This window comes from Syngnathus typhle, linkage group LG8, assembly GCF_033458585.1.
Source record: "Syngnathus typhle isolate RoL2023-S1 ecotype Sweden linkage group LG8, RoL_Styp_1.0, whole genome shotgun sequence".
Classification (NCBI taxonomy): Eukaryota; Metazoa; Chordata; class Actinopteri; order Syngnathiformes; family Syngnathidae; genus Syngnathus; species Syngnathus typhle.
In genome coordinates this window covers 6476716-6600286 of record NC_083745.1, presented here as the reverse complement: position 1 = coordinate 6600286, position 123571 = coordinate 6476716, and the positions used below count along the sequence as shown (strand labels likewise).

The window sequence follows — 123571 nt, the reverse complement described above, 5'->3', positions numbered from 1 at the left end:
CGGAGTGCTGAGAGCCACGGAGGGGACTCGCTTCGTTTTGAGGGTTTACTACACGGAGCATACCCGCGTGAACGGGAGCGGGGAGGCCGATGCGGCTACCGCCGCACCGTGGATCGCCTTCATTGAGGAACCGGAGCGGGATGCGGGACGCTCCAGGGGGAACCTGTGTGAGGTGGAAAGCGCCCGGAGTTCTGACATTGAGCTACTGGGCTCGTTTAGAACCGCCTCCAGCCACAACTCGGTGCTCGTGGAGCTTCTCGCCAAGCACCTGCGCCGAGGCGAGGCGGTCAAGTACTATTCCATGTGCGCATTCGACGGCGTCAAATGGGAGCACTTTGACACGAGAGACTTTTGGCTGGCGGTGGTAGAGAGACCCGCCGAAGCGGACGCGTGGCTGCAAGCCGGCGTGTCCGTGCTGCTCTTGGGGCTCTCCGCACTTTGTAGCGGGCTCAACATCAGCATGCTGGCGCTGGACCCCGTGGAGCTCCGGGTACTGCAGAACAGCGGCACCGAGAAGGAGCAGAAGTACGCACGGAACATCGAATCCGTGCGCAAACACGGCAATTATATCCTGTGCACCGTAGTGCTGGGTAATGTCCTCACCAACACTTGCTTCGTGGTGTGGATGTGTCAGATTTTGGGAATGACTGCGCTTTCCACTGCATCCTGCACTTTGGGAATTTTCTTCATTGGGGAGATTCTGCCTCATTCGGTGGCGTCCCGGCACAGCCTCGCCATCGCGTCCAAGACCCTGTGCGCCACACGGCTCCTCATGCTCCTCTTCCTGCCCATCGCCTACCCGGTCTCCAAGATCCTGGACTCCCTGCTCCACCAGGAGATCTCGAGCTTCTACACGCGGGAGAAGCTCGTGGCCATGCTGCGCGTCACTGACCCGTACCACGACCTGGTCAAGGAGGAGCTCAACATCATCCAAGGAGCTCTGGAGCTGCGGACCAAGACAGTGGAGGATGTTCTCACTCCTCTGTCCGACTGCTATATGCTGTCCTCGGACGCCGTGCTGGACTTCAGTACCATGTCTGACGTGATGCAGAGTGGCTTCACCAGGATCCCGGTGTACGAGAACGAGCGGTCCAACATCGTAGACATCCTGTTTGTCAAGGACCTGGCTTTCGTGGACCCCGACGACTGCACCCCACTCAAGACCGTCACCGAGTTCTACAAGCACCCCATGCACTGCGTGTTCAACGACACCAAGCTGGACGTGATGCTGGAGGAATTCAAACGAGGTAATTGAACACCGAAGTGAATCCTGCTCCTCTTGGATCCATGCCAGGGCGCCAGACTATTGGGAAGGCGGCGCTGCTGGCTTTTAAGGCACCATATGCTCTGCTTCCCATTCTCGACCTCTCACCACCTATGGTGTGAGGAGCCTTTGAAGTGTGTGCGTGTAGTTAAAACCACACTAAGAACCGAGAAGAGAAGTGCCATGTTAAGCTCACAGTAGGCCGTGGCCTTGAAGAGCCTTTCATCCCTATGGAGAAGACCAGATGTGAAACGTGAAACAGTGTCCAACGGAGGGGGTTCAAGCAGAGGTTGCAGACCTGACAAGCGGGACGAAATAGGGTCTCTGTAGGGATTCATCAATGTAAAACATTAGGTACATCCAAGTTGCATCATGGAAAGACTTCTAAAATATAGTTTCTAAAATGCTGTATAGTGCAAATGAATTAGGAGGATACAAGAAAAATAAGAAGGTGGGAGGAAGTACAAAAATTGGAACTGCTGATTCACAGGCGCAAACAGTGTTGATCTCCACCCCCAAAAAATGTCACGGGAAAAATTTTGTAAATAGTGCAAAAATGTTTTAGCGTGACGCAAAACAAAAAAAAAGTACAATTAAAGGTAAAAGTTAGCGAAGCTGTTGAACGGAAAAAAAAAAAGTTATGTTGACAACGTGTGTTTTTATTGACACATAAGTAGCGTGCCAGGGAAAGTTTCAACTGTCTGATTATTATGTGAAGGGAGACATATTGACTTTGGAGGGGAGGATCATAAATGACATGGCACTTACAGGTCAGGAGGTCCATTGCTTCATCCCGCTCAGGATTATGACAGATAGCTTCTGGGTCTGTTGACTCTGGGGTTTTTTTCACTCATCTTCTGCTCCGCGGGAGGTTGCCATTCAAACCGACAGGGCAATCATGAAAAATTCAACTGCAACCTTTTTCCTTTCCTGTCTGGCGGCTTCCTTCATACTTTGATGAATTAAAGGCTCCCAGTGCTCAGGCAGCCCCGCTGTGGGAATGTCACACTGGGATTACTGGGGTCAGTCTCAGTGCGGATGTGAACGGGAAATGTCACGAGTGACAACTGCTTGCGCACGCACTCGATGGGCTATTCATTAGGTGCCTCTTCACAATGCGATGAGATCTAGAGAGGTGTTTCAATAAATGTGCCTTTTAGACTCACTTTTGAATGACAGGTGGAGAGAGCTTTTCCAGTGTCATTATTCAAATAGTACACAATATTGCAGCTTTTATTGATATAATATCCTTTTCAGGACTAAAACGTCTGTCTCTTTTTAAATAACTCTTAGGCCTACTATGCTACTGTATTCTAACGTTGCTTGTAATTTACTTGGAGAGCAAATTTTTTTGGAGTTAGTTGGTATTCATTTTTTTTAAAACAGAGGTAGACTAAACTTGAAAAAGTATAAAGTAAGAGAAATGTGAGTTTTCAGAATGCTCATGATAAATTATCAATATCATGAGAGAAATTTAAGGGTTTGTTGTAAAAACAGCAGAGTTAGATTATTGGTTATCACATCTGCTTCATATTTTTGTGCTTCTGTGGGGTTTTTTTCCCGGGTTCTACGACTCCCTCCTACATTTAAAAAAAAAAAAAAACCATTCAGAAATAACAGAAAATGCATGGATGACTTTTATGAATATTTAGTTTGACGATATGCAGTTGTTTATTATGTCTGTGACATTTTCTACATTTATATGGAAAAGTTAAAGAGGAAGCATTACAGGCTTAATTTAATAACCAAAATATACACAACATATAATTTTTAAAAAATCACATGGAATCCCAAGTGTGATGTAAAGTTTTGAGCTGAACAATAATTTAATTGCCAGATTTTTGACATGCATTGCCATTAGAGTATCACTAATGCAGTGGCCGCTAAGTAAAGGGATGTCACCCAAAATGCAATATCTGTATAAATGTAATGCAGCGAATACATTATGGAGGACAGTGAACGTAATGTGATGTTCTCACAACAACGCATCATGGGAAGAGGAGCACTGCAAACTGGTGGAGCAGAATGATTTGCAAAAAGAGAATGCGCATCAGACTCGGTTTTACTTGGGGCAGACTGCCTTTGTGTGTGCATGTGTGTGTTCTGCAAGGGTATTACGTAACCTACGAGTGATGTAATCCAGTGCCCGGGCACATCAGCAGCTATGAGGGCACATCTGCGTCTGACTCACCTTAGCTAGTTAGACAGGTTGACGTCATCATCTCAGCCAAATTCACGTTGACTTTAAGTAGTGTGTGGTTTATGTTTTATTCCACATGCTATGTTATCAGAATTTTTTAAACAGGTTAAATACTTGTTGTTGTTTTTTGTCTGTTGTTTTGAGATTTGATTGTTCTTGAGAATTGCATGGGTAGACCGTCCAAATGTGGGTCGTGTATAGTTCACAGGGGATTAAAAGGTTTGATCCCTCACTAGTGATCGCTCTAAATCTCGTATGAACTGGCTCAGTAGAGGCTAGATATGTGTCTAGTGTCTCTACTGGCAAATGCTTAGATAACCTATTTGGATAGCATATACAACAGCCCCTCCAAAAATCACATTTTTGTGCAGCATGTTTTGAATATTGTGCACACTTGATACTTATAATGTTTGACTAGGTTGATTTCATGCTGTCATCGTGTTTTTGGGCAGTGTTTAAAAAAAGAGTTGGCAGATGCGGCCGTCGTCGGACCGATTGCATAATAATGCTTTACGTAAGGGCAGCAGCCAAATCTTCCCAAAGTGCCAAAGCATCTCCAGGCTAAACCCTCAAATACCCAATGACGTCTTGTCTGACTCTCAAAAGGCATGAAAGAGTTGAAGGAATATCATGTGGAAGCTCGCATATGTGATACGGTTTCTGCAGCTACATTAATGCTCATTTTCAAGCAGGCTTATTCTTAGTCTGTTGCATGACAACATTGTCTTGTAAGAATAATTAGCAATCGCACACGTATGTAATTGGAACCTCTAAAGTCAAACCAGGAGGTTATATTTTGGAACGTTTAAGGCAAAAATTACACAGCAGTAAGACCCCAGTGGTGTCTCAATACTTTTTTCCAGCGTATCTGTTAGAGTGTTTAATTCTTACACCAGCAATTGTATGGCAGTTAAGAATGTAAAACAGTTACTTTAAAAAATGTTATGACAATTACAGTTTGGTGGGGCTAAGCAATTATAATTTAATCCATCCGTCCATTTTCTATACCACTAATTCAAATATGTACTTTGAAACTGTAGTGGACATAAAACTAACCCCCATATTATTTGGACAGCGATTGACTTTATTTTCTATCACAAAATAATGAGATGTAAATTCAAAATTATTAAAATGTACAAATGTACCCATACAGCATCATCTTTTCAAATTTTGTGATCAACGCAGGCAAATCCCACCTGGCTGTGGTGCAGCGGGTCAACAACGAAGGCGAGGGAGACCCCTTCTATGAGGTGATGGGCATAATCACCCTGGAGGACGTCATCGAAGAGATCATCAAGTCTGAAATTGTGGACGAAACAGATCTTTATAGTATGTTTACATGACAAATAAGCACCAGCATGCTCTTACAGCTGTGTAGAAATTGCAACCTGCAACGTCACACGGCCCTAATAATTTCTTTATATTTAGATATGACTCATTGGTGCCGCAGTGGTGCCTTGACTTACAAACGTAATTATTTTCATGACCGCGTTCAGACACAAAAGAGGAGTTTCACAACGATGTGACTCAGTAAAATGTAATAATCGCTTCTCAGTTTGCTATGTCATTAAATAGGAGAGTGTAACAATATTTCCTGAAGACTACTGTTCACAGATGTTTGCATTTTTGATGAATAATTTATAACATAATCACTCTTCCCCCTTGATCTATCCCCTGTTGTTCACAGCTCAGGATTTATACATAATGAAATAAGTGAAATCACCATAATCCTTTAATTGCCAGGAATAGAAATGGTAATCGCCCATGTGCTTTTTTTCTATATATGTGCCATGATTTAGAGGAAAACAATCAGTTTAATTGCATGTAGTGTGTGGGTGCATATTTAGTAATTATGGTGCATACAGTAAAGAGAAGCTTATGTCTGTATGGCACCAGCTGTCGCTATAGCAGTTACGATTCATCTGAGGGGATGTCATTTATTAAATACCTTCGCATCTGCAGAGGATTAGTCTATTTATCAATCAGATATGCGTACGGATAATCCAATGCAATCCGTGGCTGTAAAGACACCCTTGACTAAAATCAATTTAGTGTGAGTATAAAAAGTAAACGTGTTTAAATACCTGGCTTCACCATATGTGTCTTTCGCAGCTGATAATCGCACCAAAAGGCGAGTATCGCACCACGAGAGGAAACAGCAGGATTTTTCCATCTTCAAAGTAGCAGAAAATGAACTGAATGTGAAGATCTCCCCTCAGTTGTTGCTGGCAACACATCGCTTCTTGGCTACAGGTAGGTCATGTGATCCAATGGGGACCTGTGGTAGGTTAAAAGTCATCAAGGGTGTCATTATGAATTTGGCAAAAACATACCAGATGCTACTATTTGCTTTGAGATAGGATAGAGAAAATGACAACATTGAAAACATTGGCGTTTTTCCCTTCCCCTCCCATTTTGCTGTGTGTGTGTTTGTGTCGCCGACTGTCAGAGGTGGAGCCGTTCAGGCCGTGTCACCTGTCAGAGAAGATCCTGCTCCGTCTCATCAAGCATCCCAGTGTGGTGCAAGAACTCAAGTTCAACCCCAAGAACAAACACGCTGCGCAGCACTACCTCTTCCAGAGGAACAAACCCGTCGACTACTTTGTCCTCATCCTGCAGGTAAAGATGCAGAGTTTAGTAGAACATCATTTAAACCACAAGTCTCAATTTGCTTTGTTGATTTCGTCACCCTTTTTACAACAGTTTTGAACTAGTAACACCACCACCCTTTAATACACATTTTTAAATGTTGCAACTCACATTTTGACATTAGAAAAATCACACAAATAAAACTGAAAAAAAACAAACATTTAAATTATTTTTAAATGAGAAAAAATCTACTTGTATCAATTGATTGGTCATTGTGCATCTGCCCACCTTGGCCACCTGGTGGCAGTAAAAAACAGACAGATGGATAATGAATGGAAGGATATAGTACAAAGCTATCTGAGCTCCTCACAGAGGATAAAAAATGTATAACCGGTTCAAGTTCGAAAAGTCTTACTTGTAAATAGTGGACTGTATGTTTTCTGCTGCTCACACGAAATGAGTTTTTGGGGCGGTACAAAATTCAACTAAATTCAATAAACAAACATAATTTGGCAGGTTTGTAATAATAAAAGGAAAAAAATGTGCTCAATATTGCATATACAACACTGATTATGTATTTTCTGTGTGGGCTACTCAATTGAATTCTGGGTCGATGTGGTGGTGACATGATGGGTGAACAGAAGTGCTGACATTGCAGGGACGGGTGGAGGTAGAGATTGGAAAGGAGGCCCTCCGCTTTGAGAACGGAGCATTTTCCTACTACGGCATGCCAGCCCTCATTTCACCTCTGCCGATCGGTAAGTACATCCACGATAACTAGTCAATATAGTCAATTGGGGGGGTCTCAACAGAAACTAATGGTAGTTAGTGTTGACGACAGCAACAAGGAGTAATAATAATTGAAGGAACTAATTAGACATTAAAATCCCTCCAAGTGTACAGCCGAGCAGTAGCTGTGGGAAGAAAGTAATTAAAAAGATGAGATTGAGAGAGAATTTCCCAGCGGAAGAACACAACCTGACACGGATTATGTGAGCTAAAACTGCCTCGCGAGCAAAAAATGGTTCCCATTTTCGATAATGTGCACTTTTGCTCTTCAAGTGTGTGCCCACATATTTGGCCTTTCACTGGTAGGCTTAAAGCGACTCCAAAATCTCTTAATCCCAAGATTAGGACATTGCTAAAGTCCATACTTTTTCCCATGTCCTGCTCTTTAGATCTTCTACTGTGGAAAAAAAGTCAAGCAGCACAGAAAGGGCTTTAGTAGCCGAATTACAAGTTAAATTACTTAAATTACAAGTATGACCAAATAAATTAAATACAGGAATAATAGTTTCCAAACCTTGAGTAACTCAGTAAATTGCTTTGAAATTTGGCATGTTTTGTAGAGGACAAATAATATATGCCTCTGAATATGGTTGTATTGTGGGTCTCCATGTGTTGCTCCATCTTTTGCAATCAATGTATCAGTGTATATAATTTTTTTCAATGAGTATTTTAAATTATTTGTATGCTACTCTGCATATCCCAACAGTGTATTTTCCCTGCAGGACAGCGATACAACTCTCGCAGCAGTGGTCTGAACCAATCAGACTCGCTGCTGAGCGGCGGCAGTGTTGGTCAGCTTTCATCGGGAGGGCTCTACTTACCGGACTACTCGGTCCGACAGCTCACAGACCTACAAATAATCAAGGTGACCAACACAAACTAATACTAATTAAGGACGTGACAGCTGAATCTTTCCCCAAACCGTGACCTTTCCTTCAGATACTCAGGACACACTACCAGAACGCCCTGACGGCCACACGGATGGACAGCTCCCCGCAGACGCCAGACCCGGTAGATGCAGATGCTAAAGGGAGGCTGCCCGTCGTGGAGGCCCGCTCCCACAGCATCGCTCTCCCCCTCACCAGCGCCCACACCCGCCTAGGATTAGCGCGGCTAGCTCAGCTGCATCCCCACGTGGGCCTTCGCAACACCTCCAGGCTCAATCAGAGAAATCGAATAGTTCGTAAGTTGGGGAGTCTATAGATTTGGATACTGTAACTGTGTATGACATTTTTGTCAATTGAACGTGGGCAGTACGACTCATTGAAATAAAACAAATTACAATTTAATTGTAATTTAAAAGTAACTACTGTCCTTATAGATATACAGAAGGCAGGGAAATCATTAGATGCTGTGCAGTTCTGCACCACTGAAAACTTCTAACATATTGCTAAATAAATTTCTTTGACAATGTCAAACAAAACATAGCTTTATTATCTTACATAAAAACAGATTTGTTGATATAACTTATATTGGATCTAATACACTACTGTTGTGGCTAGCACATGAATATATTTAGAAGGGCATCTCAAATCCCCGTTTAATTATCTTTCACAATACTGCACCGTAAGGAATTTACAGATAAAGCATGTGATGAAGTCAAAGTCTCATTATGCTTCATCTCCCAAAAAGCAACAAACATGGCATGCGCAATCTGCTCTTTTTTATTATTTTTTTTTAGGGCTTAAAGGATTTCCCACAAGCCATCTGTACTCTGCTGTGTGATAGATGTCACTCGTCTTCATGTCAATAAGAAAAACCAACAGATGGCTCAACTGCTTGTCAATAACAGTGACTAACGACACTGCGAGTCATAAGACTTTAAATCACATTGCACCAAATAAAACCTCTCCTGGTTAAACCACCAATCTTGGAATATAATTGTATACCTTAAATGGTCCTGAAAAAGCTGATCAATTGTCTTGGTTCTACTGCTGAATGGCCCTTCTATTCACACAGGCAGCAAATCTGATGGCCAGCGGAGTCCCAATGACAGCGTGTTCCTCCGGATGGATGAGATTCCCTTCATCCAAGAAGATCGACCAGAGAATTATGGAGAAAACGGTCAACCCTGTTAAATAATATTATTGCTGTTTGAATAAATGTGTATATAAAATTGGGCCTCAGTGATTGGCGGGTGTGCACACTTCTGCAACCCCATTATTTCAGTTGTTTGATACCATATTTTCTGTAAAGTAGGTATACAAAAACTTAAACTACTCTAAATCTTCAAATATTCAACCAACTCTACTTTTTGTGTCTTCTTTCAGACGTGCCTATAGACTCTCAGCCATCCACCTCTCCTTATATCAGCTCTCGCTCTCTGTCCAGCTCTGACGAGAACGTCGGGAAGAAGCTGCTGCGTAAATTGAGTGAGTAAAACATCTGCTATGAACTCATCAAGGAATGCGTGTCTCCTCGAACTGGTTGTGTCAGACTTGGCAACTGTGCCTGGCGTAGCTTAGCAACAGATGAGGGGTTACTGCGATGGTTACTTACAGATGCTAAGCTCCCTGTTGGCGCCAGACATGACTTATTTATTTATTATTTCATTTGGATCAAGGGATGTTTGTGTGTTGTATGAGACAATGAGACTCGGGAGGTCTGATTGTATCACACGCACCTAAAATGGTGGCAAGTGAGTGTGGAACCCCAAATGCATGTGACCACATATGTTCCACTGCATTTTGTTTTGGTTCATACCATAGTTACCGTAATTGAAAATGAAAGGAACAATGACTAATGCCGATGGGAATTTTTTGTTTGCCTCTAAATGTCAACATGTGATCCATGTTACCAGGTAACAAGAGGAGGAAAAAGTCTCGGGATGGAGAAAAGAGCTTGGAGGAAGGTCTGGAGCAGCCTCCAGTGACAAGCTAGCGTACCTCTTATTTATTTTTACCTTCCTTATCCAGCTGGCCCTGTCACGTAAACTCCCTGGATGCCTGGGCACCTCCCTCCAGGAGCCAATATCATTGTTCTATACTTACCGATGCGCTCAGGTCTCCACGGGTACTCTGTCCCAAATCTGCCTCCCTTCACACACTCCTTCTGTGCTTGAGACAAAAAGGGAATGGGAGGGCTTGAATTGAAAATTCCCAATAGCAATACATTGGCTTAATCAGCCTTATGTGATGAGAACTAAAGCCTCTGATACGCCTTTCAAAGTGAGCTGGTGCCAGTGCTGGTTGGGTCCATATGTTAGTGCCAGAATTTGGGGATTTAATATGGCCACTAGGGACCTTCTCTTGCCCGTGTATTGAAATAGAAGCCTTCCCACCAGTTTGGACAATTCCAATGACTATTTGTGTAGTGATATGCAAAGGCTGAATCGAGACTACTGTTTCATCTTGAATCTGAAATGTTTCTACACTTAGTTGTTTTATTTGTTGTTGCTGGGTATCCCTGGGGAATGAGCGCCCGACATACCAAACGGTTGCTCAGCTACCAAGTGGAAAAATGATTTCTAGTTCAACAAATGGCGTCTTTCATATCAGTGGTCCTACATACACAGCATTTGGACATTGATGTCCTCAAAGATAACCCCTAAGCGCTGGCACCATCTTGGTATGAAAGTGGTAAACAGTAAGTAATTTATGCCATAAAGTGTCAATGATACATGTTCTTGTGACTATTTAAGAGGATAATGCACTCAAAATTGATGCATTTCAGTCGAAAATAATATAAAATGAATGTAGCAAAATAAGCAAAGAAATAAGTAAATATATAGGCACCAACTTTGAAGATCACCCATCCATTCTGCTGGAGGTGAGAGACAGCCTGGCTTTAGTCGAAAGACGATGCGCATTCTGGGTTGGATAGAATATGAAAGCGTTTTAGTTAAAAAAAAATAATAATAATCTGGATAGTGCACTTTTTATATTTTTCTTGACTTTTTTGTATGATTTCCTACTAAATTGTCATGAGAACATGTTTACCATCAGCAAAGAGGAACAGCCGTTTTGTACTGAGCCAAATGGAATTGTGCCATAATGGCGCCATCTACTGGCGACGCACAAAGAAGAAATACCACTACTATACAGACTAAGAGCACAATTTTTACAGCAGATTGGGAAAAAAAATAAAATAAAATAAGAGCCATATTCTTCTGAACTTGAACGACAGCTAGTTGTAACTCCCGCAGACTTCAGAGGGGCTTGCACAATTTTCAAAAGGAGATACTTTCGTACTTGTTTGTTTTTATATGAGATAACCAAATAGGATGTAAACAATAGCAATATGTATAGTGGGTGGTGTTCCTTTAGCATCAGATACAATTTCAGTTGCTAATTCTAACATTGCATGTCCTTGTGTAGCTTTAGAAACTATCACATGAAGTGATACTAATGTGATGCCATATTAATAATAGTGCAATAAGAGACAAGTCTGTGCTACTTGAAACACGGTGAAACCTCTAAACTCAAAGGCCACTGATGTGGTACAATTCAGAATTTGACACAAATTTGAAGAAAAAAGTGCCTGTAAAGTCATGCAGAACCAAGAAAAGTCAAGTTCATTTACAGAGGCCTGAATCTCAAATAAAAGTCTCTTAATGTGCTCACAGTTGACAATATTAACAACAAAATTGAGCATTTAATTGCTTTTAACTTTGGAGGTTCTACAGCATTACATTTTACATATTGACAATGCCCATGAAAAACAATATTTTCCAAATGAGCATCTAGCGTGTCATCCATCCCAAAATACATTGATTTTTATAAGCATGAGGTGCCTAAATCCAATTGTTGATTCGGGACATTAGTTCATAATGGCATCTGTTTCGATATAAACATCAATATTTGGCACTAATACATCAAAATACATGACGACAGGAAGTAGTGCAATATTTTGTCACTCCACGTCTTTTAACACCACACGAAAGCTGCCTACAACTAAGAATAAGCTACATGTGTGTTTGAGGATATCTTAGGGCAGTTACTTATAAAATGTTATTTGCATGTTTGTTTATTTAAAAAGTAAAGTAAGATTATCCCTTTTTAGAGAGCCTTCCTGTCCATATTATGCATGCTGAGCCAGAGGCAGTGCATGAGTAGCTTTAATAGACTTTACTGCACCCCCCACAAAAAAGAAACTCATTTAAATATTACGCTACTGTTACTTATGTGTATGATCCTCACATTTCCTTTAAAGGGCATCGTTACGTTGCAATGACATGGAAAGTTGTGGGTGCAAACAAAAAGGCCTTTGGATACTTACCCAAGGACATTAAAAGCAATTTGGGATCGTCAACAATGGGAGTAAACAATTCAGCTTACTTTGTTGAGTAGATCTAGAAGAGAGAGACTTGAATGTTGGATCAATATGAGGGAAAAGCAATATGACGCACATGCTGACGTCAAGCCTCTTTTGAGCACACAGTCGGCCTGCAAAGGGGAGAAAGTACAGAGGGTAACGCGCTGCTTAGCACTAGTCAGAGCTGGCCCAACTCGAAATTTCGATATGCCCGACTGACACCTCCTCACATTTTGCCATTTGCATTATATAATGGAATTTAACCAAAGATAATAAAAAATGAAACAAACCTCAAATATATTTAAAAATATATATAATTTATTATGAATTTCTTTTGTGTAATTTGTTTTGATTCAACATCACTACTGATCCGCTGGTGTATTTATTTTCTTGTCACATTTTATTATTTGAATGACTAAGGGCAGTACTGAAATATGAGAAACTGAACTAGTTTGAACTAGACTGAGTCTAGTTTATTTCAACAAAATATATTATAAATAATAAACTGGATCCTCTTTTGTCTCATTTTGATATACCATTAATGCATTTCTCTGTCTTAAGATGCACATTGATTCCAGCACAAATGACAAAACGGACAAATGTGATCTAAATGCATTTATTGTGTTTTTCTCAAGAACATTTATAGCTTGAATTTATGAGCACATTAAGACTAAAGACAATAAAGCTTTCGTGTCTTATGTCTATGTTAAAAGCTCCAATAATACAAGTTTTAAAATAACTGGAGATTTTTAATTGTCCTGTAAAAGACACAAAAATACAGTGAATAAAATTAGTGGTTTTAACAAATCTGTTTGTAAGTAGCGACTCAACTATCACATTCTGTAATACTTCATTATCACAAGGAGGAAATGTCCCCATTTCTAGCTTAACTTAATACCAAATTTGGCATTTCCTTAGCATCTTCATACAATTAACTGACAAGTTTCAGGTCTTAAGAAAGGAGCATTAAGCTATTTTATTTTTTAATGACAAAATTGTATGTTCCCACTTAGAATACAATTGACATCTAAGCAGGTTAAATGTCAGTAATGCACCTTCATTTTAGCCATTGCTGAATTCTTGTAAAGTGTTCCAAGAGCTAAATTTACATTACCAAGAATCAAAGTGTGCAGAATCTCTTACTGGCTATGTCCCAGCAGTAATAGGATAAAACTAAAAACTAAATTAGAAATGACAAAACTTTTAAATGGCCACTCTGAACACTGAATTACCTCTCAAGGGGGCAATTACTGAAAAGTTCAATGTTATAAAAGCAGGGGTGAGGAAAACTTTTTTCCAATTAGTGGTTATTTAATTTTTCAAAAACAGTTCCTCTTATGTTTTTTTATTTTTTATTTTAGAATTGTATTGTAGGTTGGACCAAATGTCCTCTCCTCTGGCTGCAGGTTGGCATTTCGATAATGTACAGTACTTGCGTGTCCTGTGAAACAGTGTCAGCGAATGAGGACCCCTTCTACTGGACCTTACTGACGGCCTCGTGGATGGACTCAGCCACGTAGTTGATGTTCTTACTGGTCAACCCGCACATGGTGATGCGTCCGCTAGACATCATGTAGATGTGTTTCTCCTTCACCATGTATTCCACTTGTGTGGCTGTGAGGAATAACCATGGCGGAAACGCGGCTGCATTACTCCAGATGTGTAACAGCAGGAACACATGTTTGAATTCTTAGCATAGCCGAAGCGATGCACGTGCACGTGTTCGTACTCACGGTTGAGTCCAGTGAAGCTGAACATGCCAATTTGATCTGTAATGTGGTCCCAGGTTCCTGGCGTCCCCAGAGCTTGCAGCTTGGCTTTCAGCTGGGCCCTCATCAACAAAACCCTGTCAGCCATGGTCTTCACATTTTCTTTCCTGGAGTCACACAAATCAAATGTTGCATTTGAGAACATATCCATCGCACTATATTTTGAGCTTGGACCGCTGACCATTCGACAAAGAGCTCGAGCGAGTTGAGAGTGACGGCCACGATGCGAGCCCCATTACTCGGTGGGTTGGACCAAGTGGTCCGCACAATTTTCTCCATTTGGGACAGAACTCTCTTCAGGTTATCAGCATCACGGGCCACCACGGTCAAGTTGCCGACACGCTCGTCTGATGGGAACAAGAGATAATTCCTCTTTGGGATTAAATATGCTTTAGGATTTATCTGCCAATTTGTATAGACTGTATTTACTTGCATGCATGACTTACTATAGAGGCCAAAGTTCTTGGAGAAAGATTGGGCGCAGAATATTTCAAAGCCCATAGAGACGAAAAACCGGACAGCCCATGCGTCTTTATCTAGGCTGCCTGAAGCGAATCCTTGATAAGCTGAGTCAAAGAACGCAAACAACTTTCTTCTCTGGCAAAGAGCAGAAAGAAAAATCTCATTACACATGCACACTACTGTTCTTGTGAGGACAACTAATGCCACAACAATTCTAGTACCATCATAACTTCAGCAATCTGCTTCCACTGCTCGTGTGTAGGATCTATGCCAGTTGGATTGTGGGCACAAGCATGCAAAATAAAGATGGAACGCTCTGGACAGCTCTGAGGAAAGGAAATAGAAAGTGGTTGAGTGCAATGAACATTGGATGACACTAAAATATTTTGTTCGACTTTGGAGGCGTAATTCCAGAGGTCACGTCGTACTGGTTACCTCCAAGTCGGCAAGGAAACCAGAGAGATCAAGTCCTCTCTTCTGCCCATCCCAGTACTTGTAGGGACGGACATCCTCGAAGCCGGCGTTGGTGAACACGCCATTGTGATTCTCTAAAGCAAATGAGGAGATAAGTCGCTTCATTGGGTTTGTGCTTTTGACCTGTCAAGCTAAATTGTTGTATTTTTATTTTTAGAGAGTCAAACAAAAAAAGGTATCTACTGGGTACCCCAGGTTGGCGCAGACACATAGACTGGTGTCTTTGTGTTGTTGTTTCCGTTGTAGAAACGTCTGAGGAACTCTGCTCCCATTTTTAGCGCACCAGTGCCACCAAGACACTGAACCGCCCCCACCTGAATGGGACAGAAAAAATATCTAAACAAAGCCAAGCAGGAAGAGCAAATCCAGTGGTCGAGTGCATGATTAAAGTGTAACACACCCTGTTCTCCAAGATAGCAGGGCTGCTGTCTCCCAGCGCGATTTTGGATGCTGAGGATCTGAATTCCGGCAAACCCAGGATGGATAGGTACTCATGGTTGAGCTTGTCATCATTGGCGATGATCTTTTCCACTTTTTTCACCACCGGTAAAACCCATGGCTTGCCATCGTCTGTTCGGTAGGCTGTATTACAAGTCGACAAAAAAAAAAAAAAAAAAATCAAATTCAGAGCTAAAATCCTGTCTTAAATAACTTGATTGTGCTTCCACTGCTACAAACAACTTATTGCATGGGTTGCATCATACCACGTCCAATTGATTTCATGTGAAAATGACGTTTTGGCCTACATTTGCCATCTGTCATGCTGCGTCTTGTTAAAGGTGAAAGGATTACAACGCCTCATCCTCCTGCACTTAATGGACTCGGGGAGAAGAAGAAGCAGTGCCAGTGACCACGCACGCACGCACACGCCTGCAGCAATTCTCATACGAATATTTTGCAAAGCAAGAGGCCAGGATTACTACTGATAATCTGATTACAAATGAAGAATGTTGCTCGGGACTAAAATGTGTGGTTGTTTCACAAACAAACAGGGAGTATCGTAGTTGAACTGCAGAGTTAGAGGTCATTGTGCAGGTTTGCATCACTGATAAGAGCTGTCATTAGATTATCAACTGTTACTGTTACTGTTCATGACCCACAAATGAACACAAAATGCATTTTATAATGAACAGCAATCTCAGGTGCATTTGGAGGAAGAGAGAGGCGGAATTGCAAAATGAACTGCAAATAACGAGTTCATAAGTTCAATCAATGATGTGCTCCAACTTACCCCCAATACCGAGGTTGACTTTGTGTGGAAATTGGTCATTATTGAAGTCCTGTGTTAGTTTAAATACGGCAACGGGTGCCGCTTGGGAAACCTCGCCAAACACAGACATTGTATTTTTTCACCTTAAAAACAATCTGACAGCTACACAAGAATGGGACAAGTGACAGGAAGGAGGCACTTTGCATTTGGATATAAAGAGAATGGGAGTGTGGCGGCTGCACCAATGGGAATGTCGCTGTAGGGTCCGAACCAATCACAGTCGGTCATACAGGTCAGGTTAAAGTCCAAAGTCGAGAGAAGGGACCAAGCGGTGATGGTTCTGACCAATAGGCGCCTCTGTTGCTCGACTGACAAGAAGCTGAGTCAATCAACTAGTTGCTAGTTGGAATTTAGATGCAGGTAACGTTTTTGGCCACAAGATGACGCTAGAGCTCCTTCTTAAAGTATTTCTAATGCGTGTTTGAATAGGTGATTTATTCAAGGGGAGTCCAAGTTTACTAATACTTTCACTGAGATTTTATTATAATACAGGTACTCGTTTAGAAGCAGTATAAGTTTAATAGTTTAATAACACACTCACACTTGATTTGGCAAAAAAGTCCCAATTTGTGCCACTACAAAAACAATGGCGAGTCTGGCTAGATTGAGTGAAAAGAGGTTCTATCTCTTCTGTGCATTTGTGGTGCAAGTTCGCTGTGGTGCAAACAAAACAAATGAATAATTTTCTAAAATTCATCCTTTGTACTTTTAATGGGCAAACATAAGAAATGATTAATTTCAGCAAACTGAGATTAGGTGACTGTATCAAGATGAGACCTCCTTGAAAAAATACATCATCGGGAGAAGACAAACTGACTTTCCTAAATGCGAAAACATTCTGAAAAACTATATTCAGTGACAAGAATTACAGTTTGCATGGAAAAAAATAACGGTACGTGCTCTTGTATTTGATCTCATGAGATTGAGCAGGTGTACGCAACATTGTTACCGTGAGCATACACGTCAAAAGACGCACAATCAAAGTGTCGTTTGAGTTAAGAGCATATGATGGTAGTGTAAATTAGACGGCGCATGGATCCTCATCTGTTGTGTCCTGAGGGTCTGCGCTGAGCTCTGCTATAAACATGCTGGCTCCACTGTGCTGTCTGCACCACTTGAAGTGGTTCATAAATAAATGGCTGCTCACCCCAGCCAGCAGCTTGTTGGAAAGTGCTTCAGTCCTTCCACACGGGAGGCCAGACACTCTGTCGAGTGAAGATGATGTCCCTGGGTTGTCCACATCAATACATGTTATTATTTTTTTGACAGCATTAACAATAATAATGATAATACTGCACAAATTTCCCATGAGTATGTTGATCAGAAAATATTACTCAAAGTTATTGCTTCTCATCACTCTCAAGGTAAAAGAGAATAATCAGATTGTTAATTCCCGCTAATACTGAAAATGCCCTCCCCATAATAGTCAGTGGGTTATCTGAGTTTTGTGGTAAGTGATGCCCCCTGCTCCGCAACACACACATAACTTCCACTTATTTACGAATATATACAGTACAAGATGATAATAAAAACAATACGAGCACAGAATCAATTTGTCTGTAAACTCGATCAAATTCACCTGAATACTCCTAGCGCCAAAAGTTTGACAGGGTTCCAGCTGGTGCGAGATCTGGTCTACTTTGTGCAATTACTCTACTTTTAAATTGTCAAGTGGGCTCAATGCATGTCAAAAGAAACACCCGCAGGTCGTCGGAATGCCCAGCATGACGCGGAGAGATGAACCAAATTTCCAAACAAGCGCATCCGGGCTTGCGTCGGCACGAAAATCAGGATATACCACTTGCTACGCTCGAGCGCAGTCGCACTGTCGGCGAGTGTCAATCCATCAGTGTCTCTGGTTGCTTGGTAAACAGAGAAGCCACACTCGAGCTCTGTCCACAATCTGCAGCATATTCGGAGTGATCGCACATACTATGCATATGCTTCAGTCATGCAATTATTCTGCCTATCCAGTGAGAGTATGTGTATGTCTTGCTCTTCCCCACAAATAAAAAAAAAGTACTCACTAGGCTTGCTCACCACTTTGTCAATACCACTTTTGCAGAAAATCCATCCTCAAGCCTTTTTAAATGTTAGGTTATAATTCTGGCACACCTATCTTTGGGTATTCTTCTCAAGCTCCATTAGGTTGGGCTTCTTTCATGAGGTCATTATGGGTAATTAAATGTAATTATTCCATTTGAGAGTGAAACTGTAACAAAACAAAATGTGGGGGAAAAGTAAGGTGCAGTAAATATTTTGCAGATGCATTTTCTTTTGGGAGTGATGCTACTGCAGGAACAATAATGTTTTTAACTAGAATTTTGCAATTTCTGGAGAAATTGCGTGTGAAGGCGAAATGTATGAATAACTTCTTCGGGGAATGCTGCCGAACGATGTTGAAACGTGTTGAATTACTTGAGAAATGTAGAATATTTGGAGAATTTGTGGCGAATTTCAAAATAAAAGATGTGAAGTTTTTGGTAAGTGGGAAGTTGTGGAATAGGTCGAAAAATGATGAACAGTTGAAAGTTGGAATGGGTTGAATCGGTTGAAAAATGTAGAAATGAGAAGGGAAAAAGGAATTGGGTGTGAATTTCAAAATAAAAGATGTGAAGGTTTTGGGAAGTTGTGGAATAGGTCGAAAAATGATGAACAGTTGAAAGTTGGAATGGGTTGAATCGGTTGAAAAATGTAGAAATGAGAAGGGAAAAGGGAATTGGGTGTGAATTTCAAAATAAAAGATGTGAAGTTTTTGGTAAGTGGGAAGTTGTGGAATAGGTAGAAAAATGATGAACAGTTGAAAGTTGGAATGGGTTGAATCGGTTGAAAAATGTAGAAATGAGAAGGGAAAAGTGAATTGGGTGTGAATTTCAAAATAAAAGATGTGAAGTTTTTGGTAAGTGGGAAGTTGTGGAATAGGTAGAAAAATGATGAACAGTTGAAAGTTGGAATGGGTTGAATCGGTTGAAAAATGTAGAAATGAGAAGGGAAAAGGAAATTGAGTGTGAATTTCAAAATAAAAGATGTGAAGTTTTTGGTAAGTGGGAAGTTGTGGAATAGGTAGAAAAATGATGAACAGTTGAAAGTTGGAATGGGTTGAATCGGTTGAAAAATGTAGAAATTAGAGTACAAAAACGGAATTTGAGAGAATTTTGGTTGAATTTCAAAATAAAAGATGTGAAGTTTTTGGTAAGTGGGAAGTTGTGGAATAGGTAGAAAAATGATGAACAGTTGAAAGTTGGAATGGGTTGAATCGGTTGAAAAATGTAGAAATGAGAAGGGAAAAGGAAATTGGGTGTGAATTTCAAAATAAAAGATGTGAAGTTTTTGGTAAGTGGGAAGTTGTGGAATAGGTAGAAAAATGATGAACAGTTGAAAGTTGGAATGGGTTGAATCGGTTGAAAAATGTAGAAATGAGAAGGGAAAAGGGAATTGGGTGTGAATTTCAAAATAAAAGATGTGAAGTTTTTGGTAAATGGGAAGTTGTGGAATAGGTCGAAAAATGATGAACAGTTGAAAGTTGGAATGGGTTGAATCGGTTGAAAAATGTAGAAATGAGAAGGGAAAGGGAATTGGGTGTGAATTTCAAAATAAAAGATGTGAAGCTTTTGGTAAGTGGGAAGTTGTGGAATCGGTAGAAAAATAATGAACAGTTGAAAGTTGGAATGGGTTGAATCGGTTGAAAAATGTAGAAATTAGAGTAGAAAAACGAAATTTTAGAGAATTTTGGTTGAATTTCAAAATAAAAGATGTGAAGTTTTTGGTAAGTGGGACGTTGTGGAATAGGTAGGCAAAGGATGAACAGTTGAAAGTTGGAACGAGTTGAATCGGTTGAAAAATGTAGAAGTTAGAGGTGAAAAACGAAATTTTGTGAAAATTTGTCGGAATTTTTAACGTGAAAACTTGAAATTTTCGAATTTGGGAATTTTGGGAATGTCGAGAATCCTTCCGAATGTGATTAGAATGTGTTGAATGATGTGAATTTGAAATTGGAACGACGTAAATGTGAAATGTAGAATGTGCCATTAAGAATGAATGGGGAAAAATTTGTCGGAATTTTGGGAATTTTGCGGAATCGGTAAATTTTCGGAATGAGAAAAATGGAAGCGCTCGTCGCGTGAATATTTGGAATACGTGAAAAGTGGAATGGAGTGAATCGGATGAATTATGTGGAAGATGAAACGTGTCGAAAAAGTGTGGAGAATAAAATAGAAGAATAATAATAATAACTAGAATTGCAATTTCGGAAGAAATTGCGTGTGAAGGCGAAGGCAGATGTTAAGTTACAAACGTTAAGCGTTAAAAATGATGAGCGGGAAGAATACAAAGGGAAAATAGATAATTGTGAAATAAATGGGAAAATGTTACAAATACATGTTACAAAAAGGTACAAATGATAAGCGTTAAAAATGAAACGTTACAAATGTTACAAAAAAGGTACAAATGATAAGCGTTGAAAATGATAAGGGGGAAGAATAAAGAGTAAAATAATTTATGACTCCCAATGTGGGAATCGAACCCACTACAGGAAACTGGCGCAGGTTGACATTTCCATTGTGTTTCCGACTGAGCTAACGAGGATCCTTCCTTCTTGCTGGTTGAATTTGGTTAATGTAATGAATGTGTTTGTTGAATGCGAATGCGTAATCAAAGTGGTGGAAATTGCTTAATGTAATGAATGTTGAATGCGAATGACAAAAGTTACAAATGATAACCGTTGAAAATGATAACCGGGAAGGATAAAGAGTAAAATAAATAATGACGCCCAATGTGGGAATCGAACTGACGCGGGTTTTGATACCACTCGGGAATGATGCTCGTGTACTGGAATCACTTGTGTTTCCCACGAGCTAATTGAGTCCCTTACTATGTCGTGGTTGCAATTGGTTAATGTAATGAATGTGTTTGTTGAATGCGAATACGTAATCAAAGTGGTGGAAATTGCTTAATGTAATGAATGTTGAATGCGAATGTTAGTTACAAATGATAAGCGTTGAAAATGATAAGCGGGAAGAATAAAGAGTAAAATAATTAATGACGCCCAATGTGGGAATCGAACCCACTACAGGAAACTGGCTCGGGTTGACATTGCCATTAAGAATGAATGGGGAAATAAAAGGCACAAATTTGCTAATTACTTAAAAACGGTAAATGTTATGAACGCGAAAAATACTGGCAAGCGTGCCATGAATTTTTGGAACGTGTGAAAGGTTGAACGAGGTGAATCGGTTGAAGCATGTGGGAGTAGTTAGATGTCAAAAAAGTGGGAGGAATAAGTTGTTTAATAATAAAGTACAATATCAATGTGTGAAGGCCTTCGCCTTCACACAACTAGAATTGCAATTTCGGAAGAAATTGCGTGTGAAGGCGAAGGCAGATGTTAATTTACAAACGTTAAGCGTTAAAAATGATGAGCGGGAAGAATGAAAAGGGAAAATAAATTATTGTGAAATAAATGGGAAAATGTTACAAATACATGTTACAAAAAGGTACAAATGATAAACGTTAAAAATGAAATGTTACAAATGTTACAAAAAAGGTACAAATGATAAGGGGGAAGAATAAAGAGTAAAATAATTTATGACGCCCAAAGTGGGAATCGAACCCACTACGGGAAACTGGCGCAGGTTGACATTGCCATTGTGTTTCCAACTGAGCTAATCAGGTTCCTACCTCAGTGACGGTTGAATTTGGTTAATGTAATGAATGTGTTTGTTGAATGCGAATGCGTAATCAAAGTGGTGGAAATTGCTTAATGTAATGAATGTTGAATGCGAATGACAAAAGTTACAAATGATAACCGTTGAAAATGATAACCGGGAAGGATAAAGAGTAAAATAAATAATGACGCCCAATGTGGGAATCGAACTGACGCTGGTTTTGATACCACTCGGGAATGATGCTCGTGTACTGGAATCACTTGTGTTTCCCACGAGCTAATTGAGTCCCTTACTATGGAGTTGTTGAAATTGGTTAATGTAATGTATGTGTTTGTTGAATGCGAATACGTAATCAAAGTGGTGGAAATTGCTTAATGTAATGAATGTTGAATGCGAATGTTAGTTACAAATGATAAGCGTTGAAAATGATAAGCGGGAAGAATAAAGAGTAAAATATTTAATGACGCCCAATGTGGGAATCGAACCCACTACAGGAAACTGGCTCGGGTTGACATTGCCATTAAGAATGAATGGGGAAATAAAAGGCACAAATTTGCTAATTACTTAAAAACGGTAAATGTTATGAAGGGGAAAAAAGGTGGCAAGCTTGCCATGAATTTTTGGAACGTGTGAAAGTTTGAACGAGGTGAATCGGTTGAAGCATGTGGGAGTAGTTAGATGTCAAAAAAGTGGGAGGAATAAGTTGTTTAATAAAAACTAGAATTGCAATTTCGGAAGAAATTGCGTGTGAAGGCGAAGGCAGATGTTAATTTACAAACGTTAAGCGTTAAAAATGATGAGCGGGAAGAATAGAAAGGGAAAATAAATTATTGTGAAATAAATGGGAAAATGTTACAAATACATGTTACAAAAAGGTACAAATGATAAGCGTTAAAAATGAAATGTTACAAATGTTACAAAAAAGGTACAAATGATAAGCGTTGAAAATGATAAGGGGAAGGATAAAGAGTAAAATAAATAATGACGCCCAATGTGGGAATCGAACTGACGCGGGTTTTGATACCACTCGGGAAAGATGCTCGTGTACTGGAATCACTTGTGTTTCCCACGAGCTAATTGTGTCCCTGTCTACATACCGGTTGAATTTGGTTAATGTAATGAATGTGTTTGTTGAATGCGAATACGTAATCAAAGTGGTGGAAATTGCTTAATGTAATGAATGTTGAATGTGAATGTTAGTTACAAATGATAAGCGTTGAAAATGATAAGCGGGAAGAATAAAGAGTAAAATAATTAATGACGCCCAATGTGGGAATCGAACCCACTACAGGAAACTGGCTCGGGTTGACATTTCTATTAAGAATGAATGGGGAAATAAAAGGCACAAATTTGCTAATTACTTAAAAACGGTAAATGTTATGAACGCGAAAAATACTGGCAAGCGTGCCATGAATTTTTGGAACGTGTGAAAGTTTGAACGAGGTGAATCGGTTGAAGCATGTGGGAGTAGTTGGATGTCAAAAAAGTGGGAGGAATAAGTTGTTTAATAATAAAGTACAATATCAATGTGTGAAGGCCTTCGCCTTCACACAACTAGAATTGCAATTTCGGAAGAAATTGCGTGTGAAGGCGAAGGCAGATGGTAATTTAGAAACGTTAAGCGTTAAAAATGATGAGAGGGAAGAATGAAAAGGGAAAGAAATAATTGTGAAATAAATGGGAAAATGTTACAAATACATGTTACAAAAAGGTACAAATGATAAGCGTTAAAAATGAAATGTTACAAATGTTACAAAAAAGGTACAAATGATAAGCGTTGAAAATGATAAGGGAAAGGATAAAGAGTAAAATAAATAATGACGCCCAACGTGGGAATCGAACTGACGCGGGTTTTGATACCACTCGGGAATGATGCTCGTGTACTGGAATCACTTGTGTTTCCCACGAGCTAATTGAGTCCCTTACTATGCCGTGGTTGAAATTGGTTAATGTAATGAATGTGTTTGTTGAATGCGAATACGTAATTAAAGTGGTGGAAATTGCTTAATGTAATGAATGTTGAATGCGAATGTTAGTTACAAATGATAAGCGTTGAAAATGATAAGCGGGAAGAATAAAGAGTAAAATAAATAATGACGCCCAATGTGGGAATCGAACCCACTACAGGAAACTGGCTCGGGTTGACATTGCCATTAAGAATGAATGGGGAAATAAAAGGCACAAATTTGCTAATTACTTAAAAACGGTAAATGTTATGAACGAGAAAAAAAGTGGCAAGCTTGCCATGAATTTTTGGAACGTGTGAAAGTTTGAACGAGGTGAATCGGTTGAAGCATGTGGGAGTAGTTGGATGTCAAAAAAGTGGGAGGAATAAGTTGTTTAATAAAAATAACTAGAATTGCAATTTCGGAAGAAATTGCGTGTGAAGGCGAAGGCAGATGTTAAGTTACAAACGTTAAGCGTTAAAAATGATGAGCGGGAAGAATACAAAGGGAAAATAGATAATTGTGAAATAAATGGGAAAATGTTACAAATACATGTTACAAAAAGGTACAAATGATAAGCGTTAAAAATGAAACGTTACAAATGTTACAAAAAAGGTACAAATGATAAGGGGGAAGAATAAAGAGTAAAATAATTTATGATGCCCAAAGTGGGAATCGAACCCACTACAGGAAACTGGCGCAGGTTGACATTGCCATTGTGTTTCCAACTGAGCTAATCAGGTTCCTACCTCAGTACCTGTTGAATTTGGTTAATGTAATGAATGTGTTTGTTGAATGCGAATGCGTAATCAAAGTGGTGGAAATTGCTTAATGTAATGAATGTTGAATGCGAATGACAAAAGTTACAAATGATAACCGTTGAAAATGATAACCGTGAAGGATAAAGAGTAAAATAAATAATGACGCCCAATGTGGGAATCGAACTGACGCGGGTTTTGATACCACTCGGGAATGATGCTCGTGTACTGGAATCACTTGTGTTTCCCACGAGCTAATTGAGTCCCTTACTATGTCGTGGTTGCAATTGGTTAATGTAATGAATGTGTTTGTTGAATGCGAATACGTAATCAAAGTGGTGGAAATTGCTTAATGTAATGAATGTTGAATGCGAATGTTAGTTACAAATGATAAGCGTTGAAAATGATAAGCGGGAAGAATAAAGAGTAAAATAATTAATGACGCCCAATGTGGGAATCGAACCCACTACAGGAAACTGGCTCGGGTTGACATTGCCATTAAGAATGAATGGGGAAATAAAAGGCACAAATTTGCTAATTACTTAAAAACGGTAAATGTTATGAACGCGAAAAATACTGGCAAGCGTGCCATGAATTTTTGGAACGTGTGAAAGGTTGAACGAGGTGAATCGGTTGAAGCATGTGGGAGTAGTTAGATGTCAAAAAAGTGGGAGGAATAAGTTGTTTAATAATAAAGTACAATATCAATGTGTGAAGGCCTTCGCCTTCACACAATAATAAAGTAGAATAACAATGTGTGAAGGCCTTCGCCTTCACACAACTAGAATTGCAATTTCGGAAGAAATTGCGTGTGAAGGCGAAGGCAGATGTTAAGTTACAAACGTTAAGCGTTAAAAATGATGAGCGGGAAGAATACAAAGGGAAAATAGATAATTGTGAAATAAATGGGAAAATGTTACAAATACATGTTACAAAAAGGTACAAATGATAAGCGTTAAAAATGAAACGTTACAAATGTTACAAAAAAGGTACAAATGATAAGGGGGAAGAATAAAGAGTAAAAAAATTTATGACGCCCAAAGTGGGAATCGAACCCACTACAGGAAACTGGCGCAGGTTGACATTGCCATTGTGTTTCCAACTGAGCTAATCAGGCTCCTTTCTCAGTAACTGTTGAATTTGGTTAATGTAATGAATGTGTTTGTTGAATGCGAATGCGTAATCAAAGTGGTGGAAATTGCTTAATGTAATGAATGTTGAATGCGAATGACAAAAGTTACAAATGATAACCGTTGAAAATGATAACCGGGAAGGATAAAGAGTAAAATAAATAATGACGCCCAATGTGGGAATCGAACTGACGCGGGTTTTGATACCACTCGGGAAAGATGCTCGTGTACTGGAATCACTTGTGTTTCCCACGAGCTAATTGAGTCCCTTTCTTTTAGTGGTTGAATTTGGTTAATGTGATGAATGTGTTTGTTGAATGCGAATACGTAATCAAAGTGGTGGAAATTGCTTAATGTAATGAATGTTGAATGCGAATGTTAGTTACAAATGATAAGCGTTGAAAATGATAAGCGGGAAGAATAAAGAGTAGAATAATTAATGACGCCCAATGTGGGAATCGAACCCACTACAGGAAACTGGCTCGGGTTGACATTGCCATTAAGAATGAATGGGGAAATAAAAGGCACAAATTTTCTAATTACTTAAAAACGGTAAATGTTATGAAGGGGAAAAAAGGTGGCAAGCTTGCCATGAATTTTTGGAACGTGTGAAAGTTTGAACGAGGTGAATCGGTTGAAGCATGTGGGAGTAGTTAGATGTCAAAAAAGTGGGAGGAATAAGTTGTTTAATAATAAGAATAAAAAAAATAACTAGAATTGCAATTTCGGAAGAAATTGCGTGTGAAGGCGAAGGCAGATGTTAAGTTACAAACGTTAAGCGTTAAAAATGATGAGCGGGAAGAATACAAAGGGAAAATAGATAATTGTGAAATAAATGGGAAAATGTTACAAATACATGTTACAAAAAGGTACAAATGATAAGCGTTAAAAATGAAACGTTACAAATGTTACAAAAAAGGTACAAATGATAAGGGGGAAGAATAAAGAGTAAAATAATTTATGACGCCCAAAGTGGGAATCGAACCCACTACAGGAAACTGGCGCAGGTTGACATTGCCATTGTGTTTCCAACTGAGCTAATCAGGTTCCTACCTCAGTAACTGTTGAATTTGGTTAATGTAATGAATGTGTTTGTTGAATGCGAATGCGTAATCAAAGTGGTGGAAATTGCTTAATGTAATGAATGTTGAATGCGAATGACAAAAGTTACAAATGATAACCGTTGAAAATGATAACCGGGAAGGATAAAGAGTAAAATAAATAATGACGCCCAATGTGGGAATCGAACTGACGCGGGTTTTGATACCACTCGGGAATGATGCTCGTGTACTGGAATCACTTGTGTTTCCCACGAGCTAATTGAGTCCCTTACTATGCCACGGTTGAAATTGGTTAATGTAATGAATGTGTTTGTTGAATGCGAATACGTAATCAAAGTGGTGGAAATTGCTTAATGTAATGAATGTTGAATGCGAATGTTAGTTACAAATGATAAGCGTTGAAAATTATAAGCGGGAAGAATAAAGAGTAAAATAATTAATGACGCCCAATGTGGGAATCGAACCCACTACAGGAAACTGGCTCGGGTTGACATTGCCATTAAGAATGAATGGGGAAATAAAAGGCACAAATTTGCTAATTACTTAAAAACGGTAAATGTTATGAACGAGAAAAAAAGTGGCAAGCTTGCCATGAATTTTTGGAACGTGTGAAAGGTTGAACGAGGTGAATCGGTTGAAGCATGTGGGAGTAGTTGGATGTCAAAAAAGTGGGAGGAATAAGTTGTTTAATAAAAATAACTAGAATTGCAATTTCGGAAGAAATTGCGTGTGAAGGCGAAGGCAGATGTTAAGTTACAAACGTTAAGCGTTAAAAATGATGAGCGGGAAGAATACAAAGGGAAAATAGATAATTGTGAAATAAATGGGAAAATGTTACAAATACATGTTACAAAAAGGTACAAATGATAAGCGTTAAAAATGAAACGTTACAAATGTTACAAAAAAGGTACAAATGATAAGGGGGAAGAATAAAGAGTAAAATAATTTATGACGCCCAAAGTGGGAATCGAACCCACTACAGGAAACTGGCGCAGGTTGACATTGCCATTGTGTTTCCAACTGAGCTAATCAGGTTCCTACCTCAGTAACTGTTGAATTTGGTTAATGTAATGAATGTGTTTGTTGAATGCGAATGCGTAATCAAAGTGGTGGAAATTGCTTAATGTAATGAATGTTGAATGCGAATGACAAAAGTTACAAATGATAACCGTTGAAAATGATAACCGGGAAGGATAAAGAGTAAAATAAATAATGACGCCCAATGTGGGAATCGAACTGACGCGGGTTTTGATACCACTCGGGAATGATGCTCGTGTACTGGAATCACTTGTGTTTCCCACGAGCTAATTGAGTCCCTTACTATGCCACGGTTGAAATTGGTTAATGTAATGAATGTGTTTGTTGAATGCGAATACGTAATCAAAGTGGTGGAAATTGCTTAATGTAATGAATGTTGAATGCGAATGTTAGTTACAAATGATAAGCGTTGAAAATTATAAGCGGGAAGAATAAAGAGTAAAATAATTAATGACGCCCAATGTGGGAATCGAACCCACTACAGGAAACTGGCTCGGGTTGACATTGCCATTAAGAATGAATGGGGAAATAAAAGGCACAAATTTGCTAATTACTTAAAAACGGTAAATGTTATGAACGAGAAAAAAAGTGGCAAGCTTGCCATGAATTTTTGGAACGTGTGAAAGGTTGAACGAGGTGAATCGGTTGAAGCATGTGGGAGTAGTTGGATGTCAAAAAAGTGGGAGGAATAAGTTGTTTAATAAAAATAATAATAAAGTAGAATAACAATGTGTGAAGGCCTTCGCCTTCACACAATAACTAGAATTGCAATTTCGGAAGAAATTGCGTGTGAAGGCGAAGGCAGACGTTAATTTACAAACGTTAAGCGTTAAAAATGATGAGCGGGAAGAATAGAAAGGGAAAATAAATTATTGTGAAATGAATGGTAAAATGTTACAAATACATGTTACAAAAAGGTACAGATGATAAGGGTTAAAAATGAAATGTTACAAATGTTACAAAAAAGGTACAAATGATAAGGGGGAAGAATAAATAGTAAAATAATTTATGACGCCCAAAGTGGGAATTGAACCCACTACAGGAAACTGGCGCAGGTTGACATTGCCATTGTGTTTCCAACTGAGCTAATCAGGTTCCTACCTCAGTAACGGTTGAATTTGGTTAATGTAATGAATGTGTTTGTTGAATGCGAATGCGTAATCAAAGTGGTGGAAATTGCTTAATGTAATGAATGTTGAATGCGAATGACAAAAGTTACAAATGATAACCGTTGAAAATGATAACCGGGAAGGCTAAAGAGTAAAATAAATAATGACGCCCAATGTGGGACTCGAACTGACGCGGGTTTTGATACCACTCGGGAAAGATGCTCGTGGACTGGAATCACTTGTGTTTCCCACGAGCTAATTGAGTCCCTTTCTTTTAGTGGTTGAGTTTGGTTAATGTAATGAATGTGTTTGTTGAATGCGAATACGTAATCAAAGTGGTGGAAATTGCTTAATGTAATGAATGTTGAATGCGAATGTTAGTTACAAATGATAAGCGTTGAAAATGATAAGCGGGAAGAATAAAGAGTAAAATAATTAATGACGCCCAATGTGGGAATCGAACCCACTACAGGAAACTGGCTCGGGTTGACATTGCCATTAAGAATGAATGGGGAAATAAAAGGCACAAATTTGCTAATTACTTAAAAACGGTAAATGTTATGAAGGGGGAAAATACTGGCAAGCGTGCCATGAATTTTTGGAACGTGTGAAAGGTTGAACGAGGTGAATCGGTTGAAGCATGTGGGAGTAGTTAGATGTCAAAAAAGTGGGAGGAATAAGTTGTTTAATAATAAAGTACAATATCAATGTGTGAAGGCCTTCGCCTTCACACAATAAAGTAGAATAACAATGTGTGAAGGCCTTCGCCTTCACACAATAATAATAAAGTAGAATAACAATGTGTGAAGGCCTTCGCCTTCACACAATAATAATAGAGAATGGTGTAGAATAACATATGTGTGAAGGCCTTCGCCTTCACACAATAACCAAAATACCAATAAAATAAATCTTCTTTTGAGATATTGCACACTTTGCCCAATAATCTCATCCTCCTCACTCATCTCCCCACTACATTTTGACAGTCTTGATGTTTTCATTCTTTCCGACCAGGTGAGGACGTCTACGTTTGCTTTCGCTGTCAGCCCTGCAATTATGGGATTTGAGCTTCTGGAACAAGGCTTGGGGGCCCAGAGCAGGGCGGGGTGTGTGTGATGTGAATGTACCGGCGAGGGGCCTCGGGGGGCCCAATGATGTGACGTGTGAGTCAGAACAGAAGACGAAGACAGAAGAGGCCCCTGGCGAAACGATGCCCACAATCGGGTGCGTCACATCCAGATCAATGAGAGAAACCCTCCAAATATAGACAGAGAACGTCTCTCCATTTCACTACCAGATAATTGACATGTGGAATTTTGGAATCAGCTACAGAAGGCATGTCGGAAAAACAAGGGGTGGTGCCAGGTGCTTTATCTGTGTTTTGTTTGCATGCAAGTTATCCTTGCTGCTGTGCTACGCTGACACTCACAACACACAAAGGCGCACATTGAGGCACAAGACAGACACATTCCAGCGGCCATATCAATGGAACACAAACACGAGTGTGTGTGCGCCCTCGCATTCCGAAAGGGACGCCACAGCACGGCTCACATGTTGCGATGGCCTCCCTGTGTCTTTCCGGGTCAGGGAGCTGTGGTGAGTGACCACCTTTTTACCTGCCCGCCTTGTTTGTTTTCTGAAGACAGCGTCATCAATTCTCTAACAAGGAACGAGACACAGTCACAACACGGCGGGGGGACGGGGGCCTCCATGTGTAGTCTAATGACTGACTATACGCCGCCTGACACGTGTGTTTTGGTGTGGGCCTTCACAAGTATGTGCATGCACGCGTTTGTAGGCTCCATTTGATATCGCCACGTGCTTTCAACAGAATTCAGCAGGAATTTGGATGCAAAAGTCAAACGTAATATATTCAAAGCAGCTTTTCTCAGCAATTTGAGCTTATGACGTAATTTCATATAGCATCATCATGAATTAATTCACTCACACTCACCCAATTACAAAGAGATCTGTAATTGACAGTCAGCGGGAGAATATAGATAAGATGGAGGGACAAGTCTGTTTTAACTCACGGTACTTTTGCCAAAATAGGACTGAGCACAATATCAGAAGCATCCGTAACAAGAGCTCAGCGGAACGTGGCTAAACCTATGACCGTGATTTTGTGTTGACACTGTGTGGCTTGGGGTCAGTAAATATCAACGCTAGCCATTGTAGCACTAATAAAGCTAATAGCTACAAAACTTACTTGTTCATCATCAATCATGCTCTCTTATATTAACCATGAATTTTAATCTGACGGTAGTAAAAAGTCAAAAATAATAACCCCATCACCCTTGCCATCAAATAAACTTCACAACTGATGTGTCCTTTTGCTTGAAAGACATTTTGAAATGGGAGGTACCTCAAATACAAGGACAGCAGAACATGCCCCGAACTGACCGATGCATTGAGAAACAAAGACGGGAAGTGGAAGACTCCTGTCATTAAATTTTACCCTCGAAAATATTTTGGAGACTTTATTCAAGAAGAATCAAGTGACCTAACGTTTATGTTACGAAAAGTAATAAATGTTACTTATACAGCAAAACAAACATTCATTCCTGGATGGCGAGCGCAACATTTCCCACAAACGTGTTTACATGTTGCAGTCAAGATATTTTATTGCAACGTTGCCTTTTCCCCCTCGAGAGCCATTACACAAATGATCACGATGAACTTAATTCAACCTTTTGATTTCGCCAATGTTATTTCAGCAGTGTCCAAGTATGGTCGTCGCTTTGGGAGAATAAAAAAAGGTCTAAACATCCTCCGTCACGTCTTTATCTACTTGGCCTGCGTGGCGACCGGAGGATAAACATATTTAGGTTGCACGTTTCCTCCGAAACGACATTCCCAACACTGTAGATCCCACACAGCACAGCCCTTAAATCTCCCTGTTAACACTCATATATACAAACACACACCTGCTAGGGCAAGGCCGTCTGGGAGAGAATTACAGCCAGCTAATTTATGGGACCCCGGGGAGGGCAAAGGCCAGGGGATCCAGACTGGTCACTTCCTCCTCTCATGCGCTCCAAGTTTGGCATGAACCCTCCCGCATTGCAAATACTGGGCAGCGGCCGTCTGCCAGGAAAAGAGCAACAAGAACGGAGCATTCGGGTGTCTCCCAAACCCAATAAACACAAGGAGGGGAAAAAAAAAGGCAAACAGGTTAAGGCGAGGGTCCCATGCTCGAGCTGCGGCCTCCCCATTTCCTCCAGAGAGAAGGCGCTGTCATCCGTCACTCGGCCCCAGGCAGGGGTACAATAGCGCGGCCTCGCTCCTGGCTACTGACACCATCACATGCGCTGCTGATAAGACACGGCTTCCGGCGCTGAGAACTCAACCATTAATGACAACACAACGGTTTGGTCCTTTGCCATTACAGTATTACAATATTAATGATGGCCGTGAGATAAAACAAGAGGAAAGCACCTAGGGTCATCCGTTTTGTGAATTCCACCAAATTTGGGGGAGAACAGCGCAAGACGTCAACAAGTCTCAGTGGGTTAAAGGATTAACGCTGAAGACGTAATGTTACTTTTTTCACAGCACACAAAAGGTGTTAAAAAGGTGTTACAAAAAGCTTACATACATTCTACATGATTTTTTTTTTCAGGAAAGGTGTAAATGTAATGCTACGAAATTCTTTTGAGCTACATAAATGTCATAAAATGACATGAAATCTCGCTAGTGTAAGAATGTATCATTTCCAAGCAAATAAATTGTCCACATTACACATCTTGTGAAAAGCCCCCAAACAAACACGGTGAGGTGACGAATGCTTATGTTAGACAGTTTTTACTAAAAGTGCTAAAAGATATTAAACACATACATGAGTGGGTGCCACAGGTGAAATTTAAACAACACTTTGGGGCCTTCAGACTTGCACAAATTGCTGAGTGGACATTTGGGCTGTGATGTAAATGGATTTGGGCAACATATTACGTGAGAGTACACCTGCCATTCTGCAAAGAGACTTCTGCTTCAACAGGTTTGTCGATCCAACACACGGAGACAAGGCTGCAACTAGTCGAAACCTGTTTAGCAACGCCTGGCAAGCCACCAATTCTTAAAGAGCTCAAACAGTGAGTGAATTAAGGGAATGATTGAAATTTGACTTCTGACTTGCGGAATACATACATGCGAGCTGCAGCTTATCTTGTTCATAGAACGGCAGCGGCCCGACAACCTCACCTCTGTGCGGGCCCGACCGGGAGGCTTATCTCCTGACGATTTGGCGATGAAGATGATGTATTGGCAGCGGGTACGGCGAGCAACTCCTTGACACTCTGACGGGGGAGTCTGGGTTTTGTTACAGGCAGGAAACAGACTCTTCCGCTCCGTAAACAAGTGCACTCCCCTAGTCTGCACTTGTGGAAGGGCAAGGGTGGTATTGGCACGCGAGGACCGCCTAAAGATGGCCGCCTGGTCGCACGCCTGCCTGTAATTAATGGCCGCCATTCTACATCGAACGAAGAAAAAAAATATTTTTAGCTTTTACGCCAGCTTGCTAAGCAATGCATTACTTTTATATTTAAAGCAGAAGTCTAAGAAGTAAAATGCACAATTTTACAAAGATGCACTCGATTGAGTTCCCTATGGAGATAGCCTTTAGCTTTGACGCTGAGCTTGCTAAGCAATGCATTTCTTTTTTAATTAAAACACAAGTCTAAGAAGTGAAATGCACAATTTTACAAAGTTGCAATCGAATGAGTTCCCCATATACAAAAACAATGGAGATAGCCCTTCATTGACTTAATTTGAAAACAGAACTCTAACATATTTATACAAGAGGATTGTTCACTTGTTGCTTTAACACTCATATACAGGATTAAATAAATATTTAGGAGACACCATCTTGGTGTGGGTGTGTTTTGACAACCACATTCCACTCAAGTCAGAATAAAATCAGTGGTCCGAAATCCTTCAAAAAAAAAAAAAAAAAATCACGCGAAAGTCTTTACGTCATCTGCAGGTAACTAAAACTGATTCAAATCTGATTTGAAAACCGCATGTTTATTTTCACATTTCATACCATAATTCCTCTCTGTGCTTTAATGGCCCGTTTAAAGGGGAAAAGACGTGCGTAAACCGCAGCAGCGCCTAATCTAAACAGCATCTCGTTGATGGCGAGCGGATGAGATTAAGCCGGCATGCTTTCTTTTTCTTTCCACACGGTTTAGGGCCAATAGGCCCTCGGAGCCTGGCGCCTGCACTTGGGCCACAGTAGACAGGTAAGAACAGAGGTGTCCCCTTTCAACAAACACGCGCCTCCCTTTGACACGTTGTTATTCCGACGTTTATTTAAGTGTTTCGGAGCGGAGTCAAATTAACTTTCAAAAAGTCGGCAATATGAAATCGATAGACCTCCGCATCCTTTTTTGATGTTCAAAATGGAACATAATTATAGAAAAATTAATTTCCGTGCATTGAAAAACAAAAAATATCATATACACTGTTGTAAACCTTCATTATATATATATTTAACTCACAAATGCTTAATATATATACCGTATGTTAAATTGGACTAAAATGCTGACATACAAAAAGTTTTCCACTCACCAAAACGATTGAATTCAATACGCTTATGTTTTTTTCCCCCCTGCTAAGGCAGCGTATTAAATCTTAATTCAATGTCAATAGTTTTGTATAAATTAAATAATTTACATTGGTAAGTTAATTCAGCCATGCTTTTCTGGAGCACCATAAGACCATACTGCATCAATCACTGCTGGAATTATGGCACAATTGAGAAACAGCATTTCTTTCCCTCATTTAAGTGTATATGACAGATTTCAGAAGAAGTGAGAAAGCGAGGGCTGAATGATTCCCCCCGGGGGAATCATTCAGCACTCGCTTTTTCAATTTTTTGAAAATATGTAATATAATTAAAATGAGGGAAAGAAAATGCTGTTTCTCAATTGTTGCCATAATATTCCTGCAGTGATTGGATGCAGTATGGTCTTATGGTGCTGAAAGCATGGCTGAATTAAATACAAATGTAAATTAAAACATGGAATAAAATGAGACATGACGGCATCCATTCTGTTATAATGTCTATTGCAGTACATTTTTAATTTAAGGTATAATGGCTTTTTTATACTTTTAACTATTTGACTTTTTTTACAGTACAGTATTTATATTTGTACTTAATTGCTTGTTTTAAAACATTTATTAAAAGACATTTATTGAGCTTTTTAATGCAATACATTTGAATTGAATCATTATTTAAACGCCTTTTTTTCCCTGTATAGAAGCAGTGCAAGTGTTCCTTATAATGCTTTTTAGGAATAGGATCTCAGTTGTGATGAACATGAAGGCCAATATACAATACTACATTAGTGTATCTGAAATGTCACAGTGGTGGTCTAGGACAGCAAAGTATTTTTTGAGTGGTGCTTGGTGTGAAAACTTTGAGAACCATTGTTATCAATTCATTTTCAATAGGCAGGGGAGTTTTGAAAGTGGTTAAAGTGATCACACATGCAGGAGAGAGAGAGAGAGAGAGAGAGAGAGAGAGAGAGAGAGAGAGAGAGAGAGAGAGAGAGAGAGAGAGAGAGAGAGAGAGAGAGAGAGAGAGAGAGAGAGAGAGAGAGGAGAGGGAGAGGGAGAGAGAGAGGGAGAGGGAGAGAGAGAGGGAGAGAGAGAGAGAGAGAGAGAGAGAGAGAGAGAGAGAGAGAGAGAGAGAGAGAGAGAGAGAGAGAGAGAGAGACTGGATGATTTAAATCAGTCCCTTCAGGGAGGGAGAAGACAGCGTCTTGGCTCATCCAGCTCTTTCTATCTCAACTCCATTGAGCCAACCAAACAGGATCAGCACCCCTACTAACCGCCCGCCCCCCACCCCCACTCTTTCCCACCTCGCCCTGCAGTCATCGATGAGCAGCCGGAGAAGAGGGATGTCTCCACAGATCGTCTTGTTTTGAAAGAAGAAAAAGAGAAAACCTTATACGTGCACGTAGCTTAATTCTATATTTGGACACAAATATTTTTTTCTGGAGGAAACCATGCTCCCCAGTCCTGTTATAACATCCTCCAGCACGCCTTTTTCTGTCAAGGACATCTTGAAGTTGGAGCTGCAACAGCAATCGCAAGAATTCCAGTTCATCTCGTGCTTCTCGGGTCTATCTGGCGCGCTCCCGGTGCAGAGAGAGAGAGAGAGAGAGAGGGAGAGGGAGAGGGAGAGAGAGAGGGAGAGGGAGAGAGAGAGGGAGAGAGAGAGAGAGAGAGAGAGAGAGAGAGAGAGAGAGAGAGAGAGAGAGAGAGAGAGAGAGAGAGAGAGAGACTGGATGATTTAAATCAGTCCCTTCAGGGAGGGAGAAGACAGCGTCTTGGCTCATCCAGCTCTTTCTATCTCAACTCCATTGAGCCAACCAAACAGGATCAGCACCCCTACTAACCGTCCACAGATCGTCTTGTTTTGAAAGAAGAAAAAGAGAAAACCTTATACGTGCACGTAGCTTAATTCTATATTTGGACACAAATATTTTTTTCTGGAGGAAACCATGCTCCCCAGTCCTGTTATAACATCCTCCAGCACGCCTTTTTCTGTCAAGGACATCTTGAAGTTGGAGCTGCAACAGCAATCGCAAGAATTCCAGTTCATCTCGTGCTTCTCGGGTCTATCTGGCGCGCTCCCGGTGCAGACCGGTGCTTTCCGAGCGCACTCGCCGCCCTCCTGCATGCTGGCTCGCAGGGACAGCCCGAGTCCAATCAGCTCGGAGAGCGACGAGAGGATGTCGTACCTCGGCGCGCTTGCAGGAGCCGACAGGCTGCACGCGGAGTCCGGACTGCCAGTGGAGATGTTCAGCAACCCGGCGCAGATCCACCCTGTGGAGCTGGAACTGGAGAACGACCAGGAGGAGGACCGAGACGCAAGTGAGTGCATTATTAAATGCCTATATTTGAGTGTTCATGCATAGCCCAAAGTTTCAAAAATTATGACAATTACTTGCAAGACTCATTAAATCCACATTGCTTATTCAACGTTTCTCCACTGTTAATTTATAGACGTTTGATTAAAACAGTGACAAATGCAAATATCTGCATGCACGGTGCTCAGTTGCATTAAAAAAAAAAGAGCATGACCTTATTGTTGAGGTAAACGCACGAAAGATGCACGAGTTGTAATAAAAAAGACAATTTTGACATCTTTAGTAAGGTTATTAAGTTAACCATATGTTCATTTTGAGTAATGCCTTTGTACATCTGCGGAATTTTGAGTGAAAATTGTCAACATCTATACTAAATATTAATAGACATGTGTCCTGCACTGGTCTTTGAAAGGGAGGTGCTCACCTGACATAAGGATGATAGCTGCAATAAAGTGCTCTCTGAAGTTTCAAATATATATATCTGCCGAGAAACAACTACATCTTGTGAGGATTCAATACCTGTATGAGAAAAAGTATTCACCCCAAATTGAAGTTTTGCGTCAAATATGTGTGTCGCACGAGAAATAATCCCATTTGAAATGTTCAATATTAAAATAGCTAGGTCAAATAAATATGTATATAAATGTCAAAATATTTTGTGACAATTTTTTGTCTCAAATAGAAATGCCAACGTGATAAAAACACAAAAATAAATTCTGTTAAAATAAATGAAGTGATGCAGACATGGAAAAATACACTATTAATATTGTGATAATTTTTTGTCTCAATATGATAAATACACGAAAATAAATTAACTGATGCACCTCTAGTGTGAAATATTTAGGCTATGTCGTGAATTTGTAGGCGACCTCAAATTTGCATGTGTCGTCACGCAGAGGTCGGTTGTGCATCGCGGTGCGAAGAGGCCGAGAAGCCGCCGGGCAAGCAGCAGAGAACCAGGAGGAAGCCCCGGGTGCTCTTCTCTCAGACTCAAGTGTTCGAGCTGGAGCGTCGCTTCAAGCGGCAGCGCTACCTGTCCGCCCCGGAGAGAGAGCACCTGGCGGGTTCGCTCAAACTCACGCCCACGCAGGTGAAGATCTGGTTCCAGAACCGGAGGTACAAATGCAAGAGGCAGCGGCAGGACAAGACACTGGAGATGGCAGGACATCACCACCACCATCACCATCATCACCCACCGGGTCCTCCGCCGCCTCCCCCGCCGCCCAGGAGGGTGGCCGTGCCGGTGCTGGTGCGGGACGGCAGGCCTTGTTTGACTGGATCCCCGACTTATAACACGTCCTACTCAGCGGTGGGAGCACCGAGCGCGTACGGCTACAACGGCTACCCCGCCTACAGCTACAACAACTCGGTGTACACCAACACTTATTCTTGTAGTAGTTTACCTGCTCTGCCGCCCTCCAACAGCGCCGCCAACGCCTTCATGAACATGAATTTGGGACCGCTGGGCGCGCAGACGCAAAGTCAGTCCGCACAAGGAGCGGTGGTCCCTCCGTGCCAGGGGACTCTGCAGGGCATCAGGGCATGGTAATGCACCTTTGGACGCACACTTTGGATGTATAGGGTATACCTTTTGAGAATATTCTGAATGGGGTGCAATCGAAATGTAAAGTTTGACTGAACTAAATGCGGCGGGCTACGTTTTATGACAGTGTTATCAATGAAGTCATCCAATTGAACGCTTTCCGCAGTGAATTGCCACAAGTTATGATCTTGAGGCATCTATTGGATACGTTTTTTTTTTTAATTATTGTGATATAGGCTAAAAATTGTTTTCCCTTCACGTGTGACACATTTTTCCCAGTGAATTAATGGAGCTGTTGTATTTATGGCTGTTTACGCCCATATTCAATAAACTGAAAATTATAAATATGGAATGAAATTACGATACTGGCATTTATTCTTAAATTTTGTTTTGAAGGTGTGTGTATTAAAATGTTAAACCTTTTTTTTTAATTTAGCAAATATTTGTGAACAAATTTTCATTATTGATGTCGGGCATTTCAATTTTTAACTCAATGAAATGAGTAAATGAAAGTTAGTTTCTGACGTTGAACTAACTTTTATTTACTTTTTTTCATTAAACAAAAAAAATCTAATATTTCAATCAAATATTTAGTGTTACATTTAACCCATGCAGAGCATATCGGGGAAATTCAAATGAAGTTGAAGGTTTTTACTTACTTTGCATACTCACTTATACTTGTATACTTACTTTTTCATTTCGTATAATATTTATAGACAATAACAAATCAATACAAATGTTGAATTAGCCGAAACTTATTAAGTAACTTAAATTATTACTATTATTATTATTATTATTCACTTGGCTGCACGGGACAAATCCCTGGCTGCCTAAGTGCATGGCTCCGACTTCGTCGAAATTTAGTTTCATTATTAACTATATCAATGTTACGCAAAATTCATTGGGCCGTCATGAAATATATTGTTCAGAAATCCTATACTGACACCCCCATTTAATTAGAAGGACAATTCGGTAGCATTACAAGTTTAGAGTAATCCCCTCCCACTTTATACTTTAATTGTATTTAGCCATATTTATGTAGGGCATACAGTGCAATCCACGATCCGTCACTGTACATGAAATTCACTTTGAAAACAATGGGAAAATGCCTGTTAAGCATGGAAACATATCTATTTTAGTGCTCGTGTGGTGTCCTAAGACTTTTGCACAGTCAAGCGTGAACTTAAAAAAAATGCCCCGAGCTATTTTTTAAAAAAGTGACACTAATCTTTAAATAGTATTAGTGTCTTTCCTGTGAGAACGTTACAAGGAGTATTTGCTGAGACGAGAACCAGAAACTTGGAGAATGTACTTCCGGTCAGGATTCGCAGATGGACATTAACCAGACAACCTCACAAGATGCACTTAAAAAAAAGAAATAGAAATTTAAAAATGATGATGAAACATGGTTCTGTGTATTGACTCATATACTCCTCCAAGAGTTGATTGGGACGCCCATGCACGCGCTCATGTGATAATTAGAATGCATTAGTGGTTCTCCTCCTTGCTGGCTGTCACTAATGGAGGCGAATGACAACATAAACAGAGCGTTTGTCTCCATGATGGACACTCACTTCCCCCTGGTCGCTGCGTCCGCGGTGCACGGCGGTGCTATAGTGTAAATAGAGCTGGCGACAGGACGGCGGTGCCTGAGGACGCAGGCCGGACGACGGCAAGAGTGCAGCGATCGCTATCTGCATGCCTCCAAAGATAGCAAAGCTCATCTGAGTGAGGTGGCGTCCCACGGACAAAAGGCTCCCATGGTAACCACTCCAAATACACACACGCACAGGAGCAACTCGTTTGGGCTGGGGGACCTTTTACCTATCTGAGGTCATTTTATTAAGTCCTGCCCAGGGCCGTATATAGCTCTGCACAAAAATGTCATATATTTAAAAGAAGGGGGAAATGCAACTTTTGTTTCATGCTGTGCAAAATTGATACAATAGGGTCTTTGGGCCACGGTATACACACACTTATATTTCATAACTACAATTAGGTCAGCATACTGTAGATTGGAATGATATATATTTAAATATTGACTCAACAAGAGAAAAAAACACGTTTGTTTATATTAAATTGGAATATCCACAAGGTGTTGACCATTTATCAATTTTGATTTTTTATATTGCGAATTATAACAAAATAATGTATCCATAATCGTGTAGAATGAACAAAATCATGATCTTGTATTAGATACAAATATTTAAAGGGAAAGTCACCTTAAAAATGTTCTTACAATAGTATGATCTATAAGCGCCCCCACGGGTATAACATTGAATTGTTATTAATATCGTGTTTGAGTAACAATTATCAATTAATTATTAGGGATCAGCCATTTTGCTGTCGACTGAAAATAATATTGCAGTTGCTCAGGGCTCAGGTAACATTCAATCACGGCTCAGTTTACAAATGTCACATGACCAAACTCAGAAAACAGCTTTGATTTGGATTTTGCTGCTGAATTCATATTCCACAAATGTAAACTCAAACAGAATACCTTCTGGCTGAGTGTATCCTTAGCTACCTCACGAGGACGCTGTTTTCTGGTCACCAAAGACAACTCTATATATCTTCATACCTGTAGATGGTGGCTCAGTGTGGAAAGTGTCAAGTCAACGTATTTAACATGCTAGTATGTGACAATTTACATGTTAACTAAATTGATTAATGGGAACCAAAACCATTAAAAATACAAAATGTTTTGACTTGCATATTTTGGGGGAAAATGTCAGCTGGTGTGATCTATTCTTCTGTGTGCAAAGTCTCACCCAGTAAGATTTTTAGGCTTGTTCCAGAAACATTTAGCAGATAACATCAGTACACTAGGGAATGTAAACATTTACAGTGAAACCTCGAGAGCTCTATACTAAACTATATCAGCTCCCCTATGGGGACGCCACATCCATCAAAAGCCAAGCACACCATCCCTATGTGGCCTCTCTTATTTCTTCAACAGTTTACTCCTTTCCACACAATTTGAAGCAATAGAATCAAAACTCTCTCTTCCCTCTGCCATGAAGAAAAATCACAGTTTTTAGAAAAAAAAACAGGTGAACATCCTGAAAGGAGGAGACCAAGGGTAAATCAGGGAGTCAGCACCTCCTTTTTTTTTTTTTTTTTTAACAAACCTAAAAAATTGTGAGGGTTAGTAAGGGTGCAAAGGTGTCATCACAGCAGACAAGAGCTGGAAGGCACAGCGGCTGAGCTAATGTGACAGCTTCCTTTTCAAGATCAAGTTCTAAAGGGCAAGGAGGTCTGTTTCCTCTTCAGTGTCCCTGACTGCACCTGTGTTGCTTTAGAACACACACACACTGCACTTCGCACATGAGCATGGAAGTGCACAGGAGCTGTGTGCTGGATCTTAAGTTCCAGTCTGAAGTGTTCCAATGACGATTTAATGACCTCGCATGCATTTTCAAAGAAAAAAGAAGTATGGGTGTGAGTGGGAGAGAAAGTGGTGGACACCTGTATTCATCCATAACAATGGTGCAATGTTACACACACTCCCAAGATTTCACACACACGAAGGTCAATATTACAGTTTTTTTCTGTTGATGAAAAACTTTGCATGTAACTTTTGTTGACAGTAAAGTCCAGGGAGAACTAACAAAGAGGAAGAGCTTCATATTCTGAAATTGCCTTAGCTTGTGTGAAAATGGGACCACATCCACAGGTGCTGGCTCCAAGGGATTTTGAGCGGAGGCTTGAGTTTCCAAAACAGGCTTCTATCAGTACACAAGGGAGAACGTGTGTGTCCATCTGCCATCCCTCTGTCAGCACCAGGGTCTTTTCATACTGTACACGGGTATGTGTGTGTTTCAAAGAGAGGACTAAATCGCCTTCTATTACATTAAGTACACTTGGATGGGACGCATTGGAAATTTGGATACCTGCTTTAACCTAATTGAAAAATCCTTTGTCAAAATGTTATTTAACTGTTTGTGTTGCGTATATATGGATTATTTACATACCCTCTGCACCAACTACAATGTTGTCTTGAGGTATAAAACAGCCGTCTCGCTCAGGACACCCCACCGAGGCTTTAGGTCAAAGTTGAAAGCAGCACCTGCACTCATGAAGACTGCACCTGTTTCACACTAAAAGGACATCTCAGTTTGACATTCTGTACTGGAATTGTTAAATGTCCCATTGGTATTGAGTTGACGCATACTTGACAAGAACTAATGTATGCAAACAATAAAAATAGAAACGTATGGATTTTGGATGATTTATGAGCACTGTCCCCTGCTCATAATTTATTATTTAATGAAGAGTGCAATTCAGAATCAGTCAAACAGTTTCCATTTACTCAACATGGGTGCGTTAGCAACATTTTGCGAAATAGCTTATTGAGATGAATGTTGAATTTTGGGGGCGCGGCCTGTTTTGTTCTATGCAACCGGTGCCTTCAAAGGACATGACGATAACACAGTAGTAGCAATGAGAGAAACTAAGATAAGATTCAGAAAAGCCATCTGCAGACAAGGCAATAATGGTGAATAGCTGAGCAGCACATGGGGTTGTCCATGTAAGTGCCACAAAACAAATTATGGATCATATTTTTAAGCATTGAAAAACTGAAATTAAAATAAATCTAAACTTTCGATTTGCCCAAAGTCTAGATGTGGACAATAAAAAGGGGCCAAATACAAAAACGCAATCTCAAAATATTTAAATGCAGATTTGGGTGTTATTATATAAATTACTGTGGGCTTCAAGTTTCCACCACACATTTAAACATTAATTAAAGAAAATCAATTATAAGTCTTTGTGAATGAAAAGCTTTTGAACTGCAATCATGAAGTATTGGCTGTGTGTGTGTGTGGGGGGGGGGGGGGTATCCATAACAAACGTTAGGAAAACAACACTACTGCCCTCTTCTGGTGACAATCTGTGGGCGCCAGTTGAAGAACGTTAATACTGTGTGACAATTCTTTCGCTTAGCAACATAAATCAAATTGTGCGTATTCAGCAAACGGCATTTTAAAAACTCTTTCAGGAAATGCCTTTCTGGCTAATGGGACAGTGGAGATGGGTCATGATGCGATTTCATACGCTGTGCGTTATAAGCTGGCTTCCCCCAGCGGTGTTTACATCTCCGCCTCCATCTGCTGCGCTCGCCTCTTGTCGTGCTGGTGCTTGGTGAGTCCATACTTGAAGAACTCGTATACGGACCAGCTGATGGCTGTGGAGGGCATCTGGTAGATGATTCGCGCTTGCACTCCCTTGAAGTAGCCCCGCAGGCCGCCCAGCCTATATACCGTCCGGAAGGCGTGGGCCAGGCCTGTGATATGTCTGTGGGCTCCTTGGGTGGTCGACAGGGAGCTGAGGGCAAGCGACTCTTGGGTGTTGAGGAGGGTCTTGCACACGTCCAGTGGCGTGGTGGCGGCAGCAGCTAGGGCCCCGGCCAGGGCACCGGACAGCATGTGGGACGAGGGGTTGTATTGTCTGTGGGGGTTGAGCAGCTCCTGCAGGTATTCATAAGTCATGAAGTGGAGCGCTTGGAAGGGCACGTTCATAGTCAGCTGGGTGGTGTAGCTGCGGTAGAACGCCCCCGGGCCTTCCTTCTGCCACACGGCGCGTATGCAGTCCAACGCGCCGCGGTAAGGGGAGTTGTACATCTGCATGCGCTGCTTCACAACTTGGGAGGCCCACGACATGACCACAAAAATGTCCAAGCGGTTGTATTAGGTAGTTGGAGACAGAAAATAAGAAAAAGAGAAATGAATGAATATTGTATAAATGAATCTGCAGTAATAGGAGATACCACAATACTTAACTTATGCATGTACATAGTAATAAAGATCTCCAAAACCAAACAAAACAGGGCTTGTACCTTCTGATGGATTCATGGCTGCATCGTGAAGCAGAGTGGCCACACATCCGGCTGCTCCTGCAATTAACATGACTCAGACATTAAAATGATCTCAGGTAAGTGGAAGCATTCACATGACCTACTGACTGCGGGGGTGCAGTAGGAAAATATCAAAAGGAAGACTTTGCTAAATGACGAAAAACATGGCATGGTTTTGCATAACTCAGCGAGTCGTCCAATCTTGTGAGACATCTAGTGGACAACATTGTTCATTACTTTTATGGAAGCCCCCCAAAGAAGGACAACCAAGTTATTTGGTTGGGAGAAAGAGGACTTACCCAGCCTCCTAATACTCTGGAAAGAAGTAAGAGAGAGGGTAGGGAAAACATGGAAAAGGGGACAATGGCATTCAGTATCAGGGTTTCCACACACGGGAATTGAGTAATATCTAACTGGAATTTAGCTGCAGAACTACACTGAATGGAAACGGTCCATCCATCAGATGCCAGAATGTTATAGCATGTACTACTGGGCCTAGATTGTAAACGGCGTGGATATACAACAGTATGGTTTTGTGTCACCATACAGCACAGCCTATTTGTGTAATCTGTAAATTTTATGGTACCATTAGCCAAATGGCTGTTAGCCCCGGGGTGGATCACATCACTCAGAGTCTTTTTGAGTTTCTCATAGCTGGCAAAGTACAGGGCATGGGCAGGCCCCGCTCCTATGGCGGTCACGTTCAGGCCTCTCATTGGCCGCCACGCTCCCTCCGTGGCCACGATACGGCGGAGGGCATCCATCACGTTCCGGTAGCGGGCGGCCGGGTCGGGCTGGAGGCTCTGCATTCTTGTCTGAGGAGTAATCAAAATGGAGGCAAAATCAACAATGACACAGCAATGAAAGAGCCCTGTGAGCAAATAATGGCTGGAATTGGGTGTGCAGAGCGTGTCGGTGTAGACCTATTATTGAATAGAAGGAAGCACGACGCTGTAAGCTCCAAGGTCACGAGGACACGGCTGTATATCCTGCCTGTGTTCGCACTGACACGAGATCACAACTTTCTTTGTGTCCGCAACCGTAAACAGCGATAAATTAATCTGAAGACCGAGTCAATCATGTTGCTCTCGCGTGTCAAGTAAAGAGTTGCACAAACGGTGAGATAATCCTCCAACACCAGCGTTCCGGTTGACAAATTTACAACTGAACTCCATTCTGTGTACACATGCTGGAACGCTTGTGCAATGAATAAACAGGGCCCCATGAGACCCTGTGCTAGCAAGAATGAAGGGCTAACAGAGAACTAGCTAGGCAATGCCGCACACATTAGCCAAGCCCGACGTGTACACAACGTTCTCGGTTTACAGCAGAGCCCAACGACGAGCAAACCTAGTTTGTGTACGAATGTCAGGGGTCAGCAACCACCCTTAACTGTATTATCAATAAGTAATGATACTGCTCGAATGCCACGATTTGTCAAAATAATTCAATCAAGAATAATTTAGCATTGAAGAAAATAGATATGTATCGAGGACTTCCTACTGAGCTCCATTGGCTGTTTACAAAAAAGGACAACAGTAGACAGGAGCCTCGACTCAGTCCATGCAGGCTGTGTGAGAAGACTACAGGTGTTTAAGACATGGATGGGAAGGGTGGGCATGTGAGCTTTTCAGTGTGACACAGACAGCTGGATGTCCGAAGGTGAATCTGTGTCATCTCTTCAACTGACTGACCCTGTGGTCAAAAGGTCTGGACACAATCCTATTTTACAACAAACAGGAGACACGTGCCTCTTGTCATCTGATTTTGTAAGACTCGTATGCTAAAGATTGGGGTCTTCTGGGAAAAAAAATGCCTAGAACTTTGGAACGACATGGAATATATTTTACTTGTGAATGTCTATTTTTATGTTGTTGTTTCTTTGCATTATGTCATGTTTGTTTATTCCTTGGGCCTGGGGTTTGCAAATAAGATTGATTGATTGACTGATTGATTGATTACTGATAGATCAGTAGTTTGAGCTTGGCTGAGATGCCAACTGTTGACTCAAGTTAGCAACTTTTTCAGTTTACCCTCCAAATACACCTGTTAACATTAGTTACGAAACAAGCTAATCGTTTTTTTTTTTTTAAATAATCTTTTTACCAGATTTAGCGACAAACAAGTCGCCGAATGAGAGACTCGGTTCAACACCGGGCTACTATAAATGATACGTTAACCACTTAATGTTAGTTGAATGGTTAAATTAGCATGCTAACGCGTTACCTAGGAGAAGCTAACCGCTGACCTTGTGCTAAGCTCTGACGCGTGTTTGGGTTAGCATGGGAGGCTAATGAGCTATGCTAACAGCAAGGGAATTTAACCAGAATGCATGGCACAGAAATAGGTTGAATCGTGTGGGCAATTATCCGCCACCGAGCTAGGCTACCTTAACACAATCGATGGGGAACATGAGGCAGTGCTCCATAATCCCGGCCACGGCTCCGGCCAACATGTGCGTGCTCGTGGAGGCTCCCTGTGGCAAGCCCTCGTAGTCCGGTTCAGAGTCATCTGTTTGATCCTGAGCGTTACGGGTCAAATCAGCAGTCTGTAGTTCGGTCTCGCCTCCGATCCTCGGTGAAAGGCTACCCACGATACTTTCCGAAACTCCCAGGAACCTGCCCCCCAGCCATCGAACTTCTGCCCCGGCTGATGCGCCAGCAACCCCGGGATCGTTGCCTGCAGACTCCGCTGTCATCCGACGCTTCCTTACAAATCCATCCGCTTCCATGAGAAACCGAACGACTGGAGGAAGGGGGCTGGTCAGCCACGCACAAATGTCTTAAAGTGTACAATTCGGCACCAAAACTTTGCATTCCCTTAGGTGGGTTTGGCAGCTACTTGCCCGGCCACATTCCCACTCGTGTCGTTACTTCCCAGCCGCAGTCAAGCAAGGCCGAGGAATGACGGAAATACGCCAAGGCCCAAGCGACGACGATGATTGGCTCCGAGAGGCATGTCCTCCGCCCGCTATAGGCGGACAGACCTGTCATTCAAAATGGTGACTGCAGGCCGCTCCACGTTAAGTAATGAGTCGCCTTCAGATGAACAGAAACAGAAAGTTAGGCGTTACATTTCCAGTCATGTGTGCATCCAATTTTCATGCTGTTTTGCAATGTTGGTATGATGGAAAATTTTAAATGAAATGTTAATAAAGCATCATTTTGGTGTACAGCATGCCACGTCATTGCATTGTTTTGGACACCTTATTGAGCCACATTATCAATATCATCTAAACTAGTCACCTGGAAAATGTCTGTCTGTCTGTTGCAGATTCAGCACATGCTAGCAAAGTCTTACAAAAGTAACAACAGTTCTTTAAATTGTAAAAATGACCTTTATAAAATTGTCCTCCAAAACATTCCATTAAACGTTCTCTGACAGTTTCATTCTGAAGTCTGATTTATTTTCAGTAAAACAGCTTAATATAACTCTATGATACAATTAAAGAATACTTCAAGGCCCATCAGTTTCTCAGTCTGGAGGGAAAGAAAGTTATTCTTCCCCTCCAAGCAAATGACGCGTTGGTGTTTTGTTGTGGTGCCGTAATAATACCCTAATTTAATTTTCTCCTTTAATGCCTGAAAGAGCCTTGGCAAGCTGGAGTGTTGAATTTCTGCCGACAAAGGGGAACAAAGTGTTAAATTCTGCTTACATGAACAAAATCGCCTGCTTGTGATCTCGTTACAGCCATTGGGTGTCGTCCGCAGACGTTCCTTAAAGGAAAAGTGGAGCGTTCAGCCTGTCAGGATCATTTCTCTTTCCTCCTCTAATTCAGCAAGGGAGAAGGGTGGCGGCCCAGGAGGGAAATCCTAGAACACCCCCAACACCTCATTTTACTCCCTCATCCAACAGAGTGCACCATCTATGCAACCAAGAAGACTTATTTTACACAATGTAAGCAAAACACAATCCAGAATTCCCCATTATGAGGAAAAGATGACATGATTATGTCCTGTTGTTTTTGTAAAACTATCCCTTCCTCACACCCTAGCAATCTTCTCCCTGTGGACTGATAATGGCAATGATGATGATAATGTATGGCTTTTCAAGCAGGCCAATATCTTCTGCAGCAATAATGTCTGAAGAGCCCATCTCAATGCTCTCATGACAATTAACCAGGTCAAGTACTCTATGGATAATAAACAACACCAGTCAAGTTAGAAATCAAAAACTTCTTATTCAGTATGCGAAAGTACAAAATATTACAGCATTATTTAAAATACTCCAAATAATAGTATTAATGCTTACATCATTTGTATATTTTCTTTAAGAAACACCATTACACAATTAATCACTGAGTGAGATACTATTTGCTCAAATCACAGTGGCAACACTGTGAACTCTGTTGCTAACCAAAACAGCAGCACGAAAGCACTTGTCACTCAGATGGATTTCAATGTTGCCATTAAGTTCCTTTAGTATTAAATCATGTATTACGGTACAAGGTGTCTTAGATAGACCCTCTATCACACTAAAGAGAGCTCCACAGTTGTGTGTCCATATTCTCTTTTCTGCCATTTTACTTAAAAGTAATGTATCTTACTATACCTACATAACAATTGCATACATTGTGACAGCATACTAAATGTATATATTTATATAAGGTGTGGGAGAAGGCCACAATCCCTAGTTGAGCATATTTCAGCAACTGTTTCATGTAAAGTGGTTCAAAATAATTCATCTTTCTTGTTTTGATGACGTGGCTAGTTTTGACCTCATGTATGGAACAACTGCGTCCTCAGGTGGTCAAAATGAATAATGACAATAGACATAAGAAAATATTTTAAAATTAATATTTTGTAATGTTCAGCATTGATTTATGCATGGTGGTCTAGTCTAATGCTTAAAATGAAACTATTAACGGAACGAAACTAAATTATTTGTATAGATGATAAAATAATGATTTTTGAATCTTTTTTTTTTTCTTTTTCCGTGGGCGAACCGGGAGGCCTGAAGTAGGATTGTTTACAGTGTGAACTTTACACTCAATGGCTGCTGCTGTAATGTGGACTCATCGTGCACGGAGCGTCACGACCGTTTTGGGCTCTGTGGCAAGAGCCTACACACACGCCGCTTTTAGATCACACTATGACGCACTGGTCATCGGTGGAGGTGAGGACCGACGAATTTCTGTTGCACAAAAAAAAAAAAAAAAGATGAAAAGAAAAAAAAATAGTTGTGCTTCGCAAATATTTCGTTTCATTTAACTTCACCACAACTGCAATGCATGCCAAGTCATTTTGTAATGTTTGCTCTGTGGAGAATAAGCGCTCTGGTTAACGTGTGACCATATATGACTCACAGCTTTAACTTTAACTTGGAACTTAATTTAACTGGATTGGAAAACAACTTGTACTGCTTCATTTTCTACATTCATGATTTATTATCTGTAACTTTATTCTTCTGTAAAATAACTCCCCTACTTCCCTGCCTTTAATGTCATTGCAGGACACAATGGACTAGTGGCAGTGAGTCCCTGTTATATGCTATACTACTATGGTATTGTGGCTCTTGTTTTTCCACATCAAAATACTGTTTTTGTGTGTTTGTGTGTGCATACACAAGGCTGCCTACCTTCAGAAGGGAGGTTTGCAGACAGCAGTGCTAGAGCGCAGACATGTGCTTGGAGGTGCAGCGGTGACAGAGGAGCTCTTCCCCGGTAAGACGTCGCCATCCTCTGGACTGATACTTAAATGGAACATACCTCTGAATTTTGAATTTTGGAAAATTGTGGTCTTTACCACTCTTTACACTTTTGTGCTTGCAGGTTTCCAATTCTCCAGATGTTCCTATTTGCTCAGCTTATTACGGCCGCACATTCACGCGGACTTGGAGCTGAAGGTATACAATGCAAGCTTAAAAAATCACGCAACATCCTTTTGAACCACCTGGTATTTCCTGTGTTCTCAGAAACATGGGCTGAAGGTGTATATGAGGGATCCCCATGCTTTTACTCCAATGTTGGAGGAGGGGGTAATGGGCAGGCCACCAAGGTCACTCACACTAGGCTCGGACCTCGCCGAGAATCAGAAGGAGATCGGCAAATTTTCCCAGAAAGATGCAAAGGTGATTAACTAATACGTGCTTGTTTTTTATTGATACTCTCTGCTGCATATGGATTAGCTCGAACTGTCTCTGCAACCAGGCTTTTTCAGAATTTATTTTGCACCTTGAGAAGCTAGCAGGCGCTATCCACCCACTCCTGGATGCCCCTCCTGTTGACATTCCAGGGGTTACAACTGGCTCATTCAAGAGGAGGCTGGCCGCTGCCAAAACACTGAAGCCTGTTGTCAAATGCGGTAACATGATTTGGAAATCCGTTTAAAAATGAATGTCACAAAGTGGTACCATTGGCTGTGTTTTTTTTTTTTTTTTCAACTTCATTGTAGGATTGAAATTAGGCCGGAACATTCCAGAGTTTTACGAAATCATAACAGCGCCAATCATGAAGGTTTGTCGTTATTTATTTAACTGAATATTTACTTCTGTTTCTAAGCAACACCACTCGTGCTTTTTCTCGTCAGATCTTGAATCGTTGGTTCGAGTCAGAGCCACTGAAAGCAACCTTGGCTACAGACGGTGTGATTGGAGCCACGACCAGTCCCTGCAATCCTGGCAGCGGGTGAGACAATTTGTTATGGAAATGAAAATAGAGGTTGACAAGCATCACGTTAGATGCCCACGTTCTATTAAAAGATATGAAAATAATGAATGCAATAGATTAAGGCAGGCCATATTTGCTCTTGTTTTGGTTTCCTTCCTTGTTAAGATCCATTCAAGCTACTCTGACTGGAATTTCACATGTACACGTTGTAGATACGTTCTCTTGCATCACGTGATGGGAGAGTTAGAAAAAGGAAAAGGTGCCTGGGGTTATGTGGAAGGCGGAATGGGAGGTGTGTCGAAGGCTTTAGCCAACGCCGCCCGATCTTACGGCGCAGACATTTTCACCGAAAAGGTAACGTTTCATGATAGAAAGGCATCTGCCAATCCTGCAAACGTGTCACGACTGCATCATATTTTTTCCCCAACTGTGGTTTTTGCTTAATATGTGACTTGCAGGATGTAGAAAATATTGTTGTTGACTCAGATGGTGCTGCCAGGGGAGTTGTGCTGAAGGATGGCACAGAGATTCATAGTAGAATAGTTCTTTCAAATGCCACCCCTCATGTCACATTCAAGAACCTCACACCGCAGGTAAAAATAATTATAGAAAAATAACATCAGCAATATTGATGACTGCACGTATATTTTTGACTACTTCCTGTTTTTTTCATAGGGTGCCCTTTCATCAGAATTTTTAAAAGCTGTCGATCAAATCGATTACACCTCACCTGTCACCAAGATTAATGGTAAATATTTGGGCTTTCTTATGCAACTGTCTAATCCATTATTAAATTACTATCAAAACAGAAATATCAAGGATATGCTGTCTGCACACAGTTTTAAGTGCCTCCCCTTCCTTTGTTATTGATAGTGGCAGTGGACAAGCTGCCAAACTTTCGGGCAGCTCCCACACCAGACAACAAACCAGGACCTCATCATCAGTGCTCCATTCACATCAACTGTGAGAGTGTGGACATCCTGGAGGCGGCCTATATGGACGTTATGAATGGACGCCCCTCGACGAGGCAAACTGCAATTAGCAACGACGCAAACCATTTGACGACTTGACAGGAGCTGCCAAACAATCAAATTTATTTTGTATCTTGTCCTTCAGGCCTATGATTGAAATGACCATCCCGTCTGTGTTGGACCCAACTTTGGCGCCCTCTGGCAGCCATGTTGTTTCACTGTTCACACAGTTCACCCCCTTCCACATTGAGGGAAGAGAGTGGACTGAGCAGGACAAGGAGGCCTATGCAGATAACGGTAAAGGCAAAGAAATTAAAAATGGAGTCAAATTTTATTTGAAATGTTTTTTGGGATTTAATATTTTTTTGGGGCGAAGCACACTACATGCTTGAACAATAAGATTATTTTTAAACTGGAATCTGTTTTAGTTTAACCTTACTAACTTGTTCAAAATACATCTGTTTTCTTCATGTAGTTTTTGACTGGGTGGAGAAATATGCCCCTGGATTCAGACAGTCGGTGGTGGGCAGGGACATCCTAACTCCCCCTGACCTGGAGCGTATTTTTGGGCTCACCGGAGGGGTAAACACTTGTTTGACACTAGCAACTGTTCAAACACGCCCCTCTAGTTAAATGTCATTTGACTCTGCATGTAAGCGACGAGTGTTTGCGTTGACTTGGCGTAGTTACAAATTTTCTGTACTCCTCACATTACTGTACTGATTTCCATGCCAAAGCAAACCAAATTTCAAATCTGCTGAACAGAATATCTTTCATGGATCAATGTCGCTGGACCAGCTGTACCTCGCGCGACCATTGCCCTCACTCTCAGACTACCGTACGCCAATTAAAGGCCTGTATCTTTGTGGCAGTGGCAGTCATCCAGGTTTGCTTAGAACACTCCAATCCTGTAACTGCTGTCATATCCAAAATTATAAACCAAGTATTACTTTTTTTCAGGGGGAGGTGTCATGGGATCTCCTGGATGGAATGCTGCACTGACCGCCATGGCTGACCTGAAACGCCGCTGACTGATAAAATATCACAGTGTGCAGTAAAAACACTCGACATTTCTATCTGATCAGATGTGAAGCCATGCACACTTTATTGATGGCCATTTTAATTGCATGCAATTATAAAAATCTGTGAATAGGCGAATCAGCAGGCAAACTTGGGTCCACTGCAATATTAATTGCATATTAATGCTAAAGGCTCACTTGTGAGATGATTCCAAGTAAAACAGTGCAATGTTACGACACACATATTTGGCTTTTTAAAATGTGTGAATTTATATATGTAATGCATCCTTGATACTGTACTGTAAACGGGAAACTGGTACAACATACTTTGCTATAATTGCCAAATATGTTGTTTTTTAATGTGAAATCAAGTAAATAAACCCGAATGGAATTGAAGCAAATCTCACCCTCGTGCAAGGAAATATAAGCTATAAGGTCATTAACACTGACCTATACAATGTATTTGTTGGACTAAGTTCATCTTGTTTTTCCTTTTTAATCACTTCACTGGTTTTTATGTCAAACAAATTATTTTAGGTGCCTGACGTCAGAGAATGTTCTTATTCATCGGTTCCATGGTGTAATGGTTAGCACTCTGGACTTTGAATCCAGTGATCCGAGTTCAAATCTCGGTGGAGCCTCAGCTATTATGGTGACCTTGGTTGTCTTTGGTCACTTGACTTTTGAGTATTTGCTGATACGCAAGCAATACATTAAGATTCTATGCATACTTTCTCATAATTGCCAAATATGTTTTTTTTTAATGGGAAATCAAGTAAATAAACCCGAAAGGAAGTGAAGCAGATCTCGCCCTTGTGCAAGGAAATACGTATAACCGATACGGTCATTAACACTGACCTATACAAATTGTCTTTCTATCGGTTCCATGGTGTAATGGTTAGCACTCTGGACTTTGAATCCAGTGATCTGAGTTCAAATCTCAGTGGAACCTCGACCTTGGTTGTCTTTGGTCACTTTAGTTTGGAGTATTTGTTGATACGCAAGCAACACATTAAAAATCTATGCATACTTTCTCATAATTGCCAAATATGTTGAATATTTTAATGTGAAATCAAATAAATAAACCCGAATGGAATTGAAGCAGAACTCGCCCTTGTGCGAGGAAATATAAGCGATAAGGTCAGTAACACTGACCTAGACAATGCACTTATTTGTCGGTTCCATGGTGTAATGGTTAGCACTCTGGACTTTGAATCCAGTGATCCGAGTTCAAATCTCGGTGGAGCCTCAGTTATTATGGTGACCATGTTGTCTTTGGTCACTTGACTTTGGAGTATTTGTTGATACCCAAGCAACACATTAAAAATCTATACTGACCTTCTCATAATTGCTATATACATATCTTTTTTTAAAAATGTGATATCAAGTAAATAAACCCGAAAGGAAGTGAAGCAGATCTCGCCCTTTTGCAAGGAAATATAAGCGATAATGTCATTAACACTGACGTCTACAAGATTGTATTTCTCGGTTCCATGGTGTAATCGTTAGCACTCTGGACTCTGAATCCAGCGATCTGAGTTCAAATCTCAGTGGGACCTTATTTCTAAGATGGTGATCCTGCTGCTCTTTATTGCTATTGGTCAGTTAATTTTTGAGTATTTGTTCATACCCAAGCAACACATTAAAAATCTATACATACTTTCTCATAATTGCCAAATATGTTGTTTTTTAATGTGAAATCAAGTAAATAAACCCGAAAGGAAGTGAAGCAAATCTCGCCCTTGTGTAAGGAAATATACAAGGTGTTGCCCTATTGGTTCCATGGTGTAATGGTTAGCACTCTGGACTTTGAATCCAGTGATCCGAGTTCAAATCTCGGTGGAACCTCAGCTAGAATGGTGACCGTGCTGCTCTTGGTTGGCTTTGGTCACTTGACTTTGGAGTATTTGTTGATACCCAAGAAACACATTAAAAATCTGTACATAATTGCCATATATGTTGTTTTTTTAATGTGAAATCAAGTAAATAAACCCGAAAGGAAGTGAAGCAGATCTCGCCCTTGTGTAAGGAAATATACAAGTTTTTGCCCTATCGGTTCCATGGTGTAATGGTTAGCACTCTGGACTTTGAATCCAGTGATCCGAGTTCAAATCTCGGTGGAACCTCAGCTAGAATGGTGACCGTGCTGCTCTTGGTTGGCTTTGGTCACTTGACTTTGGAGTATTTGTTGATACCCAAGAAACACATTAGAAATCTGTACATAATTGCCATATATGTTGTTTTTTTAATGTGAAATCAAGTAAATAAACCCGAAAGGAAGTGAAGCAGATCTCGCCCTAATGCAAATATGAGCGATAAGGTCATTAACACTGACCTTCACAAGTTATTGCCCTATCGGTTCCATGGTGTAATGGTTAGCACTCTGGACTCTGAATCCAGCGATCCGAGTTCAAATCTCGGTGGAACCTTTGCTATTATGGTGATCGTGCTGCTCTTGATTGTCGTTGGTCAGTTAATTTTTGAGTATTTGTTGATACCCAAGCAACATATTAAAAATCTATACATGCTTTCTCATAATTGCCAAATATGTTGTTTTTTAATATGAAATCAAGTAAATAAACCCGAAAGGGATTGCAGATTTCGCCCTTGTGCAAGGAAATATAAGCGATGAGGCCATTAACACTGACCTATACAAATTTCTACTTTATCGGTTCCATGGTGTAATGGTTAGCACTTTGGACTTTGAATCTAGTGATCTGAGTTCAATTCTCGGTGGAGCCTCAGCTATTATGGTGACCTTGCTGCTCTTGATTGTCATTGGTCAGCTAATTTCTGAGTATTTGTTGATACCCAAGCAAGACATTAAATATCTATACATACTTCATAATTGCCAAACATGTTGGTTTTTAATCTGAAATCAAGTAAATAAACTCGAAAGGAATTGAAGAAGATCTCACCCTTGTGCAAGGAAACATAAGCGATAAGGTCATTACCACTGACCTACACAATGTAGCTTTCTGTCGGTTCCATCGTGTAATGGTTAGCACGAGTTCAAATCTCGGTGGAACCTTTGCTAATATAATAATCCTGCTCCTCTTGGTTGTCATTGGTCACTTGATCTTCAGCTAAGCAACACATTAAAAATCTGTCATAGTTTTGACAGTTCAGAATGAAATTTGTCTTTCATTACTCCAATAATAACTGATACTTTTACTATACATCATTATTTAAAAAAGCAAGTAAATGTACAATGAGTGCAGCTGGTTTGTTGGTAGCTGGCGCTTGAGTGGTTGACTTCACTCATTAATTAATTGCCTCATCAAATGCAAACTGTGGGGCATACATTTGCTTGTTGACAATTACTTTCAGCTAGTAATTTGTTCACAGGGTACATTAAGACAGGCTTTGCATTGCATAGCAAAACCTTTCCACATCTCACTTTGTGCCTTTTCCCAATTCCAACATTTACAGAGGACTTTGAGGGGTCCACCAAGACTTGAACTCAAAGTCCAGAGTGCTGCCCATTACACCATCGAACCCATAAGGTTTATTTTATGTTTATTCTCCTTTCACTTTTCTGATCCAAATCACTATCACTTATAAAATACAGATGGAAAAAAGACATATGAGACACAGAGCTAAATCTCAATCATGTATTCATTTACAGAGAGAGCCAAGTGCTCCATCTGCAGGATCTGGTGGGGATCAATATTATTTTTATATTGTGTATTACATAATGTGAGTTTATCACAATGCAACGTGGCTTCCATCAGTGCAATGGAATGCGAACTATGTGACGTACGGCGGGGGGCGGGGTGTACTGCGCCTTTAAGACGACGCTTTAACTCGTCAGGAAGCGGCTGGAAACGCATCCGCCGCAGGGAGATTCCCACTCGACCGACCCACTCCTCCATTCACCGGACACTGACAACAAATCGGAGGCCACGGTTGTGCTGTCCACGCCGTCCCTAAACAAGTGTCTTCTCATCGATTCATCGGGGCTGTTTCGGGGGACGATCAAGCTGGATGGTTGCGCTCATGAAAATCACCCGTGACATATGTCGTCTGTTGGGGTTCACCAGCGGTAAGAAACACTTTGCCCCAACTTTTTAAAGTCGAACAAAAGTAAACACTCCTTTTGAATCGTTTGGCCAGCGTTTGCTATGAGCTGGACTTTTAACTCGTCGTTTCGTGTTCGGATTGTGGAGATAAAAAGTGTTTTTAGATGAGTCTGCGTGTGGTACAATGCCAGTTACACCCTTTTCTCGAACTACCTTCAGTCAGTACATACCATAAAAGTGGGCTTGTGCACTTTTTTAGATGGCTTGTGTCATTCGATTGTAATGAAACGCTCAAGTGAAGATATATAAATGGCTTTATAGTGAAACCAGATGAGGGTTAGAGGAGAAGGGAGGACACGTAGGAATGACAACAAAGCCTCAAAATCCTTGTCAGAGCGCAGCAGACATAAAAAAAAAAGGAAGGATATTAGTGTTGGTGATCGGGATGGACATTGATAAAGAATATGGTCATTGGGTGGGGAAATGAAATGCATAATACAAAGAATATCCAGTTGATGTCATGATCATTTCAGAGGCGCTACGGTTAATTGACAGAATTCATCGATTAATCGACAAAATATTGATGATCGAATTATGACTCATTTGTGTACAGAATTACTAATAGATTTTGAGGTGCTTGAGGTTTACTAGTACAAGTTCCTGAAGTTTAACATTGCATCTGTCTAATGTAATGTTAAAAATCTAAAACTGCGTAGTCCTCACTCCCAAGTTTTCACCAAAAGTAAAAAATGACCCTTTAAAGAACCAATCCCAATCCATATTACAACCATTGTTACAGGCTAAAAGGAATGTCATAGAAAGCCATTATGACATGGACACATTTGGTACGTCCTACTTTAAATCACTTTTAGTGTTCCCGAAACAGTACATGTACAACACATATTGATGCTGTAAAAAAAAAAAAAAAGTTACTATCAGGTGTCTGGGCTATGTTTCTCCCACATACAGCAAATATAATATGCATCGTTTTTGTCAAATGTGCGCTAAATGACACTTTATTAGCAATTGAAAGGACCTCAAATCTGACTTTTTGTTGTGGCCCTGTTGTGTTGTGCAATCTTGTGGAATGAGCTTTTCTTTCAGCCAAACACTCTCAAACCAGGAGACAGAGAGACACTCTTGTTGCTGACGTCCGACCACCTTGGATGCTTGCCACATACCGTCACAAAGATACAAAAGTATCAAAGTGGAACACTGGTATTGTTTTTAGGCTTTGTGAATGTTTTCAGGTTAAGACGATTAAAACTTTCTAAAATAAAAGAAGGACAACAATCAGTCCACCTAATCGTACAAAGGACACATTTAACATGGCGGTGTCGGAGTGTTGTTGAAAGCCTAGAAGTGTCTCATGAGTCATGTTTTCATCCATTACTATTTCATCCGATTTGAACAAATAGAAACCTAACCGCAGACGCTCCCACGTCTCAGTGTGGTTTCTCATCTTTTGTGTGCCTCCACTATCATCCGCAGGATTTTCACAGGGCTGTTTCTGAGAAACAGGTTCTCAATGTCAAACACCGCTGGTAGTAGTTTCGTTTTCTCTGAATGCTTCACCCATCCTGGCTATTTGGACTGAAAACCATGATCTCATCCCTGCAATCTCCAAAATGTGTCATCAGATGTCATTGAACTTTACTATAACAAGGAAGTCAATTATCTCTATCTGACATCTAGGTGTCCAGGCAATCTTGCAATATGAACCATAAATCAATCCTGACTTTACATAATCTCTTTACATCGGGCAGTACATGAGTTGTGTTTCTACTGCAACATAACCTGTCAGGAAATTCAATAAAGATGATGAATGTAACATGGGATTTGTACTCTTAAGGGAGGGGTGGAAGGCAGTATGACGCTTCTTGGATCTAAAGGATAATAGCAATGAAAGGGGTGAGGGGCAGTATGTTCTTGCTCGCTCGCAACGTGAACGGACACTCAGTTTTGTGTGGAGAGTAAAAGGGACATCTGGACATGACTTCATTTCCTTGTCATTTGCAGTATGTGTACAAAAGGTCCAAATCCAAGACTGTGAGATCCTCCTTTTAGGTATCAAAGCACTGCTGTCTTTTCAAAGTGATATTCAAGACTGTATGGGTTGGTGTAATGAATCAGCGGTAGATAATGGATGAATGAATAGACAGAAGGAAACAGCAGTTAAAGACAAATATAATTCAACACGTGTTGCTAGCTAATTGGGAGCTATCTATGGAATCCACACAAACCTATTTATGTATTTACCAAAACTGAAGACACCTTTGCGTGGATTCTTTTTATAGTGTCATCCTGCTTGATAATGATCCTGTCATGATGAGAAAGAAGTCCAAAGCCAAAAACCTAAAAATGTGGAAAGTCCTGCTTTGGTAGGCGTGTGCCACACACTTTAGCAAATAAAAACTAATTGTTGACACTTTTCCAATAATTTGTTGGTGCAATCAAGAGTGAAATAGATGAAAGTCTCTGGCCATATCACTGCATAACATTCTGAACAAAAAGTAGTGTATATATGAGAAAACCAGCATAATTCAAATGTTCATGTTAGTGAGTAGCAAATTGAGTGCCTTTTGCTACTTTGCAAAGTGCAGTAGCATAATTAACCACGCTCCTCAACAGGTCCGCCTGCGCAGCAGCAGGAAGAACACAAGGACCGTGGTGCCACAGTCCCTGGCCCAAATGATGCTAGGGCTTTATCACAGGTAAATAAACAAGGGCACGCCAACTGGGCACTGTCAAAGCTTCATAGTGCCACTCTAACTGTGTGTGTGCGTGCGCTCGCGTTCAGGGCGCATTAAATGTCGAGGAGGACCTGAGCGATGATGAGAAGGCCAGACGTAGAGCAGAGCGACGCAGGGCCAAGAAAAAGGTAAACACACATTTTGATCCTTTTTAAGCAGTTGTTGTACACGTTGCACTTCCTCAAGTGTGCAATCTTTTGCTTCAACCTTTTTCTCTTTGAATTAACAGTAGAAGGTATTGAGTGATTTGATTCATTTTTACAGCCCAGGATTAACTTTTGATCTTTTTCCAGCGCCGTCAAATACGGAAGAAGTCAGGGCAGTTGAAGCAAACCGACAAAGAGAGACAGGTAATCATTGTGGTTTCTACATGGGATTGAGCCGTACTACGTTGGATAATAATTTTGTGGTCCTCCTCGTTAGGATGAAGACAAAAAAGGCGGCGAGTCGGAATTGGAAGACTTTGATTCGGAAGCGGAAGCTAACGTGGAGGGCCAGAAAGACCTGCAAAAGGATGACAAAAAGGTTGTAAAAGCAGCTGCCTCAGACAAGCCCACTACCTCCAAAGCTGCCACTCCCTCCAAAGAGCGTCGGAAGGCCAAATCGACGGAAGAGGTGGGGACTTGTTTACGTTATTTAACTGTGATTTCAATATTGGGCAATTTATAATTTTGTGCTTGACAAAAAGAATGCAGTGTTGAAGTCTGTTCACGGAATGAACAGTTCAGTTTTGCTTGTTGAATAGTAGTTTTGAAATGAATGAATCATGATTCGAATTTTACCCTCTGTTTTTTTTCCTGTAATTGCCTAACCCTCTCCCCTGCCCAATAGTCCCACTCAGTCACTGATCAACATGTCTTACATGGTCCACAGGAGCCCGAGTGGGACATGAGCAGTGCCTTCTTTGCCAACGCCGCTAGCCACGTCAAGCCTAAAGCCCGCAAGTCCAAAGAGAACAAAGAGAACGAGGCCAGAAGGAAGGTACTTGTCCAGTCGTTGGCCGGGACGAGGTGTGTGCGTCTCATAACGTTCGTGTAGCACTGGTGTGTTTGTTCGTCTTGGTGGTGCAAAGTCTGACGTGTAAAAAATAGACTTTGCACCACCTTTTAAAAGCAGCTGCCGGAACATGTGTTTTTGGGGATGGGCATTTGACGAGATTTTCTTGATAGGGGCAAAGCAATTTCAGTGAATGAGAGTTCTTGAGTGGTTAGCACAGTTCTGAGATTTGTCAGTAGATAGTTGCAGCCCTAGTCATATAACGAGAATAACATCAAAACATTACAGGAATCCTAGCTCCAATGCGAATACATGAATAATATTAAAGTTTCAACATGACGGTGACAAAAATCACCATTTTAGCTTCTCTGCCTCTTCTCATGTGCAGTACCTATCTTGACGTATGCTTTCATAGCAGTGCATGTAAATTATGTCGTTGTCATTGCAGACAAAGCTAACTGAAGCCATGACACGGAGAAGCACATCACTTGCAGGTAAATAACATTCAAAGCCCATGTTCGAAGATTGTGCCTTGCTTTCGGCAATATCCACATGAACGTGGCTATTGCGGTACGCGCTGAATCTATGAACGTGAAGCTTGAGCCAGTGACGAGCGTATTTGTTTGCTGTAGAAAAAGGAATAAAGCTAGTGCAAGAGGAGCAGTACTCACATGCAGCCCGCATGTTTACAGAAGCCATCAAATGTGACCCAACTGATTACAGGTGCGTCACCTCGTCACATTCCTTATTTAGGGCTTACTTTGAAACATTCACTAGTCAGTTACTCAGAAATGACATACATGCTGGAAATGTATGTTGTTGTTGCTGCAGGTTCTATGGGAACCGTTCTTACTGCTACTATTGGTTGGAGCAGTACCCCCTGGCCCTGGCAGACGGAGAGCGCTCCATCCAGCTGGCTCCAGAGTGGCCCAAAGGATACTTCCGCAAGGGCAGCGCTCTCATGGCCATGCAGGTGGACACTAGCGCCACACTGGCCTGACTTGACATTGAGCTTCTCACTTGCGGATAATTGCTTGATGACGGCGTGCAAATGTGTCTTAGCGGTACAGAGAAGCGGAGAAGGCTATGGAGCAGGTGCTAGAACTGGACAAAGACTGTGAAGAGGCTGTCAATGAACTCTATGATTGCAAAGTGCTGCAATTGATGGTGAATACCTTCAAAATGGGTTTTTTTTTTGTAATGATGAAATTGTCATCAAACATGCTTTGTGCTTCAGGAGTATGGTTTTGATGAAGCGGACAGCGGGTTGCTACTAGAGAAATTCTCAACGGTGCAAGATGTTTTGGCAACTTATTTTGATGTTGCTGGAGGTCAGTTGCCACTCATGACTTATAGCAAAGAAATATTTCGGGTGTGTCTACCCTCCCTCCCCATTCCTTAATCGAGCTTTTGTTTCCTTATTTTACAGCGCCTAACCAAGATCAGTCTGTTGTACAACATGGGTAATGTGATGTTTATTTATGTATTCATTATAATTGGTTGACACAGCCCAAGATGTTTTTTTTTTTATTTCTGTTTTCATTTCATGTTCTCTCTGTTGTTTTTCGATCAGGCCTTGCCCATCTCTGTGGGTGGGGAATGTGATGGCGGAGCTGACAGAACAACAACTAAACGACGTCTTTAAAGTGTACCGTAAAATATTTGGTTCTCTTTAATGTCAACAATATGACCTAAATAGCACTTCATCATTTGCTTAGTAGATTGTCTCCCTGCTATGAACATGGCAAAGATAATTTAGCTTATTCTACTAGTTGTGGACCCGCTAGGACACCTTGTTGTACCTACATAGCATTGACTTGGCTAACATGCTAAAAGTACTGTTTTCCAAGTGCAGTGTTTCTTATCTTTGTGTTACTTAGTGCATGTATCCTTTGGGTATCAAAAGGATTATCTCTTATTATCTTGAAACATTGTTAATTGCCACACAAGTGTAACACAAAGTTGTAAAACTAATCAAACTGTATGCTTCGATAACAAGTGGCAACATTTAGGGGTAATGCTGGAGCATGACTGCCTTGAAATCAATCAGTGCGTTTACTTTATGCAGTGATAGCTCAAACGGAATCACGTGCCCAGAGTTTTTACAGCCACTTTGACTAGAGCATTTTGTTGGTAAATCCTGTATTTGACCAGTCGCTTGTGTTCTTTACATGGCAGGTATGGCGAGATCGAAAGCATCCGTTTGCTGCACGAGAGCTTTTGCGCCTTTGTTAATTTCAAGAATGCCAGTGACGCCGCCCGTGCGAAGGACAAACTCAACGTGAGTACTAACGGCTTACACTCACTTCGTCATTGCTGTTGCAAAACAAAGTCCTTTTTACATTTGCCCTCCCTTAGGGACATTTTATTGAGAACACACGTGTAGTGGTGCGCTATCCGGACCGTCGCCAGCAGCGAGTTCCTCCTATTCCTCTCGGTGTCAGGCGGCAAGCGACCGCTGGTGCTGGGTAAGAAGCACGCCATTGTACACTGGTCCCCTGACATTTGAGATTGATGGAGAAAAGAATGGATAAAATAATGAAACAATTTGTGCATCAGGATTTCAGTCTTTAATTTGTTGCTCCTCCTTGTGTGCAAACCTTGACCAGCAGAGGGCAGTATCAGCTAGACAGACATGCTACCTGAAGAGTTAATGATGAAACAGAAGGTCTGCTACAGTTATGTCAGTCGGGTTTTTTATTTTTGGTCTGAGTATAAAAATGCTGGTTTCAATTGGCTGGTTATGGAATTTCTGTTGTGTTAGTTAGCTAGTTATTTTATCCGATGCAGGTGTAATTGTCTTAATTTCATGTTTAGTTTTTAAACCAACATCAACTGAGTGGTAGCAAACAGCTTGAAGCATGCATTAGGCTTTTTTTTAAAGAATTTTTCACTATATGCTGCTTTTTTTTGAAATTAAGAATTTTCTTTCAACCTCAGACAAATATTCGTCTGAGCGTCAATCTTAAATTAGGTCACAATCAAGGTAGCGCAGAATTTTTTTCCCCTCATCATGCCTATACTTCCTCTCATCACAGACCACGGCGACGAGGCCCCGTGAACGGAGATGAGTGTTACTTCTGGAGAACCACAGGTTGCTATTTTGGAGACAGGTGTCGCTACAAACACATTCCCGATCACAAAGGAAATGACAAGAAGCCGTGGCTGCCTTAATCGCGCTTCCTAGTATACAGAAAACCGGGACACAGCGTCAGAGGAACTGGACTGTACGTTACTGTGCAGAGCAGAATCTCTCGGCTAGTATGCAACATACCCTGGTAAAAACTGAGCACAGTCAAGGTCAGTGCCAGCACTCAGGTTTAAACACATGAGCAGTCAAGCATGTGCCATGATGCACTTTGACCACAAAACAAGGGAGCAACAACATCGCCTAACAGTGACTTGATGACACATGCTGACTTCTTGGTGCCTTAAGGGATACAAGCAAACCTCTCACACACACATGGTCCCATGTTTTCCATTGGTTGCACAGCAAAGAACAAATGATTGTATTACGCGACAAATGACTATGAGGCCACTTTGAAAAGAAATGACATGGGAAAATGACAAGTTACAGGATTAAAGTTTGGAATGGAGTAAAACATTTAAAAGGGAAAAAAAACCCCACGTTTTTGTGATGGTGTCCAAACATTAACAAGTGCCGTGTTTAGTTTGTAGTCTCATTTATAGATGCTGATTTTAGTCTCATAAAACGAAAGGTTTTTGTAATGTTAACAATTGTATTCTTATAAAATTGACTTTTCCCCCTTATAATATTGCAACTTTTATTTTGTCAAATGAATGCGACTATTTTGTGAAACAGCCCCCTTCTTTACAACAATTAGGCTCTTATAATTATGACTTTATTCTCATAGAGACATATTTTTTCTTTACAATTTTATGCTCTTGAAGTGACATTAGATGTATTACACCTTTATTCTCAGATGTGAAGTGATGACTTTATTCTTGTACGGTTATAGTTTTATTTCTCCTCGACTTGCACTGTCTCTCATTTCTTTTCAATGTGGCCTTCATATTTTGTGGGGGGAAAACAGAATGACATTTAGTTTTACTTCTCATCAGCAGTTCCTTAAAACTGGATTCAATCTTTTTGCCATCACCGGCCAATCCAAGTCTTTTGTAAGAACTCCAAATGGCAAAACAAGCCAAAACTATTTAGTGCCTTAATTGCAAAGCTGCCTTGATTCATACAACCAGTAGAAAAAAAAACAAAAACTTAAGACTAGATACTAATCCTTATATGTATCTTAGACTTTTTTTTTTTTTTTTTTTTCGATAAAGCAGTGTCCTTGTTTAGACGATGCAGTTAATGAAAAGCTATGTTTCTGATCGGTCAGTATTTCGTTGAACCAAAGAACGGTAAAAGAAATAGGCTTGCACGTCATCATTAGTGCAGTAGAATTGGCATTGTCCAACCTAACTGCAGTTTCTAGTTTAAATCCACACTACACAAGTACACGTGACAGTATTTATTTACTATTTATCGCTCTTTTTGATGAAGTTCCTGTCACATTGTTAAGAATAGGTTGAAAAAATGTCTTTAGTACAAATTGTTTTATTGTTTGGTGAGCGTTTTTATTAAGCACACTTTATTCTAACACTGTTTGTGGCACTTGTGTTCCGTATTTGTTATTTTCTTAAAAAATGTATAAAGAGGGATTGGGCGCCCGACTTTATACTTGCTGCATGTTCAATTGTCAAGTGCACATGGTTTTAAGTTTGACATTTCTTGGCTTTGTTGTTGCTTTATTGGCGCATTTCACCCTTTTTCCAAAAAGTTTTTTCAAGAAACGGTATTTTCAGTTTCAATGCAACGCATTGTTGTTGAATATTTTGTATTATCGTCGCTGCACTGTTATAAAAGAGTGTTTTGTATTTAATAAAGATTTTTCACATCCCTATGTTATCTTGGCAAGAATTTCTTTGTTATTTTGTTGCTTCCACAAGGTGGGACTATTGAGCATGTTAAATTTTAACATTTTTAATCTCACCCAGTCAAAAGGACTGAACCAAAGGCAAAATTAGTATGCATTCGATTCGTTCTTAAGACTAAAATCTCACCATGAAAGCAACCTGTATTCCAAGGTTTTTTTTGTGTGTAAAAAAAAATAACTGAGGAAAGGTAAGGGTAAATATGTCAAGTGCGTCGCAAATGAAAATTAATGGTACTGGAAAGCAATGAAATGAACACTCATTAACAAGAGCTTGTTAATATTTTTTATAGTCCTTTTAAAAGGTTCGGATTCACTTAGAGGAAAAGAGCACACTAATTCATGACTAGTTGCACATAACTGATTTTGGTAAAGGCAACATTTCAAAACTTATATTAAAAATGTAATCTATGAGGGAAAATTGTAAGGTCACACTATTGTTGCACAAGAAAGTCTCCGCGTTAATTCATCCCAAAGGTGATGTTGAGGTCAGGACTCTGCAGGGCAGTCAAGTTCATTGACACCACACTGTCATCCATGTGTTTATGGACCTTGAACTGTTTGCACAAAACAATGTAAGGTCAAATATAGGTCAACTTTTAAGGTGCCAGTATCCTGAATGAAGGTTACTTAGTGGTGTCAAACAACCTGGAATGTACAGTCAACCAGTTAAAGTTTGTGTATAATCATAGGATTGTGTGTTAGAAAAAAAGCTGTACTGAGTATTATTGTCTGTCTACATGTGTTGCTTCACCGTTTTGTGTTCAAATTGCATGAATGACTCAGGGATTCACGGCCATGATACATCACTGGTTATTCCAAGTTTGCTCTTGCAATTTGAAGCCCAAAAATCTCCCACATTACAGCTCAAAAAAATTCATCTGTTGGGTCACTCGTATCTTAAGGCACCACTGTATACCTTGTAAGATGTGTATAGCTTTAGAGGTGTGTTTTAGCAAGAAATCCTCTCCCAATTCCATGAGTACTTGATCTTTGAGGTTTCACTGTACACAACCCTCCACAAATGCATTCCTCCCCCTCTCCGCTCTTTGATTTTAAAGTGTAACCAACTTCTCAGAAGGCGGCTGGCTGCGGTCACGTGGAAAAGGCAGCTTGTTTATTGTTGTAGAGTACGTCTGCATTTGATGCCTCCGCAGATTACGGCACAGTGCAAGTTTGGTTGTTGTAATTAGAGGTCAAAAAAGAAGAGCGACAGCATAGTGGACTAGTGGTCAGCATGTGTGCCTCACAGTCTCATGTTTGGACTCTGGCCTCATTGCGTGGAGATGCAGCATCCACTCAAGACACACACAAACATAGCACAGCTATTTTAAGCCCCACACCTCCTTTCTCTTTTTATTTCCATGGCTCACTCACTTTCCTCCTCCTCTGATTTGGTCTCGCTAATAGGGGGTCTGCTTTTCCTGTACGGATTTACCAGTCAGGGCGGGACCACCGGCCCGCCACCCAGTCCCCCCACCATCACGTGCACTTGCATACACACACATAAACATCCCAATTACAGCCTTTTTACACATGTGCACAAAAAGTCACACATGCAATGCAGCAACCTAAAACTTCATGGATGTGCAGTGCGTCTAAGAATAAACCAGACAGACTTAAAAAAGGATGCCGCCGAGGTTTACTTGAAACCTGAAATAGTTCATCAACACAACGCCCCATGGCCAAACTTGACCATGTAGCTAATTTGGTAACAGGTGATTAAAGAAAATAATTAAATAAACACATTTAAAGATGTTTGGTGGATCCCAAGTGACCCTTGGTTGGGAAAAAAAAAAAGAGCAACACGTTTTTGTCACGTTTGATGTCTCCGCTGATGAATCTTTCTGCTTCCTAGAGCGTGATAATACGTTTGACAATAGTAACGCACTCTTGGCTCGGGGTGGTATGTCGTTTTCTCATCAGTCCCGTTCACCGTGGCTACATTTGAGGCCGCGGCTATTTTGAACGCCGGTGGTTTGCGGTGCTCTCGACAAGGAAATATCTACGCTGCGGTGCGGGAAGCTTCTTTAAGAGACTTGCAACTCTGAATGTTTGAATCTATTCCTGAAGCGAGGCCTTCCTGTTGGTCACAAGCATGTTCGCCCTCCCCCTGCGCTTGTGTAACATGCTTTTGTGTTAGTTTGTGTAAAATGTGTCGGCAGCCATTCAGACAGCGAATGAGAAATGCGAGAGGTCAAATTTGCATAATCTTGTTGAAAATGCAATTCCCTCTGAGATGAAACATTTGAAGTCGATTTCTGAATTGTTGAGCATAGATTTTCATTTTGGGAAAACGAAGGATAGCCGATTAACCATCAGCAATGTAATATCTTACGTTAGTCGCTATTTATCATAACCCCCATCTTTGTAGACTAATGATAAATTCAGTGTAGAAAGAAGTGTAAATAAAAAGAACATACATTATACAAGTGTGAAAAGAAGTAAGACACAGTTAACACTAAATCCTTAAAATGTTACATAATGCAAAGATTTCCCTTACAAATAACTTGTAATAATTAAAACCATTACAACGAAAAACTAATGACAACAATTAAAAGCAATTTTTAACTTGTCTCACATTAGTGTAAATAATAAATGACGTCTACAGAAGATAATAATGACCGTGAAAGCAATGACAGAGTAGTCATTGCTTAGGTAGAATTGGGCAAAAACAGGGCGTTTGCGCCGTTGTGGGGTGGACTGGGTGGCCAATTGTAGCGTCATCTCAATTGCATTAGAATCAGGACGATCAAAGCGCACGCAGGGTTCGACATTGCTCAAGCAGAAATAATTTCCTTTTAAATCACAAGAACTTGTCATTTGAGGGCTGTGTAGATTTTTTATATCCGCAGAGCCTCTTTAGCGGCTGAACCCTTAAGTGAAACCTCATCATTGTGACATTACGACTTTTCTCGCTAAGGTTTGGTCAGCACAAAGTCATTGTGCTGTTGTGAAAACAATTGGCAAACACGTTGTTCCTCTGTGAATGGAAAGAATTGTTTTCGCCATCTCGCTCCCGTTTCCGTTCACTTCTCACACCCCGCACTACAATTACACTTGTCCGCAAAAATAACTCGCGCCTCTTCAGCATTATTAATAGCGAGTGCACAGCGTCGGGCCTCTTATCACGTCAATAAAAAGCACAATCTGAAGCTTTATGTTCTTTGCACGAGAGCGATGTGAAGGAGAAGGAGGGAGGGACACATGGAGTCAGGGAGGAGATATATGGAGAAGGAGGGATTGAAGTGAGGAGATTTTTTTTTTGTAGACTCACTCCTTCACTCAAGACATCCACGACTGCACACACACTTTGCTGTTTGTCAGGTCAGTGAACCTTGCCTTTTTCTTCTATACTTAATATTTCACATTTAGCCTATTGTTTTTGTCTTATATGTATTTACATGTATTATTAGTTGTTTTGGAAGATTTAAAAAATAAAATAAAATCTTTTGAAAGCAGTAGTGCTGTGATTTTACTTTTGGAGTCCGGAACTACATTGTGCTTGTTCACCTCCAATTAAAACCTTTCTTGATGCTTTATGGAGTTTTCATGCAGCTTGCAATACTAACAGGTGCTGAATTTATTTCCTTTGAATGAGCGGCGTGAAATTACAGTTGAATACATTGGACTAAAATACATTTTCATCATTTTTAATTCACATTTAAAGTAGTAATAACGCGGTTTTATTCTGCAGGCAACCGAGCAGGCACCCAACTGGATTGTCCAGAAGATGTCATTGTTGCTCTTTGAAAAATTAGGCCTCTTCTCACCTCTAATCATTCAGTATTCATCTTCACATAAATAAGTCAAGCATTCAACAAAATCTGAATTTAAATCACACATCTTTTTTGACAAAATTATGACTTTATTTTGCGTCTTGATGCGTCATGACATCTTTAACTGTCATGCAAAGGTAAAATGAAGTCAACCGCTGCTTAATTATATGCAGTGATATTTAACGGGGTGGGGGCACGGTGAACTAGCGGTTTCTATGTCTGACTCACAGTTCTCAGGTTTGGGGTTCGACTCTCTGTAGTGGTTTTTATGTGTGGGGTTTGGATGGTTCACTCCAATGCTTGTGTGGGTTTTTTACGGGCAGGCTAGCTTCCTCTAGCCAAACGGGCATCTTGGGTACAAGTTGTTAACAGATGTGAAAAGCCATCTTTCTCTACTTTCAAAACGACTGGGACAATTTGACCAATTGTTTTTTGGGCCTTATTTATTCAGACTAAATTTTCTAGGTTGTTCATTTAAAGATCAGTCCTTTTTAATCCACCTGTTTAATAGTGTAATACGTTCTGCCACTACTAATCTTGCCGTAAGAAAATTCACAGTGAGTCACAAAATTCTTTAAGGCAGTCATTTGACCTTAAAATAACAGGCTCTAAGCTGGTGGTATTCAAAGTGCAAATCAAGGGCACACTCCTAAAACTGCTGGGTTAAAAGCAAACCAATTTGGGTGAGGTGGCAAACCCAAGGCTGGGTCCACAAAGTACCCAGCACGTGCTGGGTCAGTTATACTGAGCCTTTTGGGTTGAAGAGTGTCAAATTTCTTTTTTATAGCTGAAAGTGACCAATAATTGTTTTATCTCCACAGATCCCTCCTGTCACAATGTCCCACGCTATCTGCTTCAGCTGCTTTCTCTTCCTCTTCCTTGTGTCGCTCTCCGCTGCTGAGCCGCGCCGCACCGCTTCCGGTCAGCGCAGGGCGGCCCGTGCACCTGCCGCCAAGGTGCGTCTGGCGGGAAATTCTGCGCGGGAGCCTAACGAGGGTCGTGTGGAGGTGCTGCACAACAACACGTGGGGCACCGTGTGCGACGACGAGGTGGACATCCACCTGGCTAATGTTGTGTGTCGAGAGCTGGGGTTCCAGGGCGGTGTCACGTGGGCACACAGCGCCAAGTATGGGGAAGGAGAGGGTAAGACTGACCATTTGTTTTGGCACATTTTGGGTCATCTCAGCACAGTCGCATCTACCTGAAGGCTCAGACTCAGTTTATCAATAGAGAGACTTTCAACTTGTGGTCAGGCCCCAATTTCATTCAGCTTCTGTCTAAATTTGAAGACCAACAACTTCAGGTTGAGAAGAACGTTCACCATTGAATGTCCATTAAAAATGCTGATTACCTTTTCCCTGTGGCAATGGGAAGACCACAAATCACAGAGCATGTACTTATTCACATGGCTGATGCTCCTGGGAACACTTTCTCACTGAGAAGAAGATGAATGAAAGAACACTAAACATCACTTTGCCTAAAGAAAACGTGCCTTCAGTTGCATCACGCAAAACAAGAACACAACATCCATCATTGTCTTGACTGTCATGTTTCTTCTCACTGTTAAGCTTGCTGCGGTGATGGAAAAGCAAACCAGATGGAACTGACAGGCTGCACTGTCTGGTGGAAATGTGGCTCAAGTGATCACTGTCATACAGCTCTTGACGTGCAGATGGCAAAAATCATTCATCTTTAACGTTTTATGTCGCTCCAAATGCCGGCCAATTATATCGTACCGGTTGCTAAATACTTTAAAACATGCTTACCGTCTGCCAACGGCAGTAATTAAGACAACCGAAATAACTGACATCATAAAGGCACAAAGATGACATCTCGTTAAGGTCGCCTGGCAGGCTAGAGGAACTCGTGCATAAAAAAAAAAAAAACATTGGGGCATTTGTTTTAGAGTAATGACAGCATGGACTTTACCACAGTTTTGCAACACTTGCTGCGGTTCATGGACATTCTTTACTGCTGCTTTTAAATCCAAATTAAAGACAACGAGGAATGAATATGAGAGGCACGATCGTAAAACACTCAACTTCTGAACACACCGCAAAGGTGCAACCCCTAATCAGGCTGCCAGTTTAAGTCATATATATGAAGATCACTTTTCAGATCTTGTGTGGTCTGTTTCCAGAACAAGCAGGACTGGATAACATGCTTAATAACAAGCTTGCTTTCCCCCATCAAGGTCCTATATGGATGGACAACGTTCGATGTAACGGTTCCGAGAAGTCCATAAAGGACTGCAAGCACAACGGCTGGGGGGTGAACGACTGCAAGCACGCGGAAGACATGGGGGTGGTGTGCACCACGGAGCGCAGGCGGGAGCAGACAAACGGCACCGGAGACCACAGCAATGCCATCAGCTCCAATGGGATTCCCTCGCCAGGCCTCATGGCTACCCGCAGGCACTCCGGATATGGCTATAATGGGAACGGACATCCATACGAGGTTCCCAGAATCCACAGGCAGCGACTTCACCAGGTATGGTCGCCACGGCGCCCGTCAACGCCTCACAGCTGTTGAAGTTCCTAACACGACAACTTCCTTCCATCAGGGTCACAGCAAGGTCCGAATCGAGGAGGTCCGCCTGAGGCCCATCCTCATGTCGACTAAGAAGAAGACCTTGGTGACTGAAGGTGTGGTGCAAGTGAAGCACGCGGGGAGATGGAGGCAGGTGTGTGACATGGGCTGGAGTCTGAACAGCAGCAGAGTGGTGTGCGGGATGCTCGGCTTTCCCGACGCCGCTCAGCCCAACCTCAAAACGTACAAGTGAGTACGCATCCTTTCCTGCAAAGGTGCTTTGTAGAACACATCTCAGTCATTGACAGTCAGTGCTGGGTGAGTTGGAGAATTACACAAAATATTTGTAAAAACAACAGATACACAAAGAGAACATAATAGGCCCCTAAAACTAACCAGCTAAAATCACACAGTGTAATGTTATAATGGTTACCATCTAGGTCAGGGGTGTCAAACTAATTTTTTCACGGGCCGCATTGTGGTCATAGCTTCTTTCGGAGGGCCATTATGACTGTCAACCCAAATAAATGTATGAGCACCTCATATTATATACAGTGAAAGCTACAAAACAAACTGACAAATAACTCGTTTTCAAATCAGACGAGTAAAAACTGGTCAAATATTAAAAAAATATATATATATTATTAAAAGGGAAGACAATTTGCAATTCTAGTAATGACACACGAATTTGATGCACAATTTGTCTTCGCGGGCCACATAAAACCATGTACCGGGCTGTATCTGTCCCCCGGGCCTTGAGTTTGACACCTGTGATCTGGGTTGTGGCAACGACACATCAACAGGGATGTTAAAGCCGACCAGTCAGAAGCAAGAAGTAGGAAAGCTTACACAAAACCCTGAGTCAATAGAATGAGGAGTAATGTGTTTACTGACTGACTTAATGGAATTTTGTGTGATTTTAAAAGCCAGATTTTTTTAAGAGGTCGTAAAAGGTGTCATGAGAAAACATTACGTAATCTCATCACAGGGTTAAAATGCTTGAAATCTGTGATGTCACTAAAATATTACTAGTATGCGCTGAATTACAGCAAAAAGCCTTGTGTTGCGCCCTCTGTCAAGATTGTCTACAGGTATCTGCATCGCTGTTAAATGATTAAAAAGTCAGCAAAGAATAAAAAGCAAAGAGCGTCCAGTTAAGCGGCGGAATAAGTAAAACCTTCTGTCACGCTTATCTTCCCCCCCTCATCCACACCACAGCAAAAGGTCCCCTCCTCTCCTCAGCCTCGGGGTAATGATAAGGGGCATCTCCATCCCTAACAAGAAGCTTTTCTTCACACCTCTTTCCAGGCAAATCACCCCCCGGTGCACCTCCTTGCCTCTATTTGATGCTATCTTCGCTCTCGAAACAAACAACAATGCTTTTAATTTTGGATTTCTGTCCCGAGGTGTAATATCACCTTGTGATTGTGCTTTAACTGTTCCGTCGATACGGTGGTGTGAGGCCAGATGAACATTTTTTTGTGTGAAGTAGCCCGTTTTATTGGCGGTAGAGCATCTGGAGGCTGGAGTCAGCGATCGTCTTCCGACAGTGGTTACCATTACGGCTGTGCCAGGGCTTATTATTTTTTGATAGATCATCGATGGCATGCGCTTCCATTGTCTACATTATCTGCATCTGCACAGACTAATGGAGAGATGGAGAGATTCCCTGGCACCTGTATAGGGAACATTCACAAATCCAAACGTAGCAACAAACATATCGTGGATTTAGCGACTTAGTAACTGGCGAGTCATGTGACTTGCATCTCCCATCTCTGGGGTCTGTGGTAGGAACAGTTTGGGAAATCTGTTCGAATTGAATTGTTTCAGTCAGATTCTGCCTTGACGATCTCCTTTAAATAGATTGTCCCAAGGTGTCCTAAAACGCTTTGGAAATTGGTGTCATAATAGCTTTCAAACCATAATGATGTGTCTAAAAGTGCTTTATTTTCTTTCCGTCTCCACAAAGGATTGGAGTGTTTACTCTTTCACAAAGTGTTTTTGAGTCCAGCATGCATCAGCATTTCAAATGCTCAGCAACTACTCTAGGTATTGGGCAACGGTTAGTTTCCATAATAGCATTGCGGCAGTGGTTAAGTACTGTCAACTCAATAACAGGACTCACCATGTCACAAAATTTCCATGATTGACTGTGGAGACTGTTACTCATCAGTAAATTCATATCTCAGTCAATCTCCAGTCGAGTTGAGCCATTGCCTAAATAGGCAACTTTAGCTATTCGTCTTTGGTCCACAGACAAGTCAAAACTTACTTCGCCGCAGGCCATTATGTGTAGTGCACTCTATTTAGTCTCAATTACCGTATTTTCCGCACTAGAAGGCGCACCGGATTATAAGGCGCACCTTCAACAAACGGCTCATTTGAAAACTTTGTCCATATATAAGATATATACATTTGGCCCGCGGGCCGGACTTTGGACACGCCTACTGTAGTGGCTCAATATTGGTTCATATATAAGGCGCACCTGATTATAAGGCGCACTGTCGGCTTTTGAGAAAATTGGAGGGTTTTAGGTGCGCCTTATAGTGCGGAAAATACGGTACTTCAAAACGCGATCGACAAAATTCGTAAGGATCAGTCAAACAAATGGCCTTTTGCCATTGACCGAAACATGCAAGTTAGATTCTCTAAAGACAGAATTGTATGGGAGTGCAGTCAGTCCCACACTACAATCCATCGGCCTGCTTGAATTACTCCAAGTCGTAACTTCTATGTGTGTTGGTACAGCACATGTTTATCTCCAAGAGCATGACGACCGTCCTCTCTCTGTGCATGATTTGTTTTGCTCACAAATTGAAATAGATACTATAATTACTCCATGTGAGCAACCAAAACAATTCCCTTTCAGACAATATGATGTTGATGTTGACATTCTTCGTAACATCTGCACCCGAGATGGAAACACTTATGGGATCGTGTTGCATGCTTGCATGACTGTCAGGGATACTCCTCCATGTTCCTCCACCTTGCGAAAGCCATTCTTAGAAATCCTTCTCCAGGCCGCGTCTCTAGGGCCGCCTGTGTGTCTTGGATATGATTCTTAAGATGCTGTAATTGCAGGTTGGTCAGACGCAAGGCTTGCTGGGGTTTGTGCTGCGAGTGAAAAAAAACATACCCTCCATTATAGTTGCGTGTGAGAGAGGAAGACCACCTCGCCAGAGATAGAGGGGAAAAAAAAACAAGCCGCACCAGTCGAATGTAATTTTCACTTGCTTGTGTGAAATATCTTTAATTATGGTTGCTGTGCCTGCTGTTGAATAAGCAGCTGACCGCCTTTTTTCATCTGGCTTTTGATTTAGGGACTTAAACCTGTCACCAGAACATTTAATGCCATACATTTTTCTTTTTTCTTTTCAAATCATGTGGGCAGTAATGGATGAATGTCAAATTTCTTGACTCAAATGCATTTCGAGTGGTTTTTATTTAATTCAGTAAAAGAAATGGAAGACATAAAGAAGTGTGATGAACTTTTCACAATGATGTAATTATAGTCTCTACTAACAGGCAGATGAGGCTCCCATCACTAGGGTCATTAGCTTTGTTAGCTCAACAATCACCCTTGCCCAAAGTCCTTTTGATTGATGCTGTAGTGGGAATTAATAACGCAGGTGTCTGGAGCCCTTACACACTGGAGCAATGCTCATGCAATATTTATATCAAAAGATTTCAAACAGAAACAAGCAATATTTTCTTGGATCTGCATGTCTTTTGTTGTTGTCTGAAGTTAGATGATGTGGAGTGTGGTGAGGTCATACAATTGTTTGTGTGGGTTTCTGGGAGCTGTCGGCATGCTGAGCCACATAATAGACACTAAACACATTTTACAAGAGCAACTGAGGACATGCTGTGTCAAATAACATGTCTGGGGCCGCTGTGACGTTTATGTGATTGTTCTGCACCCGGCGAATAGCATCGTTTCACTTGTGCATTTCATATGACGTCAACTGTTTGGGCATTTGGCATCACATCTTGCACACACGTTTGTTTCGTGTTTTGATTTAGAAGTAGCAAAGTGCAAAAGGGCTCTCGCTACGAACTAATTAACAGTGATGAATGTAATGAGTATTTTCTCTCCCCAAAACAAGTTTTATTCTTGAAAAACATATTTGCGCAAAGTACAGCATGACGAGCGATTGAGGAAAGTGTCAGCTCCCAGCGACACTAACGTCATTGCTGTAGCAATGCCACTCTTGATTTTAGCACACCGACTTAATGAAGTTGGGAAGCTTGCATTCTCACTAAAACGTCCAATGTATAAATTATTCATGCCCAAAATACGCATGTGAAAATATTTACCTGTTTCTGTCAACAAGCAAATGTGCATCGGTTAGGCTCATTTTGGTTGGCTTATTTATGAGGGGGCAAATTACAGTACCGTTTTGTTAGGGCCACATTTGATTTTGGAAATGGACGGATGGGCGTTCATGCATGAGGTAAAAAAAAGTTTAAATAAGTATGTAAGACCTTGCATATGTCCAAATTTGATGGATTTTTTTTTACCACGTTGACTACATAGCATAATCAATGTGAACATCCGTAATAGTATTTGCACAGCACAAGGTTTGGAAGCCTTCCCGGCACACTCCGTTTGTGGCATGTTGGTGTGCTAGTCTAGGGAACGGAAGGCTTCCCTCAGCACCCGCGATGTACTGCATAATTCTACAATTGGCAGAAAATGCCTTGGTTTTTCCCAGAAATTCTGCTCTTGAACAATTTGGGGCTGGAATTACATTGAGGCCTTACTGACTAAAAGAGTGAAACACAGTTCAACACAATTCTTTTTATTCTTTTTTATTCTTGAGAAAGCTATAATCATTCTTAATGTCATTTGGCGGTATTTCAGAAAGTGCTGTTACTTAACATCCTAGAAATGTCTAATTCATTGCTATCACTCTCTCGTTAAACATAAAAAAACAGTTAGCTCACATTCCGAAGGGACTACAATAAAATCAATACAGAAAAGATATCCAGAGGATTACTGCTTATTCCAGCCTGCACCATTTGTATCCCAAATCTTGCTTGAAAACCAGTGTTTTATATACAAAAGTTATATTTGGAGCGGTAGAAAGTTATTGCCAGAGTGGTGAATATTTTTGGTCACCGAGGAAGAACATGCAATGTGCATGTGTATGTGTCTTGTGTGGCCAGGTTACATAGAAAACAAACAACAGAGACCAGAGTATATCTTAAAGTCACTGTTACGTCGAACCAGCGTGAGGTCACTGAGATCACCTCACAAGATGATGTGTGCGCGCAACCACAGTGGATACACGCACCTGATAGGACCATTTCCTCTTTGTTTATTTACAGGAAAATATGGGACACCAAGGTGGCAGATCCTTCAACAAGGTCAGTGATACTTACTTGGGTTACTTCACCGAGAAAGCTGTCTGTTATGCCTCACATACTTCCGTTGAAGTTGGGAAATTTGTGGGTAGACTCGGAAACGGATTTCAATTTCAGTACCGGTTGGACCTGACAGTGAGCCGGGACAAATGTGGAAGACAAAGCAAAATAAATGCCAACGTGAAAGGGGTATCACAATTCCGCCTCTGTTAGAATCGGGAAATGCAAGGGTCAAAACATGTCTGCTGTTTACACAAAAAATAGACAGTGTGAAATGGGGCGTCGATTTCAACGGACTTAACCCAGCAGTCTGCCTCTGAAACGACATCTTAAGTCAGGAAACTTCAATTTGTCGCAACCACAACAAGCTGCATGCAATTGAAGTTTGGAACCTCACTTTTATGTCTTTTTAGGTTGAGCCTCATATCCAAGAAGAAGGGCTTCTGGGTAGAGAAGGTCAACTGCCTGGGCACTGAGAACACCTTGTCCGAGTGCCTTGGTCAGCTCTCAATCCCTCGTAGCCCTACCCCCTGCAAGAACGGACGGCACGCTGTGGTCAAATGTGTTCCGGGCCCTCAGTTTTCCAGGATTTCCTCAGGGAGACCTCAAGCCCCGTACCCAGTTGTGGTAAGACTGCTCTATGAATCCAAAACCACGAGTGAATTCATGTGGTGTCGACTTTGACTTCCCTTCCTGTTCCTCGGCACAGCCTGTGCGTCTGAAGGCCGGGCCCAGGCTCGGCGAGGGTCGTGTGGAGGTGCTCCGAGACGGAAAATGGGGCACCATTGTGGACCACTTGTGGGACCGGACGGCGGCTAGTGTGGTGTGCAGAGAGCTGGGCTTCGGTTCCGCCCAGGATGCACTGCAAGGCGCCTTTATGGGTCAAGGTGAGAAGGAACAATGCGCTTGTTTTGACTGGGCGGTTTTTAAAGTGTTTATCAAGCGTGTTGGGATTCCAGACTAGATACGGCAACCTTTGCAGAATGTGTTTTATCTCAAGTCTGCCTTGACTGATCAGATAAGATCACGTCTGTCTGTAACTCTGAAGCAGGACGGTCAGGCGCTCACATCTGCACAACTTTCACATGATGTCTAATACTATAAGCCGCATTGGTTTGTTTAAACTTTGGGCGCTCAAATAGCAAAAAAATTGCCTATCAAGGACTCTGACTCACATGTAGTGAAGCCTCTCAGTTTGAAATTTGTGCCAGGGAATTGAGTCAGCTGAGATTTACTCGGATTTAAGATTTTCTATAATAACGATCATTTTTAGTCATTTTAAAATTTGCATTAGATATATTCATGGCTATTTATGATTGCTGACCTTTTTGCAAGTCTATAAAATAAAGTGCTATATTTTTTTTAATTAATCTCTTCACTCATATTTATATGCTAATTACATGGTGAAAGATTTCATTTTGAATCTCGTTCAAGATATGACGATATATTTTCAGACAGAATTGTCACTTACTTAACCATGGTTAACTTGGAACCTGAATAAATAAATAGAAACAAAACAGGACCTTCAAGTAATGATGCAGAGTTTCTCTGTCTGCGTGGTCCTCAGTGGACTTTTTCTATGAATTTTTGTTCCAGTTCCGAACCGTACGTGCTCTTTTGAGAGGTCCCACAATGTTCACGCAACCCAGCTGTGTGCTTGGCATCCCCGCCCAAAGTAGACGTGGGAACGGCCACCCAAAAGCCTTAAAGCCAGGGTGTGCTCTCCCCTCCCGTTGATCAAGGCGAAACGCGGCATGACCGTTTGCTTGTATGGCTTAAACGAAGTCTGTTACATCAGCCCTCCTTGTCACCTTCTAACCCCTGCTGATGATGATGTCATTTTGATCGTCTGCTTCCGTTAGCACATCCGTTCATGGAGGTGGTTAACTTGTACACCGTGGATCTGCGGCCGTAGTTTTAAGCCTGACAAATGCCACGTTTGACCCTTTACATAACACCTTCACACACAAAAACGCTCCCTGCACACACACACCGTCTCCCTCTCAGGTCTTAGTGTACCGTGGAACTTCATTCAGGTTGAGGGCACTTCAAAGTGCGCGGCATGACTCCCTCCTCTATAACGTTCACTATATGACGTTTGGCTGCAAGCTGTAATTTCACATGTGCCGTGAAGGCCACATAACCATAGGCCTTTACGTTGCTTGAACTGCCCTAAATTAGACTCTTTCGAGAGAACAAACTCCCACTTTGTACAGAGAGAAGGATTTTCGGGTAAAGTTATATAAAGATTTAATTAGTAGATGTTTAATTTCTGCGTGAAATAATACACAGTGGGACCTCTGACGTCCGTGACGCGGTACAATTCGGAATTTGACCAAAAATACACCTCCAATGTCGTACACGGTTTTTGTGGTAAAGAGGAGACATATGATGATAACCCTAGAACTGGAAATGCAACATCAAGATGTCTGGCCTGGCGAGTCGAAAAAAAAAAATAAAATAGTGGAAAAATTCCTTTAAATTTAGACATCACATGAGTTTGAATATCATGTGGAGACTTCAGTTCAATGTCTTTTGCTTTTTTTTCAGTTCAGTTAGCATGCGTTTCTTTTTGTTGCTGGTAACTTCTTTTCACGCAAGCGCTTAGACTATTTCCATCCAAACTTTCAGTCGAGAGTCTCGCAGCTACCAGACCGCTTGGGCTGATTTATTTATGATGAGCATATGTAAGAATGTGCTGACAGATTGTATTGTGTTCAGTCTGTCTCAATCCGACATTCCCTGCGTGTGTGGTGTACACACACACAGACACACAAAGTTGTGTATAAAGTGGCGTATCGGCTTAAGACTTCTAAATTATGTTTGGAATCCCGCTCGTGGAGCAACATGATTCTGGCATGTTTCGTAGGATCTAACCAGCCGCAGACAGCGCAGATTACTACCCAACTAACATAATCTTGGCTAAGAAAAATGGACTCAGACATGTTTCGTGGAAAGAGGAAAACTAGGACAGCACGTTTATTTCAGTGCCTGAAATGGAGTTTAATTTCTAATAAAATAAACCTATGATGGCATCTGCCACTTCTAATCACTCTGTCAGAAAACTCACACCGGACCAAACTTAGCAAGTTAATTGACCTAAAAATAGGACGCTGTAAACGAGCGTAATCTAAAATAACATGAAAAACATTAGACTGGAAAAGTAAGAAAAAATATTACAAAAAGTGTAACTTTTTAATGCTATGCCAGCATGTGGTAGTAGTCATTGCTTAAAAAAATTGCTGACAATGACCAACGTTACACAACTGTAGAATTTCTTTTCGTTTTCTATAGTCTGTCCTCACGAGCATCATGGAGACATTCACTGGAATTATTGCCAGCCAATCACCAAGCTAATTTCATAGCACGATATGGAAATTTGTCTTGTGACCATTGACAGTGAATGTGATCCAACCCACCTCAAAATTACAGAGCTAAATTATAGGATATTTCTGTTTCTCCACCAACAGTTTTATTTTATTGTATTTATCTAACAATTTCCCTGCACCATGTGTGTTTGTATTGAGTTTACTCCACAAACACGAGGGAGCAAAACATCATAAATGTTCATCAGAAGTGTGCCGCCGCTCCTGTGAGAATTCATGTGACAGTTTTTCCAAAATAATTTTTAAGTAGAGCTTGTGACTGCTGTGTTGTTTCTTTTTCCCCTCATGTGGGCCCTTGTCACACCCTTGTCGCGATAAATTCAGCTTTTGGGAGTCACTATTGCGATAGGAGCGGAAATAAGCCAGATATGTGTTTTTCCGACATTTCTAGCCACATGCGTAACCGACGTGGAAGCAGGGCTGCAATCTTACAGCGACAGAGCCAGCCAGCCTGCATTCTCAGTCCCCGTCGCCTCTGATATTTTTCATTTCCTCTGTCTATCTGGCTTTTACTCTCCTTCCATTTGGTTTTTGCGGATATGGTGGCCCTGGCACTCGCTAAAATGCTTGTTGAGTTCCAGGTTTATAGTTTATGTCTTACGCATGAAGAAAACACTAAAGCCGTATCTGGTCGGGCGGTTTCTTAAAACGCCATCATTATGGAACCGACTGTTTGCATTCATAAAACCTTGATTCATGTCGTTTTGGAGGTTCTGGTTTTCATTAAATACCAAATGAAGAAAGAACAAATCTTGACACACATTTGCGCCTGTTTGATGGATTTAGCATATGCTTTGTGGCTGTAAAGCACCAGAGGGTAACTTGGAAATGAGGTGTGTCAGATCCCCAAAGTCGATGCCGCAGGTTCTGCTGCTTGCCTTGCAAGAACGCTTTATCACCATGGATATGATTGTTTCATTGCATTCAAAGCATTCTGAAGAAACCACCCACCCCCCCCCCACCCCCCCCAGATGTCAGCCGATAAGCGCATGACGTAAATAAATGTACGCGTACACTGGGTGGCCTTGAAGGCATGAATGTCGTGAAATCTTCCATCTCTGTCAAGGATGCTTTCATCCATTTTAATTTCACTGTTTCGTTTTGCTCCTTGGCACCATTCAATGTGGTTTGGCTCTTTTTTTTTTCGGGCGGGGGGCTTCATTTGTATGAATAATACACATTTACCAGGATTTATTGGTACCCAATAAGTAAAAGCAAAATCTCTGACCTGTGCAGGTACCGGACCCATCCACATGAACAGCGTGCAATGCACGGGGACCGAGGGCTCCATCCTTGACTGCTTCTTCCAGGAGGTTCAACCGTGGACGTTCAAACACAGCCAGGATGCTTCAGTGCGCTGTAACGTCCCTAAAACTGGCACAGAGTACACGGTATGAACAATGCAAATTTTGTACACCACGTGTGTCAGCATTCAAAGCGGAATAATCTTACACCTGTTTGCAGGTGCGTCTGGCTGGTGGCAGGGTTCCTTCAGAAGGCCGAGTGGAGGTGCTAATGGACGTGGGCGGTCGTAAGCGTTGGGGTTCAGTCTGCAGTGAGAACTGGGGCATCAATGAGGCAATGGTGGTGTGCAGACAACTTGGTTTTGGATTTGCTGCGAGTGCACATCAGGTAACCTCAACGTGACACCACATTAGTCTGTTTTGTTGTTTTTTTTTCAAAATGAGACGGCATGCAGGTCCATCTCTTTGATGAATTGTAGCGCTTCTTCATTCTGTCGGAGGTGTTAATGAAAGACAACAAAACAAATGGAGAGCTGGAGGTCACTCTATAGCCACATCCTTTAATTCACTCTGATGGCTAATAAATTACAAGCAATCATTTGCCTCCGACAGGATACCTGGTACTGGTCCAGCGACCCAAATGCAGCCGAGCTGATCCTAAGCGGAACTCACTGCGTCGGCACCGAGTTCTCGGTTCAGCAGTGTCGCCGTAACAATCACATGCACTGTCCGCGAGGCGGTGGACCGAAGGCGGCTGGGGTCACCTGCTCAGAGAGTAAGACAAACTTTTTGCTTTGTCAACTTTAAATTGGTTCATGGGTGGGTTATAGTCTCTTCATCTGGGGACTGCTCCTTCATTTGTAGGTGTTGCCAAAGAAAAAGCAACCCCCTTGTGGAGTTAATACATAAGATGAGATCTTGAGTGACATCAAGCATGAAAAAAGAGAAATAACTTTGATGTTTTTTAATGTAATAATTACAAACTGTTTTTTACAAAATAGTTTCTAAAATTTAGAATAATGAATTACTTAAAATCTCAAATGAAATATAAATGATTAAATACATATTAAATAATTTAAAGTAAATAAAACAAAAACTTCTAAAATAATACATAAACATTCCAATATAAAATGTAAACAGTCTAAATTTATTTAACCACAAAAAAAAGTTAACAAAACAAAAAATTAAAATACTATTATTTGTCTCTCCTGCATCAGCGGCTCCTGACCTCGTTCTGGATGCCCAACTGGTCCAGGAGACGGCCTACCTGGAAGACCGCCCGCTGCACCTGCTGAGCTGCGCCAATGAGGAAAACTGTCTGTCCTCCTCGGCCGCCCGCATGAACTGGCCCTACGGCCACAGACGCCTGCTCCGCTTCTCTTCGCGCATCATGAACCTGGGACGCTCCGATTTCCGACCCAAAGGGACGAGGGAGAGCTGGACTTGGCACCAGTGTCACAGGTACCACATCTCAGCACTTGCTCATTTTCTACATGTGTCGCCAAGAGTTATTACAGTGGAAAGAAAATTTTACTATAAGTGGGATGTTGTGGTTAAGCGTGCGGTCATTTATTTTAGAGGTTCCTGGACACAGATGAGTTGCGGTTTTTGGGTAACACGCTTTAATGGCCTCGGTGTGGAATCATTTGGAGTTATATTTAATTTAATAACCAGTCGGAAAAAAACATGTAGATTATGACGAGGAATCAGCTGGTAGCATGCACGACCACCAGTCTAACACAAGAAGCTGTGAATAGATGAAAAGTGGTGGACGTCATTCCACTTGAGTGATCGGCAAGCTCCGTTCCCTTCGAACCCTAATATCTCGAACATGAAGCCCCTGTCATGTAGAAGCACATGTGAAGCGATCCATTTTGTGAAGTCGCGAGTTGGTACAATGGACAGCGAAATCGGCCACGGTTGTCTCGACAACATATTAGCACTACGGACTTGGCGTTGAAAGGCCTCCATTCAGCAATCGCGAGTAAACAGGCCGCACGACACTGGTGCTAAAACAAGCTCCTGTGAGAGGTGTTATGGTGACACCCAAATGCTCGTGTTCAAGCGGTGAAGTCATGAGACTGCACGCCATAGGGGAGCAGTGTTCATTCAACGGCAATCGGCGCAAGCAAAAATCCATGCTCAGTCATGGGATGTAATCAGGTATAAATATTTGGTCCTTGCACTTATTTTAAGTCGATTTTTCAGGTTCCTGTAATTCAGCATTTATTTTTCTGGAGACCGAAACCTAACCCTAAGCCCATACATTGATCTTTCTCTCTTATCTCAGGCATTATCACAGCATTGAGGTTTTCACGCATTATGACCTGCTGACTCTCAACGGCACCAGGGTTGCAGAGGGACACAAGGCCAGTTTCTGTCTGGAGGATACGTTTTGTCCGGACGGTAATATTCGCCAGCATCCCCCCCCCCCCAAACCTTCACTTTTCCATTAGTAGCAGGAAATTAATATCAATATTTTAGCTGCAGCAGTGTGTACTTTTACTTTGTGGTTAATGTATTAGATCGCTGCTGTGCTTGTTTGTTCACTCTCCATTTGCTTGTTACATCATGGATGAAATAGCTTGTGTGAAAAAACGGCATTCATGACAAAATGTTATTTCTAAAGTGACAGGCATTAAGTTAACTTTGATGATGAGGAGGATTTTAACTTTAATTTTTGTTTATGATGTTTTAGGTAGCCAGAAGCGCTTTTCCTGTTACAACATGGGCGACCAGGGTATCTCTGTAGGCTGCTGGGATACCTACCGCCATGATATTGACTGTCAGTGGGTTGACGTGACGGATGTGCGGCCTGGAGATTACATCTTCCAGGTCAGTAGATGCTCTCTTAGCCCTGACCATAGTCTAGGTTCGGCATGATTTATAAAGCAAGTTCAACCACTCTGCATTGAAGTCTGAAATTTGGGATCTTTGACAAGGAAGAAATCCTTGAAGCAAACTTGGGATGCACAGCAAAGTCACATAATTGTTATTTGGATACATCACGCAACATAAAGTTTTTCGCTGAACTGTTTAATCCTCTTTTGTCTACTTATTTTGCAAGAAGTTCATGATTTTTTCTGGTTTGTTTCAAAAAGTCAATTGATCACAAACAAAGTGAAAACTAGCTAACAATTGTCCTCGATCATGCTTTCTTGAGTTTGAAGTTAGACACTTAGTAAATTAAAAAGTAAAGTAAAAAAATTCAGATTTTCCAGCAGTCTCCAAAGCAGCATAAGAGAAAGCTACATTTTACATAATAATTTCTGGCTGATGATATTTTCTACAACTCCATTCTGTATTCTTCTTATTTGGCAGCAAAGACAACCAATGGTCAAATGAATGTAATTCAAATGTCTTTTCAGTTTTACAATGTGTCATTTTACGGCCAATGATTCATTCACACAGCTTCGCAACATTCTCTTGGTCGGTTACGGGTTGTATACCGTACGTCTATTTTCGTTGTTAACATCCCAACCTCCCAATCGAGCTCAACCATCCTCTCTCTCTGGCTCTGTCATTACTTGAGCCTCAGCCAGTCCATCAGGTCTGCGGTCCGCAGAGTCAAACACATCAAGGACTGACATCAAGCTCGTCATTATCCTCCATTTCACTCTCGCAGACTTACCCATCCCGCACGTTTTTACTGCTCCGTCTGCATCTCGTCGATGGGCTCCCACGTGTGGGAACTCTCGGCTGATAATTATAATTAGTGATGTTTGTCTGAGACATTCACTCATTGTAATTACACTTGTCGGTTGGAGCAACATTTACTTTATTTACGTTTAATCCGCAATTCTTGAGCAGTGGCTGAGTGTCTTTGGAGCACGCTGGTTACAATTATATAGTTGCATATAGAGGATAGGAATTAAAAGTAAGAAATAATTCAGTGCAAAGGAGGATTCATAACATGACTAAGCAAATTAGGCTGAAGTGCCAAGGCGTTTTTTTATTTAACGTTCCCAAGTTAACATTTCTGACTTTTGAGTACAGCTTCAGCAGAGTCACCCTGTGCCAATGAAACACACCAATTATCCAAGTTAACGATTACATCACTTGTCGTTGAAGCTCCCCCTGTGCCTCCCCTCCCATTCGACAAGGCTAATTTGCCACCAAGGAATTCCTCCTGCCCTATTTTTTCCACTTTTATAGCCACTTTCTAACAAAGCAACACACTCTTTTCAGTGATCCAACACAACACCAAACTAAATCCTCTCACGCAAAGATTCAATCGCTAATTTACAAGGAAAGTTAAGAGGCAGTTGCTGAGTAAGGCGTCATTTTAAAACATGCATCATTAGCTGTCAAAAGGTTCATAGTGAAGTCATCTCTAAAGCATTTGATATCATGAATGACTTTTTCAGACTAGAAAGTGCAATTAAAATAATAACCCAGTGCACCCCATATATGGACATTTCCAAAAATAGAGACTGCACCTTATAATCTGGTGCGCCCCATAGTCTAAAAAATATGGTCAAATAATATTATACAGGAATGTTAAGTGCTGGCAAGAGCCTTACAATCAAAAACAACGATGGCAAACCACCATAACGTTCCTCCAGTAAAATATCAATTTAAATCTAAATGTGGCACATTACTCACATACTGTACGTGTTTCGTTGCAAAACTATTTGCCTGACATGCACATTCCGAATATGGTGAAGTCAAAGTGAACTGGTCTCAACGCTGTCAACTGTATGAAAAATGAAAACCAAAATGAAATTCTTTCCAGTTTTATTACCAGGTCTCGGTTTACCTCTTGTCGTTTTCTGCCTTTGTGCTTGTAACTGCGTGTTTTAAGTGGGTTGAGCAATTTTACAGAACAGCGATTACAGCGCTGCAAATAACGGAAGGTTTACTATCGCAATAAGATGCAAAAAGAAGTTGTAGTTGGAATAATTTGCAGAGTTTTGACTTCAAATAAATTTTTTTACAGTACATATAAGGTGTAAGATTAAAAAAACGCTTCATCAGCAAATGGCATGCTGTGTAAAGCTCCCGTCCTCAGGCCGATCTTTGTCTGGACCTGATAATGATCGCCTTTGTCCGACAGGTGGAAATCAACCCCTCTATGGACATGGCTGAGTCGGACTTCATGAACAACGTGATGCGCTGTCGCTGCAAGTACGACGGCCATAGAGCTTTTATGTACGGCTGTCACGCAGGTAAGCACCAAAGTTCCTCCACTTTTCTATTTCACGGAGGATCGCTCTGCCACTTTTTGACCCTTTTTATCCTCCTTCAAGGGGACGCATACAGCGCGGAGATTGAAGACCTGTTTGAGCACCAAAGGGAAATAACCAACAACTTTGTGTAGAGAGTTTAAAAGTCTTCCTGACGCTGCTCTCGGGTGGGCATAGGGTGATGACCTCATGGCCTCTGGGAAGCTTACAATCGCAGCCACATTAACAAAGAACACGGAAAAAAATGCCTGGCTTGGCAGCGGATCAAACGTCACATCAATGAGACTCAAGCAGACGGGCCAAACAAAAGAGCGACTCATGCAGCACTTGCTGTTATTATTTTAATAAGGTATGTTAATATCACTTTTTTTTTTTTCAATACTGAATGTGGACTACTTTGATTTTCCAAACATTACACATATGGAATACTATTGAATATTTCGTGTGGGAGTACTTGGCAAAGCTTATAACCAATATGAGATATATAGATCATATATAGTTTGTTTTTTTTGCTGCAAATAGATCTTGGAGGCATTTTAGAAATACTTATTGCATCAGCTATGGACATGAAACCGTGCTTTGGAATTTTACATCATTACATCAGACAAAGCTTCTTTTTTTATTAAAGTCAGTCATTTCTAATTTAGAACAAATACAATTGTTATCATCTCAACAAGCTTACAACATTTAGTAATAATTTTATGTAACAAAGCACTTTATCTTTTTTACATCAGTATTCTTGTAATCTCTTCAATTAGCTACCATATCAACCTTTACCAGAATGCTTAATATATATTTTTTTTAGTACAGTGAAATATAAAGTTGGTGTTTTCATATTCACATGTAGTTTTTATACTGATATTTAATTTATTCATAGGGTTCACACAACATATTCAGAAAGAGGTTAGTTTTCTTTTTTCCTTTCCATCATCCATAGCAATGGAACCTTTACAGTAAGATACAGATGAATTATTCTATTTTCAATGTGGTTATTAAAACGCAACTGTCTGGATTTTCTCTGCCAGCTTTTTGGATGGGAGGGAACAACAGTGTCACACGACCACATGTTTGTGGCGGGCATGCCAACAGGCTTTGAAAGCATAAATATATGTAGAAATTATATATAAAAAAGCCTTTTAATTATGTCTGTTTGGGTTAGTTTTAAGGTTAGGGTTAAGACTATAGCGGGTGCTTTTATGCACACTGGGGAAAATCTTTTTTCATAAAAGCGAGACAGAGGCTGACTGATATGATTTAGAAGTGGAAAAAGATTATTTAATTTTTTTTTTACTACCAGAGATGATTTTTAAATGAATAATATTTGTTCCTTTCAACACTTGTTCTTACTTTGTTATTCAACTACATTTTGCAAAATCCTAATTACAATATTCGCTGTGTACAATTAACTGTGTAACTTGTAACATTCTCCCAACGTTTTCCATAGAAAATATATAAAGTATAAAACATATTTATCAAACGACTTACTTTCCTAAAGATGACCTTTGTATTTTCTAGCCTTTCAAAATCAACAACATTCCACCTAGCATAAAAATGGGCTGTTTATTTGTGCGTATGTACAATTGCTGTTTATAGTCTATTGTTATTTAAAATTGTATGCAGTTGGCTTCATGTTCATCATATGTACAATAAGTGTAGCAACCCGATGGCCAGTGAGAGTGTGAGCCAAATGGTGCTTCTTTAAAATCTCCTTCATAGAAAGCTGAGCTCTCAGGGACTTAGACCTCATTGAACACGTGTCCTGCATGTGATCGGTTGCTTTTTTGCTGTGATGCACACGTACACACAATTGTAATCATTTGTACCCCATCTTTTTATTCTCTGGTGCAAATGTATGATTGTTGTATTTGTGCTGGAAGAAACAGGGGGGATAAGTGCGGATAAACACTGGCTGAGTCATTTCAAATCACCATCCATCATGACTGTGAATTAATAAAACTTCATTGTCACACACTAAGTGGCCATCTGCTTCCTGTTGATTCGTGCGGACTATTTGTCTGTTGAATTTTCTCCTCATTGAAGGAGACAAACGATGCTGTGTTGGGTAACATTTGCATTCCACCTGCAGCCCACAAAAAGATGACTTGAACTAAGTTGCAAGCACATAGCTAAAAAAGCCTTTCAAGCTGTTGGACTTGCTTTTGACTTCATCCTCTGCAAACAGCGCCTTCCCTTTCCCTTCCGAGACAAGCCGACAACTCGCCAAACTATTTGAGTAATACAAACACTCAGAGTGCAGCATATCAAACCGAGTCGAAAGTGTTCGCCTGGGAAGGAAATGTCATAACAAAATGTTTGACTTGCTCTCGGTTGACAAGTCCACCCAGAAATAAAACAGAACGTCTGTGAAGTGGTCCCTCACCAAACCGGGATGAAACAGCTGTTTGGTAAACAGGATGAAAGCGAAGCAGCTGCTTCGCTACATTTGCTCACCTTAGAACGAGCTAAACTTATCTCCAAACACAACTGGAACTTGGCAATAAAGTTCTATAAGTCATGGACTTCAAACTCAAATGCACAGAGTGATCAACCAAACAATGGCATTTTGTCTTAAGTCAAAAAAGCCTTACTCTACCTGGTCATTTTTCTCAAACTTTCTTTTTTACAAAAAAACCCAACTATAAATGGTTTATAATAATTTATTTTAACTAAAAAAGCCTTACTATAAATATAATATAAATATAAATTAATAATATATATAGATTTAAGTAATTTCAACTCAAATAAATTATTTTAATGATTTATCCTGCATTCATGATGGTAACGCCTTTTTACGTAAGGCATCTGTGACACAATGATAAATGCAGATGACGTGGATATGGGAGACGCTGGTTGGAATACTTCCTAAACAGATTTCCAATCCCACTTATTTCTCATCTAATATAATTTATATTTAATAAACAATGTGTTCTAGTAAGTCGGTGATGGGGTACACTGTGTTATGTGCTGGCGTCGTGGGATTTATTGTGGTGGTCTGCTTGTGGGTGTTACTGGTTGTTTGTCTCAAAGTAATTAGATGACATTATAATTACTAAATTGTAATATATCACACTAATTCTGAGTTACTACCATCCCAAAACATTTAAGTTCATTGTTCATTTAAAAGTCCATAAAAATTGTCTAGAAATTGGAAACTGGCACCCATAAACAACTTCGATGAACCCTTTTAATCCTAGTTCCTGTTTGCAGCAAATGTTTTTATTCGGGAGGCCCTCTCGGCCAACCCCACCCCGACTTGCCCGTTGGGGACCACACTCAGCTTCACAATGGAGGGACTGTGTACACGTTGTGAATGACAGACCTGTCCATACAAGCTCCCAGGAACCCCCACCCTGTCATACAAACAACTGGGCTGCGTAGCACGTTTTTGCCGTCATCTCTTTTGGAGGCAGTGTTCCATGCTTGGTACGCCACACAAGCATTTCGAGGTGGGGGGTGGGGGGCAGGGAGGCCTATGTTTGCGATTAAACAGATTGCTGTTTTCACTTGAAAGCCAACTGGCAACCATCATTTCAGCTGCTCACGTTCACTTCAATCCTGTTCAGGCTGATGAAGCGCTGATGGGAATGCGGCCCGTTCGCCTGGTTTTTTTGCTTGTTTTCTATTTGCACGCTACGCGGGTCTGCTTCACGGATCAGAAGCCAGCCGGCTGAAGAGGAATGAGGCTCAATCCCCTCTGCAACCGTTAATATGTAGTGAGTCTTGTATTTGCATAAAGCTCTTACCACAAAACCTCATTAGGAGTCTCATTTATTCTCCATGTCACATCAGGCTGAGTGAAGAATACAAAGGGAGGCATGTTGTTAATTTACAGTCATGAGCATTTTTCGGCTCCAAGAGAAAGTACCTTTGTGAGTGTGCCCGTGGTACCCCCAAATCCCATCCACAGGTTTTGCTACAAACAGGTTTGTGAGAGCGTCCACATGCACTGCCCAGGCTCCATAGTGCACCCCGACAATTACTGCTATATATACCGGGCTGAATGGGAGCCATGAACCGGCGTGATTACAGGGTGGAGCAGAAGCAAAGTGGTGGGGAAAGAGGGGGACAAAAAAAAGTGAGCAGAGAAGGAAATGGAACTAAGAAATTGAATACTGAGAAGTGATGGACGATAAGGATGATGGGAGGATGGGAGACAAGTGTGCAGTAAATTGTATCATCTTTCATTCATCACAATGTGTTTGCAGGGTGTCATTTCAACCCAAATAATTTTCTTTTTAGAAAAAGTGAAGAGGGGCATGATTCAGTTAGAGGGCTGAGAGCATGCATGGGTGATTTTTTTGTTGTTGAGAAAATCTCCACGATAATGGCCTGTCTGCGATTTTCAAGAACTCAAGACAGGAGACTTTCAGATGACTGAAGACTTTGGGTTGCTTGCATTAAGACGTGCTGCCCTCTTCTGGACAAGAGGAGAACTAGATAAGTGGGACGGCATTTATATGGCAGCATGTGGACATGCTCAGGGTGGAGCTGCATTAAGGTGTTGCCTTTAAATGGGGATACATTGATTTAATTAATTGCATAGTCTGGCTCCACATTGGTGGTCAAAAAATGGAAGCACATCCACAGCTTCTTCAATTCTTCTGCTTCTAAGTCAATCTTGACACTTTCCCCTTGCTGTCAGTCAGAGTCCTCTCTGAGTGCTCACCCCAAGAAGAGACAGCACACATCTACGGAAGGATTTATAACACAGGAAGTCATGTCACAGCAGATTTCCCCTCATGTGATGTATTGAGGTGCTGGCTTTAATCGGCAGCAGAACTCAGATCCCGGTGATGAGCCTTGTGCTAAATTGATCTGTCACGACACTGCGGGGAAAAGTGGGAAGTCCGCTCTGGATCTACCGGCCATTCCTGCTGAAAGGGGTAATAAAACAATAAAAAAAGAGAGAGCGAAAGAGAGAGAGATCACATGAACCGATAGAGCATTCTCTATTGTACGGGAAAAAAAGCACGCTCCACCTCACTCCAGCGGTTCACATAATTGGAAGCATCTTGGCAAGAAGATAGCATATCAATGGGCTTGTACTCCAAGGACATGCAGATAAGCAGAGGCTGCTTGGCTCAACATGTCCACGAGAGGGTCACGAGCTTTCTGTAACGACGCAGCAGAATAGTTGTTGACCCGCATACAAATAACAGCCAACGTTGCTTCACCCGTTATCTTAATATGGTCAAGATGCATTTTGAGAATCCTTTACTCCTCTTTGGTAGGCTACCACATTCCAAACAAGTTCTCGTGCTTTATGCACTAGTGCACCTCCTTTATTATTTAACACGCAGCAAAAAAGGTCACATGTTGCACTGCACTTTGTCACATCTACTTTGTAGTGAAGCTCCAGTAGTGTTGTTAAAGCAGTGCTTCTCAAATAGTGGGGCGCGCCCCCCTTGGGGGGCGCGGTGCTATTCCTGGGGGGGCGCGTGTGACCCTGGGGAACAGGCTTTTTTTTTGGCAGTACTAGAATAAAGTGTAATTGCGAATCTTCACAGCAGGGGGCAGTGGCGCTCTCATTGTTACTTCTGTGACGTTTGCGACAGTGCAACATTTTACGACTTACAAGACAAATTAGGATAGTCACGGTGGGGAAGGGGGGGCGCGAATAGTTTTCTTCTTGCTAGGGGGGGGCGTAACAGAAAATAATTGAGAAGCACTGTGTTAAAGCAAAGGACTTGAGATGAAACGAAGCTTGTGCTAACATGAGCGTGAGTAAATAGAAATTGACCTCTGGATTTAAGGCGTCACAGTAAGCACATACCTTTAGTGATACAGAGAGTTGAATCTGGGTCACCATATTCAGCGGAGATCGTCTTTGCTAAACGTCGCTCTCCTACACAAACACAAGCAAGTACGTTTATTTTCTCGCCATGACAGCACATTTCTCCCGCGCTGAATTTAAAGGGAACAAGAGGAGCCGCTTCTATTAGCTGGGGAGCAAGTCAGCTTTGTTCACGCCCACAACGGTGCAAGCGCCTGTTTCTAACTACAGAGTAAGTAAATGAACAAAAGAACAAAAATGCCAACTGTGCGTTCAGGACAATTGATGACATTTGCTTTTCATTATCCATCCACTGTTGCGTTACTATAAGCAAAAGTTTACATTCAAGCAGTGGCCCACTATGGCCTGTACTATAACTTAGCTCCACTCCACTAATCATCAACATTAGCGATATACACTAGCCTGGGTAATTAGTGTAGACACAATGAATGCTTTAATGGATGCTTAAACAAACAGATTTCAGATAAGTTTGAGAAGAAAAATATCATACAGCCTCCAAGAGGAGGGGTTGGGAGTAATTAATATAGAATGCAGTAAGAGATGGAGCCGAGCTCTTCCTAACTCCCCACCTCCCCCTCTCCTTTTTTTTTTATTATTCTTACATCCTTCCACATTATTTATACGCGCTGTCACACCAATGTTGTGATTATGGATGTCATGCGCCCGTACAGCGCTCCTCGATCAATGGGCCTGAAATTAAAGCAAAAAATGAATTTCCGCAGTGTCGGCCACATGCGCGCCTGAGCAGAAATTACCTTGCTGGGGGAACGGCTGATTACCTGAGCAGAGAACAACAAGAATGCAACGAGGAAGGATGGAGGCTGCACTATTTAGGGGTTGACTAGCCGGCTGTGAGATGACATTTCAAACAAGCTGCGGTTCACTTTTAACTCGACAAAAGCCTTGTGGAGTTAATGGAGAAGATTTGGACCTATTATCTAACATATTGCGACTTCGCAGCAAAACATAACACCCATCGACTCAGACCAATTTAGCAGATGATGAAGTGCATTATAATAAAAGGCTAATAAATTAGTTGCTTTATTTAGTTTCATGAGAGAATGTGGTTCCAGCATACAGGTTTCCCTAATAAAGTTTCCGAGGATTAAATTAAGAATAAAAAAAAGAAAAAAAAGAGGAGTGATGTTTTCAAATGTTGTTTTCCAAACAAGTCTGCCCTTTCAGTATCCTTTCACCGGAGATGGACAAACGCTTTATTTCCTGCCTTGCCTCCCCCGTCCCTCATTTTTGAATCGATTTTGCTATTAGAGGTGGAGAGTCACAAAGGGAGGGTGACGGGCCTGAGGTGGCTTGACAGGCTTCTTCATCTCCCAAAAGTACAAGTTTGCTTTACATCAGCCGGGAGGCGGCGACTGTCACTAAAAAGACTCGAGTTCTAATGCGCTGGATTGATACCCTACTCTCCTCCTCTAAGAGAGGACTCATAAAAAAAATGATAAAATAAAACAGGCTGACCTGATGCGAAGTTCTCAACTGCAAGACAAGATAAACAATCGATAAACGTATTGTTTCCACATACAAATAGAAATAATCTGTTCCACAGTCTACATGTTGCGACCAACTTTCATTAACTTGACAGAAATTTTAAAGTAATGCTTAACATTTTTATCTAACTAACATGTCTTTTGTGCCTGGGAAGTGTCTCTCATTATCAAAACTAAAGATTCAGGTTTATTGTTTTATTTTGATGAGTCAGCCCTATTATAGCAGCGAGGACAGAATGAATTTAGATTCCTCTTCTATTGTTTTTCCACCACTTTGAGAACACATAACAAAATAAAGACAAAGTAAATCACTGAACATTTAAGAAATGCAGTCCAGGTTAAAAAATAAATAAAAAATGGGTTCATTTGTTGAATTGCAAAGCACTGCACCTAAAGTGCTTCATTTCCTTTAACTTGACACATTTCATCCATCCAACCATTCTCCAAAGGTCATGTTATCAAATCCATTCGACAAATCCTCTGTGAATTATCAAAATAGTTTGAAAGCAAATGAAGGCCCGTCACTCAGCATTAGCTGACAAACCTTGGGCGTGCACTTGCGCTTGTGGCAAGTAGTGATGTGCATTCCAGTTCTTTTAAGTGAACTGAATCTTTAGAATCAGTCACTGACTCGTTCGCTCACAGATCCGTTCAGTTGGGGAGCGGGAAATGCAATTCACGACTCGTTCGTGAACGGGAAGTTACGTCATTTTCTTCTTCGTTTTTTTTACGGCGAGGTGGCACCAGCTTCAGTGGGCATTACCGACACCTACTGGTTGAAGTCATATGAACTGAAAAAAGAACTTTAGGAAGTGATTCGTTCACTGAAAAGATTCGTTCTTTTGAACCCATCGTTCACTCACGAGCCAACACTAGTGGCAAGTTGTCAGTAAAGGTTAACGCGGAGACCACGACAGTGATACCTGGAGGCGGCTTGTGCTTCACTTGCCATAGCACAGCCAGTGATGCAAACATAAGGTGACGCCACATCCCGATTTCACAGTCAAATCTGCAGAAGAAAATGAAAGGGAATTGATTCTCGAGATGTACTGTGTTCCTCCATCAATCAAACGCATTTCTGTATTTCCTACTCTTTCCCCCAAAGCATTCTTTTTTCATTGTCATCGCCCCCTTTCACCGTATCACAACAACTGCACTCATTCGCCGCTATTTATTTGCTTTATTTCCTGAGATCAGCTATAAAGAACAAACACCATTAAGCCAGCCAATCAATAAGGAAACATCAGCGCTCTGAGCTCGCCTCTCCACGCAAAAATAGATTTACAATGTCGGCACGGGCCAGATAAATCACATATTCATACATTAAATTAAAAAATTTGATTGATAGTAATGTGGGGAGCGTGTTATATTTGTCAGAGACTGCCAAAACATGTTTTATTGGTGCAATGCTTCAAAGTCGCGTGAAGACGTCGAACCGGAGGATGAGCTGTCGCAATGGAGAAAATTGACACTCGAGTAACACTAGGATGCAAATAATGAAGTTTTCAAGCAGACTACCGGAGAAGGCAAACAATTGATGTGTTCATCGTTAGGTGTGGAGTGTGCAGGAGTAGGCTCTTTGGCTAAGTGACACCTTATGGGAAATACCAAGATTGTGTCATGCATTACCGGGCACGGTGGTGATGGGAGCCTTTGGAAAGAGAAATATTGCAGCGTCGCATTGGGCAGAGTGGAAAAGCTCTGCGTGAATAGGGGAAGGGGCGCTGCCAAGGACGTTTAAGAGAACTGTCAGGGGAAGTCTGATCTATTGAGGACCCTGTTGGCTGAATCTATATTTAAGCATGTGTATGTGCGCTGAGGATTCAAGCGCAGCAGTCACACAAACGCACGCTGCGACACATGCGCTCACGCCCCTGGAGGCTCAAGTACAGGCGGCCCTCGTTGCACAGGTTCAAAGATGCGAACTGGAGCTCAGCCGCTCGGAAAATCAAATGTTCTTTTTTTTTTTATTTGTATATACAGAGCAGGAGATCCAACAGAGAATTATGGAAAGAAATTATGGGGTAAACAAGTGCTCATCTGCATCAGACGGCGTAACTTGCACGGAACATGTTCATGAGGTATTTTTGGAGACACTCAAGTGGAGATGGATAAGTACACGAGATGCTGCTCCCATCACTTTAGAAGCTGTTTAGAACCTAACAGGAGTAGAATTTGTGTTCAGGCCTCTGACTTGGATGATAGAACAGTAGATTTATAATTACAATAGATAACTAAGAAAAACATTGAAATCATAATGAAATGAAAACTAAAATTAATCACAGTCTTGCCATTTCTTAAAAGCCCTTTATTTAAATCAATAGTGCTATTCACTAGTGATGTGCATTCCAGTTCTTTTAAGTGAACTGTTCTTTAGAATCACTCATGTTCAAGTTCACTCATAATGTAATGCCTGCTGCCTAAAAGCAACCTCCCGCCTCCGCTAACGAGGAAGTAAACCAACAGCCATAGTAACGTCACAGTCGATCTGCACTGAGGCGGACCAGCATGCCTGTTAGTCAGGAGAGTGAAGACCAGGCAACCCTTCCACGAGAACGTGTGGCATGGGGACCATTACTGAAGCTTAACGACATGAGGAGAGCTCTTCCGTTGCAGCGCAGAGGGTATTCATCAAGCTGCCGTGCGACACATATTTTCGATGGCTCTTAAAGCAGGAGAGGGGTGTAGGAGGCCCACCTCTCCCCATTATCTACTTTCTATTGACCCTTACTCATCCCTCATCTTCAATCCAAGAAGCTCTATTTTAGAATCAGAGAAGGGGCCACAACTGAATGCGAGATGGAAGGAGAAAGTGAATAAGTCAGACAGTCACAAACCACAACATCTCGCCTTGTCGCATGGTCCCTCCCTAAGGGAAGGAATATAACCTACTCCATGCCTGATAGTCACACTTAGTGCTGTCAGTGGATTGTGTCCACTGCTGAGGGATGTCCATTATAGTCTCATAAAGACACGAAAGATCCATCCATCTGTTTTCTACTGCTCATCTTGTTCAGGGTCATGGCAAAGTCGCTCCCAAATGATGGAAAGGCACACAGCAACTTGGATTAGTCGCCAGTCAATCACAGGGCATGTCCAGACCTGTGTGATGCTGGCCAGCTTTAACTGGGGAACATGTTTTTTTTTTTGTCATTTAAGAATGAAGTGTAATTGCACATCCATTACAGTAGGTGGCAGTGTATGCAGTAACTGCTAATCCACCATACTGCACTGTTGAGGGAGTTTGGGTTCTTCTGAAAATACGCAACAACTTTGACAGTTCCAGTTAAACTGATGGTATCATACACGGCATTGTGTCAGAGTTTAATGCATCTTTCTAAACATTCCGTATACTGTACGACCTGACACCCACAAATAACGATGAGAAAAAAAACAAGTACAAGCTCTGTCAAGTTTTGGTGTTTAACTTGCTTTTATAGCCTGTAGGCAGCGCGCTGCAATCGCGGCACGGTGACATCAAACTGACATTTTGGTGTTTGCATTGTATGAGTCACAGCCACCTGCCTGTGGATTTAGACCAATAGATCTCACACAATAACAGTGGAGACAGAGGAGCGCTGCTTTATGACCTCAGCACTTTCAGTTTGAAGCCTTCCAGCGGCAGCCACTTTTAAATTATGGTGGGAAACGTCCTTGGGATGTGAACATCTCATTTCCAGGGAGCTTGGTGTGACACACACGCACACACAAACGCGCTCACTGCAGGTTGGACTCGCTGGAGTGTGACATAAGAATAAGGCGACTGGAAACTGTAAATCCAAATGCTCTCACCGTAGAATCTTTCATTTTTTGATTATTGCCCCTTTTGATTCAAACCGCTGCATCGCCCAAAAACAACACAGGGTAATTTATCACTCTCTAGTCTAAAGAAACAATCCAAAGTCTAGTTTATCTAGGTACACCACCAGCTAATAAGACTTGATACACAAATTTGCTTTTATAATGATGACAATGTTTATGGGAATTCCTTGAAGAACATGTTGATTGCATTTTATACATATAGTGATTCAGAACTGATGGAAAAAGACCCAAATGTTTGTCATGGATCTATAATAAGGGGGACATGTACAGCTAGTAAAAACTTACCAGGATACTGGCTTTACAACGGTGGTGACATACAAATTTCGAGATTACAAATGGCACACAATGAATAATCAGTTTAAGCAATGGCACAAGACATGTTCAGCTAGCCCCATACTAGTACCTTTTCATTGCATTCTTAATATTCAATTTTTCATTCATATATTATAATGGAATTGTGACTCTACATATTTATGGATTTTGGGTTATGTCCAGTGAAATATTTATAATAAGTGCATTCCAGGTCGAACTAGGATGCTATTGGCAAACTAATTCATGACAATGCATTTTCTGTTGTTTTCCATCTTTTGCAAACCATTGTGTCTGAGTGCTGTTTCTTACAGTTTGACCCTCATATTGCTTAATAAGAGTACAAAATGGGAAAAAATAATCCAATTGTTTGCCATGAATGCAGTTGTTATTGCTTCTCTAAACTGATGAATGACAATAGTTTAGTATGCATTGACAATAACTGCAAGAACAGTAAAAAAGAAATATATAGTATGTGAAAAAAAATAGTTTGTGCTGTATGCGGGTTTACGTGATTGATACGTGTACTCTTATGTTGACATGAACTAAATCGAGTGTAAGTGAAGTGTAGATGTCAAACATCATATATATTGTCCTCCTCCCAGCTGATCCCCGCACGTCACAGTGCATACATGAGGACACGCCCACCAGACCACATCCGTCTCCTCATTGGCTGTCTACTTAAATATTCACCGTGCTTGGCGCTAATTGGCTCCGATCGCCGCTGGAGAAATTTCATAAAGCAAAACCTTCAGAAGTTGAGTAAGGGGAATAAGTGGTGGGAAAAAAAAAGACTCCCGTGTGATAACAGTGCAATCCAGAGGAGAATAAACCGAGGATAGCGACTCTTGCTGCGCTTTTATTGGAGTTTCCTCCCCCCTCTCTCCATCCGTGAGTACCTCATGCACTTGCTGCTGCCTTTCACTTAATGCAGGATGCGCGTGCCGATGTACATGCAAAGTTAAACTAGATTCAACAAGTTTACCTATTTAAATGCGTGTGCATCACTTAAAGAATCTGCACCTTTTTATATGGAGCGATCTTTCTGGCAGAAATGCAATATAATACATACAATACATACATATGCTGTACAATATAGATTCTGCAATTTCATTCTCGATATATTATTTGTCTAAGTAATATTTTACAAACTACTTAAATGTCATGACACTTTTTAATTATTATGATATGACATATGCAGTTATTTAGAAAGGCACGCAGGGCGTATGTAAAAGTTACCAGGATGTATTCATCCTCAAAGAGTCCGAGCAAATGCGCAGTAACACATTTTCATTTGTAGCTCATTGTGTTTGTAGTTTACTAAACTTTTTTTTGCGTGTAAAGTTTACTTTTTGTTTTTTCCCAGTATATTCTAAAATAATTGTAAGAATTAATTTAATACTATGATCAGAAGTGCAATGGATGTAAACTGTAATTTGCTACTGACAATCCAGCAAGTTGTCTCAAATAACATGTAAACATCATAAATATGAAATTTGCCCTCAGGCAATATATTATGTTTGAAAAAGGAATAAGAAATTGCTCGGTCAGTGTTGTGTAACTGCTGGTTTGGAAGTGCTGGAGGGCCACTTCGGTCCCTGATAGATAAATAACAGCTTAAGTTTAAAGGTGACTGTTGATTACTGTGAATGAAAGTTAAGTGTAATTTGCTGGGACTAGTCCAGCCTTGTGTGTGTGCGTGCGTGCGTGCTCTGCAGCGGGGGTGTCCTTCACAGCGACAAGATTTCTGTGAGCGTGTTTTGAAAGTGAACATCTTCACTGGCTCTTTGTCGCAGTGTTATCAGGATGAGAGCTGAGCATGAACGCTCCACGAGGCACATGCTGATGCTGCACGCTGCCGTAATGGCCTCTTAATGCCAGTATAAATAACCCAAAGTGAAAACATTTCTCGAGCCTGAGACGACACATTTTCCCCAGGCTATTTCATGCTATTTGACTGTTTTACACACACAAAAAAACAATGCTTCTTGTTCGCACACAATGGGAGAAAGATAAGAGCTAAGCACGTATTACATCCCCGAAAAACAACTGAGTGCACATAACTGTCCAGGGCTTCTTGCACTTGCAGTAACTTCACCTCAAAAACTGAGATTTAGTGTTGTGCAAGCAGGCTGAGCGTCCTTGATGGGCAAAGGCATCACACTGCCATTTTACCAATGCAGTCCCCTGTGGTTTCACACCCTCATCTGTCTTTGGACTTACTTTCCCTTGTTTGGGACATTGACTAAATTATGGGGGCCACTTTTTAAGGCTGGACTTTGGTCAAAGTGAAAACCTTTCTTGCATCTAAAGTAATATACAACTACCACACATTGTGGTACACTGCCAGAAAGGGAAAAGGAAAGACAAGTTAGAAAATTTAAAATCGACGGAAATGGGATCTCTCAAACACACGTGCTAACATTAGCGTATGCTGTTAGTCCACTTTGCTGCAGCATATCCATGTTCTTCCCACCGCCCTCAATCTCTTTTCAAATAAAATTCTTTGTTGTGCCAAAAACTAAACACAATGACAGGAGACCATGATTGTCCTCCATTTTTGTTTTTTGCTAGCACGCTTCGTTCTGTCTGACGTGTTCAACGTGGCATAGTTTTCAGTTTCCTGGAGTACTATTTTGAAGAGGAAAACTTCAGAGAGTAAAAATGAGCTATGCCGAGCAGAGTTGAAACTTTCAACGTAGACTCTTAATGGGTCAATCAGAAAGTTAGCTCCTGCAGTGCATTAGCTTGTGTCTAACCTGTTGGTAACTACCTCCCCTCATTTGTCATCACTTTTTGGTCTATTAGAGGTAAATTTGCCTTGTATGAAACCTCCATTGTTGTTAATAAGCTTGCTAACAGCTACAGACTACACAGCCATTAGCAAGGCATAAGTACGACGGGGCAATGTCGGCCCCTGCGATATTTCTGCGGTTGTCAACGGAGGTGCTTCCTTTCACGGCCGATGGGCTTTTGAAAGTATTACTCAAAGCGCAATTTGGTTTTTATTTTAAATTGAATTGTTGAGTGAGATTTTAAAGAGCGGCATCAATCATGGGGATGCTGCATGCTAGCATCGAGGGAAGAAGCTGGAGCAGTAAAGCGGCCATGGAGCGATGACGAAGGCTGCCTGCATAAATCCGTAGGCCGGGCAAATCAAGTTGTCAGCTTGTAAACGCCACTTAGTGTGTGTGTGTGTTTGCCGCACTGCTGATGTGTATTTTATTTTAACTTTAAGAAGGTGACCTTCTGGTTTCCAGTCTTCCCCTCGGGGATGTTTGTCACTTTTTACATTTTCTTTTTACCTGCCTGAACTTTACAAGCCAATTGGATCAAGTCCTCCTTGGTCACCTTTTATCTAGTGACCACTAATAATACTCCTTGCTGTTGTCCTATTATCCCACAAGGACTTCCCAATTTAGAAGTGGACAGACTCCCTTGGGAAACAACACCTAAGGTCTGTTGTGTCGGGTCACATCAGTTTTCTGTGTTCCCACTTGGCCTCGGGCTGAAACGCTGCTCCCTGTATGGATTTTCTGTCCTGCAATTCCTCAGGCTGTCTTCACGTGATGGGTTGTTCACTTTCTAAGTCTGCAGAATGCGGCTGAGTGCAGCCCTATATCTTCATCTTTATGTCTGAGCGCAGCAAAAAGCCTGGTCAAAAATGTGCCGCCGCTTGACTCACAATAATAGATTTGGAGAATTAGCAACACAGCCCGCGTGTTGTCGTTTGGAAACACACGATTTACTGTTATTGTGCGATTCTCATTTGCTTGAAGCGCTCCGAGAAATATGTTGTCGTTCATAATGAGCACATAGAGATAGCATTGGCGTAAGTCATTTTAGAGGAAGGAAGTTTGTAGCTCCAATACAAGTTGACGTAAACGAGCACAGAGTGGGAGAAGTGAACATTACGGCTCAATAGCTGTGAGATGTTGCGCACTACACTGACATAAGCAGTTAGCAAATTGACACTGAGTTATGAGTGTGCCTTCTACAGTCTTATTTTTTTTTTTTTTTTACTATCACATTTCACACAGCACTGTGCAAACGTCTTAGGCTACCATCAGACTTGATGTCACAATCCTACGACAATATAAGTCAATGTGCAGACACCTCTAACACAAGCTACAGTTGTTTATTTGAACAGCTCTTCTAAGATAGCATGCAAACGGGCAATGCCAGTAGGATTTTTGGTATGGTTGGGCGCATTGACATAAATCTTAAACCTTGTTGAAGTGAACGTTCAGACCAAGCCTTTTAGAGATTTCCTTGTGAGGACTGATACTAGATATTACCTTTTTGTCATGATACACGATGGCTTTTTCTCAGGATGAACATTCCACAAAATGTCAATCGACAATCTATGTACATAGAGTTATCCTGTTAATTCTCTGTCCCTCGTCAGATCACGATGTTGTGGTTAGTCGCATTCCTGCCTGCACTTTGCTCGACCCAGCGTTCAGAGCCAATGTTCTCAGCCATAACCAAGGCCATACTTCCTCCCGACTACGACAACAACCCCACCCAGCTCAACTACGGCGTGGCTGTTACCGATGTGGACGGGGACGGAGACCTGGAGGTGTTTGTTGCAGGGTAAGTGAGTCGGTGAAAATTAGTGAGGTGCTTTGTGAAACGATTCCAGCCTTAATGCTTCTCTCACAGTGGCGCCAATATTGTTTAATTTCGTCCATTACACAAATTTCAACAGATGATTGAACTTGTGAGTGATAGCTATCCAAGTGTGGATTGGAGGTGCAGTTCATTTTCTGAGCTAAAGGTTGAAGACAAAGGCAAAAGACTTAAAAAGACTTGGCGCTCACTCATGTGATGATAATGGATGAGATTGGACAGAGCGCCTCTGATGGAGATGCTTTGGCAAGCTTGCTTCTAACCAATGAACCGGCGATGAATCCCTCACAGGCTGCAGATAGATGGATGCAAATGGCCGCACCTCATAAATGTCTTTTCTGCAAAAGATGTCCCATTCAGCAGCTATTCTGAGAGAGGGCATCACATTAGAAGAACATCATCACAGCCTTCATTTAGTATATGACACTATTGACATAATGACCTTCAGTGGCAAAGTTGAATTTTACTCAAATGTTTGATACTTTACGCTTTCATAGACTTTTGAAAGAAGAAAAACAAAACTTCTGTATAATGTAATATATTTCACTGCGTCCATGTTGGCAGTTACAACGGCCCTAACCTGGTGCTGAAGTACGACAAGCAGAAAAGGAGACTCATCAACATCGCCGTGGACAATCGTAGCTCCCCGTTCTACGCCCTGAGAGACCGTCAAGGCAACGCTATCGGGGTAACAGCCTGTGACATTGACGGTGATGGCCGCGAGGAGATTTACGTACTCAACACCAATAACGCCTTTTCTGGTAAAAGTACTTTTTAAACAGCCGAATAAGAAAAAATAGCCTTCCAGAAGTAGTTCCAAACATGTGTCAGAAAAGGTTTTGCTGAACTATCTGTTAAAGACCTACAGCATGCTTGCTTCAGCTTTTTAACAATGCCTTTATTGTTGCATGTTTCTATTGTATACTAAAAAAAACAGTAAGCATTTTCTAACTTTTAAAGACCTATATCGGAAAACAAATCACACTATGCAAAAAGTCAATACTACTGAACTTCTGCAGTTTACTTACGCAGATCAATTGTATTTTGAAAGGTAATTTTAACCACTCACTGCAACAAAAGAGAAGCAAAGAGAATCACAAATGTGAAAACTAATGTCGATGAAAAATAAAAAAAACATTGGACTGTGCCCAAACCTACTTGGAAAAGATTGAAATGTGGAGTAGTGGGTAGCAAGTCTGCTCCACAGCATCAAGATTCAAGGTTTGAATTGAAATTGGACAGATGTTTTGTGTCGCAGTGACGTTGCTAGTGCGGTTAAGCAGTACAGATTGAAAATCATGGCCGGCTACCTACTTTCTATTTTGACAATCTTTGCATTTGCGTTCAGGACGTGCCACATATACCGACAAACTGTTCAAGTTCCGAAATGGCCGATTTGAGGATCTGCTGAACGATGACATTAATGAACACAGGGACGTGGCTAATCGTATGGCTGGACGCTCAGTGGCCTGTGTGGACAGAAAGGTAAACAACAGCAAATTACATTGACGCCTTCTGTGTACATGCATGGTTGCGGTTGGTTGTTTACCAGCGATAATTCATGCCCTGCCTGTGCCGCCCTCCTCAGCTTGTGCTATGACACTTCATTTGGGGAGAATGTTGGGCCATTTTCTTTCCCCTGTCCATTGCCAAGCAGTGTAATTACAGAGGCCGGGGCTCGTTTGTTTTATAGAACATCATACGAGGGGATGAGTGATGACTGCTCTTTGCCCACTATCATTTTCTCCATTTTTCCATTTCGACCCTTTCTCATTTCTTTTCCGCCTCTTTTACTTTCTCTGACGGACTTCTTCTTTGTCTCTTATCGCGGGTTGACTTGCAATCTAGGGATAAGAAGCTAATAGCCAAGAAAGGACAGTTGGGTTTGCAATAGTTTTGTTTTTTTTCTTCCAACCCGCTGTCCCATCTCACTGAGCACTGATGGGTTGTGCGTCTGCCATGGCGATTGGAAAGATATCTACGGATAAAGGCGTAATGCTTTAAGAGCCAGCCAAAGAGACGTGGTGTGTGTTCTTCTGTGGCGGTTCCAGGAGGCTGATGGGCAACATGCATTCATTAAATTATATTCAAACAAGACAACAAAAGAGGTCGCATTGTTGAGTAGTGGGTGACTGATGCATGCATGTGTTCTTGTTTGCTCATAAAGAAATTATTGGGTACCACTTTACATTTTAGGATGTATAGTAAACAGCGTGGCTTTATATCGCTTTCCAAATTGGTGTAAATCATAAGATAGCCCAGCTATTTAACTGCCTCAGCATTTTTTGTAGTCAAGTTGCTATCATGCAAAATGTCAGCATAACAAGTGTTAGCATCCCACAATAACTTGAACTTACCAAATACTAAGCCAACCTTAACTGCTGTTAAAGGGAATTCACAATTTGTTGATATATTGTCAACCTAAAAATGAAGTATTACTAATCATTTCACTAGCTCAAACCTTTTATCGAGAATAAAACCCTCTGATATATAAAACATAGATAGACCGATTACACAATTAAAAACTGGTTAAGTCAATATACTGTAGTGCTATTGCCTTGCGAGTCTGATAAAGTAGCCATACGTATGCCAGCACCCAACATGCACTTTCCAACGCTGCATGTCACACTCATCACGTTGGCAATTGCACTGACAGAAATTAGCCTTGGGCAAAGACTTATTGAAAAATCATTGACTTTTAGGTTTGTTAAGTAACTGCCGGGAGCCTTCAGGTCTTTTATTGCAGTTCAGTCTCATTTTTCACGCTGTGTATGTGTGTGTCTTTGTGCATGATAGAGTGTAGCGGGCGCCTCCCACCTCACCAGACGGCAATGTGACAGTTGATGACATTAAAAAATAAATAAATAAATCACTACATCAAGCAGAGTCATTTGCTTTTCATGTCCTGCACAAATACCATATGGGTTCGACACAAATGGTAAAACTGTGAGTGTGTTTTCTCATACGCATGCGTTCTCATTGACTGAAATACGTTTCGGCCTGGTGGGAAAACTCATTGGAATCAAGTGTGTGGTCTATTAGTGTGGTTTCGTTTGTGTCTGCAGGGGCTCTGAGTGATAATGGAGTGTGAAATTAATCTCCAAAGGGTGGCGGGGGAAGGGGGTGAATGCAAGCAAGCTGGTAAAGGGGTTTGATTAAAAATGTTAGTTTTTTTTCTTCTTTTGATTTAAGGTTAGACAAGGATGGAATAAAAGTTGTAAGTCTAGTGTGATTCGCAATTGTAGCTCTTGGTGTAACCGTGGATATGGTAACAACAGAAATAGGATCAAACATTAAAGGTTAGACTTTAAAGTATTGATCGTCTGTTTAGGCAAATCACATAGGTGGATTGTTTCACTCTATTTCATTTAGCATGTAAGAGTCTTAATTTGCTGCATCAAATTGAGTTAAGTGACTTAAGTGGATTTTAAAGGTTTTATTGAGCTCACATTTGCATGCTCAATAGATAATAGAGGGTTAAAAGTAACACATATTTGCCTTTCAATGAACTTTTTGTTTGGGCTATTTTCCGCTGCGGGAAATAAAATGAAAATTGTTAAGGTTGAGCACAAACAGGAAATTGTTTTTGGTGTGAAATGTTGAAGAAATAGAAGGTTTTTTTTAGCACTATGGTATTACAAAAATACTTTGTCCTTGTCGCTGGTATATAGGGGGCTGGCATGGAACATTTACTGACAGACAATAAATCCTCAAGAGTAACCTTTCCCAGACAAATGGTTTGGACCCAAAAATGGGTCCTAGGTCATATTTTTATGGGGTTATTGATTGTTGAGTAAAATTCTGTAAGCTAGTTCTAGCAATCTATGTACTGATGCACATATCATTTTTGATATCACTTGCTTTAAACATATTTTTTTTCCCTGCAGGGCACGGGCCGTTACGCCATCTACATAGCAAACTATGCCAGCGGCACTGTGGGCCCGCATGCGCTTATAGAAATGGACGAGGCAGCGAGTGACCTTTCGCAAGGCGTCATCGCTCTTTCGAATGTGGCCGAGCAGGCGGGAGTCAACAAGTTCACTGGTGGGTGAATGTGTGTTTTGAGTGTGTGTTAGCATGTAAGTTTGTGTGTGTGTAATAACTTTTGGGATCATGCAGCACTATAGCGCCCGTTGTGTGATTTACACAGATATGTACAGAGTGCTTGTCTAAAATATTGGATCAAGAAAGGAAGAGTTGAAGTGGTGCCAGGTGGGAAGAAAAAAAAGAACTATGATGTTGTGATTAATTGTCATGGAGAAGAAAGAGGAGGAGAATGTCAGTGGGCTCTACGTCAGCTGTTTACTCCAGTCAAAGTCACGGGAGGGGAAGGGCGACACGTACGAGCTGAGACAACATCTATCACCACAGCTGGCATCTTAGCTCTACGATGTATTTTATGTCGGACTCCTTTAGCCGGTCCAATTACAAACAGTCAGTCATATAAAACATGTCAGATGGGACAACAGGAAGCAGAATATATTCGTATCTAGAATTTTTCTGCAAAAGACAGCAAAGGAGGATAGGGGGGCGTCTATAGAAGGAGGCTTTTGTTTGTGCTACAAATGCATTTCTTGGTAATATAAAACAATATTGCCGGACTATAAAAATAGTAAAAAAGAAAGTGAAACAGCAGCAACTGAGGCGGATGAGAATCAAGAAATAAATTGTATTGTAACGAGAAATGTAAACATCACTGCACAGCAATCGCACTATATGTCTACTAGAAAGCTAATTCATGATTAAGACGTTTAAAAAGTCCACGAATTTCAAGATTAACTGGAACATAGAACTCAACATGCAGTAAAACAGTTTAACTTGAGACACTTTATGTGCATTGGTTGATTTAGCTGTTTCGTTGAAGCTTCAATGTCCTCAGCTTCTTTAAAGTCTGTCGGTGATCAATATTGTGGCTCTTAAGTGATGTGCTTGCAAATTTGACAAGCTTTTTTCCATGTAGAAAAAAGAAAGGTGTTTTTTTATGTATCTTAGTTTTTCAATTTGGCCCAAAAAAACTGCATGCTGCTGCGATACACACCTTATAAAAGGAAGCGCTTACCCTTGAAATGATTTATTTATATCTGAACCTCTAACTCACCTCTCACTTAAACAAACAACACATCTGCCAGGACCATACAAAAAAAAAAGTGATGGATACTTGCATTGTTGCAAAGTACAGCACAATAAATGACAACGTGGACCATTTTGCCCGTGATTTCTATCTTTGATAAGCGACACCCTCGGGAGTTAAACGGCGCTTCGTTTTAGGCCGTCATTGAAAAGTCCTGAAAATTCATCCAAGTAAGTTTTCAGCGCTGGTGTGTTGACAAATCAATCTTCATCTCGTATACATTTTTACAAGCTAGATGTCATCAAAGGCCGGCTCCAGGGGCCGTGCCAAAACAGTTGTGAATGATATACAGTACACACGATGGGTTTTTCATCACACTGTTTTCGGGAGGGGGCAGTTGGGAAAGTTGTGTATCAAAATGGCAGGGCAGTCACCTCACTAATGTCACGGGGAAATATCGCCCTGCTCTTGCATACGTCTTGAAGCGGCAAACGACAGTCAGCATGTTTGGACTCATCAGCGTTTAAGAGCTGCTGTTTATTTTCTCTTCATCTCTTATAATTATCGGCGCAGGAGGCCGCGGGGTGGTCGTCGGGCCCATCGTGAGCCAAAGCTACTCTGATGTGTTTTGTGACAACGAGTACGGACCCAACTTCCTTTTCCGAAACAACGGAGATGGAACTTTTACTGACGTGGCGCAGCAGGCTGGTAAGGAGAAAGTAACGGTTTAAAGATTCTGACTGACTTGGAATAATAACTTGTCTGTTGGGATTTTTTTTTCAGCAAATAAATAAATGAAGGTGTCAAAATCCCTCTTAGATCTCATTCTTTGGAAAATCCAAAATGCTATTAATATGCAAATGATGTAGAGTGAACTGATGTTGCCTTGAAAAGTAGTATTTGAACATAGAAGTTCTTGTAATCCTGTTTTAAGACATTTCCATAGCACTGTATTAATGTGTAAGTTTTTTCTTAGGGGTGGAGGACCCCATGCAGCACGGCAGGGGCGTAGCCCTCGCAGACTTCAACCGTGACGGAAAGACGGACATCGTTTACGGCAACTGGAATGGACCTCATCGTCTTTACATGCAACTTAACAACCGTAAGCAGCGGTTCAAGGTGAGAGCTCACTTTCTGCGTATGCGTCTGTATTCCATTTAAGCACGGGCCGATAATCCGTTTGACGATTTATCGTGGTTTTAAAAGGTCAAGGTTTCAACAACCGCTAATATTGGCGATGAATGAGCTAAGAATATGGAGATTTCATTATTTTAATGATTGTGTTTGTATTTTTTTCCCAGCAGTTTTAACAATAGAATACAAGCAGTTTAGAGATGTCAAATACCAAATATTAGGTAACAATTTTTAGTGTAATCCACACACATAAAACAAAACCTCCAAAATAATTTAGTATAAATATCAAAGTTATTCAACTTTTAAGCGCGTGTTGATATTTTCACAATTACTCAAGGAGGCTGAGTAATTGTTTTGTGGTGATCAAATGCAGTCACCGTAGCAAATAATCGATCCGGGTGCTGATGTAAGCTTTTGTTCTTCTGCGGCAATCAATGCGGACAGAGGGTGTGACTAGTTGACCATTCCAGAGATGATCGGCTATGCGTGCATGCTATGCATGAGATGATGCGGAATGAGATGAGCTTCAGTTTGTTTCAATTGGCGGAGGCAGCCGACAGGAGATGAATGTCAATGGAGACATCTTTATGGGGGTCAAAGAAGGGGTTAACGTGTGACCCATAACCTGAAGATAGTCCCATCAACAAGACACAAACACACACATTTCTACATGTTGTCATAAACACACACACTCAAGACAAATTGGGTGAGCTGCCTTTTGATTTTAATTTTTTTTCCTTCCTCGGACAAAGCTTGTTAAATCATAGCCCACAACAAATTTAAGACGGCTCGCTCCCACCCGCTCTGACATTCCTGCATGATGTGCTGACCTTTGACTTGCATAATGAAGCTGTTGTATCACTCCAGTAAACCGCTAATTAAATTGGGCTGAAACAGCAGCTTGCCACCGCAGTGGAAAGTGCAGATTAGCCCTGTTTGGGCTTTAATTAAAATCTATTACTGCGCTTTTCTTTGTAAACAACACACACACACATCTGTACGTCCACCCTTATGTTTGTGATAATAAAACACATGCAAATATCAAGAAAAGAGGAAAATGCAGTTTTAAATCATGATTTTCTTTTAAATCTAAAAAGCAAAAACAGTTTTAAGCTACCTAGACTTGTGTGAAAATGTACAAAATATCCACACTTGTTAAACATTGGCTGATCAAATTTTCTGGGCAACGCTAAGTTCATGTTTACTTAGTTTCCAAAATGATAATATAAATCATTAATATAAATAATAATATCAATAATATAAATAATAATATAATAAATAGTTTTCAAAATCCCCCCAAAAATACATATTTTATCTCCACTTAGACAGAAACAAGTTGAAAATCTATGCATACATTCCTTTGCCATATCATCCACACGGCTTCCTTGCAAATCTTTCTTGCTGAGCATTTGAGATAATAAAGTAGCTCTTGGTCATCCATCATCCATCTACCTGAATGCCCAAATCCCCCCCACTTCATGGCCTCCGTCGGCCATTGCCTCTCCTTCACCTTAAAAAGCAAGGTCAACCCCCCCCCGGGCAGCTTTATGAGCCTTATAATTAAAACACGGTGTAAATACTGAAGGTAGTGAAGGGCTGCTCTATAATTCTTTCCCGACTTATCACTGCATCAGTGAAGCAGGAAGACATCTGTTACTTTCACGTCCAAAAACACTGATGAGTTTTTTGTGGTTTATTTATTTTTTGGGGAGGGAGAGACACAGTTTACTTCTCTGACGACAACCCGTCCACCTAAAAATAATCTTTACAGTGAGGGAGTGATCACTTGACAGATTATTGTTTGAGTCAAGGCCTAGACCTAGATTATTAATGTCTGCTGAGCAAAATAACCTTGCGGGCTCAAGGTTATGAAATAAGCTGAGTGCACACTTCCATTTCAAATAATTGACATTGTAGGATCAAAGCCATAAAGCTGATATGGCAGCAAACTCTTTAAAAGCTGCAAATTTGCTATAAAGAAAAAAACGCCACTGTTGTAAAATTGTTCTTTTAATTTCCTGTCCTGTTCGATGGTACTTTCTTCCCAGGACATCGCCTCGCAGAAATTCTCTATGCCCTCCCCGGTGCGCACCGTTATTGCTGCCGACTTTGACAACGACAATGAGCTGGAGGTTTTCTTCAACAACATCGCTTACAGGGGGCCTTCAGCCAACAGACTCTTTAGGTAAACTCTTGTCCGCTCAGCAAACATCACAGCATGTGCTTACATGATGCATATTCTGAGAATAAAGTCAGAATTCTGACTTTAAAGTGAAAACTCTCACTTACATGATGTACAGAAGTTCAAAGTAACCCTAAAGGTAAAGATCCGCTCGCTGCTTCACGAAATCTAAAGACAATTAAATGAATTATAATGATTGAATGCAATTCAAGACTGCAAACAATCTACTATTTTTCAATTGAACATTATTTTTGTAAAGCAGAATTGTTTTCTCCCCTGTCAATTCTGCAGGTATACCTAATATTGTGGACTATATTTAATATGTTCAATTTGAAGCAGGTACAAATTTGCAGCCAAGGATTCTTATCTGTCATCCTACCTCCTGCACACATGGGCGACTCTTTCATTAAAGACACTTTTAGGTTGGGCTTCCTCGCTAGATAATATTAATGAACTCAGCCCTCTACACACAATCTTAAGATGCATATCAAGTGGTTAAGAGCTTACATTCTAGCAGAAGCCCAAGCGGGCTTGAATGAAACATCTGATGAATGTTGCTATTAGCGGATGAATCCAAATATGTGGAATATCAATAATCAGTTTCAGGCCCAGCGGTTTTCTGGATCAAAACACGCCTGCTTGCCAGGTCACTGAGGGAGAATTTGTCTTTTTGGATGCCGTGATGGTTTCCACGGGGTCAGCGCTCTACAGCACTTGGCTCTGTCGTCGTTTGTTATGAAGATGAAGCAACTCATTTAACTCTGCTCTCTGGCCATGAAAAAACAAGCTCACTATTGTGCTAATTAATCTATGATAGGACCGTCAATATCTAGCTCAGCATTATTGCATATTAAGTGATGCATTCCATATGGAAATGCTGTGTAGTGCAAATTAAACGTCAAAACAAAAAACAAGTTTGTTACTTTGGTACTGTTACTGTACCTGTGTGTTGTCAAGTTGTTCATTCAGAGATGTTATTTTTAGAACTGCTTATCGAGTTGATGCAATGCAGCATGACGCCACAGCAACTAAAGATAGGCCGATATTACACGACTGTACTCGTCTTGCAAAAATGCTCCGATACTATGGAATTGATACCATTTCATTAGCTTGACATGACGTTCCGGGTAGGCGCCATGCCACCCGGATGACAACAATTTTAAGTGACAAAAATATGCTTTTCAAAACGAATGATGAAAATGGTAAATTTAGTTTCATGTTTAGAACATTATTTCATTTAAATAAAACATTTTCATCACAATTGTAACATGCACTGACATCATGTATTTATTTATTCATCAGCATCTAAGTTCTCGATCTGAAAAAAATAATATTGGTGTGTCCTTAACTGCAGGTGCCTCAATATTTGTGGTCAGTGGTTATGTGATAGCAGTCTGACAGTGTTCTGAGTAACAAAATGCTTACTTATCTCATGGGCAGGGTGAGCAGGAGAGAGCATGGAGACCCCCAGATAGAGGAGCTGAATGTAGGCGAAGCTTCCGAGCCAGAGGGACGAGGAACTGGTGAGTTTGGAACAAATGTCCTGCAACCCAAGATGATGGAGTTACAATGAAGCAGCAGCGGCTGTTCTTTCATCTGCCACCAGAGGACACTAAAAGTCCACTAGTCATTTCCTCATGGTAGCCAGCGCTGTGAATTTTTCCATTCATTCTCTGTTGTTATGCTGATGTTTCTCCAGGAGCTGTAGCCACTGATTTGGATGGAGACGGTCGCCTGGAGCTGCTGGTGTCTCATGGTGAAAGTGCAGCTCAACCACTTTCTATCTACAAAGTCAACCTGGTGAGTGTTAAACCTTGCCATCTATTGTCAAGTCAGCCGTTAAAAAATACCTCCTCCTGGAATATATATTCAACTTCATTGAGAAAAGCTTGAAGAAGACAAATACACACATGCCCACATAAAGCCTCACCTAATTCACCTTATGGGTGTGCATCCTAAAGGGACCCACAAACTCATGGCTGCGTGTGATTCCCCGGACCAAGTTTGGTGCTTTTGCCAGAGGAGCTAAAGTGGTGGTGTACACCAGAAGGAGTGGACCACATACACGGATCATCGATGGCGGGTCAGGGTACCTCTGCGAGATGGAGCCTGTTGCACACTTCGGCCTTGGTAAGAAAACAAACCAAAATAATCTTAGTGGTGATGAGGATATCAAATATTTGCTCGGAAGAGCAAAAATTGGTGCCGGCCCAACCACAGTCACCTGACAAATGTTTGTCTAGACAGAAGCTGAACTTTTCACCATATTGGTGTCCAATCACTTCTGACTTTGTTTCTACTCTTGCGGCAACTGAGAATAATTAATAGGCTATAAAGCTCCCCGCTGTCTGATTAACAGGGAAGAGAAATGTAAACACAGTACTTTACAGGAAACAATCAGTTGATTATTAAAACGGATGACATAGCTACTGATGGCACGCAGATGGCGAGAAATAGAATAAGCAGAGTCGGAAAGTACAACATATAATGTGTAAAGCATCAGGCTGTTACCTCCCGCGTGATTGGAGACCCGGGGGAGGGGGAGGTATCTCGTCGACGTTTTTTGGGCAGGTGCTGGCGCTGGAAGCTAGCCTGTTTTGTGAAAAACTGGCGGCCAGTTCGGCCCATCCAAGGCCAGATCCGTTTCTCCAAGGCCTCCGCTGTAAGGCCTAAAATACACACACAGAGCACAAAAGTCAAATTAATTGGCACAGTGCTGACCTCACAAGACTTGACTGCACACTTGCTAAAGGCATCAGTCAGGGAAGAAGTAAAGATGAAATGTTTTTAGGCACGCATGCTGGCTAGATTGCTAAATAATTAATTCAGTTCCAGTCAGTAATTCAAACAAAAATCTTAATTTAATTTAAAATCATACCCATTATCAAATGTGATCTATATAGCATCTCGTTCCACTTAAGGACAATAAGATTAACATATGCTCTGTGCTTGTCCATAAAAGGTAAGGACATGGCCACAAATGTGGAAGTGTACTGGCCAGATGGAGTCTCAGTTGCTCGACCCTTGGAACCGTCAGAGATCAACTCCGTGCTCGAGATCCACTATCCGAAAGATGACGATGAGGTCACCCCCACTGTGGAAATAGAGGTACAGTGGTCCTCCGTGGTCACATCAACCCCCGCACCGTTGCAGCATAAAAACACATTCCAGTGCTTTTTTTTCGAAGCCCTGGGGTAACATTTGAGTTTCTCTTGCAGTGCGGTCCTGGCTTTGCTTTGAACGAAAATGGACGGTGCATTGGTAAGTTCAAAATTTTCATCTGGTTGTGTTAGTCATGCGTCCGAATCTTCAAAAGCAGCGTCTTTCCCTTCTCCTTTGCCACCTGCTCCTCTTCCTCAGATAAAGATGAATGTACCCAGTTCCCCTCTGTGTGCCCCTCTGACCGCCCCGTGTGCACCAACACCTATGGCAGCTTTAAATGCCGTGCCAAAAGAAGATGCACCCAGGGCTTTGAGCCCAACGATGATGGGTCTGCATGTGTGGGTGAGTGACCCAGGCATATTCGACTTAAGCCACGTTTCCAAGTTTTTGTTACGTGTCGAAATTTAAAACTCACAAGCTGTCCCAACATACTGTACAAAAAAAGCAAAGCGTGGAGAGTCTCTGTTGTCAAAACGCACAAAAGAATTTAATTCTTTCTGGGTGTCCCCTGTATGTTTTATGTGACAAATTTAGTTTCTAATTGCATAAAACAATAAATAAATGAAGTGTCAATACTTTAATTGGTTCACAATTCAATTTCTTCTCTCTCTGCAGCCCAGGTGGCTTACTTTGGGAAGACGCGGTCCTCTGCACAACGTACCCGGTCGGCCATTTCTCTCTGGCTATCATCTATCGGTGTGCTTTGTCTCATCTTGAACCATCTCCAGAGTGGACTACTGTAGGCGCCCCCTTTCTCCGCTTTAACAAGGATGTACAGAAACTGTTGAAATCCTCCTCTTCTTTATCGTACAACAAGCTCTATGGATTTGTGATATCAGTCGTGTTTTCCACCATGCATTATTTTTGGGGCTGGACTGGACCTTACAGGGAGCATGCTAGAACTAACTGCCTTAGAGCCGCACAGCCCTCTTGTCATCACCTGGCATTTATCTAAGTGGGATTTGAGCTGAGTCCAAGTCAATAAGTGGTGGCTACAGCGAGTCCAAACCACTGCACCGAAGCCACTGGCACCACCGGCTGCAATCTTAAGGGACACGCTGAGGCCGCCGTCTGTATGTGCACAATGCCGCTCTCTTTCTCCATTTGGGCCTACTGGGATGCTGAGGAACACCAGGTCTCCAAGCTACAAGTTTGTCTGTGCGTGTGTGTGTGTGTGTTTGTGTGTGTGCGCGAGAGGACATATGCCAGACCATCTGTCAGCGGTGGTGGGTTACATTTCGTTAAGTATTAATAATTCTGCAGCACAGCAAAGATGAAGACTTTCTTTTCGTGCGATGGCATGAGGTTTCATTTTATTTACAGGAATCGACATGACCTCACTAGAAAACAACTAAGCTGCACTACATTATAATTGAGTTCATCAACATGAACTTCACTGTGTTTGTGGGTGCGCCTGCATGCCCTCAGAATAAATACAAAATCAAATAAAAACATGGCAGGCGTGTAATTTAATTTAAAACATTATATTTGTCCATTAAATACATACTACATTGTTTTGCTATAATTTGAGCGTGGTTAGCATTTGGAAGTTCGTGTCTGGGCTTACTCAAGCCCAACAATGAGTACGTTGAACATGCCCATTAAAATGGATTACAAATGACAGTACATTTGGCTTTATTTAGCAAAGTCTAACATTAAATATTTTTGCTTTGAAGAATAATTCATTTTACCCACTTCACCATGTTCGTCCTAAAGACATTACGCTCAAGAAAAAAAATACTTTTTTCTCCTTTTGCTTTTATTGAGCAGCATGATATTCCTGAAATAAAATCTCCTTGGATATCAAAGTGACCATTTAACGTTGCCTGGGGGAGATTTTCTTGCCCATTTCACAAAGGTCACGACAGCATAAAATACAGCGGTTAAATCTGTACTTTAAAAACTAGTTCAAACCCGAAAGCTCTCTGCAGTAGTTCAGAATCATCCTTCATCAAATTAACACCTTTAAAAATAATATATGCGTGATATAAAACAGCTTTTGATGTATATTCTCACAAAATGCTGTGATAACTGACACTCAATTTAGAAATTATTCACCCTCAAACATTCAAATCATCTGTTGACTATCTTTTTCTGATTTATCTTTTTTAAAGGTTGTGTTTATCAAAAGAAGCAACTGGGTGAGTTTGTATTAATAAGAACTCAATTCTTTCAAAACAATACAAATAAGGATTAAAAAATTACACCATAATCCAAAATTTCCATTCATATTTTAACTCAAGTCTGGCCTTTGAGTTTGAGCATAAAAATTTGGCCACCCCTGCTCATAACAGTACAAGTGCAGAATTCATCATGCAGGGAGACAAAATCTGCTTCATAGCAGCATAATTCTTAAAACAGTTTCAAGAACTATTTTGGCTCGAATGATGACCAAAAGCATTAAGCAGCTGACAGCGTGTTCACTAAAACTTCCAAATGATTCTCCAGGGATGAATTCTCCTTGGAATATTCACAATCCTCAACCTCACTTTCATCCAGTTTTAACTGCCTTTACCATCATGACAAAGCGTCATCGTGTGATTTTGGCAGAGATTCCATGAAAGACCTTCAGGTTTGTGTGCAAGATTGTGTGATTCATGGTTGTCTTAAATTTTTGTTGTCTAAAGCATCACACATATCATCTGAACTAACAACGTTGGTCATGACAATAATCCCTTTATCTGTTAACAAGCTTGATCCAGACTACAAACAACAACGGTAAATAAATGAAAGTAAAAAAATCCAGCTGTTTTCGATGACAACAAAATGGCAATGGAAACAAAGTCTCACACAGAGGATGCTGGATGGAGCTGCAATGGTGTCATCTGTCTTTGCAAGCCAAGGAACTGTGACAGAGAGTGTTAGCAGCTGGGCCCTGAAGATTAGCTTCAATCAGTATTTTATACAGTATCTTTTGCTCATTGCAGGAGGTTTAACCAAGAACATATATATATATATAAAATATATATATATTTCATTTGTCATTTGAGTTTCTTGCCTGTATACTAACCCAACCCCCTTTTTTTTTTTTTAAAGAAATTTAACTTTTTTCTACCAGTGTATCAAGAAATAAATTTGGTGAGGTTAGAATAAAAGCACGACCGCCATACACAGATCCATACAATCAGATGTTTCTGAAAGTTTATCCTGAGCAATTATCCTGTGTATGGGGTGTGTTTTATTTAACCTCACCAATTATTTCTGAAAATGTGAAGCGAAAAAAGGAAGTGACTTGAAAATCACTGTTGGGTTGTTCGTATAAAAATAATGTAATGTTTTTTTTTTGTTTTTTTTTTTAAATCTCATGACCCATGAGTTAAAATGGGCAGCCAGTTTGTGAACAGGATAAGGTCAAAAGTATTTGTTCAACTTTATGCAATATTCATCTTAACGCACATTTCCTCCAGTTCAAACATCCCATTAGGAAACATGGCAAAGGACGCTGATTGTGAAAAGCCATCAGAGGATTGTTCAAAGTATGAGCTAATTCTCAAGAGAATAAAAAGGGAAAGAATGACAGTGACACGTCCCTACTCGACCACTTTAAACTTATCTGGAAGAAGGATTAAATCGTTTTCGGGAAGAGTGGAAATAAACACGATGACAGAGCAACATTGGCGTATGCAATAACAAAATACTGTGATGAATTTTAGGTTGAGGGGAAAATCACCCTGTAAAATGGTGTTATTGAATGATGTCCAGTAGACCCTAAGTATGTGTGTGCTGTCTTTTATGTACCCCAGCACTGCTTATATTCCATGTGCAAACCGAAGCAACACTCGAACACAATGTGCACGTGTGTGCGAAAAAACCCTGCATGCTTTTAATCACAAGTCATCTAATTTCCTACAAGCACACAATGCCAACATTCAACTTCAGTGTTGAAGTAAAACCACAAGAGAGAGCAGCTATGCAGGGTGGAGATATTGTACAATATGATAATATATTTCCAGAAAGGAAATGAGCACAAGTGGATTTGTTAAAGAATAAATGGAAAAACAAACCTCAATTTTTTAGATGTTTACATTGTATTTGTAGCTGCAGAGTTTATTTGATTTAAAGATGAGCTTAGGCTCAAGTATTATAGTGTGCTCATTTCTCTCTACTGGAAGTAGAATCCATTGTTTCACTTTCAAGTCATTTCATTTTTTGTATCTGCATGAGTTGATTTGATTGTGTGTAATTTGGTGTCTACAATATTTTTTGAGGTATGTATTTTCTTAGTTTTTAACTTTTTTTTTCCTGTCAAGTGTTTTGAGCATATAATACCCTGCCCAGCATATTTCACAAGAGATCCGTGATATTTAAATAAATCCTCTATGATAGGAACAAATATTTAATTGTATTTCATGATTTTTCCAGTCTACTTTTCATTCCCAATATTTAGTACATTATTACCATTTACATTGTGGTGCCAAACTAATTGACAACTTCAAAAGGTTTGCAATAATAACTCAGTAAATCTCAAAAGTAAATCCAGAGAAAATGTCTTTATGATGACAAAAAAGAAAAAGCCCATCGTTCTGAAAGCATTTACGAATGATCTTCAGTCTTTATATGTCATTTGTGTGATTCAGTATTCAGCGCCATTGGACTCTGATTAAAGTCACAAAGAAAATAAATTGATGGCTAATCATCAAGGGAGAGGCTCGTTTCATGTCATTTGATTATATTCAAAGCCGGCTGATCTAATGAGCGTGATTAAAGCAATTCCGATAAGTGATGAAGGAGCTGCAAAATTGTCACTGACTGCTGAGTTAACAGCAGTAATTACAGACCATTTTTATCGGATTAGGAGAGTATTAGTAGAGATAAAACAAGCTACATTTATTTGCGGTACTATCAAAACGAGACATGTCATTTATTTTTCCCGAAACAGATCTAAGCACGAAAACCTCGGTGTCAGTTGGAGGCGAAGTTATTGGTCGTGACACTTTTGAACTGCTTTTTATTTTGCCCCAAAATGTTCGGGGAGGTCAATCAGGTTGTGGTTAAGTGAATTCAGTTTTTTGTTAAATGTATGCCAACGTTAACAGGCAGGGCATAGGAGATTGTGCCAAAACTGAAATCAAGTACAATAAATAAAAGTGGCCAGACTAGAACTTCTGGTTTCAGTGGGGTGTGGTTTCACATAATGGTGAATACATGCAGTCAAATCTTGCCGTTGATCTAAAATAAGAGAAAATATTTTTGAGTTAGTTTTACATGGGGAAATTCGAGTATACAGCAGGCAACATTTTGCAATGTGTGTTAGTATTAAGCTAGCAGATACTTGGAAGACAAAGTGAATATGTTTTGGTGAAATATTCCAAATAACAGCAACATCTGAAAAAGCAAGTTTGATTTCAAACCAGGAGCATTGTCAGATTTACATTTCTCGGATTGAATTCAGAAGTTGCGAGAAGGATGCGCTTACAGTATGTAAGACGGCCGTGAAATAATACAGACAAGTTTGAAAAGTGCAGTCTTGGCTTTTGTCCGATGTAGCGACTCGATGTATAACGCCTTCAATGCAAGCACACAATGGCGTACTTCATTATAAGCGCGGCACTACCCGTGCCAAGCACCGCTGCCAGTCTCAATCATCTTACAACAGTGCAGAAACGTAGTTTGCAGACTTTACCAGAAGAAACATTTCAACCAATCAATACCACTTTATTTTCTCCATCTAGACAGATGGTTAAAAAGTCGGCCTGTATTTCTTGCTTGGAGCACAGGCGCCGGAGAGGAAAAGAAGGAGCGATGTGCAGCCAAAGAATTTGAAATGTTGGACACTAATCAACTGGAAGAAAAACAAAAAATAAACAATGCGGTAAGGGGGGAAAAATGAGGCCTGAGCAGGCTGAGAGCTACTCGATGGTGTTAAATTGACCTTTGGACACTTATGCAGGTGTGAAGATGCCACATCATTTGCCAGAACAGCTTCATTATTGGCTTTATGAGTGAGCCATGATGGATATTCTACACACACACACACACACACACGCAGACACACACACATGCACACGCATACACTTGATCATTGTAATTTTATCCATTTATTCACAAAGTGCCTTGTGTCAGCATTATTCAAATAGATACCACTAAAAAAAGATGGAATATAGAAACGTACAAATAAAACACTAAATGGATTGATTGTCTGACATTCTAGTTTTTCTTTTTTTTTTTTTCATTTTTCAGTCAAATTTAACATTGTATCAGTTCAACCATTTATTACTGAGTGTAATTAAGTTTAACCAACTAAAGTGATCACTAGATATAAATATTGCCCCAGTATTATGCAAACATTTAAAAACTGATATTTCAGACACAAACACATTTTCACATGCACTAACTTGAAACAGATTGGAATACTTAACAATTCAAGAGCCAGATGTTTGAATCAGGATTTGGAGCGAGATGACAAAATTAGTTGGTCGGCAAGCGGATTTTCTTCCCACTCACTGACAGTAAATGATTGGAGCGACCCAAACCGCAAATAAACCGATTTTGTAGCCACTGATGTGCAAGTGCGTGAGCACGCCTGTGTACATGTCCAACCTGGAACTCAAATGACCTCCGAGTGGATTCATTTTGGAACTATCGCTACAGAGCGGCAGCTCCATGTCTAACTCAAAGCTGCAATTTGAAAACCCACAAGTTTTGATATGCAAATCATTTTTAATTACACACCAGGAAATTCAGTAAGAGCAAATGCTGTACCGCCCCCCCCCCCCCCCCCCTTCGTTTTTCATCTTTTGTTAAACCATGCAGCACGACTCATCAATTCACCCTTTGTCTGCCTGAGTCAAAATCTTCCAACTGACTTTCAACGCCTCATCATTTATAACTTCAGGAAGACATTGTACAAAAAGGACCTCAATAGAAATAGCACAATATGCATTATTCATATATAATAGTGAACGTGATGGCCAAATAGTGACGCTCCAATACAGTATCAAGATAAACAAATTTGGGAATGTACATGTAAATGGACTATATATCATTACTTGGCACACAGGCATTATGCGTGTTTTGGCACAGAGGTTAATGGAGAGTGTGATCGAGCGAGGTTCTCTGCTGCATTAGAAGACATTCACGTCCCAATGAATCTCCACTGGCTTTGCTTGTCTTCATTTATCAGAAGCCACTGCGCTAAAATCTACTGGCCACATATCAGCATGCCGGTGTTCAAAGAAAACTGACACTCTTTTTCCCCCTCACATATACCGGTTATTTTTTTCTTCTTCAAATGAGGGATGTGCAACTGTCCCCCTTGGTTAAAAAAAAAAAAAAGAAGTGATGTATGAACAGCTGATGATGTGTTTGTGTTACCTACACATACCTCTATACAAACACTCACCGAGTAGTTACAGCATATGCGTTTGGATTTTGAACATAAGACAATTTCGAACAAAAGAATGGTTAGACGCCTTAAAATAACACTTACATATTATTTAATTGATTATTATACATTATTTTTACCAAGCAGCTTATTTGTGGCAATTTTATTGTGTTACTTTACTTGATACTGTATTATGAATAGTACTTGTAGTACTATAGAAATATAATTTTTTGAAATATACAGCAATATATAGCACAATAAACAAATGCAATGAAACTATAGGAAGTTTGTAATAAAATAAAATTTAGAACTACTATATGAGAAAATACTGAATTTTAGAATGCATCATTGTAGAAAATTTTAGAGGTGCGATGCAAAAAAAAAACTATTAAGCTTCACATGCTCACATACAGTATTATTGTTAATATACGATGGTGACAAGATTGTTATTAGACAGTTGATAAAGTGAATCAACATACATGTACAAAAAATACAAATTATTATATATTATATAAAATCTACCAATTACTATTCATCAGTATAAATTATATAATTTTCAAGCATATACTTTTTGTACAGTCTTCTTTGTAAATCAGTATTAACAAGCACGTGCAGCGGAGTTTTCTCACATATGCTGCCTTTTTTTTTTTAATATACACTGTCTATAAAGTGAGTTTGTGGCTCACTGGCAGCAAAAGTCATTTGAAATGGCTCAGTCCGTCAGCACCAGGTTGGGCACCACTGGGATGAAACATGAAGGCATCAAAAGCTCAGGAGGATGCACACTTGTGCAACTTGACCATGCAGGTATTATTGTTATATTTCTAGTTTGGTAAGTTACTGAGGCATAAGAAGATGAGTTCAAACAATACATGGGAAGGCTCAAAGACAGAAACATAACAATGGAGTTAACCGTGGCAGTAGTCTTACCCTAGAGGGAGCTAGAACTGTGTTTTCCTGGATGACATGGAAATGCTACCCTCAAATCCACCAACAAGCAAGTCATTGCCCACGTGCAAAATATGGTTTAAATTTGACAATTTAGATTAGCTATGTCAATATGTATCAGACACTTCTACTTTTATACCAATGTGTTTATTTTACTTGATTGCTTGAGGTCGCACTGGGACGCAGGTCTATACAACTAAAAGAACAAGCATTTTTATAGAGCTTGTATTAAACCTCAGAGAATAGCAACTGTGGCCCAGGCCGGTAAAAATATCTGCAGCTGAATCCACGCATGACCGTACACGACTTCCCAGCTTGAATTTCTGAGAATATCTGAGATATTTTTGATTTGCGTGGGGGGTCCCACCTGCAGTGTGGGTGTGGAAATGCGGAATAACTTAAGTTCTAATTTCATGCCATTAGCCAAGAAATAAAATTCAATATGCAAAAATGATTCAGCCGAGTATTAGAGTATTCAGCTGACATTTCGACACATTTATTTTCGCATATTTTTTCTCAATCTTGACACTATTCACTAGTGTAAATGAGAAGCATAATGCTAATACTAAAAGCGCTGCTAGTTGATGAGGCTGAATATATTTAGCATAGCAGCGCTATCTAAATGGCTTTCCAATAAACTGGAGAAGAGTGAGTGGTAGTTTTCCAACCCTGATTAAGGGAATTGCTGCAATAGCCTTGACAGTGCATCACCATATAAACACTGCCTGCCTTTCTCAGCCAATTACATGTTGACACTAATCAAGTGTGAGCTTGCTGACTCAGCTATAAGTGAAAGATGGACTCATGGGAAATAAAGTGAATAGTTGG

General features: G+C 40.9%; 9 protein-coding genes, 2 long non-coding RNA genes and 8 other non-coding genes across 19 annotated transcripts in view; 14 read left to right on the top strand and 5 right to left on the bottom strand.

The window, feature by feature from the left end:
• Window positions 1-9728, top strand: part of LOC133158473 (metal transporter CNNM1) — a 9871-nt gene extending 143 nt beyond the window's left edge. The window contains exons 1-10 of the mRNA XM_061285715.1: window positions 1-1247; window positions 4650-4793; window positions 5577-5717; window positions 5914-6083; window positions 6712-6811; window positions 7565-7707; window positions 7782-8025; window positions 8802-8906; window positions 9113-9214; window positions 9643-9728. The exon at window positions 1-1247 is cut by the window's left edge and continues 143 nt beyond it. Of these exons, the coding sequence (XP_061141699.1) occupies window positions 1-1247; window positions 4650-4793; window positions 5577-5717; window positions 5914-6083; window positions 6712-6811; window positions 7565-7707; window positions 7782-8025; window positions 8802-8906; window positions 9113-9214; window positions 9643-9722 (2476 nt within the window). The 3' untranslated portion in view covers window positions 9723-9728. The remainder of the gene's footprint in view (window positions 1248-4649; window positions 4794-5576; window positions 5718-5913; window positions 6084-6711; window positions 6812-7564; window positions 7708-7781; window positions 8026-8801; window positions 8907-9112; window positions 9215-9642) is intronic.
• On the bottom strand, window positions 4543-9718 carry LOC133158502 (uncharacterized). The gene is made up of 4 exons (XR_009715223.1): window positions 8732-9718; window positions 5940-6077; window positions 5549-5742; window positions 4543-4763 (listed from the first exon to the last, which is right to left on the bottom strand). It is a non-coding gene; the product is annotated as an uncharacterized LOC133158502 (long non-coding RNA).
• A 29-nt stretch (window positions 9729-9757) lies between the features above and the next one.
• On the bottom strand, window positions 9758-12141 carry LOC133158504 (uncharacterized). Its single transcript, XR_009715225.1, has 3 exons — window positions 12060-12141; window positions 10581-10651; window positions 9758-9898 (listed from the first exon to the last, which is right to left on the bottom strand). It is a non-coding gene; the product is annotated as an uncharacterized LOC133158504 (long non-coding RNA).
• Window positions 12142-12697: 556 nt separating this feature from the next.
• On the bottom strand, window positions 12698-16186 carry got1 (glutamic-oxaloacetic transaminase 1, soluble). The gene is made up of 9 exons (XM_061285725.1): window positions 16032-16186; window positions 15201-15382; window positions 14991-15114; window positions 14762-14874; window positions 14548-14652; window positions 14311-14461; window positions 14046-14211; window positions 13829-13971; window positions 12698-13709 (listed from the first exon to the last, which is right to left on the bottom strand). The coding sequence occupies exons 1-9, from the start codon at window positions 16138-16140 to the stop codon at window positions 13570-13572; spliced, it is 1233 nt and encodes a 410-aa protein (XP_061141709.1). The 5' UTR covers window positions 16141-16186; the 3' UTR covers window positions 12698-13569.
• Window positions 16187-36126: 19940 nt separating this feature from the next.
• nkx2.3 (NK2 homeobox 3) lies at window positions 36127-38582 on the top strand. Its single transcript, XM_061285729.1, has 2 exons — window positions 36127-36653; window positions 37546-38582. Exons 1-2 carry the CDS (start codon window positions 36281-36283, stop codon window positions 38196-38198), a joined length of 1026 nt encoding a protein of 341 aa, XP_061141713.1. The 5' UTR covers window positions 36127-36280; the 3' UTR covers window positions 38199-38582.
• Window positions 38583-42413: 3831 nt separating this feature from the next.
• On the bottom strand, window positions 42414-46963 carry slc25a28 (solute carrier family 25 member 28). The gene is made up of 4 exons (XM_061285727.1): window positions 46439-46963; window positions 44636-44864; window positions 44032-44088; window positions 42414-43836 (listed from the first exon to the last, which is right to left on the bottom strand). Exons 1-4 carry the CDS (start codon window positions 46778-46780, stop codon window positions 43286-43288), a joined length of 1179 nt encoding a protein of 392 aa, XP_061141711.1. The 5' UTR covers window positions 46781-46963; the 3' UTR covers window positions 42414-43285.
• A 2067-nt stretch (window positions 46964-49030) lies between these two features.
• Window positions 49031-54528, top strand: pyroxd2 (pyridine nucleotide-disulphide oxidoreductase domain 2). Its single transcript, XM_061285717.1, has 16 exons — window positions 49031-49164; window positions 49501-49520; window positions 49618-49711; window positions 49820-49893; window positions 49963-50118; window positions 50198-50351; window positions 50442-50503; window positions 50577-50674; window positions 50869-51010; window positions 51115-51249; window positions 51332-51404; window positions 51530-51683; window positions 51773-51924; window positions 52103-52209; window positions 52393-52513; window positions 52588-54528. The coding sequence occupies exons 1-16, from the start codon at window positions 49041-49043 to the stop codon at window positions 52656-52658; spliced, it is 1737 nt and encodes a 578-aa protein (XP_061141701.1). The 5' UTR covers window positions 49031-49040; the 3' UTR covers window positions 52659-54528.
• Window positions 53216-53287, top strand: trnaq-uug (transfer RNA glutamine (anticodon UUG)). Its single transcript has one exon. It is a non-coding gene; the product is annotated as a tRNA-Gln (tRNA).
• Window positions 53527-53598, top strand: trnaq-uug (transfer RNA glutamine (anticodon UUG)). Its single transcript has one exon. It is a non-coding gene; the product is annotated as a tRNA-Gln (tRNA).
• Window positions 53824-53895, top strand: trnaq-uug (transfer RNA glutamine (anticodon UUG)). Its single transcript has one exon. It is a non-coding gene; the product is annotated as a tRNA-Gln (tRNA).
• Window positions 54134-54205, top strand: trnaq-cug (transfer RNA glutamine (anticodon CUG)). Its single transcript has one exon. It is a non-coding gene; the product is annotated as a tRNA-Gln (tRNA).
• trnaq-uug (transfer RNA glutamine (anticodon UUG)) lies at window positions 54423-54494 on the top strand. Its single transcript has one exon. It is a non-coding gene; the product is annotated as a tRNA-Gln (tRNA).
• Window positions 54529-54700: 172 nt separating the features above from the next.
• Window positions 54701-54772, top strand: trnaq-uug (transfer RNA glutamine (anticodon UUG)). Its single transcript has one exon. It is a non-coding gene; the product is annotated as a tRNA-Gln (tRNA).
• Window positions 54773-55003: 231 nt separating this feature from the next.
• Window positions 55004-55075, top strand: trnaq-cug (transfer RNA glutamine (anticodon CUG)). Its single transcript has one exon. It is a non-coding gene; the product is annotated as a tRNA-Gln (tRNA).
• A 241-nt stretch (window positions 55076-55316) lies between these two features.
• Window positions 55317-55388, top strand: trnaq-uug (transfer RNA glutamine (anticodon UUG)). Its single transcript has one exon. It is a non-coding gene; the product is annotated as a tRNA-Gln (tRNA).
• A 1047-nt stretch (window positions 55389-56435) lies between these two features.
• Window positions 56436-65339, top strand: zgc:123010 (uncharacterized protein LOC641500 homolog). The gene is made up of 16 exons (XM_061285720.1): window positions 56436-56691; window positions 59300-59382; window positions 59469-59549; window positions 59715-59771; window positions 59845-60036; window positions 60295-60402; window positions 60866-60911; window positions 61050-61140; window positions 61249-61390; window positions 61480-61584; window positions 61655-61748; window positions 61847-61880; window positions 61991-62065; window positions 62596-62698; window positions 62776-62885; window positions 63456-65339. Exons 1-16 carry the CDS (start codon window positions 56634-56636, stop codon window positions 63589-63591), a joined length of 1515 nt encoding a protein of 504 aa, XP_061141704.1. The 5' UTR covers window positions 56436-56633; the 3' UTR covers window positions 63592-65339.
• Window positions 65340-68583: 3244 nt separating this feature from the next.
• On the top strand, window positions 68584-88835 carry loxl4 (lysyl oxidase-like 4). The gene is made up of 15 exons (XM_061285712.1): window positions 68584-68696; window positions 69970-70291; window positions 71343-71638; window positions 71712-71926; window positions 77009-77047; window positions 77458-77671; window positions 77754-77931; window positions 81667-81821; window positions 81895-82062; window positions 82287-82449; window positions 82892-83135; window positions 83965-84080; window positions 84373-84509; window positions 86731-86842; window positions 86924-88835. The coding sequence occupies exons 2-15, from the start codon at window positions 69985-69987 to the stop codon at window positions 86992-86994; spliced, it is 2415 nt and encodes an 804-aa protein (XP_061141696.1). The 5' UTR covers window positions 68584-68696; window positions 69970-69984; the 3' UTR covers window positions 86995-88835.
• Window positions 88836-102704: 13869 nt separating this feature from the next.
• On the top strand, window positions 102705-116149 carry crtac1b (cartilage acidic protein 1b). The gene is made up of 14 exons (XM_061285718.1): window positions 102705-102886; window positions 103487-103683; window positions 104271-104407; window positions 106810-106966; window positions 108567-108701; window positions 108970-109112; window positions 111176-111312; window positions 112750-112832; window positions 113009-113109; window positions 113271-113439; window positions 114272-114417; window positions 114528-114570; window positions 114670-114813; window positions 115087-116149. The coding sequence occupies exons 1-14, from the start codon at window positions 102705-102707 to the stop codon at window positions 115212-115214; spliced, it is 1902 nt and encodes a 633-aa protein (XP_061141702.1). The 3' UTR covers window positions 115215-116149.
• A 5735-nt stretch (window positions 116150-121884) lies between these two features.
• Window positions 121885-123571, bottom strand: part of golga7bb (golgin A7 family, member Bb) — a 16791-nt gene continuing 15104 nt past the window's right edge. Inside the window, exon 5 of the mRNA XM_061285746.1 lies at window positions 121885-123571. This exon is cut by the window's right edge and continues 312 nt beyond it. The gene's annotated coding sequence lies outside the window, so the exon portion shown is untranslated.

Coding starts and splice junctions, on each gene's coding strand:
- crtac1b (XM_061285718.1), top strand. CDS start 102,705: ATGTTGTGGTTAGTCGCATTCCTGCCTGCACTTTGCTCGACCCAGCGT. Junction 103,684..104,270: donor CACCAATAACGCCTTTTCTG/GTAAAAGTACTT, acceptor ATTTGCGTTCAG/GACGTGCCACATATACCGAC. Junction 114,814..115,086: donor TGATGGGTCTGCATGTGTGG/GTGAGTGACCCA, acceptor CTCTCTCTGCAG/CCCAGGTGGCTTACTTTGGG.
- pyroxd2 (XM_061285717.1), top strand. CDS start 49,041: ATGGCTGCTGCTGTAATGTGGACTCATCGTGCACGGAGCGTCACGACC. Junction 51,011..51,114: donor CAGACATTTTCACCGAAAAG/GTAACGTTTCAT, acceptor TGTGACTTGCAG/GATGTAGAAAATATTGTTGT. Junction 51,405..51,529: donor ACCTGTCACCAAGATTAATG/GTAAATATTTGG, acceptor TGTTATTGATAG/TGGCAGTGGACAAGCTGCCA.
- nkx2.3 (XM_061285729.1), top strand. CDS start 36,281: ATGCTCCCCAGTCCTGTTATAACATCCTCCAGCACGCCTTTTTCTGTC. Junction 36,654..37,545: donor GGAGGAGGACCGAGACGCAA/GTGAGTGCATTA, acceptor GTCGTCACGCAG/AGGTCGGTTGTGCATCGCGG.
- slc25a28 (XM_061285727.1), bottom strand. CDS start 46,780: ATGGAAGCGGATGGATTTGTAAGGAAGCGTCGGATGACAGCGGAGTCT. Junction 44,089..44,635: donor TAACAGCCATTTGGCTAATG/GTACCATAAAAT, acceptor TGTTAATTGCAG/GAGCAGCCGGATGTGTGGCC. Junction 43,837..44,031: donor AGCCATGAATCCATCAGAAG/GTACAAGCCCTG, acceptor GGGCCTCCCAAG/TTGTGAAGCAGCGCATGCAG.
- loxl4 (XM_061285712.1), top strand. CDS start 69,985: ATGTCCCACGCTATCTGCTTCAGCTGCTTTCTCTTCCTCTTCCTTGTG. Junction 71,927..77,008: donor CCCAACCTCAAAACGTACAA/GTGAGTACGCAT, acceptor GTTTATTTACAG/GAAAATATGGGACACCAAGG. Junction 77,048..77,457: donor GTGGCAGATCCTTCAACAAG/GTCAGTGATACT, acceptor ATGTCTTTTTAG/GTTGAGCCTCATATCCAAGA.
- got1 (XM_061285725.1), bottom strand. CDS start 16,140: ATGTCTGTGTTTGGCGAGGTTTCCCAAGCGGCACCCGTTGCCGTATTT. Junction 15,115..15,200: donor CTGCTATCTTGGAGAACAGG/GTGTGTTACACT, acceptor TGTCCCATTCAG/GTGGGGGCGGTTCAGTGTCT. Junction 14,653..14,761: donor GTTTCCTTGCCGACTTGGAG/GTAACCAGTACG, acceptor TCCTTTCCTCAG/AGCTGTCCAGAGCGTTCCAT.
- zgc:123010 (XM_061285720.1), top strand. CDS start 56,634: ATGGTTGCGCTCATGAAAATCACCCGTGACATATGTCGTCTGTTGGGG. Junction 59,772..59,844: donor AAACCGACAAAGAGAGACAG/GTAATCATTGTG, acceptor CCTCCTCGTTAG/GATGAAGACAAAAAAGGCGG. Junction 60,912..61,049: donor GAGAAGCACATCACTTGCAG/GTAAATAACATT, acceptor TGTTTGCTGTAG/AAAAAGGAATAAAGCTAGTG.